Source organism: Hyperoodon ampullatus, assembly GCF_949752795.1.
Source record: "Hyperoodon ampullatus genome assembly, chromosome: 17".
Taxonomy (NCBI): domain Eukaryota; kingdom Metazoa; phylum Chordata; class Mammalia; order Artiodactyla; family Ziphiidae; genus Hyperoodon; species Hyperoodon ampullatus.
In genome coordinates, this window is record NC_136930.1 from 11,248,807 (window position 1) to 11,356,327 (window position 107,521).

Consider the following 107,521-nt stretch of genomic DNA (forward strand, 5'->3'; position numbering starts at 1 on the left):
TGAAGTCTGGAAAGGAATGTGGCCCAGAGCCAACAGGCGTTGCTGCCACCAGGGCCAAGAAGGAGCCCTCCTGCTGTTTACCTCACACTTGGGGGAAACTCAGAAGGGGAAGGGTATGCTCTAAAGGGAGAGGGAATCTAGCCCTCCGCAGGAGTGTGAAGAAGCAGCCCAGGGCCTTTCGCCCTTGTCTCTGCAGACCTCCAGAGGCATGCTCTGTGCTGCTCCCGAGACTCGGATCCACTTCGGATCCACTTTTGAGCCATTTCCTTTCCTACTCATAACTGTGCCCCCTACTGAAAGCTGTGAGTGTTAGGTCCCATTGTTCCAGTGCCCCTCTGTACGGTGAAGGGTGATTGTAATGGGAGTTTCCACTAAATAGTGGTGCTGATAGTAGAGTGCCAGGCGCTGGGGGCAGGACAGCTGGAGAGGGTGCTGTGATCAGAGGCCTACTGGTACCCGTCAAGTGATAACACAAAACCAGCTTCCTATGTCTTCTCTCCACCTCCCTGGCAAACACCATCCTGCATCACGACAAGTGCACAAGCTGGCCACTGGCAATACTGGAGGTTGCCTCACCTCTTCTGCCCAGGGAATTAGGTCACGGGCTGAGCCACGAATACCCTTCTTTTAATTCGCCCAACATCCTGATGGCCACACGAGCGGACCTCTAACTAAAAAGAACTAAAAGGAAGTGAAAGACTCAATTCTCAGTCTTGCCATTTGAGCACGGTCTAGTACAACTTAGTATAACTAACTGTAAAAGACAAGCTCTATACTTATCTTACCAATACCGCTTATAAACAAAAGGTGGTCCAAGAAAAATAGACTTTTTAGCCAGTTGAAAAGATCCCTTGGCAGTTAGAACGCCAGTATTATTCTGCTCCTTTCAAGCATATTTAGAAGGCAGTCATTTTTACTAGTAGAGGGGAAAGCACTCCTTTCATGTTAGAATGTTCTTTGTATGTTAGGAACTGACTCGTATAACCAACATATTACCTCTTGTAGCCTGTCCTTTCAAGACAGCGATTATCTTTCTCCTTTCGACCCCAAATGAATTCAGTGTCAGTTTCAATCGAATTTGTAGTTTTTGAAAACTTAAGATGTACCAGGCACTGTGGCAATAACAAAATATTTGGCATAAATTGGGCTCTTTAAGAATTAAGGATTTAGGTGAGGAGGCAAGATATACACGTGTGAGGAGACATCTTATATACACGTGTGACGAGTTCAGATGCAAAGAAGGAACCCCGTAACTATGTGGAAAATGTTCTCGTGGACTTCCAAGCGTCCCAGGGGCTCAGGGCGGGGCAGAAACAAAGGTGTCTCCAGTGTTTTGGTTGCTCATCACGGCAGAATTGGGACTTGGGAGGAATCTTGAAGAGAAACAGAATAGCGACTGACACGAGCTGGAGGAGGAAAACAATTTTCTGGTGCAAATTTTGGCCCCAGCACAATGGGCCTCGGCCCCCTCACAGACCTTATCTCCTTTCTCCCTGTGCTTTTACAACTCCTTCCTTGCATACAATGCAAACAATTCACAGGGCTTCTTTGGGGCCGGGAAAACTGGAGTCATAGAAACATGCTGCCAGGAACGATGAAGCCCACCTTAACAGGTGGTTTCTGTGAGAGGCCCTACATGCTAACCAGGGTTGTGTCTGATTTTAATTATGGATGTGTGGGCTTCCCGACCTTACACCTTAAGTCACATGTTCTAAATCTAATTCATTATCTTCCTCCAGATCTGACCTCCTTTTGTGATTCCTGTCTCCACCAATGACCTCACCATATTCCCAGCTATTCTGGCTAGAATCGCGAGTCCTCCATGATTCCCAGTTCTCTCCTCCCTGGCGACTGGTCATCAGGCCCAGGAGGTTACAGCTCCACATCTCTTTCGAATCCATCACTTCCTGCCAGTTCGGCCCACTGCTGCCCTGGGCCAGGCTCTCATCATGTTTCCCTAGGATCACTCATCTCCCTAGCTTCATTCCTCTGCACTCTGTTGGTCACATCATTCTAAAATAAATACTAGAGTTTGTCACTTGCCAGTTTTAAAACAGTTCAAGTTTCCCCATTGTTTAAAAAAATGAGGACTGAACTCCTTTTCTCGGTTTCCAAGGTCCCTCACGTTCTCTAGCCTCGTTGGGCCACTCCTCTCCTCTGCCACCCGTCCACCCCGTCCTCCCCACCCGAGGTACCGGACGCACCCCTCTACTTCCCATTCTCCAGGCTGCCCAGCGCTTTCCTGCTGCTATGGTCTTTCTCACGCAGGTCTCTTCTGACAGTTGAACTCCTGCAGGATTCTTCCTCAGAGGGGTGACCACTTTCTTCCTCCATCATTTATGATCTTCTCATGACACTCTTATTATTTATGACCCTGTAGGCTGAAGGAGTGATCCAGGTGTGGTTGAAAGACCCGTGAGAAGGGAATAGAAGAATGTTTTAAGACAGGGACGAGCATGTCAAAGACTCAGAGGAAACAGAACATGGTGTTCAAGGAACTGACCAGTGCACAGAAGTGGGTGGAAAGAGTCTGAGTTGAGAGGAAGGGGTTGGGAGGACATGGCACTGGACAGAGATGCAGAGGCTGGCCCCGATCAGGAGTGGGGATTTTAGCTTACGATCAGTGGGCCACTTTAAAGGGTTATAAGCAGGGCAGTGATAGGACACTACTTGCATTTTAAAAGAATGTGGTGTCCAGAGAACAGATGGGAGTGGAGAGAGACTGGAGAAAGGGCTATCAGTTAGGAGGCTGGCCAGGTACACCAAGGAGGTGATGAACTTGGTCTAGATTAGTGACAGTGGGAAGAGAGGAAGGCAGTAGACTTCAGGGAGCTTTAGAAAGGAGAACTGATGAGGCCTGGCTGGTTGACCACACATGGATCAAATGGAGGAGGGGAAGTGAAGGAAGACGGCCAGAAAGGCCCAGAAATGATACTGTACTAGTTGCAGTATCACTTAACGATAATGCCTCACATGGCAGAGACTGGACTTGATCCTGTAGGAAACAGGAGGCAACAAGGATTTCTTGGCTTAGGTAAACCTACATTTCTGGAAGAGAAAACTGAAAATGGTGTGGAGGATGGCCAGAAAGGGGAACACTGATCGCAGACAGACTAGAAGGCAACGCCACTGACGTGGGGTGTTAAATGCTGACAGTGCACAGCTGCTCAAAGCAGTGGGCCCCTCTCAGCACTGGTGATTCTGCCCCAAACATAGTTTAATAAAAAAAAAAAAAGAGTATTTTAATCAAAAAGTTATATTAAACAGTGTAAAATGTTATGCTATGAAAAACGATTCTCCCTCCCACCTCAGTCCCCAGTACTTTTCCTCCATGGAGCTTCTGCAAGTTTTACATCTCTCCAGAAATGTTCTCTGCATACACAAATGTGTCTGAGTATGTATTATGCACGTGCTTTCTGTGTATGTATGTATATATCCACACACATAGATCCACTTTTTTAAATGAGATTACGATACATATGCCCTACTTTTTTTAAACTGGGAAACTGCATATTGTTAAACCACTTTTACATCAGCTTGTGGAGCTCGGCTTCATTCTCTTCAATGTCCACGATGGCTGTGCTCCTACAGGGATCTCACAAACCCCCTACTGATTAATACGAAAGTCAAACTTGGTTTTAAAGTGCTCTTGCCTGTCCTTTTCCTCGTCCACCACCCTCAGCTCGTGATGTGCTGGCTGCTTTAAACCACTCATGGTCCCACACTGGGGCACTCTCCCCTTCCACCTTTTCACACAGCTCTTTTCAAATCTGAAGTAAGAGAACTCCCTCTGCAGCCACACGAATTCAGCACACCCTTAGTTTTCTTTCATCATGGAGTCATCTGTGATGGTAGCATCAACTTGGCTTATCAGATTCATATTCCTTGAGCAAAAGATCAAATGATCCTCTCTAAATTGGTGAAATGTACTTTGAAAATCCTGTGTTTATACAGCCGCACCAAGGGTATCATAAACTCTAAAATGTCAGAGCCCCATTGCCAATCAGAGCTAAGCTCAGAGTAACAGGGAATTCTCTTCTCAGAGATGACATTTTCACCAAGGCTGGTCAAGAGCTCTTCAGACACTTTGTTTTTAGAGGACACTGCAGTTGATACAGGCCTTGGGTCTCATTCATTTGCTAGAGTCCCCAGGGCACACAGGTATTCAATAAATCTTGATGAACAGACATCTGTGCCTATAAGTATTGCTCTTGAAGTCTTCCTTCCCATTTTTTTTCAAAGAATTGTTGGGCATTTTATCCTCTATTGCCCTTCATAGTGTAAACTGTAATCAGACCCTTTCTTCCTCCCCAACTTGGATTTCAGTGGAAAGCCTTAATTAGGAGACAGGTCTCCTGCCTGCCAGGTCACTGATGGCCCTCAAAGGCTTCCTGGCATTCCTTACAGGGTGTCTATTGTCTGGTCATCACCAGAAAACCAAAAAATGTCCTTTGACACCATCCCGAACTAGCTGTCTGCTTCCTACATTTTCCTTTCTCAGCCACAGCCTGTAAATGAGGAGATTAAAATACCCCCTGGAGCCCTGTGACCTTTATTCCCACCTGGAACAAAGTTACTGAACACTGAGTTTCCTCTGACTGCATCTTTCCTCTCCTTATGAATCATTTTAAGGCCCCTCATGTCATCAGGAAGCAGCACATCTCCAGCCTGACCAGCCAAAGTGGACTTGGTCCATCTTCCTTGGCCACCACTGTCCTCTCTCCCAAGCCTCGAATCTCACTGTGACCGTTTTCTCTGGGTCCCTGCTTGTCTTTGTGCTGGGGTCCTTCACTACCTCTGCAAGCTGCAGAGAGAGGAAGCCATTGAGGGCTTTCTTTACCCTCTTTAGATGAAAGTCAAGTTGGCATTTCAATGATTTCATCTTAGTTAAGATTCCTCAGTACCAATATTATATTAGTATAAATTATATAATTTTTTAATTTTAGAAAGCCATACAAACAGAAAATAATTATCAATACAAATCTAAAATGTCTTTCCCAGAGTTTAAGGTAATAATATTGTCAAAATTACATATATAATTTAATAATGAACATAAAATATATACACATATATAATATATACTATAATACATAATGTGTGTGTAGTATCTTGATATACACATACACACATGTTGTTATAAGTGCTTGTTTTAGATGATCAAATTACATCTTCTGAATAGCACATGAATAACAAGTGCTATTTAAACCCTACTGGCATTTCCCCTGTCTCTTAAACAACATAAATTTACTCAGCTTTATGTACAGGCAACATTTCTTGCCAAATTCTGAAATAACAGAAATAGAAGTCATAAAAGCAACTTTTTTTTGTTTTTTGGGGGGGCAGGCATCTGCTGTATTAGGGTTATCCAGTTAAACAGAACAAATAGGAAAGATATCTATCTATATATCTGTATATTATTTATTATAAGGACTTGACTCATGCAATTACAGAGGCTGACAAGTCCCAAGACCCACATTCAGCATTCTGGAGACCCAGGAGTCCAAATACCAGCAGGCTAGAGACCCCGGAAATGCCAAAGTTTCAGTTAAAGTCTGAAGGCAGGAAAAAAACTGATGTCTCAGCCCAGTGCAGTCTGGCAGGAGGAAATTTCCTCTTACTTGCAGGAGGGTCAGACCTTTTGTTTTATTCATGTTTTCAACTGATTGGATTGGCCCACCCACATAGGGAGGGCAATCTGTTTTCCTCAGTCTATTGATTCAAATGTTAATCTCATCCAAAAACACCCTCACAGACACATTCAGAATAATGTCTGACCAAATATCTAGACAATCCATGGCCCAGTCAAGTTGACACACAAAATTAATCATCATACCTATCATGTCACCAATAGGTTCAGGAATTTTCTCATTTAATTGCCACAAAGACCCATATGGAAAGTAGGCTTATTCCCATTTGCTCAATAGATGTTTATTCAATAAATGTTTGTACATTTTAGAGATGAGGAACCTGAGGTTCAGAGAGTTGAAGTAACTTGTCTAAGGTGGCACAGCTAGTAAATGGCACAACCAGCATTCTAACCTAGGTCTAAATGACTCCATCTGAATTCTTAACCTGTGTGGCCACTGCCTCTCAGCGCTGGTGCTGCATTCCCCCCAGTCCTGAGGCTTGGGGTGGGACAGGTCTGAAGGTATTCGCTATTGGTCGAAGCTCTGGGCAGCAGTGGGGAGGGGCCCCATTTTTGTCTTCACAGGTCTGAACATGGCCGACTTGAGTGCAACGTGGAGCTGCTAGTGGGGCTCTGCCTTCCTTTACCTTTGAGGTCCTCCACAGAACATTAACAGATGCTACTCTTCACTGAAAGCTTCATGCTTGTGCTTTGCACGGATAATATTATTGAATGTTCACAGTGGCCCTGTGTTCTCCCCACCACCCCCCCTGCTCTGGTAGGGAGAGGGCTGACAGGTCACCATGGGCTGCCAAGGGCCGGGACTGTGAGACATCTCTCTTAAACTACTGTCCTCAGAGCCACCAAGAGTACCCTCCATTGCCTTAAATGCCCCCGTGGGCCAATCCAATCCTGTTCTACCCCTCCCCCAAATCTGCCCATAAAGCCAGCATGAAATACGCGTGAATCAAGGATCCTACAGGTGTGTGCCACCGGCTGACTCACCTACGGAACAGGCCTGGGCTTTCCCTTCGTTTGCTTTGCCCCTCACTTTCTACCTTCACCAGCACTTCCGGGAAATGCTGTCCAGTGGTAAACGTACTGGGAGCCCCTAAAGCAATCTCGTGTAGAGGAGACTCCTGTGTCCCCTCTCCCTGTAGCACTGTCTGGGTTGCTTCCTGGGAACCCCCTTTGTCGTGACAACATAAGCAGTCCTGTCACTGCTGCCGAGTTAGCTAGGCCACAGCAAACCTCCTGTCCTAGAGAGGAGGGACTGGAGACCCGGGGGCGTGCGTCTTACCCAAGTTCACACTTAGGAGCCAAGCCATCCACCTCCCAGTCCAGTGCTTCTGGGGTTCCCCACAGATACCAGTGCTGATGGGCTGGGGGCAGGGCAGCCTGCCAGTCCCAACCAGCGGAGGCAGGCTGAAGAACAGCGTATCTCCAAGGCGGTGTCCGAGGGGCAGATACGCAGGCTGCACCAGATGACAGGGGACATCAGCACCCCTTTTGCGCGTCTGCCTCCGTATACAATAACGTACAATGATGTAGGTGCAGCACAAACAAAGCAAGGTATTGCTAGAGAAACTGGGATAGGGTGGACCCTTCTTATTAACAGAAGCAGATTCCCTTTGGTCTCACGCTTCACCGGAAGGCCCTGGAAAGAGCTGAGACTCCTATCTGCCTGGAATTGCAGTGAATGGGCCCCCATTCCCAATAGAAGTGGCTTTGGATTATATCATGTGTTCACAGAAACTCAGCTCGACTGTAAGTTTGTGTGGATCTACCCAGAGGATTCTCCACGGCAGGTCAACAGGCATGCATTTGGGCTCCATGGGATGATGTTTCTAGATCAGATCCCTGGTCTGGCTCCCTACATCTCATTGCTGGTGTTGTTTCCAGAGCCTGTGAACCTGATGACAGGAGCTGAGGGCAACTGGGCTTGTGTCAGCCAAGGCTCGGAGAACACCATCAGATAAACACTTACACAGAGAAACAATCATTGCTGGGAACAACTCTCAAAATAAAGTAAAATAAAACTGTTTATTGTCTTCAAGATCACTTTACTTTAAAAAAATTTAAACATAAAGGGTAAATGAACTTCAGGTGCTTTGAGAGCAACAGAGCTATTGTTGAGAAGGCAGCACACTCTAGAGGTGGAGACAGAATGTGGAAGGTCCTCAGGGACATGGGTGCTCGTCCTGGCTGCCAAGGATTCCTTGGTGCCCTTGGACGAATAGCCACTTCACTGCCTGACTTGGGATTCTTGGAACTGGGAGACCTGTGCTCCTACCCAGGCTCTGTTCATAACTGTCTGACGTTAACATGAAACTCCTCTGAGGCTCAGAGGAGTTTCTTGGTTTGTAAAATGGGAATAAGAACACTTTCCCTGCCTACCTGTCCCAGTTGCTGTGTAGGTCAAATGAACCTATGTGAAAATACTTGGTTAACAACAGAGTACTCTATATATTTTTTCCTGTGTAGGACATAATGTCTTTTGATGGAAGTGAGGTAGGAGTTTAGGAGGAGAGTGGTGGAGAATGGTGAAAGGATTAGGGTTCCCCTGGGACGTGCAGAGGCTATGGGGCAGGGTTGCAGCTGGGATGGAGACCATGGGTCTGTGGTGGCAACATCTGCCTTACCAGTGGCTGTACAATTGAATGTTGGCTGCGGTGGGGGAAGGAATTAGGAGTTTGGACGTGGGAATACTATAATTACAGTGGTGATGTCGGAGTCTAAGCTGAACAGGGAAAGGGTTGAAGAAAGGAACGAGGCTGATAGATTTGGGGAGCTGGGAAATATTAGTGAGATGTAAGTACCACGAACACAGGGGCGTTAGCTGGCGAGGTAGGCAGTGGTGGATGAGGCTGGGGTTAAAGGTTTGCAAGCTGGAGGACATCCAGGTATCTGAATAGAGCAAGGAGCCATAAGGGAGAGGGTGCTGTCTGGGAGGACCACATGGGAGCTGAAGGGCCCCAAATCAGTGACAGGACTTGGGGTGGAGAGAGTGAGAGCTGAGTGCCAGGGTCCTGAGAGAATATGGGTGAGTTGACAGACGTGGGGATGGCCATGGAGAGGACAGGACCTGTGGATGGCAGGGACACCAAAGGTCGGGGGCAGAGTGTCCGGAAGGGCTGGGAGGAGAATGCTGACGCTGCTTTGGGGTAAGTTTGGGGTAAGGGAGGCCCGGAAAACAGAATGGCTAAAGGCGTGCTCAGATTTAAAATTTGATACGCGGTATACACAAGTCAGTCATTTTATGTACAGATAATAAAAAGTAGTAGGGGCATCTTGGCCTCAATATGTAAACATATAAACCAAATTATAATGGATAACTCCTTTCAGCCATTGACATTTAAAAATATAACAGGCTCAACAGCATGTGGGATCCGGTTAGTACTGGTGGATGAGGGTCATGCTTTGCTAAATTTTCTGGAATTTTTGCAAGCCAGGTATTATGTTGGTAGATTGAAGTAGGCCCAGGAGGGAAGAGTTACACCATGGAAATCTGCAAACACTATATACTAGGGCTTTTTCTCCCCTGGAAATCTGGCTGTTAAACATTTCCCAGCATACCACTGAATAGGCCTAAATATAACCTCCAAATCTGCCCAACTTTATGGTCCTGTTGTGAGTTTCACTGCGACACTAAAAGAGATATGTCCTAATCCCCAGTACCTGTGAATGTGACCTTATTGAAAGTAGGGTTTCTGCATATGTAATTAAGATGTAAGTTAAGATGAGGGCATCCTGGAGTAGGGTGGGTCCTCAATCCAGTATGACTGTAGTCTATAAGAGGAGCTGCAGAGACAGACACACACCCAGGAAAACACCATGTGAAGGCAGACACAGGGGGACCGCCATGGTGACGGAGGCAGAGACTGAGTATGCCAAGGACTGCCAGCAACACCAGAAGCTAAGAGGATGTCCTGAAATATGTTCCCTCACAGTTACCAGAAGGAGCCCACCTAGCCAACAACACCTTGATTTCAGACTTCCGACCTCCAGAACTGTGAGATAATAGGCTTACGTTGTTGTAAGTCACCCAGTTTTGTGTTACCTTGTTCAGCATTGCTAGAAAACTATACACCTGCCACGCCATCAAGTCTGGGCACAAGGCAAGTGGAAGCTCCCCAGGGTGAGCTGTGAAGGGAAGGTCCCTATTCCCTGTGCTCCGGTGCCCAGGGAACCTTCTCACCTACATCCTCCGGACGTATGTTCTGTGCAGTCATCTGCTACTCCTTGTTAGCTGCCTTGTATTGTGGATTATGCTTTTAAGTGTAGACGTGCTGCCTCCTCTTCTAGGTGGTAACCAGAAGTTGTAAACACAGACGCCTCGTGCGTGGGTCAAGGCTGCTGAGTGTGACGCTGGGGGAGCCACTGCGGACTGGAATGTGCGTCTGCCTTTAAATAAAACGCTCACCCCGCCCCGTTGGCCAAGGAAAACCTGACCAAGACCTGCCGTCTGGGGACCTATGCGATGTGCCGGAGAGAGAGGGAACGTCTCTTGGCTTTTGCCTGCCCCGGCAGCAGCCAGCAGGCATCGGTTCACTGTTTGTGAATTTGCCGCCTGGATCTCGTGGGTCTTCGGTCCTGGCCCAGCAAGTGGGTCTGAGACCCCAGAATTTCCACAAGGGCCCTAAAGTGTCCCCCTTCAGACAGAAACTTCGAAACAGATTTTTCTAGGGCTGTGATTTAAATCCCCTAGCTGACTAGCTGCTCCACACTGCTGCAACACTTCAGCTTCCGAAGAATATGGCAGAAAGGTGGCGTCCCCTCTAGACACGGCTTGCCCCACCCTGATGTTGCCCCACCCTTTTGTTTCCACGAGTGTTTTTCTTGGTGACTCTCACAATCTCAGGTGGCTGAGAGAGAGGTGTCAGGGCTACTGAAAAGAAAGGGTGATTTGGGGTGAGGAATCTTTTCAAGTTGAAACTATTTATAGTTCATTACTTTTTGAGCACCAGAGGGCGATACAGGCATACAGATATAGCTGCTCTGCCTTGCTTTTTTAATGTGAGACCAAATGCTAAATATTGTTCATTTGACTCTTTTGCTCAGGTCTCTAAGAAAGTTACAGAGAAGGCTTCTGAGACCATTTTCTGGATGTCCAAGCCCTGGGGCTGGTACACCCACCGAAGGGTGCTGGGTAGGGTTAGAGCTTCCTTTGCAGGGAAGCACTTGTCACTCACCCTCCCACCCCATCCTGAGACTGTCTAGTTCCAGTCAGCTCTTTGGGAGGCTTTGGACTGTGTCCCAGGTAAGAGCTAACTTGTGCAGGGACCCAGCTTGTTACTTCCAGGGCCATTCATTTAAAACTGGTTTCATGAGTTCTACTTAGTATCTGGCCCTGAGAGAACTGAGAAGCCTGAGAGAGGAGACCCCGTGAGCAGGGATGAGGGATTGCAGAGGTCCTAAGGTTATCACCTGGGCGGCTTGTGGGGCTTTGGTGACGGTGGCCAGCTGACCAGTCTGCGTGTCTGTGGTCTTGGACCAGCTCCTGCCAGTGACCTCTGATGGTGAGGATGGTTTGGCAGAATGTTCATGGTTTCTGGAGCATCATGGAAAGCTGTGTATGCCTCACGGAAGAGTCTGGGAGCAGCTGCAGTGAGCAGTTGGGGATGCCCATGGGAGGCCTGACGGTGGTGGTGAGGGCCCTGGGAAGGGGCAACTGAGCTCAGCTTTGGAGTCTGAGGCCTGTGAGGAGAGCTTAAGCTGCACAAGTGCCCATCTAGGTGGGCAGCAGGGAGACCAGCATCAGGGCCCATCTAATTCTGCAGGCCTAGAAACCATGGGTGTGTGTGTGTGCAGTTGTGGAGAAATCTGCACCTGACTACATAACTCATTCAGAGACGAGCCTGTCTACCTTCACCCGCTGGGAGAGGCGGCTCAGCTTTAGCTGTTCAGTTCTGGGCACCTTCCAAAGGCATTCGGCAGAGACAGAGACTGTTCTTAGCAATGATACGTTGTCGGTAATAAAGCACCACTTACTACCCGAGATAGAAGAAGGCTTTGCAGACCAAAAAGCTGTGCTAAGGGGTTGATTACAATTTAGTGGGCTCTAGTTGTTCATCTGAAAGAGAAAACTTCGGCAAAACGAGGGGGAAATGTGTATCTACAATAGAGGGCACAAAGTCATTGCCATTATCCCAATGAGTAAGTTGAAATGTACCACTGGAAGATCCAGTATGGACACTAGAAATTGATGCAAGGCCATGATCTGTCTGGCGCACAACAGGGGACTGCGCTGCTTCCCAGTCCTGTGATTGTTGCAGGGGCCTGGCCACGTGCACTCACAAGAGAGGATTCTCCGCCATGTGTGATTCTATTTCTCAATTCAGCCTTTTAAATGAACGAGGATTTAAAGGAACAGATGTGGAAGGAGAGCACTTGGACTGGACCCCAGTTCCAGCTTTCTGCCCCTAATCACTGATGTTCATGCTTGGGGGGAAGTGATATGACCACAGGTGGTCAGTTACCTCTTTCTTAAAATGGACACTGAGTATCAGATCATGTATTTCACTTGTGAAAAAACTTATTAGGAAATTACCAAGGGTGGTTTAAAGGAGTTATTAATCTCTAGAGGGAATCCTTTAGTATGTCCTTCACTTTCAAACACATGTCTGTTACCTGGGCTGGGTGAGGCTTCATTTGAAAGTGGGCTTTATTAGAGTTAAAGACATGCCTTTAGGCGAGTCCTATTAAACTACCACTTAAATGCCCCCCAAAATAGGAATGACAACTATTTTGGTTTCTATGTACTCTGCTGGTTTTGTAGTCTGTTTAGCCACATTTAGATGACAATTTGTAGAACAATCACTGTATTGGAAACCTTATTGAAAAGAAATTTTGCCTTGAGCAAAAGTTTATGTCTTTGTTTTTATCTTCTATCTTTTTTAGCTAATTAACATAAGAGACATCTTGAGCTAAGGTGAATGGGGAACAACCATCGGCAAAATCAAGGATCAACGTTCTGCTTACAGACATTTTATCAAATAAACACTTCTGATGGACTTGAAGTCTCCTTGGTTTATCATAGCAATTGCTTACTGTAAGTAAGCAACAAGGTGTTTAAATTTCACATCTGTGAAGTACATGTTATGTTTCCTAGCAGCAGACAAGACACAGTCAATATTTTTTCAGTAATACAGGTCTCAGATTCAGAGCTTTACTTAACCAATACTGTCCTTGACACTGAACTACGTACTGGACCTCATTAATGAACGTGCTTATTGGTAGTTCCTTGTTTAAAGCCATTACTACAATATTTTTCTTGAGCTTTAAAATATGCTCCATCTGGCTCATTCACAGATTGATAAGCAAGGGAATAGAGCAGGCAACAACCCCCTGGAATTAGACTGTGAACTCCTGAAGCAAAGCTCTCTGGTGAGTTACAGCTTGGGCTGTGAAATCAGTCAGCCTGGTTTCAAAGCCTGGGTCCACGGCTTACTAGCTGGTGACCTTGGGCAATTCATTCAGCCTCTCCAATCTTATATTCCTCCTCCATAAAATAAGGATATGAAAGTACCCACCTTATAATTTTGTAGGGTTCCAATGAGAGAATCTAGTTAACAGGCTAGTTACTATCACCACCAGCACCACCATCCCCACCTCTGAAACCCTCACAACCCCCAGTATAATGTCTTGCACTATATTCATCACATAGCTCATTCTACCTACTGATGAATTACAGATTTGGGATGAAATCTACCAGGATTGCCCATTCAAATTACTAAAATACTTCCAGCATACTCTGTTTCAATTTTAGGGGGCAGAGAGAGAGAGCACCATCTTAACAATTGCTCAAACCCCAACCCTAGAAAATAATCATTAGATTTGTGTTTATAAAAGTACCTAGTATCGTTCTTGGCACACCTATACCAGGTATTTGATAAAAGGTCTGAGAGATAAAAAGGGTTCATATTTTATTACTCTTTTACAGAGAAGACACAGGTTTAAAGTGACTTGCCCAGAGTCTACAGGAATGTTGTTTTTGGATACTCCTTCTTGATTTAAACTATGCAAAGCCAAATTTTATTTTCTGTTGAATCACACAGACGCCATTATCTTTGCTAAGTGTTTTCTTAGGAAATCCAGGCAATGGAAAATTCCTCTAGAGAGCTGCTTGATCGACAAGTGCTTTCCATGTTACTTAACTAAAGCTGTCAGGTCCAGTGAATAAGGAAACTAGTCAGCACTGGCTCTTAATGTGGGCAGCTCTATAGAAACACGTGGAGCCCTAAAAGTGTCTGAACCAGGCCCACTCTGCAAGATTTTGCTTTGGGATAAATCTGAGAGATGTTGCTTTTGGACAACATGGGTGGGGTCTAGACATCAGAATTCTTAAAATCTTTCCAAGTGATTTTAGAAAGAGCTCCTATCTAGTTCTTCCCCCTTAGTCTTCTATGATTCTTTTTAAAACTGAAGTATAGTTGATTTACAATATTATATTAATTTCAGGTATATAGCATAGTAATTCAGTGTTTTATAGATTATACTCCATTTAAAGTTATTACAAATAATGGCCAGATTTCCTTGTACTGTACAATGTCCTTGTTGCTTATTTATTTTATACATAGTAGCTTGTATCTCTTAATTCCATACCCCTATCTTGCCCCATCCTCCCTTTCCTCTCCCTACTGGTAACCACTAGTTTGTTCTCTATATCTGTGAGTCTGTTCCTCTTTTGTTATATTCATTCGTTTTATTTTTTTTAGATTCCACATACAAGTGATAACACTTGTCTTTCTCTGTCTGACTTATTTCACTAAGCATAACACCCTCTAGGTCCATCCATGTTGCTGCAAATGGCAGAATTTCATTCTTTTTTTTTTACAGCTGAGTAATATTCCATTGTGTGTGTGTGTGTGTGTATCTTGGCTATTATGAATAATGCTGCTCTGACATTGGGTGCATGTATTTTTTTAGAATTAGTGTTTTTGTTTTCTTTGGATATATACCTAGCAGTGGAATTGCTGGATCATATGGCAGTTCTATTCTTAGTTTTTTGAGGAACCTCTGTACTGTTTTCCATAGTGGCTGCACCAATTTACATTCCCACCAACAATGTAGGAGGGTTCCCTTTTCTCCACATCCTTGCCAAAATTTCTTATTTGTAGACTTTTTGATGATAGCCAGTTGCACAGGTGTGAGGTGATATCTCACTGTGGGTTTTTTTTTGTGTGTGTGTGGTACGCGGGCCTCTCACTGTTGTGGCCTCTCCCGTTGTGGAGCACAGGCTCCGGACGCGCAGGCTCAGCAGCCATGGCTCACGGGCCCAGCTGCTCCGCGGCATGTGGGATCTTCCCGGACTAGGGCACAAACCCGCGTCCCCTGCATTGGCAGGCGGACTCTCAACCACTGTGCCACCAGGGAAGCCCCTCACTGTGGTTTTAATTTGCATTTCTCTGATGATTAGCAATGTTGAGCATTTTTTCAAGTGTCTGTTGGCCATCTGTATATCTTCTTTGGAAAAATGTCTATTCAGTTCTTTTACCCATATTTTTCATTGGGTTGTTTGTTTGTTTGGATATTAACCCCTTGCCAGTCACACCATTTGCAAATATTTTCTCCCATTCTGTAGGTTGTCTTTTTGTTTTCTCAATGATTTCCTTTGCTGTGCAAAAGACTTTAAGTTTAGTTAGGTCCCATTTGTTTATTTTTGCTTCTGTTTCTTTCGTCTTAAGAGACAGATCCAAAAAGATATTGCTGCGATTTATGTCAAGGAGTGTTCTTCCTATATTTTCCTCTAGGAGTTTTATAGTATTTGGTCTTACATTTAGGTCTTTAATCCATTTTGAGTTTATTTTTGTGTATGATGTCAGAGAATGTTCTAATTTCATTCTTTTATATGTAGCTGTCCAGTTTTCCCAACACCACTTATTGAAGAGACTGTCTTTTCTCCATTGTATATTCTTGCCTCCTTTGTCGTAGACCATAAGTTCGTGAGTTTATTTCTTGGCTCTCTATTCTGTCCCATTGATCAATATATTTGTTTTTGTGCCAGTACCATGCTGTTTTGCTTACTGTAGCTTTACCATACAGTCTGAAGTCAGGGAGCTTGATACCTCCAGCTTTGTTCTTTTTTCTCAAGATTGCTTTGGCAATTCAGGGTCATTTGTAGTTTCATATAACTCTTAGGATTATTTGTTCTACTTCTGTGAAAAATGTTATTGGTATTTTGATAGAGAGTGCATTGTATCTGTAGATTGCTTTAGGTAGTATGGCCATTTTAACAATATTAATTCTTCCAACCCAAGAACATGGGAGGATATCTTTCCATTTTCTTTGTATCATCTTCAATTTCCTTCAGCAGTGTTTTACAGTTTTCAGAGAATAGATCTTTCATCTACTTGGTTAAGTTTATCCCTAGGTATTTTATTCTTTTTGATGTGATTTTAAACAGGATTGTTTTTTCTTGCTTTCTCTTTCTGATAGTTCATATTAACGTTTAGAAAAGCAACAGATTTACGTATATCAAGCTTGTATCCTGCAACTTTACTAATTCATTTATTAGTTTTAAGAGTTTTTTGGTGTAGACTTTAGGGTTTTCTAGAAATAGTATCATGTCATCTGCAAAGAGTCACAATTTTAGTTCTTCCCTTCCAATCTGGATGCCTTTTCTTTTTCTTGTCTGATGGCTGTGGCTGGCATTTCCAATAATATGATAAACAGAAGTGGTGAGAGTGGGCATCCTTGTCTTGTTCCTGACTTTAGAAGAAAGGCTTTTGGCTTTTCACTGTTGAGTATGATGTCAGCCATGGGTTTGTCATAAATGGTCTTTATTATGTTGAGATATGTTCCCTCTATACCCACTTTGATGAGAGTTTTTATCATGAATGGATGTTGAATTCTGTCAAATGCTTTTTCTGCATCTATTGAGATGATCACATGATTTCTTTACCCTTCCTTTTCTTAATGTGGTGTATCACACTGACTGGTTTGTGAATATTGGACCATCCTTGCATCCCTGGAATAAATCCCACTGGATCATGGTGCATGATCCTTTTTATTTATTGTTGAATTCAGCTTACTGATATTTTGTTGAGAATTTTTGCATCTACATTCATCAGAGATATTGGCTTGTACTTTTCTTTTTTTGGAGTGTCTTTGTCTGGTTTTGGTATCAGGGTGATGGTGGCCTCGTAGAATGAATTTGGGAGTGTTCTTCATCCTCTTCATTTTTGGGGAATGGTTTGAGCAGGACAGGTATTAGCTCTTCTTTATATGTTTTTTTAAAATTCCCCTGTGAAGCTCTCGGGTCCTGGACTTTTGTTTCCCGGGAGTTTTTAAATTACAAATTCAATTTCGCTACTAGTGATCAGTCTGTTCAGATTGTCTATTTCTTTCTGATTCAGTCTTAGAGAGTTGTATGTTTCTAGAATTTGTCTATTTCTTCTAGGTTTTCCAATTTGTTGCAATATAACTGTTCACAGTATTCTCCTATATTTTGTATCCCTGTGATATCTGTTGCTATTTTTTCTCTTTCATTTCTTATTTTGTTTATTTGGGTCCTCTCTCTTTTCTTGATGAGCCTGGCTGAAGGTTTATCAATTTTGTTTATCTTTTCCAAAAAAAAAAACAAAACAACTTGGTTTCACTGATCTTTTCTATTGTTTTTTTGGTCTCTATTTTATTTCCTCTCTGATCTTTAGTATTTCCTTCCTTCTGCTGACTTTGGGCTTTGTTTTTCTTTTTCTAATTCCTTTAGATGGTAAGTTAGGTTGTTTGAGATTTTTCTTGTTTCTTTTTTTTTTTTTTTTTTTTGCGGTATGCGGGCCTCTCACTGTTGTGGCCTCTCCCGTTGTGGAGCACAGGTCCGGACACGCAGGCTCAGCAGCCATGGCTCACGGGCCCAGCCGCTCCGCGGCACGTGGGATCTTCCTGGACTGGAGCACCAACCCATGTCCCCTGCATCAGCAGGCGGACTCTCAACCACTGCACCACCAGGGAAGCCCTCTTGTTTCTTGAGGTAGGCCTGTATCGCTGTAAACTTCCTGCTTAGAACTGCTTTTGCTTCATCCCATAGATTTTGGAAAGTTGTGTTTTCATTTTCATTTGTCTCAAGGTATTTTCTGATTTATTTCCTCTTTGCTGTCTTAATTGACTCACTCTTTTTTTAGTAGAATGTTGTTTAGTCTCCATACTTTCCCCATTTTTCATCTTGCAATTGATTGCTAGTTTCATACTGCTGTGGTCAGAAAAACTGCTCGATATAATTTCTATCCTCTAAAATCTGTTGAGACTTATTTGGTGGCCTAGCATGTGATCCATCATGGAGAGTGTTCCACACGCACTTGAAAAGAATGTGTATTCTGCTGTTTTTAGATGGAATGTTTTATAGATAGCTATTAAATCCAACTGGTCTAATATCATTTAAGACCACTGTTTCCTTACTGATTTTCTGCCTGGATGATCTGTGCATTGATGCAAGTGGGGTGTTAAAGTCCCCTACTATTACTGTATTTTTGTCAGTTTCTCCTTTTATGTCTGTTAATATTTTCTTTATATATTTAGGTGCTTCTGTATTAGGTACATATATGTTGATGAATGTTATATTCTCTTCTTGTATTGATCCCTTTATCATTATATAATGCTCTTTATCTTTTGTTATAGACTTTTTTTTTTTTCTTGCGGTACGCAGGCCTCTCACTGTTGTGGCCTCTCCCATTGTGGAGCACAGGCTCCGGACGTGCAGGCCCAGTGGCCACAGCTCATGGGCCCAGCTGTCCCGTGGCAGGTGGGATCCTCCCGGACCAGGGCACAAACCCGTGTCCCCTGCATCGGCAGGCGGACTCTCAACCACTGCGCCACCAGGGAAGCCCCTAGACTTTCTTTTAAAGTCTGTTTTTTTTCTGATATGAGTATTGCTACCTCTGCTTTCTTGTCATTTCCATTTGCATGAAATACCTTTTTCCATACTCTCACTTTCAGTCTGTGTGTGTCTATTTCTTTTTTTTTTTTTTTTTTTCGCGGTACACGGGCCCCTCACTGCTGTGGCCTCTCCCGTTGCGGAACACAGGCTCTGGACGCGCAGGCTCAGCAGCCATGGCTCATGGGCCTAGCTGCTCCGCGGCACGTTGGATCCTCCCAGACCGGGGCACGAACCCATGTCCCCTGCATCGGCAGGCGGACTCTCAACCACTGCGCCACCAGGGAAGCCCATGTGTGTGTCTATTTCTGAAGTGAGTCTCTTGTAAGATGGATCTTGTGTTTTTGTTTTGTTTTTTCAATCGGCCACCCTATGTCTTTTGATTGAAACACTTAGTCCATTGACATTCAAAATGATTGTGGATAGGTATGTACTTATTGCCAGTATGCTGCTTCTTTCTGGTTGTTTTGATAGTTCTTCTCTGTTCTTTTCTTCTTTTAGTTACTTCTTTTGTTGTTTAATAATTTTCTTTAGTGGTATGCTTGTTTTCTTTTCTCTCTAGTTTTTGTATATCTATGTAGGTTTTTGATTTGTGGTTACCATCTCCCTTAGCCTTCTATGATTCTATGCTTTCTTCATATTTACAGATTTAGGCACATTAAAATTCCATCCCCTTTGTAACCTCTTTTTAAAAGGGACATTTTTTAACTTTGGAAAATTAGGCGACATAATAGGAATTAACCAATTTACACTCTGAAACATAAACACTTGATTTTACAGAAGAATTGCCAGAATTGTTCTGTAATTTTGTTTGAGGTGCTGCTGGAGTGGTCACCAACAGCCTCTTAATTTTACACAGTCAAGGCAATAACTTATCTTTTTCCTTTCTAAATTCATTTAACAGAATGAAGCTTACCCAGATGACTCGTCCCATGAAATTTATAAAGTGGGTGGCCTGAATTCCATATATAGCAATAATAATAATAATAATAATAATGATAATAATAATAATGTAGAAGGGTAATAATAGTAACAGTGATAGCGATAATAATGCCTTTGTTCACTGAATTGGGTTGTTTAGATTAGGATTTATTTGTTGAAACTATGTGCCCTTGGACATCACATGTTCAAAATGAGTGGTGCTTGCACCTGCTACTGATATATGAAGTTTACATTAAACACTATGTACCCTAATGTTTATGATTCTTAGATTATTTTGGTCAAATATTCAAATTCATCTAGTACCTGCTGCAGATTCTATGCTGATGTATTGGTACTAGTCATTTATTGTAATAACCCTAACCCCATGTGGTAATTCAGAGAGGTATATAAAAGGTCTCTAGGAGCACCTAAAGGAATAGCGAAGACCCCATAAATAGAATACACAGGGAAAATTTGCATGCAATGCCCCCACCCCCAAACACACACACACACACACACACACACACACAGACTTCTCTCTCCAATTTTCTAGAAAGGCCACATTGGTTCAATCTTGGAATATTTTCTAGATTCCCCTCTTTAAACTTCAACGATTACATTGGCAATGCTTTTACAGTACATTTGGTGCATTTTGCATCAAGGAGTTATTTATGTGCTTACCATGAGTTATGTCCTTTTACAAATATCATTTGAAGCGCACCATTTCTAGAAAGCCTCACCTGTTTTAGTGGAATATGATTCCATTAATCTCTGGCTGTATCTTTAGATTATATATCAGAAGCCATATGTGTACAGGCATGTGCTGACATCCTATGTGTTAGAGCACACACCAGCATGAATCTTTTATTTCTTCAATTTTAGTGCCCAGGGCCATTGAATGTACTCTTCCGCCTGCCTAGAATATATTTGGTTCTACAAACAATCCCCTCATCTAGTTCTTTTCAGTTATCTGCTTGGTTATTTTTGTTCAGGGAAGCTTTTTCTGATCTTCCCTTGCTCCACTGATTTACATAGTCTTACATCTCTCCAAAGTCTTACTTTTATACTTATTTGAGCGATCATTTGATTAATATCTGTCTCTATTGGTAGGTTGTAACTCTGTAAACCGCAAACCCAGAGTCTGTGTTTGGTTTTGTTTACCAGGATATTTCTAGCATTTAGCCCAATGCCTAGACCTAGTAGGTAACCAACTGTTGAATGACTAGATGAATAAGAAACTATGTTTTCTCTCTGAGAAACAGCTATAGTTTTACTTCACCTAAGAGTTTTGCAATACTTAAAAAAATTATAAACTCATGGTTTAGTCAATATTAAAAAATTAAAAAGTAATGATTTAAGAAGAGAGTGGTTAATTGTGTAAAAATAATGGATTTTACTAAAACTATTTATTAAACTGAATTTGAGGCTTTAAACCTCAATTTTAAAAAACATCACCCATAATCTCACCATATTAATAGAGCAACTATTTTCATTTCATCAAAGGACTCTGCCCTTCTAATTAAACTTAAGAGCTTTGCACAGGAAAGGAAACCTAAGCAAAACAAAAAGACAACCTACGGGTTGGGAGAAAATATTTGCAAACAGTGCTACTGACAAGGGCTTAATTTCCAAAATATACAAAAAGCTCATACAGCTTAATATCAAAAAACAAACAACCCAATCACAAAATGGGCAGAAGACCTAAATACACATTTCTCCAAAGAAGACATCCAGATGGCCAACAGACAAATGAAAAGATGCTCAATATCGCCAATTACTAGAGAAATGCAAATTAAAACTATAATGAGGTATCACCTCAGACCAGCCAGAATGGCCATCATTAAAAATCTACAAACAATAAATGCTAGAGAGGGTGTGGAGAAAAGGAAACCCTCCTACACTGTAGGTGGGAATGTAAATTGGTGCAGCCACTATGGAGAACAGTACAGAGGTTCCTTAAAAAACTAAAAATAAAGTTACCATACAAGCCTGCAATCCCACTCCTGGGCATATATCCAAAGAAAACTCTAATTTGAAAAGATACATGCACCCCAATGTTCACAGCAGCGCTATTTACAATAGCCAAGACATGGAAACAACCTAAATGTCCACTGACATATGAATGGATAAAGAAGATGTAGCATATATCTATATAGATACTTATACAGATATAGATATATCGATATATATAATAGAATATTACTCAGCCATAAAAATGAATAAAATAATGTCACTGGCAGCAACATGGATGGACCTAGAGATGATCATATTAAGTGAAGTAAGTCAGACAACGAAAGACAAATATTATATGATATCACTTATATGTGGAATCCAAAAAACTGATACAAACAAACTTATTTATGAAATGGAAATAGACTCACACAGAAAACAAACTTATGGTTACCAAAGGGGATAGTAGGGTGGGTGGGGGAGAGATAAATTAGGAGTTTGGGATTAACATATATACACTACTATATATAAAACAGACAACAAGGAACTACTGTATAGCATAGGAAACTATACTCAATATCTTGTAATAACCTATAATGGAAAAGAATCTGAAAAAGAATACATACATGCATATACGTATGTATATATATATATATACACATAAATATATAACTGAATCACTATGCTGTACACTTGAAACTAACACAACACTGTAAATTAACTATACTTCAATTTTTTTTAAAAAAGGACATTTGTCCTTAAGCTGAAGGGATGATGGAACTTGGGTATTTGGCTTTAAATGTCTTTAGTTCCCCCCACCCCTGCCCCATTTATCTGCATGATGATGGGCTGCTTTCTAAACTCTGGCTGGAAATCAGGATCTATGAGAAATAGCCTTTGTATCTGAAAAAAAACAACGATATCTAGAGATGAGAGTGCTCTGAAATGTTTATACAAAATAGCACTAGGATTTTGCTACCTGTCATACTAAGCAGCAAACTTAAACACTACCTTCAACTTCAGGAGCCAGGCCACATTTTGCAAAATTCAGGAGTAATACCTGTCTCATTTGACTTAAGACTTTTTCAGTCTGTATGATCTTACTCAAAATCATAGGGAACTATTCTCTCTTGTGACCTTCTATTTTATATGAGACTTTGACCATTGTTTTAACAAGAAATCCCTAATTTTTTTTTTTTTGTCTGTGCCATTTGGCATGCAGGATCTTAGTTCCTTGACCAGGGATTGAACCCATGCCCCCTGCAATGGAAGTGTGGAGTCTTAACCACTGGACCGCCAAGGAAGTCCCAAGAAATCCCTAATTCTTAAAACCACCTTAGTTACCACTGTGACTCAGTGCCTCTTAACTAAGATTAGGGTAAAATATTCAGATATGAAAACAGGTGAATTAATGTAGTGAGAAATTACAGTTTCACCCTTATTAATGTTATATGGTCCTTCCAGTAATTTTAAAGCAACTGATTAGTACTAGCCTTAGACCAAAGGAATATAAAATTAAAAAGAACCCACTTTGACTCTGAATAGCTAAAGCAACCTTGAGAAAGAACAACAAAGGTGGAGGCATCACACTCCCTGATTTCAAACTATATTATTAATATAAATGCTATAGTAATCAAAACAGTATGGTATTGGCATAAAAACAGACACACAGATCAATGGAACAGAACACAGAGCCCAGAAATAAAGCCATGCTCGTATGGTCAATTAATCTATGACAAAGGAGCCAAGAGTATACACTGAGGAAAGGACAGTCTCTTCAATAAATGTGTTGGGAAAACTGGACAACCACATGCAAAGGAATGAAACTGGACCGTTATCTTACACCGTACACAAAAATCAACTCAAAATGGATTAAAAACTTGAAGGTAAGACGTGAAACCATAAAAGTCCTAGAAGAAAATGTAGGTGGTAAGCACCTTGACATCGGTGTTGGTGATATTTTGGATTTGACATTAAAAGCAAAGGCAACTAAAGCACAAATAGACAAGTGGGAATATGTCAAACTAAAAACCTTCTGCACAGCAAAGGACACCATCAACAAAGTGAAAAGGCAACCTACCAAATGGGGGAAAGTATTTGCAAATCATATATCCGATAACAGGTTAATAACTAAAATATATAAAGAATTCATAAAAATCAATAGCAAAAAAGCAAGCAACCCAAATAAACAATGGATAGAGGATCTGAATAGGTATTTTTCCAAAGAAGACATGCAGATGGCCAACAGGTACACGAAAAGGCGCTCAACAACACTAATCATCAGGGAAATGCAAGCCACAACCACAGTAAGATATCACTTCACACCTGTCCAAATGGCTATCATCAAAAAGTCTACAAATAACACGTGCTGACGAAAATGTGGAGAAAATGGAGCCTCTTGTGCACTGTTTGTAAGAATGTAAATTGGTGCATCAACTATGGCAAACAGTACCGAGGTTCCTCAAAAAATTGAAAACAGAACTACCATATATTTCAGCAATTTCTCTTCTGGGTATTTATCCAAAGAAAACATTAACTCAAATAGATACCTGCACCCCCATGTTCATTGCAGCATTATTTGCAATAGCCAAGATATGAAAACAACCTAAGTGTATATCAAGGGATGAATGGATAAAGAAAATGCGGTATGTATCACTTAGCCATAAAAAAGAAGGAAACCTTGCCATTTATGACAACATGGATGGACCTTGAGGGTATCATGCTAAGTGAAATAATTCAGACAAACACTATATAATCTCACTTACATGTGGAATAAAAACAAACAAACCTGAGCTCACAGATACAGAGAACAGATTGGTGGGTGCCATAAGCAGAGAGGGGTGGGGGGAGCATGGTCGTGGTAATGAGTGGGTGAAATAGGTGAAGGGGGTTGAAAGATACAAACTTCTAGCTATAAAATAAGTCGTGGAGATGTCATGTACAGCACGGTGACTATAGTTAATAATACCGTATGGCATATTTGGAAGTTGCTAAGAGAGTAGATCTTAAAAGTTTTCGTCACAAGAAAAAAAATTTGTAACTATGTATGGTGATGGATGTTACCTAGACTTACCATGGTGATCTTTTAGCAATATATACAAATATTGAACCATTACATTGTACACCTGAAATGAATTAAATATGTCAACTATATCTCAATAAAAAAATAATAAAAGAACCCACTTTGCATGTCAGGAGATAGCACATTTTCTTGATTGAAAGTTCTGGTGGAAACCTGGAAGCAATTCCATAGCAGCATCTGGCTGAGCCAAGCAACAGTTGACTAATGATCAAATTAGAGGTAGCATGTATTTTGGTATCACTGGATGCCTTGTAATGGCAACCTTTGTGGTCATGCATGTTTTATTCTCTCTTTGTTATGTTTTCCAGAGGGATAACCAATTGGCTGATAGAGTAACAAATCAAAAGTAACTCGACGCCATTGACCCGCTTAAGCTCGCATGGGAACGACGGAAAGGAGCAGCCGTTTACTCTGAAAGAGCGGAACAGGTATGAAACAATTCCTTGTTGTTGCCTTTCTTTATTTCTTTGCACATCTATTTCCAGACCAGTTGAAAACAGCAAGTTATTCCTGTTTGAAAACACAGAATCGGAGTTACAGGAACAGGTACTGTGGGTTATTTGTAAGATTCCCAAGTTGTCTCATCTTCAGGTTGCTGTTTATAGAAGTACCAAGTGCAGTCAAGAGGTAATTATTTTTCAATAGCAAACTGTAATCACACTAGGGAGAATTATTACTTTAAAACATAGGTCAGCATTTTGGATGTGTGTTTAGCTTTAAGATACAACGCCCTTTGAATAAGGAGATCTTGCTCCAATAAACAGATTTCTATAGAGGAATTATAGAAGTAATTTAAAAATGGTGAAACATGTTGGCTCCTCCAATCACAGCCATCAGAAGTGTTTTTGCTGTTTAATGATCTAATCTCCCCTGCTCACATTCATTTTCTCAGCCGTGAAGGGACCCTGCCAAGAAAGGCATAGTTTGACTTTTTTTCCATTTTCAGAATTCACATAATAGACAGAGGTGAAGCTTCTTTTACTCTGAAGGAAACATTTCATGTCAACATGAAAAATTTAGAACAGCATTTGTAGGGCTCCTGGAATTAGAACCTTTAAAATATGGGTTTGTTTTGAATTGGATGTCTGTCACCATTGGAGTGTTGAACGTTCTTTCAATTATATCTTTATCAAGAGACAGGTAAGCTGTATGTGGTTTGGTAGTGACTTTAGCGGTCAGTGGTTTAAGAAATTATGATATTAATGGATTGTAATGCAGCTAGAAAGTAATTTAAGTTCAGATGATTGTCATGCACTTATCATGATCAAAATTAAATTACTTAATAACTGCATAACAGTTTTTCTTGATAGGATAGTATAGATGAGAGACTATGAATGAATAATAAAGACTTGAGTTTTGCACAGGAACATTAGCATTCAAAAGGCTACAGAGGAAGAACTTATAAAGATTATATATTATATAAGGAATTAAACAAAGGTATGACTCCATTATTTAAGTTTAAGGAGAGTTTTTAGGAGATGTTTTGACTATTGCTCTGTAGTTAGTATGTTCTTGGCATAATGTCTTTATTTTCACACAATAAACAACTAAGGGTTTCAATGTATTACTCTATTGAATTTGACACTAAATGTCATCTGCATTAATAATATATGAAGAGTCTGGTTTCCAGCTCAGCAAGGGCACAGAAAAATAGCAGGTTGTTGCTTGACCCACAGAAAGCAACCCTGCAGTCTTTGGGTTCCTTTATGTTTCAGTTTATAGAGTCAGCCAACTACTAACAACACTGACCAGCTATTGACCAACTATCTTTTTCTTGTGTTCCAATATTGATGTAATTTTTTTAAGTACCTCAATTAAGAGATGTTGATGTTGTCATCTAAAAAGAAATATTCTGATCTCTTGGGAATAGGGCAAAGAAGATGAAACAGAAAATAAACAAATTCCAAACTCTGTAACAACCCATTCTGAATATTATTCAATCCACAACATAAAGAAAGTCAGCTACTGGATTTCACTTAGCAGGAATAGATTACAGTGTGATTAGATTTCTAAATAAAGGATGATATGAAAAATTACATAAACCAAAGGAATAGCCAGTTACCATGTCTTCTTGGGCGTGAGTTTCTATGTACAGAACTATTTGAGAGATGGAATCTGCCTTCTTTTTCCACTGGGGAAAGGAGTATGTAAAGGGATGGCTGTGGGGCGGGGAAGGGTGAACCCCACATTGTTTCCAGGACTACTCCAGCCCCCAAGTGACCTCTCTCTCTTGTTCCTCACCTGGAATAACTTTAGGGGCCAGTCTTGGAAAAATAAAGTCCCAGTCAAAACTGGGACACTGTGCATGCTTGTGCCTTGTTGAAATTGATTTTAGGACAATCTGTTGATTTATGCACGCCATGGCCTCTCTCTTATTTCATGAGATAGATGATGAAGAGTGAATACATTTTATTCCCTCAAACTGAAACTGTTTCTTTTGAATATAGACAAAAATAAAGGTAACTCTTTTTCATATTTTTATTTCTTCTTAGTTCTCTTGACTAGCTCTCTACAAACTTTCTTTCTGAAAATGTCTTGACCCAGATTTATCACTGCTTCTTTTATCCATACTAGTAATGTCTATACACTATACCTGAATCTGTTTGGTTTGAATACCTTAGTGTATGTATATATATACATATATATATCTGTGTGTGTGTGTATATATATATATACACGCACACACATATATATATACCATTGTTATGTCCCTGAAGTATTCATTCTCAAATACCTGCAAGCCACTTTCAATTTAAAGGTAGAGTAGGTTGCAGTGATTTAAGAAAAATCCACAGTGGATAAGCCTGGCTTAAAGGTGCTCAGGGAACTGCTACTGATGTTTAATATAGGTACATGACACTAAGGAGTATTGGTGGACAGTGACTATTTATAGCTAAGACATGCTCAAAAGAAAACAATGTATATACATTTGTGTACAGGGAGGAATTTTACTGGCTCAACCCAAGGGAGGGTTGATGGACAAACCGTGGGAGGGGATGAGCTGCAAGTGTACCCGAAAACAGCTGGAACCAGGGGACTGAACCCCACCGAGGCTCGCTCTCCATCTCCTGCCACTGCTCCCCTTCTGCAGGTCTGTTTCAATCTCTCTCATTTCAGGCCAGCCAACAATACCCAAATTTTACGTTTTACAAGTTTTACCATCTGAGAGATTGTTCTACACCCAAAACAAAAAAAAATCTTAGGGAAGGACTCTGGTTGACCTGGTTGACTTGGCTTGGGTAAGGTACCCACTCCTGGTCTATTCAACTGAGATCACGTAAGACTGAGGCAGGTCTCACGAGACGCCTATGCTGCAGTGCAGAAGGAGGAGAAAGGAGAGCTAATAGGCTAATGGTACAGTTGTCTGCTACAGTGATCTCTGGTCAGAATGCCCCAAAAGGCATTTGTTAAGTTGGCTTAGATGACCTCTAACTCCATATTCTACGGTCCTAAGATTTGAATCATTATGTTGATATATTCCTTTTTTTTTTTTTTTTTTTGTGGTATGCGGGCCTCTCACTCTTGTGGCCTGTCCTGTTGTGGACCACAGGCTCCAGACACGCAGGCTCAGCAGCCATGGCTCGCGGGCCCAGCCGCTCTGCGGCATGTGGGATCTTCCTGGACCAGGGCACGAACCCGTGTCCCCTGCATCAGCAGGCGGACTCTCAACCACTGCGCCACCAGGGAAGCCCGGCACGTTGTCCTTCTTAATCGAATTACTTAGGACCACAAGCGCTCACTGTGCCAGGTTGCGGTCTCAGGGGCCTCTAAGACCACCCTGACCCACCAAATGACATCCAGAAGGCTCTGCTCTTGCCTGTGTTGGTTCAGTCATTAGTCTGGCGGAAGCAGAGCTCAAAGGTTGGCTTCACCCAAGCCCATCTACCACTGGCATGTGCCCATTTGGGTCTGCTGCTGCCACTGTGGTCATCAGGGATTCCTTGTGTTGGACATGAGTATCGCCACAACCCTGATGCCATCTCCTGAGCCTTGGTATATACATTCATTCACTCTTACAGCACTTGCTGCCCAAAGCCCAAAGCCCAGAGATAGACAGTAATTTTCAAGGAATTTCTGGTCAGAGGAGCTTGCAATCTAAGTAATTTTATTTATTTTTTCTTTTTTTTGTTTTCGTGATCAAATACAACATAAAGTTTACTCTTTTAACTGTACAATTCAACGACATGCAGTAAAATCACAGTGATATTTAACCATCACCACTATCTACTTCCAGAACTTTTGCATCATCCCACACAGAAATTTTGTGCCCATTAAGCAATCACTCCCCATTCCCCACTTCCCCCTCACCCCCACCTCTGGTAGCCTGTAGTCTACCTTCTGTCTCTATGAATATGCCTATTCAAGGTACTCATAGAACAGGGATCATATACAATATTTGTCCTTTTGTGACTGGCTTATTTCACTTAGATAATGTTTTCAAGGTTCATCTTATTGTAGCATGTATCAGAATTCCATTTCTTTTTATAGCTGAGTAATATTTCATTGTATGTACATATCACATTTTCATTTATCTGGCTTTTACGAATAATGCTGCTATGAACATCGGTATTTGTTTCTGTTTTTTAATATATTAACTTATTTAATTCTTCAACAGCTCTATGAGTTCAGGCACTTTTTTGTCTCCAATTTATAGATAGGGATGGTCATGCAGCTGGTCATGGCAAGGCCAATATTCCAACCCAGAGGGTCTGACTACAGTACACTCTCTGACTTACACACTGTGCCTCCTTTAATAAAAATAGTTCTTTGAAGTTACTATGTCCTGGGTACATTATACGCATTATTTCTAAATCCTTAAGGTATCCTTATGATGTGGGCTTTATTATCCTCATATTACAAGTGAAGACATTAAGGCTTGGCGAGGCTGAGTGTGGATGCAGGAATGCCCCCAGTGTGTTTGCTTCTCCATGCTTCCCCCCTAGAGCCAGAACACAGCAGGAATATGGCTCCTTGGGACTTGGGACAGCACAGCCCTTTCTGTGCTGTGCTATCTCGTGTGCAAAACCCATGAGCACTGTTGGGGGACCTGGTATCCCACAGCTGCAGAGGAGTTCTAACCAGGCTCCTAGATGAGACCAGGATTTTTTTTTTTTTTGATACTTACAGAAAGTTGGTTTTTTGCATTTTGTTTGTTTTGTTTTAAAAAAAAACTCACACTCTAACAATGGCTAGGCCAATAGCCTCAAAGTAAAATAGATGATTATTTCCATTGCTAACTTTGGAAAAGATACAAAAAAGGAGTTATGCAAATTCTGACCCAAAAAATCTATATATGCCTCACTTGGGAGGACTGATTTTTAACAATTATGAGTTAGCTGGATATTTAGATAACATTTTGCTTCTATTTACCCATGTGGACAAAGCCATATTCCATTTGCGTGGCTGCCTGTAGCCTTTAAAACCCTGACTGACTTGAAGCTCTAGTGTTGGCTTTCCTCACCTTTTTCTCCCCTCCTTTCGCAGCTAACACAAAGATGTACTTCAGATTGTCAGTTTACAAAAGGTCAGAAATGAACTATCTTCCCTTGAGAGAGTGGGATCCAGTATGCATAACCCTCACGGCTATCTCCCCTCTGGTTTTGCAGCTTGAGAAAATGGCATGTAACACACCTGACCAAAGACAGCGGACTATGTCCACATCTGGAGAAGCTCTATATGAAATTCTTGGGCTGCATAAGGGAGCATCAAATGAAGAAATTAAGAAAACGTACAGGTACAGAGGAAGTTCAGTGATGCTATTTCCTGTACTGCTAGTGAGAGTTCTTTTGTGATTGGCGAGTGCCTCCAATTAAAGACATAAGCTTCCTGCTGAGACCTGGTAATCAAGAGTTGTGGAACTCATGTTCCATTCCCTATTCTACAGCAGAAGCAATTGGGAATGGACAGGCATCACACTGATTTTATGAAAGAACTCTCTTGTGATGCTGGGCCTTAGGAAAAGGTAGCCTGTGTTCTAGGCCTGCATTGTTAGAGAGAGACAGACATACAGACAAACACTGCAAATGACCAGGAGCTGTGATTTAAGCCACAGGAGATAGCATCACCAAATCTGGTAGAGGGATTTAAAAAAATAAATAAAGTGGAGCTTCGTTGTAATTGCTGTATTGTGCTATGCTTTTCAAGTCTTCAGTTTTGATCTTTCATATCCGATCTAATTCCAAGTTAGCTACTTCTGGGAAAAATTGGAATATCTTTTTCTTCAAAGCATCAAGGAATTTTAAAAAGGATTAAGTAAAAAAATAATTTACTTATTGTGCAAAATTTGGAAATCACTAAAAATGAAGATAATAACATTTATCCATAATTCTACCTCTAGTGATAATTATCACTGATATTTTTTCTTCCAGTCTTTTAAAAAAAATCTAGAGAAGACATTTTACACTCAAATTGGATTTATCTATATTCTCTAACTAGCTGTCTTTTTTTTTGTCTTGTCCCAATTTTATTTATTTATTTTTATACAATTTTTAAAGGTTACTTTCCATGTACAGTTACTACAAAATACTGGCTCTGTTCCCTGTGTTGTACAGTATGCCCTTGAGCCTGTCTTACACCCAGTAGTTTGTCCCTCCCCGGCCACTTGTAACCACTAGTTTGCTCTCTATACCTGTGAGTCTGTTTCTTTTATGTTACATTCACTAGTTTGTTGTATTTTTTCATTAAAATTTTTTTCCAACCTCTTGCATTTCATATTTTAGGAAAATATAATTTTTTCTCTTTTTTAATTTTTTTATTTTTATACAATTTTAAAGGTTAATTTCCATTTACAGTTATTACTAAATATTGGCTGCATTCTCCTTGTTGTACGATACGTCCTTGAGCCTATCTTACACCCAGTAGTTTGTACCTCCCACTCCCCCATCCCTATATTGGGCGCATGTATGTTTTCAAATTAGTGGTTTTGCTTTTTTGGATATATACCCAGGAGTGGAACTGCTGGGTCATATGGCAGTTCTATTTTTAGTTTTTTGAGAAACCTCCATACTATTTTCCATAGTGGCTGCACCAATTTACATTCCCATCAACTATCTAGCTTTCTTTTTAACAAGATCCTATCATGAAAATATTTTGGTGCTATTTAATATTGTGATTTTTAATGCCTGCAGCCTATGGCTATTCTGTAACTTAATTACTTTATGAGCTACTTTTTAACATGCAAATTCTTTTAATTTTCACTATACTTAATATCCTTGTACATAAATGATGATGCATATTTCTAATTACTTCCTAACTTATTGAGGAATAAAGCTGTGCCTTTAGAAGAAAAATGAATCAAAATACAAATGAAAGTTTCAGATTTTAATCAGTTACTTCTTGATTTGGCCTTGAATTCGGTTTTTAAACTTATTTTTGTTTGTTTTTTGTTGTATGGAAGTTTAATATTTTTAGGTAGGCAAATTTGTTAGTCATTTCCTTTATGGCTTTTATCTGTTGTGGTTAGAAAGCCTCTCCCGATTATAATATTATAAAAATATTAACCATTATCTTCTTCTAGTACATTTATGATTTTGCTTTTATATTAAATCTTTGATCCATTTGGAGTTTATTTTGACATGAGGAATGAAGGTAGGATTCCAGATTAATTTTTTTCCCAAATCACTAGCCCACCAAAATTTATTGAATTCTCCTTTTTTATCTACTGATGGAAAATTCTTTGGCTTTGAATTGGAACCTTCACCATGTGGTAAACTATGGGACCTGAAACGTCTTCAAGAAGCATGTGCTGAAGAATAAATGACAGTGGTGAAAATTTTCATTTGAATCCAAATAGTTCTGTGAAAATGGTAGATTTTGATCCAAGTCAATATCAATCTTCTAGTTTATATTTTACTTAAGGTGCTGGAGAAGAAAAAGTCTTTGCTGTTTCGTTGTGCCCTAGAGCTACCCAGGAGTGTGGCTGGGAGCTGTTCAGCCCCCTCTGGGTAGATGTCCTTGGTGAAGGGTCACTAAACTTGACCTTTAACCCTTTGGGCTGAGACACTGTGCTGGGGTGGGACTGGGAATCAAAGTATACGCACTGTAAGCATAATATCCTACACAAAGATGATCCCCAAAATGAGAAAAAAAGTGATGTCTCACTATAAGTTCTAAAGCCCACTTTACTTTACAAATGTGACTTTTAATTGCCTTTATTTATTTTGTAAGCTAAAATTTCAAGTCATATCCTAATTAAGACACTAATTATGCTGAGTTGTTTGCAAGTTTAATAATTACAACCTAAAGTCTTTTCATGTAATCAGTGTCTTCCTATTAATTTTGTTTTAATGTCATACAAATATTATTTTTTCAGCTGATTAGGGCACTAGTATGCTGCCAAAAGCATCTACTTCTAACTAAATTACACATTTGTATTCTGCAAGTTATTCAAAATGTATGAGCAGACTGAAAATCCACTGAGAATATTATTCTTATATTCAGGGATCTGGATCAAAGCAGTGACAATATAGTGAAATTAAAAGTCAGTGAAGTTTAATAAAACTACCAACTGTTGAATCCATACGGATTCAAAAAATCCAATATTTTTAAAAAATATTTTATTTTATTTTTGAATAGATAATATATTCACCTGATTAAAATGAGAACACAGAAACAGGTATACAAAAAAATTCTCCCTCCTACCTCATATCCCCCACGTTCCCTCCCCAGGGAAAGAAATTCCTGTGTACCCTTCTAGAGAGATCTTATGCTATATAAACATATAAAGAGACCTTCTGGTCTAGGCAAGATGGTACAGGCTTGTCTCTCACAGATCCTCCCTGCTAATAAGCATGATGAAAACCCTTGAAAATAACACAAGAGACAAAAAAAAAGAGAACCTTCGAAAGGTAGATGGAAGAAGAAGAGATGAATTGGTTAGGGATCACAGGACCAAAGGAGCAACACAGTGACAAGGCATCTTACAACTCTGCACCCAAGAAAAGGTAATCCAGGCCTGGCCTTTCCCAACACCCGCTCTAGCAATGGAAGGCAGCCAGGTAGTCCTATTCTTCCTCTAAATTGAACGGAAGTCCTGCCAACAACTCTAGGTAATCCCAGCAGAAACAGCAAAGAGGACCAACTGAATGTCCGCCTAACAAGAGCCAGCCAGAGGGCCTTCCCACCAGCCTGAGCCTCCTCTCTCCCACCCAGAGATCCCACTTTACAGGGGAAATTAACAAGAGGGATTCTGTCACAACAAACACCCAGCCCAGGAAATGTTTTTGTCCCTGCAGCCTGGAGATTCCCTTCCCCCACCTAAAGGCACCAGACATCCAGCCTGGGAAGGCTCCTTTCACTTCCTCAACTAGTACCAACAAGCACCAGTAGTAGCCCCAGAGGCAGGAGACAAACCAAGCAGACCAAAATAGCACCATGGAGTTTCTGAAAACTAGACTGTCACTGGAACCACTGACCACAAAAGTAGGCTAGGACCTGCATGCTAAACCCAAACAAACTGACTGTCTATTAAAATGAAAAATTTAAATAGGACCCAGAGTCTCCTAACATAATAGCCAAAATGTCCAGATTAAAATCATGCATTTTATACAAAGAACGAAGGAAATCCCAACTTGCATGAGAAGAGATCATCATCTGACTCCCACACAGAGATGAACCAGTTATTGGAATTATCTAAGTATTTTAAAGTAACCATCATAAGAAAGATTCAACAAGGAATTTCAAATTCTCTTGAACCAAGTGAAAAAAATGGAAATTTCAGCAAAGAAATAGAAGTTGTAAAGAAGAACCAAATGGAAATTAAAGAACTGAAGAATAACAGAAATAATATAACTAACTGGATGGGCTCACTAGTAGGGTAGAGCTAATGACAGAGGAAAGAATCAGTGTCCTCCTCAGGACAGATCAATACAATGTATGCAATCTGAACAACATGAGAATATAAACTGAAAACAAACAGTCACAGGAAACTGCGAGGCCATAACGAAAGATCTAACATTTACAGCATTCATGTCCTAGAAGGGGAGAAGAAAGAGAGTGAGACTGAAGAGTATTCAAAGAAATAACCACCGAAAATTCCCCCAATTTGGCAAAACATGTAAACCTACAAATCAAGAAGCTGAGTGAGGGCTTCCCTGGTGATGCAGTGGTTAAGAATACACCTGCCAATGCAGGGGACATGGGTTTGAGCCCTGGTTCAGGAAGATCCCACATGCCGCGGAGCAACTAAGCCCATGCGCCACAACTACTGAGCCTGCGCTCTAGAACCCATGAGCCACAACTAGTGAAGCCCACATGCCTAGAGCCCATGCTCCACAGCAAAAGAAGCCACCACAATGAGAAGCCCACAAACTGCAACGAAGAGTAGCCCCCTCTTGCCACAACTAGAGAAAGCCCGCACACAGCAATGAAGACCCAATGCAGCCAAAAATAAATAAATAAATAAATAAATAATTTAAAAAAAAAGAAGCTGAGTGAATCTCAAATAGTATAAATCTAAACAAGTCCATACTAAGACACATCATAATTAAACCTCTGAAAACTAAAGACAAAGAAAATAAAAGCAGACAGAGAAATAACACAATGCTTATATGGGGACAGTAATTCAAATGACAGCAGATTTCTCATCTGAAATAACAGTGGCCAGAAAGAAGTGATACAACATTTTTCAAGTGCTAAAAGAACTGTGAATTCTATATCTGGTGAAACTATCCTTCAGGAATTATGGGGAAGGAAATACGTTCTCAGATTAAGGAAAACTAAAAGAATTAATCACTAGCAGATCTACTCAAAGAATGGCTAAAGGATGTTCTTCAAAAGAAAGAAAATGATGAAGGAAGCAATCTTGGATCATCAGAAAGGAAGAAAGAACAATGAAGAACACAGAAATATGGGTAAATACAATTGACTATCCTTCTCCTCATAAGTTTTCTAAATAATATATGATGACTGGTATAAAAATTATAATATCATCTGATACTCAAGACAATGATATTTAAAAGTGGAGAGAATAATGGGACCTAAATGGGAGTGAGCTTTCTGCACTTGACTCAAATGGTCAAACACTGTTATCAGTAGACTGTGATAACCACTAAAAAGAATACACAAAGTAATACACTCCAAAAAACTAGAAGTAAATCAAGATGGAATCCTTGAAAATGCTCAAATAACCCCCAGGAAGATAAGAAAAGGGAAATGGAGAAATGAGAAACAGAGGAAACAAGCAGAAAACAAATAAATGACAGACTTAGCCCTAACATATTAATAATTACATTAAATGTAAATGGTCTAAGTATGCATTATATTTTTCCTTTCTTGTTATACAGATGGTGGTGTACTATCACTCCTACATTGTGAGTTGCATTCTTCTCTTAATATATCTTGGAGATCATTCTAGGAAATGATCAGTTCATAAAAAGTTTCCATTTTTTCACATTGCTGTATAGCTTTCCATGGCAGAGCTGTCTCATGATTGAATCATTTCTCTATTGATGGATAGTTAGGTTGTTTTCCATCAAGGCTTCCTTTTTAAACCAACTTCGAGCTTCTCAGAGAGGCAAACAGAAAGTTTCCCATGGTCCCAGAAAGGTAGATAGAGGTGGGAAGAGGGAAACTATCTTGGTGTTCCTGTCCACTTTCCAGTTTTGCTATGTACCAATTCTAAATTCCTGAGCAAGTATCTAGTGGACCCAGCTGGGTCAGAGGCTCGCCCACGTCTACCCGGCTCTAACTAGAGATCTGGAATCGCAAACCCCCACTACCACTTAGCAAGGACTGTAGGATCCAACCCTATGGGAAGGAAAAGTGGCTATGTTCTCTAAGAGGGGTACAGAGTTGGGAAGGAAACTGTCAATATCTCTAGTCCTTTATTTTTTAAGAGAATACCATAAACAGCCTCACAGACCTATCTCAGTGCCTTCCTATGTCTATAAACCCTTATCATAGAACCTTTCTGTCAATAAACCATCTTGTCTTCCTATATCATTGTTTTTCCTACATTACAAGTACCACCATACTTCATTAGTCAGCTGATAAATTGGAGTCCCCAGCTGTTTCAAAGGACAGCAGGGAGGATGACTAGAGGAAGGTTTCTACTGTGCCAATCCATAATGTACTGAAGCACTTGCCTCATTGAGATTTTGTAAAGAGAAATGAGATCACTTTTTCAAAGCACTTGGAGCCCTTTGTGGAAAATCACAGTGAAAATACCAGGTACTGTTATGAATGGACAGACACTCTCATCCTTCAAAGTCTAAAATTATCCTGCCATTTGGTGCTACTGTTCAAAAACCATTTATCTAGCATAAAGTGAGTTTTTGCTCCATGTCAAAAGTGCCATAGCACAGAGTGAGACTCGTGGTATGAGTCTTATCCAGGGCCTTCATTATGGAATAAATCTGCCTTCCATATTACAGAGCATAATAATTCCAAGGAGTCTGAAGACTAAGCCTTATTTAATTCAATTCCCTCATAGCTGGGTCATGTCACTTAATCCTACCAATGTTTCTTCACAAGATGAACAAATATTTTCCCCCTATTCTCCCACTGCCTAAGAGTCTTTACTCCCCCTTTTCATGCTGTCTGAAGGAGACTCACTTGAGTTAAGTTTTTAAAGTTCAGATACACCTGGAATGGCTAAGAGGTTACCCATCTTTCACATATTTGCTGTAGCTTTAAACAGGCATGCTTTCCCCTCTCACCTAATTAAAGCAGTCTCTCTGAGCCAACAGAAATTTTGAGTTAGGAAGCTGGCAGAGGAGGAGAGGAAGAGAGAAATATTAGTGAACCGTGGGACGACTGGGGACATGGTAGGTTGCTGAAATAAGACACTCAAAGATTATTTTCTACATAGCCCCCAATACCAGTCTTTGGCCCCCTTCAAGTGACTCAAGAGCTTAGGTTCCCTGTAAAGTCTCCACCACCCAAGTCCCTCTAGGAGGCTGCCCTGGGAGAGTCTCCCAGGACCCAGGAATCAGTTCATTCCCATGTAGCAGGACTGCTCCACCAAACCAAGTTTCCACCCTGTTGATGATACCTGCTTTGCCTTTCACTCAGGGAGCATGTCCACGGCCACTGCTAGATACAACCCGGGGCATGCTAGGCTCTGCTGCTGCAGGTCCCTGGTTCTCAGCTGGGTACAGCTGCTCTGCTGCTGTTCTGTGCCACTCTCCCAGGCCTGGCAGGCATAGCAGGGGCTCCTTGCTCACTACTCAGTGCTCAAGTCTTCTGACTACTACTCCAGGCCAAGAAGCTGCCTCTGCTAGTCCTCTTGAGACTCAAAGGAGTCATAAATGCCTGCTGGGCTGTGCCCTTGGGAGGTGGGGGGATGGATGTAGGGAATGGCTCCCTCGTTTTTGTGATACTCTCTTAGAGCCCCCAGTGAATGTCAAAGTTTGGTAGAAAAGCTTCCAGCTTTTCTTGTAGATCTCTTTTTCTATAGGACCCAGATAAGCGCTCAAGGGTGAGTCAGAGACTAGCAGTAATGATGCTATACCTAGAATCTCCACCCGCTCTGACAGATAAACATTTGTTCCCTTCATAAAGGGTCATGTTTATCATGTCTGGCTCTTTCTTCCCTAAGACAGCATCCTTTCCCAGAACACTCTGCAGTTCCCAGCCCACCCCCAGAGAGGCTTCTGTCAGGCTGCCCTACCAGTTTGTCAGACTCACCCAACTGTGAGTGCTCCAGCAGGGTATATGGCTTAGACACCTTCTGGAAGGCTCTCTAGCCCTGGGGGATTTCTGGGAGGCTGCCATCACCATGCTCTCAAGCATGCCCTGATTTGTTTAAACTCCTGGCTGTGCAGGGCAGGCTGTGATGGCTACAAGATGCATCCCTACCATAGCCCTACAACAAGGCTACCTGACTATGTTCTCCTTAAAAACCCGAATTACGTAAATGCAGTTTGTCATTAATCTGATGCTCAGCAAGCACTTTAGGTGTGTGATTAGAGCCTTCTTTTCTTGATATTGACTGGCACATAAAAATCCTTCACTCCAAAATCAGTAGATTGTTGATCTATACCTCATACTGCTATCTAATTATTGCAGAAGCCAGGAAGGCTGATCAGATCACTTAGCAACCACTGGTATGTTTAGAGTCTCCTTCAATAGTAATGGCTTTATAGCAGCAACTCTTGTTTATTACCCAACAGATATTAATTGAGCACCTACTATATGTTGGGCATGGTTTTATGCACTGAGAAAATAGCAGTGAACAAAAGAGACAAAATCCCAGCACTCCTGTAGCCTACACAGTCTACCAGATGCTGGTAAATGATGTGGAGAAAAGCAAAGCAGTGCTAGGAATGGTGCTGGATGTTACATATTCTCTTTGAGGTGTTCCACACAGATTTGAACACTAAAATCCCTCTACTTCAGTGAACTCTAAGTATATAGTAACAGTCAAGAGTGCAGGATATGGAGTCAGAAAGACCTGGATTCAAACCCCTTCTCTTAGCCTCATTTTTCTCACAGTAAAATGCAGATAATGGTACTGACCTCAGAGGGTTGCTGAGGATTAAATGAGATGATACATGTGAAGTGTCTAGCCAAGGTCTGGCACATGGGTACTGGCTGCCACAAAGGATACATAAGAAGTGAGAAAAACAGCCTTAAAGAATGGCATTCTTCAAACCTGGCTGGGGCATGGGTGCAAAGAGACTCTCTAAGGAATGTCTGTGTGTGTGCGCATGTATGTGAGAGGGTGTGTCTGTGTGTGTGTGTGTGTGTGTGAGAGAGAGTGTGTGTACGTTTGTGTGTAAGAGAGTGTGTGTATGGGGGGTATTTAGATTCTGTGACATTTAAATTCCACTGAACACGTTTAAAAGAGTGTTACAACTTATATTTTAACATGCCAACGTTTGTAATATGCTGAAAATTGCACCCTTTGCATCTATTCACTTTTTTTTTGTTTTGGCTGCTCCCCGCAGCATGCAGGAACTTAGTTCCCCGACCAGGGATCGAACGAACCCATGCCCCCTGCAGTGGAAGTGAAAAGTCCTAACCAGTGGGCTGACAGGGAATTCTTACATCTATTCACTTTTATCAAAAAAATTTTAGATACCAAGTTAAGACTGTGGAAGGAACAATTTCTCAAAATTATTTTAAGAAGCATATAAGTAGAAAGTTAGAATCTAATTGAGAGAGAGAGAGAGAGAGAGAGAGAGAGAGAAGGGGAGGGAAGGAGAGAGGCAAGAGAGAAGAGAACAAAAAAAGAAGAAACCCAAACATCATACCCAAAGAGATTACAAGGAACCAAGGAACCACTGCGGTGGGTTTGAGGAGAGGGGCGTGTTGGGAGCTTCCCTGAAGCCCTCTACACGCTGCATGGCCCACTGTGCTGTCCCATCAGAGCATGAAATCCTCATAGGCTGTAATTCCCTCTTTCTTGCCTTTCCCACTCCATCAACTCCTTGAGGGCAGGCAGTATGCTTTGTCTTCCATTGCACTTCCAGTCCTAGCACCAAGCCAATATTTACCAAATGCAAGAATGAACTGGTCAGCAAATAGATTTTTGCCTGTGGGTTTTCTCCTTGATTATATTCTCAGCTTCTTTAGGACCATTTCTCAAATATTTGGTCACCTAGCTGAAGAGGGAGTCATATGCTGACCCAGTACATAGAGAGGGGCACATCAGCTAGGAAAGACCATAGTTTCAGTAGAGACACAGTACATTTTACATGGCTGTGGAGCCTTCAAGTGAGAAGTACTTAGGGGATAAGGAAGGGAAAACTCTGTAGAAAATAGAGCCGGTTATGCAATTTAGAGACTCTAAGTCTTGGGTATTCAAAATCTCATACGCAACCTAAATGTTAGTTTTTATTTACACTGATGTGTACATTTTTGAAGTTAGAGAAAAACAAATTTAAGATGGCTGAAAGGAAGGCTGACTGGTTCCCCTGGTGCACGTGGTGCAGGAGCCTAACATAACACTGGCCAGCTGGATAAGAAATCAGATACAGATCGAGCTCTTCCTTAGGTCCTCAGAGAACCGCAAAATCGAAGTGAACCGTTCTGTGTATTAGCACCTGGGTCTCTGTGCCCATGGATGAGCTTAATTTCTCCTTGTTGACAAGGTACCAAATATCTCGGTTCACAGGGTAGCAGGGACTCAATTGATTTTTCTATTTCATTCAATTTCACATGGAACTTTCTGGAAATTATCTTCCACCTCTGAAGAGGTGAGTTGCCTCAGAGTAGACCAAAGTGTGGCAATGCTGTTTTCACAAGGAGCAGGAAAGAGTGTCATTTCCATAGTGATCTGTGGCAACCCCTATCTGTGGTGCTTTTACCCATCTTTATTAGCAATTACAGGTCATAACAGAGGCTGCTTATGAATAAAGTTTAAATGTCAGGGGAATGCATAGCTAATAAGAATTGTAAATATTTACAAGGCAAAGTGATGATTCAAGCTCACAAAATAAATTGAAATTAATGTCTATCAAGCACTAATTTGTTTCCCGAGTTCTAAAACCTTCCACTAGAAAGAAGAGTATATGAGGCTATGTCAGCGTTATCTTCCAGGTCAGTGCATGACCTCCCGTCTCCTATGGCAAATCTTCCACTTGATCCTTAGTTCTTCAGGCAGCTTCCCCTTCAGTTATTCCTGGGCACTAGAATCATTAGGATCAATGGCTTTTTTTTTTCCACTCACTCATTCACTCAATACCTATTTATTACTAGATACCTATTATCAATACATTATACTATGAAAGATGAATATACATATCTATCTATATATCTACGTCTATCTATACCCATCTGTAACCACAAACTTTGTACCATTTAAAGAGCTTACCTTATAAAAAGTTAGATTTAGTAAGGTTTAAAAGACACATACTAGAAGAAGACAAGCAAAACAAGGGAAATTGTGGTGAGGGGGAGAGATTAACTTGAGCACAGAATTCATGTTAATCATTTAAATGAAAGTGAATGCTTCCTGCCATTATTCATCCCTATCCCAGGCATTATGCTAGGTTCTGGGGATACAATTCTAAGCAAACCATTGTCACTGATCTCATGTAACCTGAGGTCCAACGGAGGAGACAGAACACAATCAAATGATGAAAAAAATGAGTGTACAATTACTGATGCGATGATGTGTTCTAAAGGAAAAAGGATGGCTTCATGAGAGTATATAACAAAGCTGATCTGGACTAGGGATTAGAGAAGTCTTCCCCAAGAAAGTTAATGCAGTCTTAATTTTAGGACAATTTATACCAATTTATATAGTACAAATTATACCAGTCAAAGAAAAGCCAGAAGGACAATCATAAGAGCCACAATGAGTCATTAATAACAAGAATAATAAAAATAACCAACATATATGGAATGCTTCCTATGTGCCAGGCACTATGCTCAGTGATTTATGTTCATTATTCAATTTAATGCTCACATCTCTGTATTGTAGATACTATTATTAGCTTCATTTTACACTTGAGAAAACTGAGGCTTAGGAAGGTAGGATAAGTAGCTGTCCGAAGTCACACAGCAGTAAGTAGTGGAGTTAATACCAGCATTTGGGTTGCCTTACTCCGGAGCCTACTGCTCTTAACCATTACATCTCTGATTTTAGAATAGCTACCATGAATCCAAAGGATTAAAGGCCTGAATCTGAGTGAGAGGTCACACTGAAGGATGGAGCAAAGATCAGGGTCTGAGAAGGAAGGTTGGGGATGAAATTTAGGGTTCTTAGGCCCAGGTTGAGATTTAAAGACAGCAGTAGTGAGAGGAATCCAGAATTAGCACAGAGCTGTAAGTTCCAGACAGTGTGGGGAAGTGGGTCCACTATCAGCACACCCAGGAGATGACTGCACATCCCAGCTAATGTGATGTTTGCTCTTATACTGGATAGGAGTAGCTTTTGGTATTTACTAGCAAAGTTCTAGATGGTTAAATGAGTCAGAGTTGCAAGGGAGTCCATATAGGTCCTAAGGTGATGTAAGGCACCTCTTTCTGGCAATACTAACTGTTAAGTCCAACTGCTTCTTAAGTCATCTATTGATAAAATAAAATCATGGCATCATTTGGTGCATTTTATGTGCCAGATACCTTGAACCTGTAGCTATACCTGATGGCCTACGTACTTAATAAATAACTGGTAAATAAATTCAGGCATGAAAATTATAAATTAATAAATCAGTAAGAAAAAGCAATCCTTTTCTTCCTGGGTGCTTTAGCAATGGCCATCAAGCCAAATAAACTAATGCAGTAGTTGAAAGAAATTATGTGGACATAAATTTAAACAACACTAACACTGTTTATCTCATTGAATATTGTTACATCTATTAGGTATCAAAACATTCCTTAAATCTTCTTTATGTCCATTAGTATTCTTGAAAGAAAAGCATAAATAATAAAAGAATACTTTCAAAGAAATGTTTTCTATAAACAATACATTTTACTGGAATTGTTATAGATATTAAACTATTGATAGGTGATGACATCAATGAAAATGGTAGAATAAGGAACTCTAAAAGTCTCCTCCACCATAAAAGCAACTAAAAATCTAAAAGATTTTTAGAACTATCAGAACTATCAGAATCAACCTTTTCAGAACCTGGAAACTATACAGAAGCTTGTGGCAACTGGGGTGCACTTTTTTTTTAAGTTGAATCATGCTAAGAACACTGAACTTCATGGCATTTTAAACTGTCCTAGTCCTATACCCTGCTCCTCAGCTCAGCTGTAACCTTGAAAATAGCTGTCTGTGTTCCTGGTACCAGTGGTACCAGAAGAAGCAGAAAAGACTTCATTTGCAAATAATTGTCATTGGAGGATCTGTCTGGTAGCTCCCTGGAAAACCTGTTTAAAAGGCTTGTTTTATCTCACCTACATCAAAAGTTATCCAGTGCTATAAAGTTGCTATGAAAGGAGGGAGGGCATTTGTTTAAAACATTTATAGGCAAAGTTTTAGTCATTGCTGCCTGAGGTAATGAATAACAGTTGGGGCAACAGGAGACTCACTAAAGAAACTTGGGAGAAAAGGCTGGGGAATGAGATACTTAGGGGAAAAAGGGCTTTGAAAAGCTCTGACCTATTCCTGGGAATCTAGAAGCTACTACCATGTCCAGGGGTCTGCACACGCTCAGGAAAGACCTGAGAAAGCCCTAAGCTCTCACTTCTGGCTGACCTTGAAGAGCTGTGCAGGCAGGAAGTAAAGGCTAAGGCAGAGTTGTAAACTGCCTAGCTGAGTGCTGAAGGTGTGCCCTACCATACACACAGAGCCCATCTGCAAAGACTGGGTGATTTTTGGCTCCAAATGTGTAAGAAAATCTGTTTAATCTTTAGCTGGCCATTAAGCTAATGGAACAGACACTTCAGTGACCACACATGACGAAGAATACAGACTTTAATTGCGGCATGCAGGCTCTTAGCACACAGCAGTGATGATCCCATGTACCGCAACTAAGACCTGGTGCAGACAAATAAATAAATATTAAAAAAAAAAAGAATACAGACTTTATAAAATTAGGTCAGAAAAGTCACTAAACAAACAACAACTACAACAAGCAACAACCGAAAACCATAGGGAAAGAGGAGATTCTGAAATGTAGAGTGGCCAGATTATACTATTCAAACGTCCAGTTTTCAAAAAAAATATTATCAGCCATGCAAAGAAACAAGAAAGGCCCACATGCAGGGAGAAAAAAAAATCAACAGAAACTGTCCCCGAGAAAGCTCCAAATATGGACCTATTAGACAAAGACTTTAAATAAGCTAAGTATGTGAAAGGCTAAAGAAAATCATGCCTCAAGAACTAAAGGATAAAAATGATATCTCATCACATACAGAATATTAACAAAATAATAAAAACTATATAAAAGAACCAAAATAGAGATTCTGGAGTTGAAAAGTACAATAACTAAAATGAAAATTTCATTAGAGGGCTCAATAGTAGATTTGAGTGGGCAGAAGAGAGAAAGAGTGAAATTGAAGATAGGTGAATTTCACTGCATACACCATCATGCATACCAACACATACAAAATAAGAGTCCCAGGGGCTTCCTTGGTGGCGCAGTGGTTGAGAGTCTGCCTGCCGATGCAGGGGACGCGGGTTCGTGCCCCGGTCCGGGAGGATCCCACATGCCGTGGAGCGGCGGGCCCATGAGCCATGGCCGCTGAGCCTGCACGTCCGGAGCCTGTGCTCCACAACGGGAGAGGCCGCAACAGTGAGAGGCCTGCATACCACAAAAAAAAAAAAAGAGTCCCAGAGGAGACAAGAAAGAGAGAGAAAGGGGAGAAAAGAATATTTGAAGAAATAATGGCTGAAAACTTTCCAAGTTTGATGAAAAATATTAATCTACACATCCAAGAAGCTCCATGATCTCTAAGTAAGATAAACTCAAGAAAATCTTCACTGAGACACATCATAAACAACTGTTCAAAGCCAAAAAGTATGTTGAAAGCAGCAAGGGAAAAGCGACTCATCATGTATAAAGGGTCCTCAGTAAGATCAACAAGTGATTTCTCATTAGAAACTATGAGGCCAGAAGGCAGTAGGATGATATATTCAAAGTGCTGAAAGAAAATATATGTCAACCAATAATTTTATATTTACCAAAATTATCCCTCAAAAATGAAAGAGAAATCAACACATTTCTAGAGAAATAAATAAATGAGTCATTAGCAAACTTTCCCTATAAGAAATTCTAAAAGGAGTCCTCAGGCTGAAATGCAAATACATTAGGCACTAACTTGAACCCACGTGAAGAATTAGTGGACACCAGTAAAAGTAACTTCATAGGTAAATATAAAAGACAGAATTAATCTGTTTGTTTGTAATTCTTCTTTTTTCCTATCTTATTTAAAAAACAACTGCATACATATACAAGTCAACACCAAAAAAACAAACAACCTGACTGAAAAATGGGTGGAAGAACTGAATAGACATTTTTCCAAAGAGGAAATGCAGATGGCCAACAGGCACATGAAAAGATGCTCAACATCACTAATAATCAGGGAAATGCAAATCAAAACCACCACGAGATATCACCTCACACCTGTTAGAAGGACTATTATCAAAAAGACAAGAACTAACAACTGTTGGTGAGGATGTGGAGAAAAGAGAACCTGTGCACACTGTTGGTAGGAATATAAATTGGTACACCCACTATGGAAAACAGTATTGAAATTCTTAAAATTAAAAATAGAACTACCATGCAATTCCACTCCTTGGTATTTATCTAAAGAAATCAAAAACACTAACTTGAAAAGATATCTGTACCCATGTTAACTGCAGTGCTATTTATAATAGTCAAGACATGGAAACAACCTAAGTGTCCATCAATGGATAAATACTATTCAGCCATAAAAAGAAGGAAATCCTGCCATTTTTGACAACATGAATAGACCTTGAGGGCATTATGCTAAGTGAAAAACTCAGAAAAAGACAAATAATGTGTGATCTCACTCATACATAGAATCTAAAAAAACCCCAAACTCATAGATACAGAGAACAGACTGGTGGTTGCCAGAGGTGGAGGCTGGGGCTGAGTGAAATGGGTGAAGCTGGTCAAAAGGTACAAACTTCCAGTTATAAAATAAATAAGTCCTGGAGGAAAATACAAAATTAAAAAAGCAAAAAGAATAGGCTATAAATGCTTTTAATAGAGATCAAATTGTCATAACTTGATGTTGTATGTGTATAATGCTTTGCCATTAATATTGTACAATGTGCTTAGCTATTTACCATAGGGAAAAAAAGCATCAAATAATTAATAGTATAAGAGCATTCCAACAAAGCTGTTAAGAAAGTGTTAAATAGCTTTGAAGCTAGCAATTCATGTATACATTAAACAAAACGAAACAAATTTCTATCTAAAGTAGTCACGCTTAAATAAACAACAGAGAATTGTGGTTTCCAGGGACTGAGGGAAGGAGGAAATGGTTAGTTGTTTAACAGATACAAAGCTACAGTTTGCAATGTAGAGAAGTTCTAGAGAAAGAAACAAAGAAAGGAAAGACATACATATGACACGACATGTGAGTTTTTAAAAAGAACACTCCTTCACAGATGATTCTTAATACCAGATGTTGAAAACCACTGATTTAACTGGTGGGCCGAGGAGAAATGATAAGCATAGATGACTGTAATAACACAGTCAGATTATCCACTCTGTTCCTGGTCCTTTTATGAGAAGTGGCCATCCTCTGGCTTGTAGGGAGTGAATCAAATCGTGTCTCTGATGTGTTCACTCTACACTCCAGTTCCTGCTCTTGCTTTCCCAGTTCTTTGTCTGCTCTATCCTTACTCGATGTTTGCGTTTAACCGCTTGCTTTTGGTGCACTGGTCACTTTGGATAAGACACACTCCTTCTGCCAACCGTGGCCCTAAGGGACCCACATGTTTGTACTACCTTGCCTAGCCTCCCAGCCAGGGCAGGAGAAGAATCAGGAAAACATCCTAGAAGCCGAGAGAAAAGAAGGAGTGGCCAATAAACCTGGCAGAAAGGCCGAGTAGAATGAAGGTGCAAATGGGCCACTGGATTTTTCAGTTAGGAGGTTGTGGAATGGAGGGCAAGTTCAGCAGAGACCCAGAAGTAGAAGTCAGATTACAGGGGGCTGAAGAGTGAATGGACATTGAGAATGCAACCTTCCTGTGTAAACTACACTTTGAAGAAGTGTACGGGGAAGGGAAGGAGGAGATAATTAACATTTCAATAACGTGAAGGGGAGGGGAGGACAAAAAAAAATAGTTTCCCTTTTTAAAAAACAATTAGCATGGGCTTCCCTGGTGGCGCAGTGGTTAAGAATCCGCCTGCCAATGCACGGGACACGGGTTCGAGCCCTGGTCCAGGAAGATCCCACATGCCACGGAGCAACTAAGCCCGTGCGCCACAATTACTGAAGCCCGCAGGCCTAGAGCCTGTGCTCCTCAGCAAGAGAAGCCACCGCAATGAGAAGCCCGCGAACCGTAATGAAGAGTAGCCCCCGCTCGCAGCAACTAGAGAAGGCCCGCACGCAGGAACAAAGACCCAACGCAGCCAAAAATAAATAAATAAAATAAATTTATAAAAACAAACAAACAAACAAACAATGAGCATGTTTGCTTGCTGAGGAGAAGGAGCTAATGAAGACATTATTGAAGATACTGGAGTTGGGGGCAGAGATTGATGACTGATGGACCAGGATTTAGGAAAGTGCACAGATAAGTAGAGTCTAGAACACACTGGCCAATTTAATTTTAAAAAGGAGAGGTTCTTCTTCTCTTAAATAACAGGAGGAGGGAAAGGTGGGTGCAATTATGCAGAAGTATAGAAGAAAAAGGGTGTGAAGGAGTTTCTTTCTAATGAACTTTTAACCCCGTTTGAAGTAGGAAATGAGGTTTCTTGTGGGGGGCGGGGAAGCTGTTTGTCTTTATTGCCCCTGATTTGCACAGTTTTGCAATCTTCTCTGGCAATACTGCTCTCCCAGAAATGGGAGTGGAAGTAGTGGATAGCTAGAGTCATCTCCTTGGAGGTATGACAGGGAATCAGAACTTTTAAGGAAGTGAATAAATTGGTTTGAGTAGCACTCCTACAGTATGACCATGAGGTTGAGTCCAAATAGTCAAGGAAATGGAGTCAGTGAAATGGACTGTCTAGAAGAATAGACCCTAGTAGTTTTAAAATATTGGTTTAGGGGGGGAAATGGGTTTAGGGAGAACAAGAAAGTGAGCACTGGGAGCCCTACAAGGGCCAGCGGATGGGCCTGCTACAGGTAATTACGAGGACCTGCTTGTAGCGTTGACATGATACACTATTACTGAGCTTGAGCTAGGAAGCCAGCAGGAGTAAGGCTTACAGACAGCAAGTGCCTGCTGAGGGCTTTGACAAGAACCAGTGGCTGGAGCTGCTGTTGGAAGAAGGAAACAAGGTCTGTGTAGCCATTTCTCCTACATCCTGGTCTTATGATCCCTTGATGTTCAGAGTTCAACAGAGATTGCCGGCTTTGAAAAAACAAGAACGTAAAAATTTCCCCAGGAAATGTAATAAGGTTAGAGGCACAGAAACTTTTGATGGGAACCTGGGCCAGATATAGAGATCTTGTATTATATGCAGCTCTCAGATTCTGGGTGAGCCGTAGGCTGTGGGGAAAAGGATTAAATATAGCACACAATCTTAGTGGCCTGCTGAAGGCTGTCAGAGGCCTACTGGTGGCCGAACTTCAAGTCCCCATCCCCTAAAGTAGTACTCTTATGACTGGTATAGACAAATACTTCTAATATTGGCCACATTTTATCTACTGTGTTTGCACAAATATTATAGTCTATCCTATTTTATTAGGGAGGGTAAAGAGCTGCTCTGAAAATTAGCCATAGAAAAGAATTGTAGTGATCAGAAAATGACCTAAAACAAAGCTCTATCAATTGGCATTCGAACTTTTCAGAAGTTTAAGTATTTTTAAGTCATATTTAAAAAAAAAAAAACAAGCATAACGCCTCATGAAGTAAAAATTCTAGTAAAAATCTGGCAAGGGATCACTGAAGCACGATGGGATCACTGTCTCAACTGCCACTAGAGGTCAGCACTGGACTCTCGATGTCATTCTATATGAGAGAAAGGACTGTTCTCTGAAATAGATCATCAGTTATGGTTCCCATCGTTATCTCATGCAATCTGTCTTGAATCTTGAATGTGACTGTGGATCCCAGAAAACTAAAGAAAATGTTAACAATTTCTGGGGTGTGCTGCTCAGATATTCCATCTGTAAGTGTGAGGAAATCACAGGACTGTGTAATGTGGCCTTCAGAGGGCCCTGGATGAAGCCTTGGTACTTGAATCATACATTATGGCAGCAGGTGTTTCAGAAATAATTACACAGTAGGGGTAGTACTGGCATCATTACTTGCAATGCGAACTCAAATGGTGCCCTGACCTTGCTATTCTGTCCCTTGACTCTACACTAACCCTGGCCCAGTGGCTGCTGCTTCCTTGAGTCCCACTTACATTCTCATTCCAGCTTTTTCACAGCACCTTACTGTATTAAAGTGTCTTATGAGGAGGGAAACTGTACTCAGTACAAATGTACGAAATGGCTGTGGGGGGTGGAGAGATTTGGTGGCTGGTCAACGGAAAAGACATGACCGTAAGAGCCAGCAACACAACAGGCTTTACTGGATGGTGCTTGAACAGGGTTGCATGAGAGGGGAAGTTCCTCACAGCATGAGACCATCCAGAGGCTTATGGCATGGGGGTTATCATCAAAAAGGCAGGAGGTCAAGGGAACACCCAGGTGAGAGGAAGGTTGGAAAGGGGACTTATGTACCTAGGTGGTGTCACTCGGGAGCATAGTGCGGAGTCTCTGAGTCAGACAGTTCCAAAGGGCCACAGCAGCTTGCAGTCTTATAGCCATAAGGCTCTGTCTTACCAATGGCCAGCAGATGTGGGGTGAGTCTTGCAGATATGTAAAGTAGACAGGCTCTGAATGGCTAACAATCTGCTTGTTTGGGCTATTTGAAAAATAACTGTGGGAATTCCCTGGCAGTCCAGTGGTTAGGACTCTGCTCTTTCACTGCCGATGGCCTGGTTTCAATTCCTGGTCAGGGAACTAAGATCCCACAAACTGCATGGTGTGGTCAAAAAAATTAAAAAAAGAAAAATAACTGAATGTGTGAAAATTTGAGCTTGACACTGGAGGCCTTTTGAGCTAATGAGTCTCAGTCTGCAGTAAAGAAATAAACAATGTAGGGGTGAATACACAGAGGTGCTCTTTGGCTCATTCATATAACAGTGGTAAAAAGCTCTCTGTGAAATTAGCATATAGTTGAAAGAAGAGAATATAAACATGAAAGATAACCAGGAATTTCTGAATCAGGAGTTTCTGGTTATCACTGGCTAGGTAAAGCACCAGTTCTCCCTTCTGCTAAAAACTAGAAAAACTGAAAGGAAAATTATATTTATATATGTACATCTTAAAAGCATTTGAGAGTAAAGAATTGCTGCTTACTAGGTCATGATATGGGAGAAGAGAAGCTCAGAGGCTGAGCAGGACTCAGTCTTCAGAGAAGGGGGAAAACCAGGACCCTGGCCCTGTAAGAATGGAAATCCTGCAAGTCCATTTAGACTCCAAAGTGCTGCACCCCAGGAGAAAGGGCAAAAACGGAAGTAAACCATCTGTGGTTAACAATTACTTTGGTAGTCCTCCATAAACCATATCTCCTGGTATTCATATCCTGTGTAGTCTTCTGGAATTTGGGCTGGCTTTCTGACCTGATTTAACTAACAGAATATGACAGAAGTGAGGATTTACCTAAATCTTAAAAAGGCATAGCAGCTTCTACTTTTGCAATCTACTTTTGACAACATTTAAGAAATATGACCCTGAGACCATCACACTGTGAGGCATCTCACCTAGCCACGTGGAGAAGCCACGTGGAGGAGAACAGAGTGCCCAGCCAAGAGCCCTAGCTGCGCTTCCAGCCACAGCCAGCACCAACTTACCAGCAGGTCAGTGAAGCCATCTTGGAAGCAGATCCTTCAGCTCAAGTTGAGCAGTTCCAGTCAAAGGCAAACAGAGCAAAGACAAACTGTCCCCACAAAGTCCTACCCAATTACAACATGGTAGGCAAATAAATAAAATGCTTGCTGGTTTAAGCTACTAAATTTTACTGTAGCTTGTTACACAGAAACAGACAATGGAAACACCACCCTTGTATGGACTGTAACTGAACTTTGAGCCATCTGGGTGACTGAGAAAATCTCAATTCCTAATATTGGATTAACATGATCCCAGTTTTGTAAATGCCTCCAGACATCTGAAAGTAGGACATAAAAATTCTCTCTGGTATAACATCTTCTTAGTACTCCGATTATTCTTTATAAGTTTTAAATATCTGGCATACCAGAGATAATCAAGGACACAAGTCAAGACAATAAGAACAAGAATCAGCCGAAAGGAGACAACAGAAACAGAACTTCAGAAAACTCAGGTATTAGAATTATCAGATAAAGACATTAAAACATCTATGATCAAGAAGATAAAATACAAGATTGAGAATTTTCACAGGGAACTCAAAATTATGAAAAGGGGCATTCCAGATGTTTAAAATAAACATAAATTATACAACTAAAAAAATACAACAATGAAATTCAAGAATTCAAAGGCAAGGTTTAACAGGTCAGAGAGCTGACTGGACAACAGACCAGAAGAAAATAACCAGAAAGAATTACAGAGGACAAAAAACAAAACAATAAGATAAAATACATAGAGGATCTATTAAGAAGGTCCTAGATTAAGTGCAACTGGAGTCTGAAAAGAAGAGTAGACAGAGGATAAGGGGAAAGCTATTTGAAAACATAATGTATGTGAATTTTCCAGGTTCATGAATGATATCAATCCATATATACCAGAAGCCCAATAAAAGCCAATCAGAAGAAATAAAAGTCTATATCTAAGCACATCACAGAAAAACTGCTGAAAACCAAAGATGGAAAGCCCCTATGGAAAAGAACAAAAATTAGACTTACAGCAGATTTTTTCAAGAGATAATGAAACCCAGAAGACAGTGAACTGAAATCTGGATGAAAGAAAACGGATGAAAGAAAATAACTGATAGCCTACAATTCTTTATCAGGGAAAATACTCTTCAGAAATGAAGGTGAAATAAAGACATTTTTAAGCTAAACAAAAACTGTAAGAATTAATCATCAGCAGATCTACACTAACAGAGGTACTAAAGAGTGTTCACAGACAGAAGGAAAATGATCCCAGATGTATGGTCAGTGATGCAGGAAATAACTAATGGCAACAAAATTGGAAAATATGTGAGGAAATGTACACAAATACTAATTGTATGAAATACCATCATACAGTTGACCCTTGAACAACAGGAGTTTGAACTGCATGGGTCCACTTATATGTGGATTTTTTCCCCCAATACCACAGTACTACACAATCCATGATTGGTTGAATCTTCAGATGTGGAACCACAGATATGGAGGGCCAGCTATCAGACTTGAGCATCTACGTATCTGGGTATCCACAGAGGATACTAGAACCAATTTCCCATGGATACTGAGGGACAGTTATATACTAATTGTGTTAAATAACATTTTTTGAGGGCTTAAAAGATTTACAGAATTAAAGTACGGGCTACCAACAACACAAATTGGGAAGACAGTAATAGTGTTAGTGTTCTAAGATTTTTATATTGTCTTGGAGAAAGACAAAAGTACATTGACTTTAGACTTTGACAAGTCAGGGATTTTCTAATTTCTAGGAGAACCCCAAAAGGAATAATAAAAGAATGTGCATTTTCCAAAGCAACAGAGGGGAAAAAAGTATAATAATGAAAAATAATCAATCTAACAGAAGGCAAGAAAGGAGAGGAAAAGAAAAATACTTTAGATGGGACAGAGAATATAATGAAGTGGTAGATTTAACCTGTAATAAATCAACAATTAGATTAAGAGTAAACATAGACTAAATGCTTCAATTAAAAGAAAAAGATTGTCACTGTGAATAAAATAACCCAAAACTATATGTTTACAAAAGACACATCTAATATATAAGGATACAGAAAATTTGAAAATAAAAGGAGAGAAAAATATAGTCTGTGTATAAGCCTACCCAAAGAAAGCTGGTGTAGCTTTATTAATATCAAAGTAAAGACGAAAAGTATTACTAGCAAAAAGAGGTGTATTTCATAATGATAAAAGTTCAATTCACCAGGAATATATAACAGTTGTGAATTTGTATACTTCTAAAGAACATGGACTAAACTACAGAAAGCAAAAAGTGACAGAACTATAAGGAGAAATTTGTAAACCTACAGTAATAGTGGGAGATTTTAACATACCTTGCTTGTAGAACAATAAAATGGCAAAGAATACAGAAGATTTGAACAAAAAAAATTAGCAAAGAAAATTTATTGTTCTTATATATGAACAAAGCACCCAACAGGTACAGAATACATATTCTTTAAAGTACACATGGAACATGTATAAAAACTGAACATATAATGAGACAAAAAGTAAATCTCAAATTTTGAAGGATTTAAATCATATAGAATATGTTCTCTCACTGCAGTGCAATCAAGCTGCACTGTAGTGAGAGCAAAAATAAAAAAATAGCTAGAAAATCCCCATATGTTTGAAAATTCAGAGGCACAATTTAAAATAACTCCTGGGTAAAATAAACCACAATTAAAATTTAAAAGTACCTAGAACTGAATGTTTCATATTAAAACTTGTGGAATGTAGTTAAAGTAGTACTTAGAGGGAAATTTACAGAATTAAATGCATGTACTAGAAAACTGAGTCCAGCAATAAGTAAAATAATAAATAATTAAGTTGAGTTTATCCAAGGAACACAAGTTTCATTTAGCACTAAGAAATCAATCACATTAACAGATTAAAAAATAAAAAATGTATCTTCTCAACAGGTGCAGAAAAAACATTTGATTAAAATTCAATATTCATTCATTCTTAGTAAATTAGTAAAAGAAGAAGGAAAGAAGAATGTCTGCTTTAGTCACTCTTACTTGACATCATACTGGAGGTCTTAGCCAGGACAATAAGGAAAAACATAAAATGATATAAGAATTGAAATGAAAAAAACTTCATTATTTGCAGATTATATGATTGTGTATGTAGAAAATGCAAAAGAACCTATAATTTATTAAAATTAATAAATGAGCTTAAGTTTGTAGGATAAAAAATCAATATATAAAAATCTTTTACATCTGCAATAAATTAAGAAAAATACTTTAATATCAAAACCACACAAAAAATAAGTTCCTAGAAATAAAGCTAATAAAATATATGCAGAACCTAAATGGTAAAATGATAAACTTTGAGTTCTAAATAAGTAGACATACCATACAAATGTCAATCTCCAAATTAATCTATAGAGTCAAATGCAATTGTAATAAAAATCCCAGTAGAGAGAGAGTGAGAGTGAGAGAGAAAGAGAGAGAGAGAGAGAGAGTGTGTGTGTGTGTGTGTAAACTAACAAACTAATTCTATAATGTATGTGGAAATATAGAGGGCCCAGAACAGCCACAGAACTCCTGAAGAACAACAATATGGAAGAACTTGCTCTTTAAGATACTAAGACATATTTTAAAGGTATAATATTCAAGACTTTATTAGCCCAGAAGTAGCCAAATAGACCAATGGAGTAGAATAGAGATCCTATTTAAAATATAGGGAAAGGATTTTATCTTTTTAATAAATGACACTAGGATAACTGGATATCCATATTTTAAAAACGAAATTGTATGCTTGCTTTCTACCACATTAAAAAATCAACTACAAATGGGTCATTGACTTCTATGTGAAAGGCAAATCTATAAAGATTTTAAAGAGTTTATAAGACAATATCTTCCCTAATTCAGGAAAAGACTGATTAATTAAACTAGTTAAAATTAAGAATTTCTGGACATACAGATGGCCAAAAGCACATAAAAAGATGCTCGACATCGCTAATTATCAGAGAAATGCAAATCAAAACTACAATGAAGTATCACTCACACTGGTCAGAATGGCCATCATCAAAAAGTCTACAAATAATAAATGCTGGAAAAGGTGTGGAGAAAAGGGAACCCTCCTACACTGTTGGTGGGAACATAAATTGGTACAACCATTATGGAGAACAGTATGGAGGTTCCTTAAAAAACTAAAAATAGGGCCACCTATGATCCAGCAATCCCACTCCTGGGCATATATCCGGAGAAAACCATAATTTGAAAAGATACATGCACCCCAATGTTCATTACAGCACTATCTGCAATAGCCAGGACACTGAAGCAACCTAAATGTCCATCAACAGAGGAATGGATAAAGAAGATGTGGTACATATATATACAATGGAATATTACTCAGCCATAATAAAGAAAGAAATAATGCCATTTGTAGCAACATGGATGGACCTTGAGATTATCATGCTAAGTGAAGTCAGACAGAAAAAGACAAATATATGGTATCACTCATATGTGGAATCTAATTTAAAAAATGATACAAATGAACTTATTTACAAAACAGAAACAGACCTACCAATATTGAAAACAAACTTACGGTTACCAAAGGGGAAACATAGCGGGGAGGGATAAATGAGGAGCTTGGGATTAACATACACACAATACTGCATATAAGGTAGATAACCAGCAAGGACCTACTGTATAGCACAAGGAACTCTACTCAATATTCTGTGATAACCTATATGAGAAAATAATCTGAAAAAGAATGAATATATGTATACGTATAACTGACTCGCTTTGCTGTACACCTGAAACTAACACAACTTTGTATATCAACTATATTCCAATAAACTAAAAAAAAAAAAAAAAACAGTTAAAAAAAGAATTTCTGTTCTCCAAAAGATTCCATAAGGAAACTAACAACAACAAAAAAGCCTTAGAAACAGAGAATACATATGCAATACATAAACTGACAAAGAATTCATATATAGAATACTATAGATATATTTTAAATCCCACAAATTCATTTTAAACATGAAACTAAAAACTGGTGAAAGACCAACATATACTTAAATAGAGGATATCCAAATGACATATATATCAGCCTCATTAGTAATTAGGAGAATGCAAATTAAACCACAAAGGGATACACACACACACACACACACACACACACACACACAAGCTACCAGACCGTCAAACATTAAAATGTCTGTCAATACCAAATGTCAGGGACATGTGCATTGGAACTCATATACTAGTTTCTTATACTTTCACTTGGGTGTTGCCTGAGTCCAAGAGGGCACAAGAGTTCCACTGAACTTCTACTATGAAGACATACTATTAAGTTCCATAGTTGCAATACTTGCCAAACACGCAGGGTTACTAGTCTAGGGTTTGTTTTCACCTGAAAACTCTGGTTTATAGCAGTTCATTTTCCTATCTACCACCAGTCTTCTTCCCATTATAGTCAGTTTTTTTTCCTAGAAATAATAGTCTATATCTAATATGAGCTCAGATTTTTTTCTTTTCTTTTTTTTTTTTTTTTTGCTACCTTTGCTGTTGATGAGGCTGCCTCTGCCATGAGGGCACTTTTAACGGTTCTAGGGTATAGGAAGAAACCAGTGCCTCACCCTCCCTCTTCTACTCTTTCATTTTAGGTAGCAGGTAGCCTTCTTCTGGGACATGGGAGGCGCAATAAACTTTGTGGCTGAGGGAGTTTAGCAGAAAGTCACACAGCAATGGGGAAATCTTTGAAACAGGAAGCAACAAAAGGTAATTGGAGAAGGCAGCTAAAAATGTGTTGAGTGGGGAAAGGCAGCTACAGATATAGATGGTGGAACTTAGTTCCCTGAGGCTCAGGGCCAGCCTTTCCAAACAAGAAGGTCTCCTCTGACATTCCAACCCCATGGAGATAGATTTGGTCTTGGGCTGGGACAACATGGTCAGAACTGGGTCTTAGGTGATTCACAGACTGGTAGAGAATAGTAGGTAGATCTCACCTGAGTGGTAGATGGTGTGAGGAAGAGAATTGGGCACTACAATGCTTAGAATTATTCCACTGCCTGAAAATAGGTAGATCTTAGGAGCCTTTGGTAATTACACCTATAAATCCACATTGATCCTATCTGCTACTCAGTTGAAAGCTGTTATTGGATTTTGAAGTGGAAATTACAGGTATTGATGCTATTTCTAATATTAGTTATAGCCATACCAGATTAACAGCGATGAAGAGTATAGACAGATGTGGAATTAAACGCTCATGTTCTGGTTGAACATTACATCACTTTTAAGGATAAAATGAGAAGTTATAAGAAAGATCTTTAAAGTGAATAGGCAATGTTATATTTAAATGTACTCCAAGCAACTCTCCTTTCACCCTAAATTCCATACGTGTTTTCCTGCTGTACAGACAACACCAAGGGGGTGAGTCATCGATCAACTACCTCCTTGAGCAATTGTGTAACTTTGGCAGCTGCCTCTGCTAGCCATATTTCCTGAGGATTCCTCAGGGCCAAGAGCATCTGCCAAGAGGAGTCAGAATGCTGCTGATTACCAGGAATTGGATGCGTTACAAATGGAGGTGCTCCAGCCCTCTGAATTTGCCAGCTCCATTGTTAGAGGAATGTGATAAATAGTTGAGTGCATCTGCCCTTGAAAGCTGACAAAGATCCAAGCAGCTTAAAATGACACGTTTCTCTGTATAAGTCTTGGGTAGTATGCATCAGTCTACAACTGAACCCTAGAAATAAAGAAATATATGTAAAGAGGCATTTTCCAGGGATTTTTTTCTTTCAGGGCAGAAGTAAGAGCCTTTGCATTTGGTTGGCCTGGACATGATCTCTGGAACTGGTAGGGGAAAATGCTGCAATTGTATTCCAGGGCACAGAGTGAGAATTCCAGGAATACTGAGCCATTAAAATTAATGTGCTTAAAGAATCCACTTGAGACTTTCTGATAATGATTGTTGTATTATTAAAGTTTGAGGACTTCTTTCTTCCTTCCTCTCCCCCCTCTAATTTGGTAGTGGGTCATTTAAGGGAACAAACTCTAAACTTTCAGTTATTAAAGGAGCATAAAATTTTTAACTGGAGCTTAAAAATACTTAGGGAAGGAAACTGCACAAGTAGTATGTATATTTTTTTATAACAAGAATAAACAAAGAATCACCTATAATCCCAGCTATAGTCACAGTTAAGCATGGTTATAACCTTTCATTTTTCTCTTTATTTCTACTTATTTTTCTGCTTTATTTTCCCTATATAAAGACATATATACAATTGTCTGTGTATGTATGTGCATATATGCATGTGTATACATGTTATGTGTGTATGTGTGTGCACATGTCAAGGTCACCAAAGATTTCTGTAACACTAAACCCAGTGATCACTTCTTAGTTGTCACTGTACATGACCTGTCAATAGTACTTGACACAGGTGACCACCCTCTTCCTTGAAATACTTTGTTCACTTGGATCCCATCACCCCATATTCTCCGGATTTTTCCTTCTGCATCATTGGTCTTTCTTTCCTCATCTCCTCTGTAGTTCTTCCTTCCCAAAGCTCAGCCCTTGGACTTATGTTGGATCCAACTCACTTGGGAATCTTTTCCAGTTCCATGGCTCTAAATACCATCGACCTGCTGAGAACTCCGAATGTACATCTCCCAGAGTAACTCTCATTTGAACTCAGGCTCATATATCTCTCTACCTCTGTCACACTTGTAAGTCTAATATGCATCTCACAGGTGCTCAAGATAGAACTGTGAATCCTAGCAAATCATTTCCTACTACCAAAAAAAAAAACTCTTGCCAACTCTTTAAACAGTAACTCCAAAATTCCAGTTGCTCAAGCCAAAACTTCGGTGCCATCCCTCATTCCTCTTTTTCTTTCACATCCCACACCCAATCCATCAGCTATCTCTCAAAGTGTACCAGAATCCAACCACTTCCAACTAACTAATCATCCACTACCACACTGGTCCAAACCACCATGAACCTCCCCTAAAAGAGTCTCCTGCTTTGGCCTTTGTCCTCTCCAGACTGAGTGATCCTTCTAAACTAAAGTCAGATCATAACACTTTTCTTCTCAAAACACTCCAGGAGCTTCCCACATCACCTAGACCAAAAGCCAAAGTCCTTGAAATGTCTTACTTTTTTAATTTAAAAATATGTAGGAGGCAGCATAATGCTCAGGGTCAGATTGCCTGTGTTCAAAGCCTGGTTCTAATTATTAGCTGTATGATGTTGGACAAGTTACTTAACCTCTCAGTGGCTAAATTTCCTAACTGTAAAATGGGATTATTATAATACCAGTCTCACAGAGCTGCAGTGAAGATTAATGAATTAATATTTATAACAGGCTTACAATAGTGCCGGCATGTAGTAAACATTATAAAAGTTTTTTAAAATGACAAAATTGGCATTTTGTGCTATTAGAAGATTTTATCATAAATTCTGCAGGTAAAAAAATGTCTCCAATAAGAATTTATAGATACCCCAAACATCTCTCAAAAAATAAGGATGAAAAATGTTTGATTAAACAAATTTAAAATGAACTATTATTGTTTTATTCTTTTTGTTTATTCTGAGTTCAGAGTTAGAATGTATTACACACCATGATGTATGTTTTTAAATATTTTGGTACTTTTTAAGCATCCTGATGTTAAACTGCTTAATTATTCACCTACTTCCTAACCAGCAATGCTTTAATTCCTAAAATAGGTGTGATGTTTTTTAAGTTCATTGTACAGATTGGCTTATAAGATATACTTTATTTTTTTGCTCTACTTATGGCCTTTTATTACTGCTTTAAAATGAAGCAATTTAATCTAAACCGATAAAATAAACAAAAGCTTAAGGTGCATTCCTACATATGCCTACAATAGGCACAGTAGGGAGAATAAGTCATGTGGAATTTCCAGTAGAGAGTTTTAAAATTAGTTGACTTTGTAGAGGAAAAATTACTAGACTCAATATTAAACATGGCTTTCATCAATTTAAATCTGTCTGTGGAGGGAAGTGAGGGAAAGAGCCCCTAGCCAGAGCCTGATTATCATAGCTCAGTTCTTACATCCATTTTACATTTTTAATACTTGATTATAACTGAAGAATAAAGAATACTCACATATCACCCCTCTGCCCCCAATACGCACACACTGCAACACAACACACACTCATACCCTTCTGGAATTGCTTTATGATCCACAGAGGAGAGAGGGCCTTGTAGTGGGAAGACCTATTTGAAAAGAGGTCAAATACACATTTGAATACAAGGTAAGTCACGGTATTTGTCCATAAAAACAAAAGGGAGTTAGGATTTGTGAAAAAATTGTGAAAGGGTCATAATATTTATTCAAGGTGTATAAATCAGAGATTTTTTTTTTTTTGACAGTTGAGTTTAACTTTTAGAATATGTGGTGTGAAGGTTTGTTAATTCTGGAAAAGTCTTCCAGTTCTAAATGAAATTGTGGTATAAACTGGTCCTGTTGCTGGAACTCTTAAAGGCCTCTGCATGTTGAGGTGGGCTACTGATGAGCTTCCAGGTAAAAATAAACTTCACATATTTGCCAATAGCAAAATGTCTAAGACTCAACAGCTATGCAGCTATTGAGAATTCCTTTGAGGATGTGAGGGGAGAAACAATACTACTGTGCCTGCACATTAGAAACACAAGGCAACATTTAATGGAAACTTGCTTAGTTAAATCAACATTATTATGAAATGTAACATTTCATGGTATTTACATGTATAAAAGATGTACAAATGAATAATGCCCTTCTAAAATGTCATTGTAATACCTGTCAAGTAACACTTTTCCTCACTTTTTTTTTAAATTTTAAAAGAAAATTGGCCTTGAAACACCATCCAGACAAGAATCCAGACGATCCAGGTGCTGCTGAGAAGTTTAAAGAAATCAACAATGCCCACACAATACTTACTGACACGTCAAAAAGAAACATATATGACAAGTACGGATCACTGGGACTCTATGTGGCCGAGCAATTTGGAGATGAAAACGTTAATACCTACTTCATGCTGTCAAGCTGGTGGGCAAAGGTGAAATGGATTTTTTGTTTCTCTTGAAAACAATTTCTTACAAGATCATGATATTATTCTCTCTTTTAGACTCCACCTCAAGGAAAGTCTAACCTTACTATATTACTAAACTCTTACAGATAAAAGGAGCTGTTATTGAAGGATCGTTTTTGCTTTAGTTCACCAAATAATTATAAAATACAGCATGACTTAAAATACTTCTAGATGTTAATTATATTTGAATTTGAAGCTTCAGGTTAATTCTGACTGCCCTCCCTACTCCCATCATGACAAATTAAGAACTGACTCATTGCTGAAAACCTAAAATAATTTATTAGTGTGACAACTGTTTAAAAATTATTATGGGACAAATTTAGCCATGTACTTTCCTATCTATAGCATAGGCTACATCAGCAAAGACAGTACTGCGGAGAATACATGGTAATTAGGTCATAGGTTCACATGGAGCCTGCTGTGAAGTAGTGGAGAAGGAAATGAGGGGAGAAAGGTAAGAATTAAATAGTGGAGCACACTGAGTTGGAGAGAGAGAGGAAGAGAGAGAGAGAAAAAGGATATCTAGTCAAGAAAAAGGCAAGATTTTTAAGGACTTAGTGCAACCGGAATTGACCTTTTTTTTTTTTTTTTTTTTGCCGTACGCGGGCCTCTCACTGCTGTGGCCTCTCCCATTGCGGAGCACAGGCTCCGGACGCGCAGGCTCAGTGGCCATGGCTCACGGGCCCAGCCGCTCCGCGGCATGTGGGATCTTCCCGGACCGGGGCACGAACCCGCGTCCCCTGCATCGGCAGGCGGACTCTCAACCACTGCGCCACCAGGGAAGCCCCGGAATTGACTTTTGACAGTAAATTTTGTGTGATTTCCTAAGAATCCCTAGTATATGCATGCTTGGTGATAGTTTTATATTTGTTTATGAGTATTAATATCCTTATCTTCTGATAAAAGTATATTTACATATGAATCGTACATATAGTCCATCTGCATCTTTTTTGGACAGTTCACATACATGTAGTAAGTTCACAGTTCACACATTTTGTGAAATCAGATGAACTCACATTCATATGAGTTGTAATTAATAAACAGCAGATCTCCAGAGGCAGATGTCATGTTCAGTAGTACTCTGATTGCTACTTTCTTCCGCTAAACTTCCGCTAAAGTAAATCTTGCTAAATTGAATAGTTTTATATACACAGGACAAGACAGAATATGCTTTTGTTCATAGGCATGGGGAGAGAGAGTCTGCAGCCTAAAGCCTCGTTTGCCTTCTGCAGTCCTCAGAATTCCTTTTCTTGGGGATAACTGGGATTCCCACTGAAACCTCCTTTCTTTATCATTGAAGACTTGGGAGGGAGACAAGTTTCTGCCTAGAGGATTTGGAACTTAGAATGAGAGTGTATATATTGTCAATGTCATTTATGACAATAGTTTGAATGTTTATGTAAAATACAGGTTTCTATAGGAACGTAACCCCCAGGTATGACCCTATTTCCAATGGGAAGGTACATCTGGAGTTCTAGATAATTTACACACTAGCACCTGACTGCATATTGGGGCCTACCTGCATAAAAAGGAGAATAGATTTCCTTGCCCAGGAAGTTGATAAAATTGATCAAAATTCATATAGACAAGCAGAAGCTGTTCAATAGTGTAAGAGATATACATAAAATAATTCCTGATGTGGCTCTTTAAAAATAAGGCTACAAAGAAATCTACCTTCCCCTTCTGCTTGTGCCAAAGCCTAATTGCCCAGTGCCCTTTAGAGTGGCCTGGCACACAGTGATAGGTATTAAGTATGCATTACATGTATGAATCAGTGTACCAATTTGAAAATATTTTAAAAACAGTGGACACCTACTTATGCCTTGTACTGCACTAAGCACTCCACGGATAAGGCAAGGTTATTTCTGCAACAGGCAAATAATCTAGTTGGAATAATTAAAGAACAAAATGATACATGCATTAAAGGAAATTCTCAGAGAGGAGAAAAAATATGGGAATGGAATAGTGAAAGCAAAAAGGTCAAAAGTAGGTTAAAAAAAGGGGGGTGCTTGTTGGGGCACTGGCTCAGGAACACTGCACAGGAGGCTCTTAGAGGCAGTTGGTGAAGAGGAAGTTTTTTTATACTTTTCAGAATAATTTAAGAAATTCATGACTCTGAAGATATAGAGAATCCATAGCAAAAAGATTATAGGTGTGAGGGTGTATAAAATCACTTTCTATTTCAAATAACATATTTTTAATAAAATCATAAACTTATCTTGCTCAATTAACAAAAATGGGCTTGTTTTCACTTCAAATTGGGTTGGGAGAGTTTAATCTTTTAATCTTTAGCGATGGCAAACTTAGTGAGGAAACTTTTATATGCTCATGGGGAAATCCTGGTGCTGTTCACTAGTTGGAACAAATCATCTGTTTATCTACTAATCAATAAATACATTCATTAATTCAGTGGGCATTTACTGTCTACCGCACTCCAGGTACTAAATCCTTAGGTATAGGAGGGATTGAAAGACAAGTAACATATAGTTTAGCCTCAAAGAAGCTCACAGTCTGAGACAGAATTATAAACTGATCACTGTCTTAAAAGTGTCAACAAAACAAGACTATGGTGGACATTGGTATGGCGTACAGTTGGGGCACAAAGGAGGGAGTAATCATTCTGGAGGAGATGGGGATCAGGAAAGATGTCAGACAGAGGATCTTTGAGATAATCTTAAACGCGGAGTGGGTATTTTCTAGATGACTAGGGAATGGGACAGTGGGTGTCTAGGCAGGTGGTTCCATAGGGAGGGCAAAGCTCTGCAGGGATGGCAGGAACAGTGCCATGCTGGTGCAGGGAAGGCACTGGAAGAGGCCAGATGACCATTAATAAGGAGCTCCAGCCTCTTCTAAGAGGCAGGAGAGTCGCTGCATGGGCTCAAGAGAACATGTCAGAAAGCTCCAGCAGCAATGTGCAGAGTGGGCTAGAGGCAAGAGTGGAAGCAGGTAGGTCAGCTAGGAGGCTACTGCAGTGTCCAGAGCAGAGATAAGGGGATCAACTCTAAAGCCCTACCAATCAGGAGAGAGGCAATGGGGAGGGGGCAGAGATGGTGAGGAGAGAGACCGCAGGGCGTGGTGACTGAGAGGAATGGGGTGGTGTCAGGGCTAGCTATCCCTAGCTCTTCTTGGTGAGGATGATTCAGTGCCCTTGGTGAGCTCATGTGACCTGTAGAGGTTATGTTTGTTGGTTGGTTTGCTGGTTTGTTTGCTCTGCTCTTAATAATGATCCCCATGGCTTAAGACTGAAGAAGAAAATGTCATACTTCATTACTTTGGCTGCAAGTCACTTGTTCCTGGCTTAACTTGTTAGGTAAAACTTTATGAGGAATTTGTTTCCAAGGAAACTAAAAAGATAGTCCTGCATGGAATAAGGATGAGGGTGAATATGTGGTCTCTGGGGTGAACTGTGATGCCTTCAGGTCTCTGGAGGTACATGGGTACACACTTATTTCTGGGGTCTCCTACACCCCACTACCCCTCACCCCTGTTTTGCTTTGCCTCTGTTTCCCCTAGACTTTGTTTGTCATCATTGGCCTCTTGACCGGCTGCTATTTTTGCTGCTGTCTGTGCTGCTGTTGCAACTGCTGCTGTGGGCGCTGCCGGCCTAAATCATCGATGCCAGAAGAGGACTTCTATGTGTCCCCAGAGGATCTTGAGGAGCAGATCAAGACTGACACAGAAAAAGGTACAGCAAGATGAGAACAGAGTAGGGGGTGTGTCTTCATAGGCCTGGCCAAGCACCAGGCCCCATGGCGATGGCTATCACTAAAGTGAGAGAGATACAACAACCAAATGGGGGGAATGCCACAGACTTTCACCTCTGGTACCTCTTTTGGAGAGGATGAAAGGACAGTTACCTTTACCAGCCACAGAGAAGAGCAGAACCTGACATTGTCAGAAAGAAGTCATGAAACATGCTGATCACAAAGCAAAGCTAGTACAATTCACAGTCGCATTACAAAAGAGTGAACTGTGGGTTCAGGGAGGTTTGGGTGGGAGTGCCCAGGGGTAGGAGAACCAAGGCAGAAATTTCTCCCAGGAGAAGCATTTCAGCCTGTTACTTTAGGATCTCTATTCAGAGAGAAGGGAATGGACATCAAGAGAAGTCAACACCCCTTGACTTTTCTTCTTTCTGATTACTTGATCATGAGTTTTGGGTAAACCTGGGGGAGGGTAGTCTTTCTTCCCCAGAAATGCAGCTTCCTTCCAAAACCACACATTCAGAGCTAGCCTCAAACCAGCATCAAGAATACTGTCCGATATAAACGGGACTGTTTGCTTTCTTAAACCACCTGCACATGTCTATCAGTGTGTAGGCATGGCCGTGATAGATTACATGATTCTTCAAGTTCACTAGACCCAGCGATGATAAAGAAAAAATGTAAAGAAAGACAACAATCTCACAGAATTCTCATCATCAGGAATACTTCATATTCTCTGGGAAATGCCTTTGTTTAAACAAACTGGAGTCAAACCTGCCAGCATCCTTTCTGTCCTGCAGCCATGATCCTACTGTCATTTTCTCCTGCAGAATGCGTCATTATTCTGGATACTAGACTTTATCGCTAAGTCACAAAGAAGCCTGGACAGCCAAATAAACAGTTCAGACAGTGACCCGCTGCTGTCAGAACTGCGGAAATCAGGCATGGTGCACTTCTGTGTACTGTATGCTGATTCCTTTGATCACAATGTCAGGCATGGTGCACTTCTGTGTACTGTACTCTGATTCCTTTGATCACAGTGTCAGGCATGGTGCACTTCTGTGTACTGTACGCTGATTCCTTTGATCACAGTGAAGCAGAAATTCCATGACATCAGACAGAGGAGAGACTGTTTAAAGGCTTCCAGATACTTTCAAATTCCCTATCAAATGTGGTGCTAAGTAATATCCAGTTATTACCCACCCTGAGTCCAGCTTAAAGAAAGGAGTCTTCCATCATGTGAATTGTACTTAGTCTCAGACCACTTTAGGATTGGGAGATCAGAGAGGAGAGAAGGGATTTTCCTGCAAGCTGTGATTCCTTCCCATGGGGACCACTGGGTGGCCAGTCTGGCAAACAGGGGGTCTGTTCTCACCATTTTTTATTACTGCCCCTGGAGCCAAATTGTAGGCCCGTGGTGAAATATAATTACAACTTTCTTTTGCTTCATTTGGGATATAAAATGACAAATCTTCTAACAGGGCATACACACCAAAAAGAGCAAGCAGGCTGTATTACTCGTAAATGGGTTAAACAGAGATACACACGTCTAAACTCTTCTTCAGGGAAGAGCCAGTGACTTCAGCATAAGTTGCTTAAGAATGATGAGCCCAGTGCATTAATCTCATCTGCTCTTTTGAGGGAGATAAACTGTTATTAGATCATGTCAGGGGTCGCTGGGCCCATTGTTCACAGGGTCTCCCATAATATCCATCAACCCAGTCCAGTCACTGACAGAGGACAGGAAGGGGCAGTTCGATAGGAGAGGACTGTCATCGTCAGCCGCTGTGTCAAGCTTATCTTAACTTTTCCTTTATAGTGCGGGAACCAAAACTGGGTGAACTGAACCTAGATACCTCAAATCCAGTGTTCCACACTTTTCTGAAAAGCCTCAAAGTCTTTCCTTTTTAAATTAGATAAAAGCTCCACCAGGGCATTTCAGCAGACCTTCTTTGCAGAAGATTTCTTTTCTGGAACAGAAATTCATACTCAGTGCCAAATTCCACCCAGATTTCCTTCCTGCAGAGTTGTTGGTGATAAATCTACGTGCCGCTCACTGTTCTCAGTTCTGACACCCCAGAGCTACCGATTCCATTGCAGAGGTCAGATTCCAGACTTAGTAAGTCATGAACCCATTTGACTGTGTTACTGTTAGTCTTAACCAAAAGGAAAAGCTCTATCCTATTCCTAAATATCTAAAAGCTCCTATGCAGAGTTAATCAAGGTTTTCAAGGGCCAGAAACTTACACAATTTGGACAGTCCTTTTAGAGAAAAAGAATATAAAATTACAAATACAAAATTAGATCTGAAAGTGAATCTTATTTATAATGAAAAAAAGAAATTACCAAAAATTGAAAAGCTTAAAAACGGATAAATATCTTATATATCATAAAATTTGAAAAAGAGCAATAGTTTAATTAACTGCCTGACACACACCTTTATAATACTTTCCCCCTATGCTTTCTGGGTGCATATTCTTTGATTGTCTCTTCATTTAATAATAATTTCATTAATATCATTTCCTTAGGGAGAATAGAAAAATAATTGTCCTTCCTCTAGCATGTTTCTTCAAAATTTGTTTTTTATTATTGGTAGATTAGAAAAGTTTCAGTTTTACAACTCATTATTGATAATGCTGTCTAACTTTTTAAGGATTGTTGTCAGATTTAAGAAAACTCCTATCTAGTTTATTTCATGTATGAGATGTACATTTGGAAGAATTTTTCCACAGACCAATTATGACTACACGTTTCAAACCTTGTTGCCCCTCCATCACCCAATACTTCCAGGATCAGAGCCCACTGGACACATTCATAATGTGTGACACCACGTCTGGCATGGATCTTCATGTCCCCTAAGCAATTAAATTGGGATACTGAGCTATAGGAGTTATCTCTAAAGCCATTGTTGCGCCAGTATGGCTAGCAATAATTATACACAGAGTTGCTGCAAGCCACAGAAACACAGTTTCTGTTCAAGAGTAGTGGTACAGGGTGGGGTTTGCTAGTAGAGAGATTTGCTTGGGTTATTGTGTCTCTTTCAAGTATGTGAAAGAGTGTAATCTAACTTCTACCCTTAAGAAATAAAGGAGGGAAGTTCAAAACAGTGGCATCGTCAATATTCCCTGGAAATTTTAGAACTTGTAAACTGATTCCCGTCTCTTTCTCAGAATAAAAATATAATCCTAGTGGCATTCTAGGAACACAGGGGAATTCTATTGTTCTTATGAATCAATTAGGAGCAAATAGAAGAGAGACAGTGTCTTGGGGGTTTGTCCATACCCCCTTTTTTGTCTTGGAAAATTTGAAGCTTGAAAGATAAAGGTGACGGATACCAGGTTATTTCCCTTCCTTTCAAATGTTCACAAATTAGAAGTTCCACTTTGTGAAATTTTGAGTGTTATATTTAAAACAAGCTCATTTAGACCTTACACTCTTCTGTTAGATAAAGGTCACAATGAGGTCAGAATTCTACAGTCAAGAGGGCTTTACAGATCATCTTGAGACAGAACACCATTCCCTGGGACGCTGTGTGTATGTGTGTGTGTGTGTGTGTGTGTGTCTATGTGTGTGTGTGGGGGGCGTGGGGGGTTGTGAGAGAGAGAGAAAGAGAGAGAGAGAGAAAGAGAGGAAGGAAGGAAGGAAGGAAGGGAGGGAGGGAGGGAAAGGAAGAGAAAAATGAAGAAAAAAGAAAAGGAAGGAGGAAGGTATAGAAATGAGCATAAATGGAAACCTGTTATCTCTAAATACCCTGGCAAAGCAAACCAAAAATACAAGAGATAAGTTCAATTTTCTTCCAAGCTGCAAGCAGTGGACTGAAAACTCCCAGTTAAACTCAAAAATTTTCTTGCAGAGTCATGATTTCCCCACTTTTTTGAAGGAGAGGAAATAAAGTGTTTAAGGGAGAAGATTTTATAGTGGGTTGACCTTGGATCTAAAAATATGAGATTCAGAGCACAGAAAAATCTGTTGACTGCTTAACTGTTCTTGCTACTCACCTGGATGAAACCCAAATAAATTCACAGCCACTGTGCTGAAGAGGCCATATGGCTTGTAATTAGACTCGCTCTCAGCCAAGATATTGAGACATTTATTACATTTGCTGTTCAGCATTCATCACACTTTATTGCCCAGGAAAAGGGCACCAAGGAAGAGATTAAATTCATCCCTCCTCTTTTCACCAATCCCACTCAGTCTCCTTCCTATCCCCTTCCCCCCAGTCAAAAGGAACTGATTTCTAAAAATAATTCATGGAAAATAATTTTTGCAACTAGTCCAAAGCCCTTTGCTGCTTCTTTATATGAAAATAACAAGTAAGCACCATCAAGGCCCTGGGCCGGGAGTGCAGGACAAGTGAGTCAGCTCAGAGCGCTACCCCAGAAGCTGCTCCAAGTGGACCCAAGGTTTCTCCAGATTTTGCCTGCTAAGGTTCAGTGAGCAAATTTACTAGACAGGTTTATCAAGACAGTCTTTTCAGAGAAAACATTTATTGAGCACTTAACATTTGCCCAACCCTACGCTAGGGGCTAGAGAAAAGAAAGACGTGGTCCCTGCTGTCTTGGACCTTACAGTATCGCAGAGGAGATGGGAAGACAAGTACTCAACAAATAGTCACACAATGAGCTAGCTAACTTACAGGTATGATAAGTCTGTCAAAGGAGAAGCACAGGGGCTGTGACAGTGAACACTAGGCAGGCCTGACCCAGATGCAGGTGAGGACAGCTTCCCAGAGGAGGTGACATTTAAAGCTGAAAACATAAAGAATGAGGAGTTAGGGGTGGGAGATTATGGGAAAGGAGAACCCTAGAAGGGGGGAATCTTGACACCAGCACAGCATCTGGCACAGCACCTCCCAGCATCCTGTGGATAATGGTGAATGGAGCTCTAGATGCCAGGCAAGGCAGGGATAGTCACATGAGGCTGTTCTAGTGAACAGTTTGATCAAGGAACTGAATGAAGAGGAAGTTACGCAGAGAGCATATCTGCAAATAACCCCAAACTGGGATATACCCAGACAAGGGCTCAGACCATCAAAGTGAAATGTGATAGATGGAAAGCAGCTGGAATCCTGGAGAGTTTGCTAGATAAGAGCAAGGGCAGTAGGATTTTAACTAGGAAGAGGGGAAATGGGGTTGAGAGAAACCCAGGAGGTTCTGAGGAAGAAAACACAAAAAGGTAGAGGTGAAATATTATTCAGCCATAAAAAGGAATGAAGTACTGATACATACGACAGGGTGGATGAACCTGGAAACATTATGCTAAGTGAAAGAAGTCAGACACAAAAGGACAAACACTGTATGATTCCATTTCGATGAAATATCCAGATTAGGTACATTCATAGAGGCAGAAAGCATACTGGCGGTTGCCAGGGCCTGGGGGGAAAAGAGGAAGAGGGAACAACTGCCTAATGGGTCTCCTTTTGGAGAAATGTTCTGCAGGTAGATAGAGGCAGTGAATTATATATTTAGTACACTGTGAATGTACTAAATTGTTCACTTTATTTATTTAAATTTAATTTTATTTATTTTTGGCTGTGTTGGGTCTTCGTTGCTGCACGCGGGCTTTCTCTAGTATGGCGAGCGGGGGCCACCCTTTGTTGTGGTGTGTGGGCTTCTCACTGCACTGGCTTCTCTTGTTGCGGAGCACGGGCTCTATGTGCACGAGCTTCAGTAGCTGTGGCACGTGGGCTCAGTAATTGTGGTGCGCGGGCTTAGATGCTCCGCGGCATGTGGGATCTTCCCAGACCCGGGCTCGAACCTGTGTCGCCTGCATTGGCAGGGGGATTCTTAACCACTGCGCCACCAGGGAAGTCCCAAATTGTTCACTTTAAATGGTTACTTTTATGTTATGTGAATCTCACTTCAATTAAAAAATATCTGTAGTAGAGGAGAGAGGAGATTTGACTACAGAAAGAAACTAAACACCCTTTCTTCAGAGAAGGAGAAGGTTCTTTGTTCCCTGAAACTTCACCCATGGCAGGGAGGAGAGGATACCACAAAGCATCAGTATTCACAAAGTGTGGGGAAATGGGAAAGTTGGTTATCAGTCTTTTATGCAGCTACCTTGAGAGCAGTACACTATTAGTAGCTAAGACAGAAAAGGGCTTTGAAGTCAGTCCCATTTCAAGCCCCAACTCCATTAGTTACCAGTAGAGATTTTGGGGGTAATTCACTTAACTACTTTATCCCTTATTGTTTTTACTTATCAGGAACATACCAATGAACATTATGTGCCACACTACCTTTAGGTTCTTTGCTTGCTGTTCCCTATTTAGAGGTAACTGTTATCCTAAATCATCTGTAATCATTTTCCTTTTTAAAATTTCTGTTTTATTGAGATATTTAGTTGGCATACAGCACTGTATAAGTCTAAAGTGTACAGCATAATGACTTGCCTTACATATATTGTGAAATGATCACCACAATAAGTTTAGTTAATGTCTATCATCATATAGACACACAGAAAAAGAAAAAAATGTTCTTTTCCTTGTGGTGAGAAGTTTTAGGATCTACTCTGTTAGCAACTTTCAAATATGCCACAGAGCAGTGTTAACTGTAGTCATCGTATTGTATATTACAACCCCAGTATTTACTTGTCTTAGAACTGGAAGTTTGTACCTTTTAACCACATTCATCCAATTCCTTGTCCCCTCATCCTCTGCCTCTGGTAACCACAAATCTGATCTCTTTTTCGATGAGTTTGGGTTGTTTTTGTTTTTTAGATTCATATGTAAGGGAGATCATACAGTATTTGTCTTTCTCTATTCGACTTACTTCATTTAGCATAATGCACTCAAAATCCATCCATGTTGTCACAGGTAGCAGGATTTCCCTCTTTTTTATGGCTGAACACTAGTCCATTGTATATATACACCACATTTTCTTTATCCACTCATCCATCAATGAACACTTAGGTTGTTTCCACCCACATCTTGGCTATCATAATGTAATCATTTTCTTACTATTCTTTTTACTATTACAACTATATATATTTATGTTCCTAATCAAGTTTATTGTTTGGTTTTACATTTCTGAACTTTAAATCAATGAACTTATACTCAACAATTATCCTTCAACTTTTTTTTCACTCAGCATCATATTTCTGAACTTCATTCATACTGTGATTGTCTTTCATTCATTTTCACTGTTGTATAATATTCTTCTATGACAATATCCCATAAAATTTATTTATCCATTCTACTGCTAGTGGATATTTGGGTATCCAAATCCACTTTTTTGCCATTACAAACAGGGCTAGTACAAATATTCTTGTTATGAATGTCTCCTGGTGCATGAGTGCTAGAGTTTTCTAGGTATTGGGTTGGCCAAAAAGTTTGTTCGGCTTTAAGTAAAAATAAAAGACACATTTTTCATTTTCACCAAGAACTTTATTGAACAATGTATTCATTAACTGAATGAACTTTTTGACCAACCCAATATATACACAGGAGTGGAATACCTTAGTCAAAAGGTATGCATATCTACAAGTTATTAGATAACACCAAGTTGTTCTACAAAGTTGCTGCACTAATTTCCATTAGCTAATGAGAGTTCCTACTGCTTCACATCCTTGCCCTCACTAGACTATAAATGTGTGTCAGTCTGGTGGATAGGAAATGGTATACCATTGTGGTTTTAATTTTTTTCTCCTTGAATCCTTTCAGAATCTTACTGGTTGTTTGGGTTTCTCTTTGTTTGAAATGCCTATTCAAGTCTTCTGCAGGTTTTTATTATATCATTTGCTTTTTTCTTACTGATTCTTTTTTGGGGCGTGGGTATTGACTCTGTTGATCATGTTTGTTTAAAATGTATTTTCCCAGTTTGTGACCTGGTGTTTCACTCTTAATGGTGTCTTTTGATAAGCCAAAGTTCTTGATTTTAATGTAGTCAAAATGTCAATCTTTGCCTTTATGCTTAGTGATTTCTGTGTTTTGATTAAGAAATCTTTCCCTATCCCAAGGATATAAAGGTGTTCTCCTATATGGTCTTCTCAAAGTTTTATAGTTTTGCTACTCATGTTTACGTGTTTAATAACCTGGAATTGATTTCTGCAAGTGGTATGATGTAGGGTTCCAACTTCATTTTTTTCCATATAGAAAACAAATTGTCCCAGCACACTGATTTCTAGTCTTGGTTTTGATATACATTAAGTTTTAATAGATATATGGAACAGTTTCTGGGCTTTCTCTTCTGGTCCGTTGGTCAGTTTGTCTATCTATATGCAACACCAGGCCCATTTATAATAATTCATAACACTGCTCAGGCAACTCTTCCTAATTTGTTCTTCAGGACACTCTCACATATCCTTGGCCTTTTGCTTTTCTATATAAATTTTAGAATAAGCTTTGTTAAGTCCTGTACCAAAATTTCTTTAAACAAAATATTTGGGATCTTGATTAGAATTGCAGTGACTGTAGATAAATTAGGAAGAATTGACATCTTTAAAGAATGTGAGTCCTCTAATATGTGACATGGTACACCTCTCCATTTATTTAGGTTTTCTTCATTGCCTTTCAATAAAGATATCTCTTTTATATCTTTGGTTGCATTTATTCTTAATACTTTATCCACTTTCATACAATTATAAATAAATTATTATATATTAGTTGTTGACTTGTTTTTTAGTATATAGAAATGTACTTTTTTTAACATTGATTTCGAATCCAAGAAACTAGCTAAATTCTCTATTTCTAATTATCTGTAAATTCTTTAGGGTTTCTACATACCTATCTATATCATTTGTGAACAGTGATAGTTTTGATTCTTCCTTCCCTTCCCTTATCATTTTTTTAGCCTTTTCCTTGCCTTTCTGTGTTTGTTGAGACTGCCAGTAAAATGTTGAAGAGAAGATGCTTGCAAGATTGCATAATGACTGTGAAGTTTGCTGTAGGCTTTTGATCAGGTTAAGAAAGTTGTCTTCTATTACTATTTCATTAGAATACTTTTTTCTTCACCAATTGAGATGGTAATGATTTTTCTCCTTTAAATTGTTCACGTGAAGAACTATATGAATTGTTTCCCAACGTTAAAACAATCTTGAATCCCAGAGATAAACCCAAAGCAGTCATAATGCATTAAATATTTTATTTTTTAATGAAATGTGTTTGTTAATATTTTGTTTTAGATGTTTGCATCTATGTTAATGAGTGAGACTGGCCTATCATTCTCCCATCTCAAACTTTCCTTATGGGTTCTATATCAAGATTATGCCTCATAAAATAAATTAGGAGTGTTCCTTTTTAACTCTTGAAGTTTGTGTATTACTGGATTTATTTCTTTCTACAGGACTGTGTAGACGTTTCTGGGCTAATGTGTTTTTATACAAATTTTAAATTATTGATTCAATATATTTAATGTTTATAGGCCATTTAGGTTTCCTTTCTTCTTTATTAAAACCATTAGCTCTTCAAAATTTCCTCTTGTTACCTTTTACACATCTATAGTATCTGCATTTTTGTCCCATTTTTCATTCCTTATATTGGTTATTTCTGCTTTCCTTTTTTAGCCATTCTCACCAGATATTTGAAAATTTTATTCTTCTCAAATAAATATTGTCAGTTTTATTGATTCTCCTGTACATTCTCTCTACTTAATTTCTATTTTTTATTATTTCTCTTAATTTATTGTTAATTTTCTAACGTAATTTTTATACTTCTTAATTTTCAGTCCTTCTTCTTTTCTGATATTAAGCTATTAAGGCTATAAATGTTTCTGTAAGTACCAGTTTGGCTTTACATACACACACGTACATATATGTTCTTATAATCTAAGTTTGAAATATTTTCTTATTTCCATTATGATTTTTTCTTTAATCTATAAGTTAGGTCTATATGTGTCTTAATTTGTAAACCTGTGGGGTCTTTTCTCATTCTTTATTATTGTTTGTGTCTAACTGAACTGCATTATTATCAGAAAATGTGGACAGCATGAAACAATATTTTGAAATGTCTTGAGGCTTGCTTATAGCCTAGAACTTAATTGATTTTACATATGTTCCACATTGCTTCAGAACAGTACATTTTGCATTTGTTAGGTTCACTGTTCCATGTATGACTATTAAATAAAGCTAATTTGTTGTATTAGTTTGCTAGGGCTGCTGTAACAAAGTACCACAGACTGGGTGATTTGAAAAACAGAAATGTATTTTCTGGCAATTCTGGAGGCTAGAAACCAAAGATCAGGGTGTCACAGGATTGGTTTCCTTAAGGCCGCTCTTCTTGGCATGTAGATGGTCATTTTCATCTTTTGTCTTCACAAGGCCTTCCCTCTATGTATGACTGTGTCCTAAGTACACAAGTCATACTGGACCAAGGCCCACTCTAAGGACCTCATTTTAACATAATTACCTCTTTAAAGACCTCGTCTCCAAATATGGTCACATTCTGAGGGACTGGGGATTAGAACTTCAACATATGAACGGGGTGGGGGGCAGGGACACAATTCAGTTCACAACATTACACTTTTCAAATCCTTTATATCCTTTAAGATTTTTTTGCTTGCTTTATCCATCAGTTACTGAGAGAAGCATTCAAGTCTTCCACTGTGCTGATGGATTTTTCTATTTCTCTATAAAGTTCTGTCAATTTTTGCTTCCTATATTTTGAGGCTATATTATTAGCATATGTAAGTTTAGAATTTTTATGGCTACTTGGTTAATTGAATATTTTATTATTATGTAGTTACCCTCTAGCTCTAGCAATGCTTTTTGTCTCATACTTTGTTTTTAAAATACAGTTATATTAGCTTTCTTTTCATTAGTGTTTGTGTAGTAAATATGTTTCCATCCTTTTATTCTCAATGTTTTTTTGTCCATATGTTTTTTGATGTGTCCTTTGTAGACAGCATATTGCTGGGGGGATTTATTCAGTCTGGCCATGTTTTTTCTTTTAAATAGAGTCCGTTTGTATTTTTTATAACTAATGATGTATGTTTTCTTCTATGAACTTACTCTTTGTGAGAGACAGTATAGCACAGTCTTTTAGAAAACAGATTCTGAGAAATACTGCCCAGGTTTTAATACTAGCTCTATTCCTTACTACCTGTGTAATGCAGGCTAGTTACTTAAAACATTCTGTCCCTCAGTTTATCTGTAAAATAGCTATCATAATTACCCTACCTTGTAGTGCTATTATTGAGTTAATATACATAAAGCACTGAGAACAGTGCTAGACACATAATAAGTACTATATACATGCTTTCTGTTAATATTTTATTATTATAATTATCACTTTAAGTTGGCATATTTTTTCTGTTTCTATTTTCTTTTCTTTTTTTCTTTCTTCTGTACTAATAGAATTTTTTTTTCACATTCCATTTCTTTCTCTCCTCCAGTTTGGAAAGTATATTCTCTGTTCTATTTTTTTAGGGCTGCCTTAAAAATTTATCAAGCATATTTAAGTTACCAAAGTTGAAAGTTAATTCTTATCTTTACCCTCTCCTGAACAATACAAGAACTTTATAACTCTTTAATTCTGATCATCTCCTTCCTGATTTACATACTATTGTCATAATTTTATCTCAATTTTAAGTCTCATAAATTATTATTGCTTTATATAATAAATAATTGTTTAGTTTTACTTACATATCTACTAATCATTTCTATATACAGCACAAATTTTTCCATATGATAACACTGCTTTCTGTCTGAATTATAACTTTTATTTTATTTTATTTTATTTATTTTTTTTTGCGGTACGCGGGCCTCTCACCGTTGTGGCCCCTCCCACCGCGGAGCACAGGCTCCGGACGCGCAGGCCCAGCGGCCATGGCTCACAGGCCCAGCCGCTCCGCGGCATGTGGGATCCTCCCGGACCGGGTCACAAACCTGTGTCCCCTGCATCAGCAGGCGGACCCTCAACCACTGCGCCACCAGGGAAGCCCTGAATTATAACTTTTAAATTAGGTCTGCTGGTGGCCCAACTTCTGTGTTTATTGTCTGAAAATACCTGTAAATCATGCTTAAAAAAATAAATGTAGCAATAAGAGGGTTTATCAACAAATTTAGGTTGATATCTTCTTATAGTATATTGTAAATATAATTTCATAGTTTTCTGGCTTCTGTATCTGCTATTGGAAAGTGAGATTGCTTTAAAAACCGTTATCCTTAGTGTTCTTCAATATCACTAAGATGTTTAAATATGAATTTCTCTTTAATTTATCCTAGTTGGTTCTTGAATCTGTGGATTGGTGTCTTTTATCAATTCCAGGAAATTCTCAGCCATTAAATCATCAAATATTACCTCTACTCTTCTTTTCTTTTCATTTCTTTACGAAAGTCTTATTAAATATAAGTCAGAATATCACTCTATTCTTCATGTCCTTTAGCCTCTTTCCTATTTTATATCTTTGTTTCCCTGTGTCGCATTCTGATTAATCTCCTCAAATCTGTCTTCTATTCCATTAATTCTCTCTTTAGGTGTTAAGCCCATTCATCAAGTTTTAAAAATTTCAGATGTGTTACTGTCTAAAAGAGATTTTTTATTATTATTCATTTCAAAGTCCATTTGATCATTTGAAACACAGATCTAATTCTTTCTTATTCTGTGTCTGGTAAGTGCAGGATTTGAAGTCTTTCTGGGTCTGACTGGCTTTCTGTTGTTTCTACTGGCTCTCACTCAGTGTGCATTCTTCCTATGTGTAATGTTCCCCCTCCCACCATCTCTCTCCCTCTCTCTCTATTTCTCCCTATCTCTCCCATCTCTCTGTTTTTTACTATGAGTTTATGTTTCTTGCAATTTGTGGGGGATTCTTTGAGGCCTGGGTTGAAGGTTGGGGCCATTCACTTCTGCTCTGTGCTTTTGCACTGGACCATTTTAAACTAAATTATCAGCCTGAGGTTTCTTAGAACACACAGGTATTGTAAACTTGACCTGCCAAATTGTGTGCTCATTAGCTTGCTAACAGACATTTTTAAGGGAGCTCTTCACTTCCTCATCAAAACTCAAGACTAGCAAATTTCCTTGCAGATTTAAGGGTATGGTGATTTAGACAGCACATAACCATTTGGGGTACTAACTTTATGTGGAGAGCTTCCTATTAGACTCTTCACCTAAGCAAACTCTGGGTTTTGACCTCTCTCCCAACCAGAGCCATATATGCAATTGTCCACTGCACGATTCTAGAGGTATTTTTCATATAGATATACACTGTAGTCTATATGACATGGGTGGCAGCCCTGTCCTCATCCCCACAAAATGGTGAAAACTAAAGCTCAAGTTTATCAGCTTTAGAAATTGCCTCAAAGTGAAATCTGGGCTTAGTGCTTTGGTTTTATAATTCTGTAACTAATAGAACTTAAATGAAGAATAAAGACAGTGTATCCTCCCTTTTGAAGTCCTTTAAAGGGTAGGATCCTTAGTATCTTAGGAATTGGATTGATTTGCTAATCATCATTTCAACAAAAATATCTACCACTTGCCCCATTAAATGAAATGTAACATAAGAGGGTGTTTACTGGTTTTCTTTGTTTATTTTTAGATATGGACTTTCCAGTTGTCCTCCAGCCTACAAACGCAAATGAGAAAACACAGCTAATCAGAGAAGGACCTCGAAGTTATTGTACAGACTCTTAATATTGAGCCCATTGGGGGTCCACAGTACCTCCTCTTGGTTCAGTCATGTCTCCAGGTGGTCTTGATGGGGGAGGGTAGGGGACATGAAATGCTGTGAACTTTTCCACATTTGTATTTTATTTTTAGGTTAAGGAAAGATGATTGCTACATAGTTTTCTCAGTATGCAGATTCACTCTTTGAGTAGAACTCCTAATGGAAACACATATTCCATTTTAATGAATAAAGGCCTGAAGAGTTGTTTTATGCTCCTTGCATGAGGTAAGACAGTGGCATTGGACAGGCTTATGAGCCTGCCCTTTATGTGAGCCAGACCTCATTCCTTATAGACTAAAGTAGTATTTCAAAACCAAAGCCACTTTTCATCTATTTAACTAAATGTAAGTATTCATATCTGCCTATAAATATCATCAGCAAAACATACATGTGAATTTAGGAGGAATTTTTTGTGTGTGTGGAGATTTTTCCTGTCATATTCAATATGGCTACAGAAATATTTCAAAGGCAGGAAGAAATTATTAGGTAAAGACAAATTGTATTATTTTAAAGTATATTCTTGAAAGATTACACATTGTCACTTACTGAAAACTGACAAATAAAACCAGGAAGGAAGAAGTTTTGTGTGTACTTGTAGATTGGCATAGAAACAAAAACAAAAACGAAACTTCAGCCTGGTTAAATGTTATAAATGATCCAGAAAGTCATTCTGGGCCCAAACCAGCCCCAAACAATGTGTTTAACAATTTTAAGTCAAAATAATTTTTGTCCAACAGGCTTAGATTAGCCAGACTAAGAAAAAGACACACATGAGGTAAAGGACAGAATTCTAAATTCTACAGCCTAAATTTAAATTTAACGGCATATCACACCCCATTTTCAGTGGGATTAATAACACTGACCAGAAAACGCTCTGCTCTGTGCACGGTGAACATTTATGCTCAGAGGTCATCTCTGCATTTACTTGTTTGGTCCTTATACTCATCATGTGGTAGAAACCATGTGCTATTTCTAAAATAGTAAGCAGCAAGTGTTTGTTTTTTTCCAGGTCTTCCTTAGTTCTCTATGTAATATTGCATTTTTCAAGATCTTGTTATGTTTTTATGTAACACTGCATGAAATGCCGTTTCCTTTTTTCTTTGTTTCTTGTTCTGCCTCACCACCAAATTACCATTAATTAAAGTTAAATATACATTGTAAGTGGGAATTGGTGTTATAGCTGATAGTTCTGACATAACTAAAACTCTGCTCTAACTCTTGAGTTACTGGAACTTTTTTTTAAATCGACATAATTAAGTAGAAAGAGCCCTGGTTTGAAAATTAAGAACCTGGTTCTAATCTAAGTGCTCACAAACTAGCCCTGTGACCAAGTGAGATGAGAATAATATGGCTAATCTCTCTGACTCTGTTTTCATATCTTCTCTGTTCATATTCCTAATTGCTGCAAGACCAGGTGAAATAGTTAAAGTGAAAGAACTCTGAAAAGTTAAGTATTTAACAAGTATAAGATGGTTTCACATGAGTTTGTATATGTTGATACACATAGACAAATGTAATGTGACTTATGTATATAAACTCTCTCATCCAACAAGACCCATGAAAATACCCAATACTAACAGTGCCAGTGACCAGTAAGTGCTCAGAACTCTACTCAACAATTGAGTGCTACTTTCCATTTGAAGGGAACAATGAGATAAACAGCCCCATCTGGGGATAACTTGAACCACTACATTTCCTTCCTGAGGACTCTAAGCAAAACATCAGTCCTGTTTTTGAACAGGAACTTACAAGCCACAAAGCTCATCTCCTCTTTCCCTCCCAGACCTCTTTTTTCTTTCTCACACGGAATTTTTTACTTCCACTCCCAGCTTTCCCAGAGAGCTGGTACAAGAGTGGTTGCGATGAGAATAGGGCAGGAATTATAATCAGAATCAGATGGTGGAATTCCTGGAGGCATTCTGGCCAATGTTTCCCACATAGAGCTAGTTTCTAGTTACCACGGTTGTGGCAAATGCATGCACATGGATGTCTCTGAGTGAGGGAATGAATTCTACAGAATGCCCCTTAGCTACATAGAAACAAGGATCAACTCTCCATCTGAGGGGCCACGTAAGCATCTTGTGGAGTTGCCATCTGGAATCACCTGCTATTATTCTGAATCCACAAGCATCTTAGCAAAGAAGCATCGAGGAAAGAAAGGACATGCTGACCATGATTCCTCAGCAATGGCTGCATGGCTCCGGTTCATGCAGGGTTAAATAAACTGCCACTTCAGTGGCTCACTACCTAATCCTGGTCTCCAGGCTATCAGAGAAGGGGATTTCATATAAGGTTTCATAGGTCAACCATTTATTTATCTTTTTGCTGTCTTACATCAGAACATAAAAATATATATGCATTTTTATTTACCAAAACACACACATTTTATTTCTTTGAGCATAAGTGACATTCTATTTCTACATTTCAAATGGTATGTAGACTAAAACACATTTGACATGGCCTGGTCTGGAAATACACTTACCTGGCAATGCACTGGCTGATCTTCTGACCTATAGAAAGGGTTCCAATTAAGGCTACCTGATCTCTGTGACAGGCACAATAATGGTCCCCCAAGATGTGCACATCCTAATTCTCAGGCCTTTCATGGCAAAACCGATTTTATGGATGGGATTATTAACGACCTTAAGATAGGGAGATTATACTGGATTATCCAAGTGGGCCCAATCTAATCACTCTGGTCCTTACAAATGGAGAGCCTTTCCTGACTATGGAGAGAGAGAGGCGACTACAGAAGAATGGTAAGAGAGATGCAATTGACGATCAGAGAATGACTAGAGATATGCTTTACAGATGGAAGGTGTGCAGGCAGCCTCCGAGAGCTGGAAAACTCAAGGAAATGGATTCTCCTCTAGAGCCTCCAGAAGGAAACACAGCCTAGCAAAACATTGATTTCAGCCCACTGACCCCCGTGTTAAACTTCTGACCTCCAGAACTGTATGAGTTTAACACTGAATCAGCGCTCCTCACTTGTTTCTTCCTTGTCCTTCGGACTCCTTATTCTATATTCCTCTTTTGTTTCACTCCCTCATCCTGTCTCTTTAATTTTATTTTCTGCTTTGTCCCTTCTCTTCCATTTCTCAACACTCCGTCTCCTTCCCTGTCCTCCTCCTCCCACTTCCACCTTCTTTATATTTGACCTTCGTTTCTCTGTTTTAGTTTCCTAATCTCTCTGCTCACCACTGTCAACTCTCTGCTTTCACATTTACTGGAATTTTTAGATAAACTGAACTTCTGGCAATCTACCCCAACTGGTGCAGGGTGCAGAAGGGAGAGACAGGAAATAGCCTGGGTAACAGGATGTTAGTAAAGGAATGTCTTCCCGCCTCCAACTTCAAGCACAAATAATCATAATGCTAATAGGCAAAGGGGGAACAAAAGTATTTTTCCTTCAGTTCTCTGAGTATATTGACAAATAGAAATCATTTGTAGAGACCAAATTATGTGAGTGAATGGCAAGGTAATTGATTAGACATTAATTTTGGTTTGTCCTTAGTACTTTAGGAATCTCACTGGAAGGAATGAGTGCTCTCTTGATTTATCTTTAAAAGGTCACTCCCTTGCCGCCCTAGCCTCAGAGGTTAAAAACAAAGGTAGTCAGACACATGGAAAACAACCACCTATGTATGCTTTTGTTTGGGCTGTTGGAAAGGTGCGTGCTGGGAACTCCCTGGTGGTCCAGTGGTTAGGACTCCACGCTCTTATGCCCAGGTTCAATCCCTGGTCGAGGAACTAAGACCCCACAAGCCACGTGGCGCGGCCAGAAAAAAAAGAAAGAAAAAAAAATGTGTGCTGAAATTTTAGGAAGAGAAGTACCCCCATCATGAGGGGCCTCTAGACTAAAGACAGGTTGGAGAGTTTTGGGGGAAGTTCCCAGAGTAGCCCAGACTTGTGTCCCCACAGGGGAGAGGCTCTGGTGAGATAGCACTTGGATGCCTGGGTGACAAAATTAAGTCAGGACTCGGTAGACATTAAGATTCCTGGGCCCACATCTGGCCCCTCAAAGTAACCAGGGTTGGACACTGAGACCTCAGGAGCAACCAGGCTGGAGCAAGATGAGGGGCTCAAAACTTACTTAGGGGACAAAGACATAAACCCTTGCAGACCCCTTATAATCTGAGGAAGGGGAAGGACTCTTTTTAACAGCTGATACTGTATAAGACAAAGCCAAAATGCAAAATTAGGCTTTGATTGGCACTTTTTGAAAAATATGCAACAAATAAGGGATATAATCTGGATGGCCGCTTCTGTACTTACTGTGAAATATTTAGATACCTTTTTGAACACTTAACAGTTTCTTTGACAATGACTTTTGTAAGGATTGGTACTATATATCATTCCTTATGATGTACATTGTCTGTCACTAATCCTTGGATCTTGCTGTATTGTCACCTAAATTGGTACAGGTACTGATGAAAATCTCTAATGGATAATCATAACAACCTTGGTCACATGTTTTTCCTGCAGCCTGAAAGTTTTTAAAAGAAAAAGATATGAAATGCCTGCTGCTACCACCCTTTTAAATTGCTATCTTTTGACAAGCACCAGTATGTGTTTTAGATTGATTTCCCTATTTTAGGGAAACGACAGTCAGTAGTTTCAGTTCTGATGGTATAAGCAAACAAATAAAACATGTTTATAAAAGTTGTATCTTGAAAAAAAAAAAAAAAACCTGGCTGAAGTGAAATTTCTTGCTATCCTGTTAAACTGCAGCTCTAAGCCAAAGTTTAATTTAGAACACGCCATCAAGAGACTTCCCCCGGATCTCTTCCCAAATGTCATTCTTTGCAGGCTTTCTAGACCACCCTGCCTAGGACTGTTAACACCCTCCACCTCACGCTTCCTATTTGCCTTCTCTGCTTTTTCTCCTTAGTACCTTTTTATCTTTCTCCCGCACCACAAGGCCTAAGATTTTTGTCTGTTTTGTGCCTTGAATTACCATTACTTAAAAGAGTGCCTGACACATGGTAGACAGTTGGGGCATATTAGTTAAATGAGTAAATTTTTAACCTGTGTCATAGAATAAAGAAATTCCTACCGCTAGAAATGCAGAAGCTGCTAGAATCCTTAGTTTTTAGGGAGGCTTAGCATATTAATAGCAAAATTAATTAATTTAATTAATTAATAGAAAAATTAATACATTAGCTTGGCACCCAATCAAACCTCTGGCTCAATTTCAGAGTTACCTTTTTTTTTAAATTTCAGCAGCCAGCCATCCCTTCCTCCTCAATGACAAGAGGGCGAATGTCCATTTCCAGGCAACAGTCCTTCTCCAGGCAGAGAAAGACCTTTATTCAAGAAACACAAGTCCTCCTCTCCCAAACCCCTCTTCTTCCAGCCTGCAGGCCTCCTAAACACCTAAGTAACAGTCATCTTCATATTATTCCTGAGCAGGTCTAGACCACAAAGGGCCAGAAATTTAGATTCAGTCACGTATAACCAGTTTCTGTAAAACAAAGTCATTTCCAAATTGTAGGTGGCTCAAGTGAGCAGTGATTTCCGGAACTACATCTTAGAGTCAGCATTTACATCTGTGCTTTGCACAGTGCTAAAAATGAAGAGATTAATAAGTACCTGTTGATTAATGCTCACAACATATACCACTTCTGAGAAAAGTCTTGCTCCAAAAGGGGACTTAAACATGCTCGGTGCCAAAATGTGATACAATTTTCCGGAATTTTCATGCTATTCCAGGGCTGTCCCCAAGAAGCAAAACTAAATTCCCAGAATCATATCAGCAGTTACAGGACAGTGGTTAACACATTCTGCTCACAGCTGGGCTGCCAACTGAGCTTTCTCAGAGCTGAAAATCTGATTATCAGCTTTTCCAATGCCTGAGAACCCCCAGGCATATCCCTGTTTCCAGCGCCAGGAAGAAGGATCTTACCTGGGAGGGTTTTTTCTTCTTACTCCTGGGTAATCTGCTCTGGTACCCAAATATCTCCACTCCTGAGATGTCCAGATTCATCTCCTCTCAAAGTTTCATCTACGACACACTTTCTTTTCTGGTGAAGAATAATTGGGGGAAATTTTTTAGTACAGATATTCACTTTGGGAATGAAATTCCAAAATTTTCTTTAATTTTTTTAGAATGATCTATTTGGGCATGTATATACATTAACTATTTACTAAACTGATATTTTCAGAATTAGTATAATTGCAAAAAGCAATATTTTAAAGCTAACCTAGATTAGCTTTACAAAAGTAAAAACTGAAAGCCACCAAGCAATGAAAAGTATTGCCTATATACTGATTAACTTATTAGCATAATAATTTTCTATAAAATGCCTTCATTTCAAAAGTTTATTGTATTTAGCATGGAATTTATTTTTTTAACTCAATGTATAGCATACTAGGAAATTTAATTTTCAGCTATCAAAACCTGAAAGATACATGTTATTCTGAATAAGAGGGTAAAGTTTTAATAGATTTTTAAATGATTCACTTCCCTCCTTATCTCCTGCTTTTCTTAGTTCTCTCTCTTACCTCTTCTCAGCACATCCCATCCCCCAAGCTAAAGGATTTGAAAGGAGGTGGAAAGTGTTGGGTTTTAGGATCACAGGTGCATTTGTATTTGAAAAAACATGATTCATTTTTTCATAAATTAAAAATCTGCTGAACGAACAATAATAACCAACAGTCACCGTGCTCAGGACCTGACACTGTCCTAAGAGCTTTATATTAGCTTTATATATTTAATATTTACATATTCACTTAATGCTCATAACAACCTGTGGGACAAGTACTATCAGCATTATTATTCCCCATTTTTCAGACGAACTAAAACAGAAAGGTGAAGTGACTTGCCCATGATCACCCAGTTAGTGAGGGCTAGAGCAGGCGGGTCCTCAAGTCCATGATATTAACAGCTGCACTATATTGCCTGTCCACAATGATCTTGTATTTCCAACTACATTTGTCCTTCTTGAAAACGAACCTTCTACGCCTCCCTGCACAGATCCTTCCCAGGGTTCTTTTATTTTCAAAAGGAACGTCACTCCTGTCACTCCTTTTATTATCTACCTTTCTCTTCAACTGCCCTTTGCCGCTTAAGAAGATTCCTCTAGGGAATGGCCCTTACTTAATTCCCAGTGACTTCCTCAAGTAAATCCTCGAGGACTCAAAATCCTCAAATTCCTCAAGAGCAAATTCCTGAAGGCTTCCTCTGTGTCCTCCTCCTTCCCCTGCTACCTGCAGCACCTGCTTTCCTGGGAAGCCCGTGTGCCTTTCGTAGGGCTACCCGCCACTTCTCTTGCCTGACCAGTAACTGCAACGTTAATCAAGTGAGTGAGAAGTTGGATTTTTTTTTTCTTCAGGGTTTTTTTAGTCTGTGTTAATCATACAAATATTCACGTATACAGTCAGGAGAAACTGCCTCATCTTCGTGGCCTCCCAGGCACCAGGAGGCCCCACCACAAACAGCCAGCCAGCTTGCTTGCTACACACCACTGTCCAGACGGAGAGAGCAGCTGCTCCAGCAGTCACCCAAGGAGACAGAGAAAAGGCGAGGCGGTGTGGGGCGGGGAGTCGGCTTGCAGTGCTGGGCCCTGGCAACGCCACCACCCTCTCCCGCTGGGGCTCACACTGAATCTGGGGAGGGGTTTATCCTTATGCCCACTTCCCACCTGGGCCACCCTTGGGCCACACCAGCTGTCTTGGTGAGGTTCCCTCCTGGCTGGAAGTGCCTTTGATGGACGTCAGGTAACAGCCAGTCCTTGCGGGGGGAAGAGAAGGCTGTTTCTTGTAGAAAAATGCCCCCAATTCAACTGTCCCCATGGCAAAAAAGAAGCAAAGCAGGCACGCGTGCACACACATCCACACACACCTCTCTCCGTGCACACAGATAGGTTCCTCCCAAGCCTGAGCCCCGCTGCCTCCCCCGCTGGCCTCAGGTCCTGAAGGATGCTGCCTGCCTCACGTCGCGGGTGCCCGACACTGGTGGTCCTGCCCAGAGGCAGCCTGCTGCTTGGTAAAGAGTCCAAGAGGAACAGACTACTGGGGCTGAGAGGGTAGCCTCTGCTGGCCCACTAGGCAGTGGAAAAGAGGGGCTCTAAGGACTTGCTCAGAGCCCAAACCAGCGAGAAGAGGCAGGACGAATGGTGCTAAGGGCCGCCAGGCCCTGGGAGGCCCACGGACTCCTTCCGCCCTGACTCCGCGGCTTGCGCTCGCTCTGGCCTCTGCAAGGAGCGCACCGCTCCAAAGATGTGCACAGAAAGGGTTTGTTCTTGGGAGAGAAGCCAACGTGCTTGGGACAATTACCTTGCCAGGTGAGACTGCCTAAAAGCAAGGGGAGGAGCAGAATCCTTGTGGCAGGCCCAGACCCACTGACGTCACCTGTGAAGCCACTGCTGCATAACGGCGGGCAGCCCCCCTGGGAAAAGGGGAAGGGGCACCTGGTGTGGGGGAGATGAGGAAGCCTGGAGACCGGCAGGTGTAAAGCCTCCCATGATCCTGCAGGGGCAGCTGGAGATGTGATGCTTTGAGGGCTATCCAGTGAGCAGAACGGCTGGGCATGTGTGGGCTCCAGGGTGGCGGTGTCCCCGGAGGTTGGCAGCAACAGTGGCACCAGTCTGGGCCCAATAGGGCCCTCAAACAAAAAGCCATCGTGAGCCCCTGGCTTGGACCTGGGGTGGCCTGGGCACCTGGCAGGGACTCCCCTCAGCTCTGCTGGGAATGGGGTGCTCTGTGTGTGCATAGAAAGTAGGTGCTCCAGTGTGAGCTCTAGTCCAGCCCCAGCCCCAGCGGCACTGCCCTTGCAGCAGGCATGCTCCACCCCCCGCCCCGGGGCTTCTCCAGTGGACCAATGTTTATGCCCCCTTTTATTTGGGGGGAGGTGGGGAGAAGGTGGGGAGAATTTCATACGAGCTTTTCTCTCACAGTCAAGCTTGAAAAAAATAACCATCTCAGAAGACGAGGAGGAACAAACAACAGGCGTTTTCCTAACTCAGACACCCAGACAGAGCCAGACAGGCAGGCAGACTCTCAGCCACACCCAGGCTACATGACCCCTTGCGGCCAATCATCGAGCTGGACTCCCTGCTGTCTCACAGTCCCCGGGGGATGGGGGTGTGGCAACAGGCAGGTGACCCAGCAATGGCACCCTAGATCCATATCCCCGGCTACCAAACGAACCAAGACTCGAAGGAAGGACTCGAGGGAAGGAGGGTGTGAGAAGAGACGAGGGGCTTTGCATACTCCTGTATCTTTGGCAGACAGCTGTTCTGGCCTGGTTTGAGCTTCCCATGGAGATATCCACATCTCAACCTGCTCGGAACGCACAGGATGCCAGTGGGGCCACCTGTCCCAGGGAGCAGCCAGCCAATCAACCTGTGCTCCGGCTGTGCTGTGCCTTGCCCGCCACCTCCCAATAGCTAAGTATCCTGTTCAGGGAGGGGGTCCTTTCGTTCCCAGCAAAATGTGGTCTCCAAGATCACGCAGTCAGTAAGTGTGGCCCTTCCCCACGGCAAATTCCCCATCTGGGGCTCCATTTTCATACCTTAACAGCTCAGCCTCCACTAACAGGCTGTGAAAACACCACAAAGGACAACTGGAGGGAAACACAGGGAAGGGAGTTGTGTGACAACAGAGAAGCAGGGGACACCTTCACATTCGCCTGCTGCACCCTCGCTGGTGAGCTGCACCAACACCCGTGTGTGTGTGCACCCAGTACACACATATACACAGCACAGAGGCACCGTTCCCAGAGCGAATGGGGAGCCGCTGTATACCAAGAACCCAGAAGAGCAGTTAAGTGTGATGGCGCTTCTCTCCGCCAAGAGAAACATGGAAGGAAAGCAATTCGAATTGTTACAAGTGTGTGCAGGAGGTCACCTCTCGGCCTCACAAACTCCCACGTCACCTGAGATCTGTCCTCCAGGCTTCCTCTGCTGGCCACACAGGGAAGCTTGGTCTTCAGAGAGGTTCTGATGCTAACAAGCCACAGGGTTGACGAGTACAAATGTCAAAGGTGTAAATCAACAGAAGATTAAAGAGAAAAGAAGAGGAAAAGCGTGATAACCCATGGGCTGATGCCATTAAAAACAAATGGGGTCAGAGTCTTGTGCAATCAGGTGGCACGGCAGGTGTCCTCCCATAGCACCCACCCACAGAGTCCCCAAGCAGGCCGTGCCAGCTTTGGACCTCAATTGCTTCCAGAGCAAGCAGCTATTCTATACACAGAATGTTACCCCTTATCTAAAAGAAAAAAAGTGGGGAAAGAGGGGAAACAATTAACATGTGCTCAAAACTACAACCTGTCTGTAGGCAAAGTAATTTTTGCTTAAAAAGATGGCTTTTTCCCCCCATTTTAAACATTTTTTTCCTTACCGAGCACCCTAATGACTTGTTAGACTGACGCCTAATAAACAAAACCCAAAGTGGCTGCGTGGATTTCTTCTTGGTAGCCTTAACACCACTCCCACCACTCAGCATTCACACACACACACGCTGAGTTTACTCGAAACTAGTCTTTCTGATTCTTCCTCTTCTTCCAGGATGGGGGTCAGAGCCACGGGTCCCTGCGATGTGGCCTGCAATCCAGAGGAAACCCTTGCCCTCCCCTCCCAGAGTCAAGCCTTGTGTCTTTCGTTAATTTTTCTTCTTGGTCACACCCGTTTAAGACTGACTGAAGGGGTAAGGCCCGTGGAGCCCCTTACTGTAAGTCACTACTGGTGAGTTGTTTGCGTGACTGCTGGGGGGCAGATTTACAGAGCTCTGGCAGAGTCTACTCTCATCCTGCTCAGTTTGGCCAGGCGCGGGAGCCCATGTGTTTTTGCTGATGGAGTCGAACTCGGAACCCCCAGCGTCTTTTGTTTTCACCTGTCGGTTCTTTTGGGGAGAGGCAAACGGGGTGAAGTTTCCTTCTACCTTGCGATGTGGCTGTGTGTGGAACTCCGTTTCAAAAGATGACAGCTGCTGTGCTACTCGTAAAAGTCCACCCGCCTCCACACTGAGAATGACCCAGATGACATCTCCATAGTAGAGTCCTGTAGCAGTGCACGTCCGCCACGGTCCCTGATCCATTCCGGCTCTGCTGGGGCTGCACATCTGGACGCTGACATCTGCAATCTCCTGGGGCTTTAGCAATCTCACCAACACCATGTTCACACGTCCAAGTTGGTCTCCCCTGACATATTTAGGACAAGCCCCTGGAGGCCAGGCCTCTGCCCCAGAAGTTTGGATCCGCCATGTTCTTATATATTGAGCATAAGGGGATATCGACTCCCGTTCTCCTATGGTGACATCTTCAACAAAGGACACAGATGGCACATTGATGTTTGGGCTCTCAAAGTCATAATAGGCGCTAATGGCTCCTTGTAGGTTCCAGCTGGTCATGCCCAGGAAGAAGGCGCAGCCAGGATGAGCTGGAAGCCGAGCAACCGCTGGAACTCGGAGATGAGCACGTCCTTGTCGGCGGTGCCCAGGCAGCTGAACTTCTGCATCAGCCCAGGGCCCGGGCCCACGTCCATGCCGTCCGTGGCTGGGGCCGGACACTCGCTTCCCCGCCTCCTCACAACTGGGCCGCTACCGCGCCGCCGGGCCCGGGAACCTAGAGGGGGGCCGCTGCTCGCTGGCGCCGCGACCCCGCTCCTCCGGGGTAGGCCCCAGGCCTCGCACCGCCCGCAGGGATACACTCACTCGGCCACGAGCTCACTCTCACACTGCACCCCCACCCCCCAGCGCCGACACCCCGCCGGGCCGCCTCTCACTTCTCCCCTGCCTCCGCCTCAAGGTGGATTTTTTTTTTTTAATTTAAAAAGTGATTCTAGAGTAGTCGGTATTGGTAAACAGCTGTGACTTTTAAATTTCTGATAAAGTTCCTGCCACAATTTTCTAGGATGTGTAGATAGTGTTAAGAAAACTTAATATGTTTTTTAAATAACAAACAAACATATGTATGGTGCTTACTATGTGCCAGACCCTATTCTTAGCGCAGTGCTTAATATAGATTGACGCATTTAATCCTCACAGCAACCCTATGAGGTAGGTACTATCATTTCCCATTTCACAGATGGGAAAATTGGAGACATTAACTCGTGCCATTAATAACAGAAGAACCAGCATTGGGACTCAGGTAGTCTAGCTCTCCCATCTATCTGCTTAATTACTACACCACCCTGGTGCCCTAAGACATATGTGAATTCTGTAGAGTCAGAAACAATACTTATTTAATGTCAAAACAGAGTTTACCCTCAGTATATTCTAACTTGTTCCCTCACCACTAAAAGTGAATACATAGGTCTGTAAATCCAAGTTAATATACCCTGTTCCATTATTCTAATTCCATAAGATTGGAATGAGAACCTTTGCTATTATATATAAAAATAAGGCATTTCAATACCACTCATACAATGAGATGTACAATCTTTTCATGACTTTAAATGTTATCTATGCATAATAAAAGTGAAATTATACTCAATTTCTCCATTGTACAAAATAAGGTACAAATTGTGAAATTTCTATTAGTAAAAATATACCATTACTTATGTCAGACTATTAAATTAGCAATCCTTTGTTATTTCTTCATAGTACAAAGGAAGTACAACTTAGCAAACTAACTTTTTCTAAAGGCATTTTATCTGCAACCATTTAAAATAAATGTGTGTGTGTATGTATATGTATATACACTGTAGCAATTTATTTTGCTTTTTGCCTACGTCAGTTTTCCACTGTGAGAAGCACAGTACCCTCCACACTCTGGATCTACCTGTGCTTTATTTCTCCCTCTGGTACTCACCACTGTTGAACCTACTCTATATGTTATTTACGGTCCATTTATTGTCCGCCCCTTCAGAATGTGTGCTCCATCAGAGCAGGGGTTTGTCTGTTTTGTTTACTGCTACGTCTCCAGCACTAGAACAATGCCTAACGCATAGTAGAGAGTAAATAAAAGGCTGTTAAAGGAATAGGAATCTCTGAAGAAAATCTCCCTGCAACATCCTCTCCCCCACCCAAATCATACCTTTGGGGAAGACACTGTGTGAACAAGATGAGGGCTCTACTTTCCCTGAGTGTGAAAGACTGCAGGTGAGTTTGCAGAGGCTTATGGAGCCCTGGGAAGTGGATGGGTCAGTCCTGCCGTCTCCCTGTAGTACAAATGGCTCCTGTTAACCTGCTTAACGCAGGTGGGGAGCTGGGGGTTAGTCTCATTAAGATCTTTCGAGGTAGTGATTTGGCATATAATTCAGGATTTAGTGTGACTTAATAATATAATCAATTCTCATTATCACGGCTTCCATATTTGCAAATTTGCCTACCTGCTAATATTTATTTGTAACCCCCAAATCAATACTCAGGGTGCTTTCGTGGTCATTCACAGAGAGATACAGAACAGCAAAAAATTCCAGCTGCCCAGAGTACCTGCTCCCAGCTGAGACTGACAACATTCTTTTTGTTTCAGCTTTCTTACTGTAAACAAGTGCCACTTTTTTTTGCATTTTTGTGCTTTTTGTTGGTAATTTCACTATTTAAAATGTTTAAAAGCATAGTGCTGCCTAGTGTTCCTAAGTGCAAGAAATTATGATGTGCCTCATGGAAAAAACATGTATGTTAGATAAGCTTCTTTCAGATATGAGTAATAGTGCTGCTGGGCATGAGTTCCATGTTACTGAATCAGTAGTATGCATTAAATAAGGTGTCCTTACAGAAACATGCATAAAACAAGGTTGTATACTGATCACTTAATGATGAAAACGTTGTGAACAGAGGCTCAAGGGAACTTAACCCTGTATTTCCCCCAGAAGCAATGGTTCCGTATTCACTAAATCACTGTTTGTGGTGACTTCTATAGAACCTAACTACCACGCATAACAAGAATCAACTGTAGCTCCCCTGGAGTTCTCCAGAAGGGTTCCCTTTCTGACTTTGGAAACATCATCTCTGTGCTTTCTCACAAATAACCTCCCTGGACACAGTAAATATTTACAGAAAGCCATGGATGAGGAATCAGTAAACCTGAATTCATCCCTCCTCCCCCAGTGTGGAGGGTCATTCTGAGGAAATTATTTAACCTTTCTTGGTAGAGCCTTGTGATCTGCAAATGGTTTCCTTAATTGAAAGGAAGAACGTGAAAGTCCTTTCATGTTGATATGTGTAAAGTATTTTTCCAAGTTGAACAACGGCTTTTTCCTTCAGATCTCAGGGCATCTTGGCAGCATTTTCATGGAGCTCCATTGTTAACAAATTTCAGGGACTTTATCTTTGGGTTCGAGAGATGAAAAGACAGTTCCCTTGAATAAACCAACACTTTCCTACTCCCAGAATGTCCTGGTCATCACTGAACCTTGCCTGACATCAGAAACTGCCTTTCAACCTCCCTTCTCCCAGGGAGCAGTCCAGCATCCAGTCCCCCTAACTCAAGTGTCCAACTGGCAACAAGTAGTGCCAAGCAAGGAGTCCTGGCTGGTGACTCAGGAGGTCTGAACCCTCATCTGCCGTTGTTCAACTTTGTTACTGAAGGTAAGTCATTTCACATCTTTGGGCATCAGCTCCTTCATTTAAAAGCAACTGTTACAAGCCTCTTAGATAGCCTCTTCCACCAGAGGGCAGACAGCAGAAGCAAGAAGAACTACAATTCTGCAGCCTGCAGAAGGAAAACCACATTCACAGAAAGATAGACAAAATGAAAAGGCAGAGAACTTTGTAACAGATGAAGGAACAAGATAAAACCCCAGAAAAACAACTAAATGAAGTGAAGATAGGCAATCTTCCAGAAAAAGAATTCAGAATAATGATAGTGAAGATGATCCAGGACCTCTGAAAAAGAATGGAGGCAAAGACCGAAAAGATGCAAGAAATGTTTAACAAAGACCTAGAAGAATTAAAGAACAAACATCTAGAAGAATCAAAGAACAAACAAACAGAGATGAACAATACAATAATTGAAATGAAAAATACACTAGAAGGAATCGATAGCAGAATAACTGAGGCAGAAGAACAGATAAGTGACCTGGAAGACAGAATGATGGAATTCACTGCTGTGGAACAGAATAAAGAAAAAAGAATGAAAAGAAATGAAGACAGCCTAAGGGACCTCTGGGACAACATTAAACAAAACAACATTCACATTATAGGGGTCCCAGAACGAGAGGAGAGAGAGAAATGACCCAAGAAAATATGTGAAGAGATTAGAGTTGAAAACTTCCCTAACATAGGAAAGGAAATAGTCACCCAAATCCAGGAAGTTCAGAGAGTCCCAGGCAGGATAAACCCAAGGAGAAACACACCAAGACACATAGTAATCAAATTGAAAAATATTAAAAACAAGAAAAATTATTGAAAGCAACAAGGGAAAAGCGACAAATAACATACAAGGGAACTCCGATAAGATTAACAGCTGATTTCTCAGCAGAAACTCTACAAGCCAGAAGGGAGTGGCATGATATATTTAAAGTGATGAAAGGGAAGAACCTACAACCAAGATTACTCTACCTGGCAAGGATCTCATTCACATTCAATGGAGAAATCAAAAGCTTTACAGACAAGCAAGAGCTAAGAGAATTTAGCACCCCCAAACCAGCTTTACAACAAATGCTAAAGGAACTTCTCTAAGCGGGAAACACAAGAGAAAAAAAGGACCTACAAAAACAAACCCGTAACAATTAAGGAAATGGTAATAGGAACTTACATATTGATAATTACCTTAAACGTGAATGGATTAAATGCTCCAACCAAAAGACACAGGCTCGCTGAATGGATACAAAAACAAGACCCATGTATATGCTGTCTACAAGAGACCCACTTCAGACCTAAGGACACATACAGACTGAAAGTGAAGGGATGGAAAAAGATATTCCATGCAAAAGGAAATCAAAAGAAAGCTGGAATAGCAATACTCATATCAGATAAAATAGACATTAAAATAAAGAATGTTACAAGAGACAAGGAAGGACACTACATAATGATCAAGGGATCAATCCAAGAAGAAGAGAAAACAATTATAAATATATATGCACCCAACATAAGAGCACTTCAGTACATAAGGCAACTGCTAACAGCTATAAAAGAGGAAATAGACAGTAACACAATAACAGTGGGGGAGTTTAACACCTCACTTACACCAATGGACAGATCATCCAGAGAGAAAATTAGTAAGGAAACACAAGCTTTAAATGACACAACAGACCAGATAGATTTAATTGATATTTATAGGACATTCCAACCAAAAACAGCTTATTACACCTTCTACTCAAGTGCACAAGGAACATTCTCCAGGATAGATCACATCTTGGGACACAAATCAAGCCTTGGTAAATTTAAGAAAACTGAAATCAAATCAAGCATTTTTTCTGACCACATCTTTTCTATGAGATTAGAAATCAATTACAGGGAAAAAAACGTAAAACACACAAACACATGGAGGCTAAACAATACGTTATTAAATGACGAAGAGATCACTGAAGAAATCAAAGAGGAAATCAAAAAACACCTACAGACAAATTACAATGAAAACATGACGATCCAAAACCTATGGGATGCAGCAAAAACAGTCCTAAGAGGGAAGTTTATAGCAATACAAGCCTACCTCAAGAAACAAGAAAAATCTGAAATAAACCATCTAACCTTACACCTAAAGGAACTAGAGAAGGAAGAACAAACAAAACCCGAAGTTAGTAGAAGGAAAGAAATCATAAAGATCATAGTAGAAATAAATGAAATAGCAACAAAGAAAACAATAGCAAAGGTCAATAAAACTAAAAGCTGGTTCTTTGAGAAGATAAACAAAATTGATAAACCTTTAGCCAGACTCATCAAGAGGGAGAGGACTCAAATCAATAAAATTAGAAATGAAAAAGGAGAAGTTACAACAGACACTGCAGAAATACAAAGCATCCTAAGAGACTACTACAAGCAACTCTATGCCAATAAAATGGACAACCTGGAAGAAATGGACAAATTCTTAGAAATGTATAAACTTTCAAGACTGAACCAGGAAGAAATAGAAAATATGAACAGACCAATCACAAACACTGAAATTGAAACTGTGATTAAAAATCCTCCAACAAACAAAAGGCCAGGACCAGATGGCTTCACAGGTGAATTCTATCACTTAGAGAAGAGCTAACACTCATCCTTTTCAAACTCTTCCAAAATTGCAGAGGAAGGAACACTCACAAACTCATTCTATGAGGCCACCATCACCCTGATACCAAAACCAAAGATACTACAAAAAAAGAAGATTACAGACCAATATCACTGATGAATATAGATGCAAAAATCCTCAACAAAATACTAGCAAACAGAATTCAACAACATATTAAAAGGATTCTATACCATGATCAAGTGCGATTTATCCCAGGGATGCAAGGATTCTTCAATATACGAAAATCAATCAGTGTGATACAACATATTAACAAACTGAAGAATAAAAACCATATGATCATCTCAATAGATGCAGAAAAACCTTTTGACAAAATTCAACACCCATTTATGATAAAAACTCTCCAGAAAGTGGGCACAGAGGGAACCTACCTCAACAAAATAAAGGCCATATATGACAAACCCACAGCAAACATCATTCTCAATGGTGAAAAACTGAAAGCATTTCCTCTAAGATCAGGAACAAGACAAGGATGTCCACTCTCACCACTATTATTCAACATAGTTTTGGAAGTCCTAGCCACGGCAATTAGAGAAGAAAAAGAAATAAAAGGAATATAAATTGGAAAAGAAGTAAAACTGTCACTGTTTGCAGATGACATGATACCATACATAGAGAATCCCAAAGATGCCATCAGAAAACTACTAGAGCTAATCAATGAATCTGGTAAAGTTGCAGGATACAAAATTAATGCACAGAAATCTCTTGCATTCCTATACACTAACAACGAAAGATCAGAAAGAGAAATTAGGGAAACAAACCCATTACCATTGCAACAAAAAGAATAAAATACCTAAGAATAAACCTACCTAAGGAGGTAAAAGACCTGTATTCAGAAAACTATGACAGGCTTCCCTGGTGGCACAGTGGTTAAGTCCACCTGCCAATGCAGGGGGCACGGGTTCGAGCCCTGGTCCGGGAGGATGCCGCGGAGCAACTAGGCCCATGCACCACAGCTACTGAAGCCCGCGTGCTTAGAGCCGTGCTCTGCAACAAGAGAGCCACCATGATGAGAAGACCATGCACCACAGCGAACAGTGGCCACCACTCGCCACAACTGGAGAGGGCGCACGCACAGCAACAAAGACCCAACGCAGCCAAAATAAATAAATAAAAATTTAAAAAACCCTATAAGACACTGATGAAAGAAATCAAAGATGACACAAACAGATGGAGAGATATACCATGTTCTTGGATTGGAAGAATCAATATTGTGAACTATATTACCCAAAGCAAACTACAGATTGAATGCAGTATCTATCAAATTACCAGTGACATTTTTTACAGAACTAAAACAAAAAATCTTAAAATTTGTACGGAGACACAAAAGACCCCGAATAGCAAAAGCAATCTTGAGAAAGAAAAACAGAGCTGGAGGAATCAGACTCCCTGACTTCAGACTATACTACAAAGCTACAGTAATCAAGACAATATGGTATGGGCACAAAAACAGAAATATAGATCAGTGGAAAAGGATAGAAAGCCCAGAGATAAACCCACACACCTACGGTCAACTAATCTATGAAAAAAGAGGCAAGGATATACAATGGAGAAAAGACAGCCTCTTCAATAAGTGGTGCTGGGAAAACTGGACAGCTACATGTAAAAGAATGAAACCAGAACACTCCCTAACACCATATACAAAAATAAACTCAAAATGGATTAAAGACCTAAATGTAAGACCAGACACTATAAAACTCTTAGAGGAAAACATAAGAAGAACACTCTTGGACATAAATCACAGCAAGATCTTTCTTGACCCACCTCCTAGAGTAATGAGGAAAAAAAACAAACAAATGGGATGTAATGAAACTTAAAAGCTTTTGTACAGCAAAGGAAACTATAAACAAGACGAAAAGACAATCCTCAGAATGGGAGAAAATATTTGCAAATGAGTCAACAGACAAAGGATTAATCTCCAAAATATATAAACAGCTCATGCAGCTCAATATTAAAAAAAGAAACAACCCAATTCAAAAATGGGCAGAAGACCTAAATAGACATTTCTCCAAAGAAGACATACAGATGGCCAAGAGGCACATGAAAAGCTGCTCAACATCACTAATTATTAGAGAAATGCAAATCAAAACTACAATGAGGTATCACCTCACACCAGCTAGAATGGGCATCATCAGAAAATCTACAAACAACAAATGTTAGAGAGGGTGTGGAGAAAAGGGAACCCTCTTGCGCTGTTGGTGGGAGTGGAAATTGATACAGCCACTATGGAGAACAGTATGGAGGTTCCTTAAAAAACTAAAAATAGAACTACCATATGACCCAGCAATCCTACTACTGGGCATATACCCAGAGAAAACCATAATTCAAAAAGACACATGCACCCCAGTGTTCACTGCTGCACTATTTACAATAGTTAGGTCATGCAAGCAACCTAAATGCCCATTGACAGATGAACGGATAAAGAAGATGTAGCACATATATACAATGGAATATTACTCAGCCATAAAAAGGAGCGAAATTGGATCATTTGTAGAGATGTGGATGGATCTAGAGACTGTCATACAGAGTGAAGTAAGTCAGAAATAGAAAACAAATATCATGTATTAACGCATGTATGTGGAACCTAGAAAAATGGTACAGATGAACTGGTTTCCACGGCAGAAATAGAGACACAGATGTAGAGAACAAACATATGGACACCAAGGGGGGAAAGCCGCGGGGGGGGGTGGTGGTGGGATGAACTGGGAGAGTGGGGTTGACATGTATTCACTAATATGTATAAAACAAATAACCAGTAACAACCTCCTGTATAAAAAATAATAAAGTAACTTCAAAAATTCAAAAAAAAAAGAATGCAAAAACACTCTACTGCTAATAACGAGAATGCCAAGTATTTACAAACACTACCAAATAAATAAATAAATGCAACTGTTATTAAATGCTGTATTAGATGACAACTATGGGACTGTCTGCCCCACACGTGTTTGCATGTGGTCAAACAAACATGGAAACCATACCAGTGGACGCAGAAAAGAAAGCAAACTTCTCTTTCCTCACCATGCCTGTATTCGTTTGCTAGGGTTACCATAACAAAATACCACAGACTGGGTGGCTTAAACAAGTTTGTTTTCTCACCGTTGTGGAGGCAAGAGGTCCACGATCAAGATGTCAGCAGGCTTGGTTTCTTCTGAGGCCTCTCCCGGGCTTGCAGGTGCGTGCCTTCTTGCCGTGTGTTCACATGTGTGTCTGATGTCTCTCCCTCTCCGTATATCCTCATCTTATAAGGACACTAGTCAAAGTGGATGAGGACCCATGCTAACAATCCCATTTCAATTGTCTCTTTAAAGGCCCTATCTCCAAATATAGTCATATTCTGAAAGTTCGAGGCTCCATATAAGTAGGGGGGCATACATTAGCCCGCAACACAGGTCACCAATTTCTCAAAATCATGCCAGATTTCAGTTTGCCGTATATTTGGACCATGAGTTCTTTATGAAGCTCTATGTACTTTTTTAGAAACTCCTAATTAGTTTTGGTTTGCTTTCTGAGAAAAGCAACATGCCTTTATCACATCCCTAAGCTCTTCCTGGTCCTTCGTCACGTTCACTGTGAAAGAATCCATTTTCTTCCTCAAAGATCATCTTCCTAGAGCCCTCTGACCTCTTCTGTTTTTTCCTAATTCGTCCTGATTGCTTTCTTGGCTTGCTGCATCACTGTTAACCTGGGATTTACGTTGAGTTCCTGAGTTGGTCCCTTTCTTCTTTTTAAATCCTGGGTACTCCTCTTTCTTGGATTCTTGTTTTGATGAAGTACATTTGTGGCAGACATAGAGTATTTGCTCCTAGACTGCCTTTCCAGAAAGGACTCACTGCCCAGCTGCAAGGAGGGTGGTTAACTGAGAGCCTCCTGGTGTTAACTTCTTCAGGATTCACCTCAGTTTCCTGGCCAAGGTTGTCAGCTTCTGACAAGGAGGTCGTATAAGGACCTAGCCATTTCTGCCCCACTCAGGACTCCACCAAAGGGAAATCTGCTCTGAAGCTACCAAGGGGGCAGGCAGAGACTTTGTCAGGTCTGCGTCACTGTCTGATGGCTACCCCCACCCAATACTGTGTCTTCCCCTTTTCTGTTCACGGATGTTACTGTCCAGTAAAATTTTGTACTCTTAATTCTGTGTCAGCTTCTGCTTCCTGGAGAAACCAATCATTATAAGAACCTCAAGTAATATTTTTTTTTTTTTTTTTTTTTTGCGGTACGCGGGCCTCTCACTGTTGTGGCCTCTCCCGTTGTGGAGCACAGGCTCCGCGGCCATGGCTCACGGGCCCAGCCGCTCCGCAGCACGTGGGATCCTCCCGGACCGGGGCACGAACCCGTGTCCCCTGCATTGGCAGGCGGACTCTCAACCACTGCGCCACCAGGGAAGCCCAAGTAATATTTTTTAAAAAAATTTGTTTCAGAAAGGAATCACGAGATTTAAACTGTGAGACTTTGTGTGAATTATCTATTTGTCCTCATATGTGATCGCTACTGTGACTGGTTATACAATTCTAGGTTCAAAATTATTTCCCCACAGAACTTTGAAGGCCTTGCTCTACTGTCTTCTAGCATCCAGTATTTCTGATAAGAAATCTGATAATAATCTGATTCTCATTCCTTTGTAGCTAGACTGTTTGTTTGTTTGTTTTTTCCCCACCTATGAAAGCTTTGGGGGTTTCATCTTTATCCTTAATGCTTTAAAATTCCACTAGGTTGTGTCCAGACACAGCTGTTTTTCATGCATCTTACTTGGATGGCCCTTTCAATAACTAGTGTCTTTCTTCCATTCCTTTCCTTACATTGTCTCTGTTTTCCCTTTCTGGAACTCTGACTAGATAGCCATTGTGTCTTCTGGGTCTATCCGCCATGCTTTTAGGTGTATATTTTCTGCTCTCTCTATTCTGGTGTCCTGGGAGATATTTTCCATTCTATCTTCTGTAACTCGAAATTTGATCTTTTGCCATAATCAGTGTTATTTTTCACCTTAGCAATCACTCTTAGTTTTCAAGAAGTCAATTTTTCTCTCCTTGCTCCTTTTAATACCACCTTGTTCTGGTTTTTATTGCTGCAATATCCTCTTGGATGTCCCTGAGAATATCAATGAGCATTTTAAAAAGTGGTTTTGTATTATTCCTTGCATCATCTGTTTCCTCCTGGATCAGTTATTTTGTTTGTTCATCTTGGACTTTAAGTTGTTTTTGTTTCCTCTCAAATGTCTGGTAGACATATGTTCATACTCATGAATCAAGGACTACGTTGATTGGTGTTTGTAAAATGCCTGGGTCCTGGGGATAAGCAGGGTTTTTCATGTCTATGGTGCTGGCCCAAGATGCTCCAAACTGCCGACTGAATTGCGAGTGGGGTGGGGCAGCCTTTCTTTCTCTCCAGGTCTCTGATTATTAGGCTCTAGTCTGCCTCTCTCCCCAGCCCTATACTCACCCCACAGGCTCTCCCCAGGCAAATCTACTCTGCTTAATCAGTTCTCCAAGTGGCTCCAGCTGGGGCAAAGGCTGCAGCAGCTGCACATTGTTGTGGGCCTCCGACCTTTGAGCTGCTGCCTCTGTGCCTGAAGCCTCTTCGGAGCTCCATGGGGAAAATGGTTGTTTCTGCAAGCTTCTAGAACGTGTATTCTGAGCTGTGATTTTCTCCATTTTGGGCCATGTATCTATTCAATCTCACTTGCTTTCCACAATCCCAGAAATTATTTTAAAGCTCAGGTTTGCTGATTGTACCTACTTTGTTTTCCATGTGGCAGGAGGCTTTTTCTTCTTGTATATCTTTACTATCTTTCACTGGCATCCTAGGAAAGAGGGATGCAATCATATGTGTCCAACCCTTCTCACTGTATGCTCACATGACTGGAAGAGAGGAGGCATCTCTCTGAGGCCTCTTTCATAAGGGCACTAATCCCATTCATAAGGGCTGTGACCTCACGACTTAATCACTTCCCATAGGCTCCACCTCCTAATACCATCAGTTGGGCATTAGGTTTTCAACATATCAATCTGGGGCCATGCGGAGGGACTAAATATTCAATCTTCGGTAATAGACTAAGGGATAAATGTCAGGAACTTTTAGGGTAGTGGGGATGGAGGGGTGCAGCACCATGTTTCCAACTGTGCACACTAGAGAAGCAGAGAGAGAAGCTGAGAGGCAATGAGGAAAACCACAAGGAGGCTTAGTTACCACTCCTCCATGGTTTCCCTGGGACACTCCTGTATCACCGTAATATAGGCCACTTGCTTACATTAGCTCTGTGTGGATTTCTACCACAAGTAAGAGGGCCAGAAATCAAGAAACATCTTGGCCCTCCTGGAACGCGTCACTCTGATCTGGCTGGCTGTTTTGGAAGAGGGTGTATCAGGAAGGGGTTACACCAAGGGGCCAGGATTCCACCACAGTGCAGTGATGGCCAAGGCAGTGACCTCTGCAGATAATAAACGCCTGACTTGCCACCCTATAAAATGAGACAGAACGAATAAAATGAAGGCCCTTTTCTCTTAGCCTAATTTACAAGGTTCTTTCCATAAACTTGGGGGGAGGGGTGTGACACATCTCCCCCACCTCTCACAGAGATAGTATTTTTTTTAACTCTCGGAGACACTATGTAACTTTAAAGAGATACCGGCTTGTTACGTGCGAAAAATGGCAAAATGTGCACTAGGAAACAAAAATAAAGCCCACCATTTCGTTCAAATAGTCTGTGCTTGCCCCACCCTCTAAATTTTTAACTCCTTTTAACCATGTTTGTGTGGCCTTAAGGAAGCCGCTTTCCCACTTAATGACTAGCCCTTTTCCCTAACCTTGCATTTTCTCTTCCTTGACTCATCCTCACATTTCTTAAAACTTTTACTTTGGGGAGCTGTTACCTTACTTGGGGAGACTTAAGAACTAATTCTAAACCCCTTTCCACAAATAAGATCAATAACTTCAAAATAAAAACTCAGTTTGCTCAAACCAACATTATGCCCTCTTGCTTGAAAGGCGCTTGAGGGCAGAACCCAAATCATTAGATGGTTTTTCTGCTCTGCTGACAACCGAGAAGGGGTATGTTAAATGAAATGTAAAATGGGAGCGGGCTCCAAAGTACCTTGTAAATAACTTTGTTCCCTCTGCATTGTCGGGCATGGCTGGCGTGGTTTAGTAACTGGGTAACTGCAACGTCTTCAAATACCTTCCAAGACCTGACGAGCTGAGCCGCGGTAGACGCAGCCCCGCGACATTAACCAGCTTTGTCTGGGAACTGCGGGCTTGACCTGGGGGCTCCCTCCCCGCTTCCTACCTGGAGCCCGCGGGAACCGCCCCTCCTTTCCTCGGCTTTGCCCCGCGCCGTCCTCCTCGCCCGGCCACCGGCGTCCCGTTATTAGTGTTCGCGAACCTCTCAACATCTCGAAAGTTCGACAGGCGGCATCGGAAACCAAGCCTGGTGGCTCTCCAACCTCGAGGTGTGGTAAACTCTCGGCATTTGAGCTTGGGAGAACCCCAAAGTAGTAAAAATCTCTGGTTTTGAAAACTAAGGGGACAAAAACGCCAAGACTGGAAGGACTCGTACCTACAGTCCTCTGATTCGTAGTCGGACGCATCACCCTGCACCACGGACCCCTCACACGAGGGGTGAGGAGACATAAAGGTTACAGAATAGGGAAAGCACACCCGACAGTAACTCCCCTAACACCGGGAGTAAAGAAAAAGTGCGACAGACACGCGGAGGAGTCTTGCCACGAGAGTTCGGAACTCACTCCTGCCGCAGTCAGGCTCCGCGACCCACAGCCGGATAGTCTTTCTGCGCACGCGTAAAACAACATTCGGGCACCTACTCCCTTCGCGCCCTACTCTCTCCATTACGCATGCTCAATTTCATCTCTGGCTAAGGGTTGAGCGCGCTCTGGTTCCTAGGTATTGAATCTCAGGGGGCGGGGGCACGAGTTCTTCACGTCCCTTCGATAGCTCAGCTGGTAGAGCGGAGGACTGTAGTTGACACTCTTAACAGGCATCCTTAGGTCGCTGGTTCGACTCCGGCTCGAAGGAGACAAGGATTCTTTTGTCGAGCTTCCTATGATTTTTATGGTCCTTTCCGCATAAGGATTTCTCTGATAATACATTACTTTCCAAATAACAGGACCAAACCCTTAACTTTCTCGGTGTGAATCTTTTGCGAATCCCGGAAACGGGGACATGCGGTCCGAGTTCTGAGCGAGCGGGGCACTGAGTCTGCGCAGAGCTCAGCGGGGAGGCTGCCGGGTCACGGCCTTCGCTTGTTTCTAAAGCGTCTTTGGCGTTTCCCGAACCCCTGAGTGCCGACGCGGCCAAGCCGCGTCCCGGGCCAACGGCCGGCTCCCCGGGGCCAGGCCCCTGACCTAGTCCTCAGAGCCCGTGCAAGGTCGGCGATGCGAGCGCTCGGGGCGGCTGCCGTGAGGAGCTGGGAGGTCCGCAAAGAGGATCTCGTGCCCAAGGAACCTGGGAATCACGAAGGCAACGCGGTAGAAAGCACACGAAGCCTAGAAAAATTACTAAAAGTTATGAAGATGGGTTGAGAGCCTATCACGCCGCTCCCTTCGATAGCTCAGCTGGTAGAGCGGAGGACTGTAGAATGGTGTTCATAGCTATCCTTAGGTCGCTGGTTCGATTCCGGCTCGAAGGAGAGAGACTTTTTTGTTTTTGTTTTTGTTACTTTGGCCTTAACCATGAAACAGGGACAAGAATGTGGTCAAGAATATTTATCTTCGCTTCTAAACGCTCTGTTCTGTCTCTAGAGGAAGAGATAAGCAGCCGTGCCCAGCGGTGGGGGATTAGCTCAAATGGTAGAGCGCTCGCTTAGCATGCGAGAGGTAGCGGGATCGATGCCCGCATCCTCCAGTTTTTCTCCTGATCTCCAGTAGTCTTTTTTTGATTCTCATTCAACTCGAACAAGAGTTGAAAGTAGTTGGGCGAGCTTGAGGTTACCGCTATTAAAACTTTCCAGACGAGGGTACTTGAGGGGGTAATTTTTCTAATTTTAAAATTTTAGACCCATTTACTTTGTGAAGTTCACGAAATTGGTTCTTTTTCTCTCCAAAAATGGAGACAGATTGCAACCACGTCTGTCGGCACTCTGAGTCTTTTGTGATTTGTGATTGATGGCTGCACTTACAGGGAGTCTAAACTACGCATAATTAAGGGGACCTGACAGAAAAACAAAATGAAAAACAGAACTTGGAAAAGGACGCTGCTACTTTAAACTTACGGTGAGCTGAGGAGGCGGGGACTATTCTGGGCCATCTCATCTGCATACAGTGGGGTGCCTGGCTCCTGGCAGATCCAAGACGGATATGATAAAGCAAGGCGGGTACCTGAGGACAGGTGAGGAAGTGGAAAAGACCCTGGACCCAGAGGCTTCTTGTTGGAGGAGGATTCTAACGCCACTTTCCTCCTGGGAAGTAACTTTGGAGAGTTAATTAGAGACCACCACAGAGAGGGAATCAACTGGAGAAAAGTTCTAGCTCGGGCTGCCCTTGAGAGTGGTCTGTTTAGTTAAAAGACATGACAAAAACAAACACAAATACACACACTCATTGAAAAATTCAATTTAGCAGAACACACACAAAGTCTTTTCTGGTAATGAAGTCTCTCTATCCTAATTTTCTAGAATATAGCCATGAAAAAGCTGTTGAAACGATATTGCAGTTGTCAACACAAAATATAAACCTAGACAAAGGCAGAGATAACACCTTTTATGAGGATTACAGTTGAGAAGTGAAAATACTTTTATCTTATTTCCGTTTTAGGATTCTAGACAACCTGTATATTTTTGTTACCAATGTGTACAACCTGCTGTTTTTTACTGGCGTGTCTTTCATTTTCTAGGGCAGCTTCCATTTTAAATTCTTTTCAGTAAAGTCTCTTTACTGAATGTATAATGATTCACTTAAAATACATCATTTTTTTCGTGAAAACAAATTTACAAAGTAGGAAAAAGAATCCTTTTATCAGATGATATGTCCCAATTTCTGGTTGGGATGATGGGTGTTCTAGCTGGTGGGCTGGAGGAGCTGGCAGTGAAACTATAATAACTACAAGAGCAAGAAACAGGTAATAAGTAAAGGAATTGTTAGCAACTGCACCCCAAATCCAGGTGGAGAACACATGTTTGGGACAAGTGAGCTGGGCAAGAACTCAAACAATATCTCAGGATCAGCAACTCAGGTGTGGAATGGAATTCATATAAAAAGTCTATAGATATAAGCTGAGAGGCACTATTGCCTAATGGTTAGTCATGTGGGCTGCGAAACCTGATAGACTTTCTTGTCTTTGCCATTCCCAATCTGGGTGGCCTTGGGCAAGTTGCTTGACATCTTGGTACTTCAGTTTCCTCATCTGTAAAATAGGAATGATAATAATGGCACCTACTTTTAATGTAAAGCCCTTCTTACAGTGCCTGGCACATAGTAAACACACAATGAACATTAGCTGTTATCAGTGTATGTTATTAGCACACCACAGAGGGAAGGCCTGGAGGGAATATTCTAGAGTTTATACGAGCATTTATATAAATATATATGAAAGTGCAGGAAAGAGGTGCTTGGATCTCCTCTGCAGGGAAAGTAGAACAATTCTAAAAATACAAAATGATGGTTAAGTGAATTATGGTATGACCATATAATAGTATAGCCTTTGAAATTTTATTTATTAAGAGCTTTTACTGACTTGGGAAATGTTAATAATTGAATATTAAGTGAATAAAGTAGGCACAGAGCAATATAAACAATAACAATATAAACAAGCATGAATTACCTGTTGGAAACACTGAAGAATGCATTAAAATGTTAACACTAGTGATCTTTGGCTGGTAGGATTACTGTGATTTCTTCTTCCTTAAAATTTAAAAATGCTTTCTAAGTTCTGTAATAACCATTTATTAATTTAATTGAAAATATAGATGAATTCTAAAAAATTAAAAGCTAACATTTATTCAGCACCTCTGACAAGCTAAGCACAGTTCTAGTTACTTCACATGTGTTAACTCATTTATTTCTCTCACAAAGAAAACACCAGGCCCAGATGCCTTCAGTGGTGATTTCACCAAACATTTAAGGAAGAAATCACACCAGTTGTACACAAACTTCCAGAAAATTGAAGAGGAGAGAGTATTGTCTAACTTATTCCATGAAGCCCTCATTATCTTGATCCCAAAACCAAGCAAAGACATTACACGAAAAGAAAACTACAGACCAATATCCTTCATGAACATAGATGCAAAATTTTTCAACAAAATTTTAGCCAGTTAAATCCAACAATATATAAAAAGGAAAATACATCATGACTGAATGGGTCTTTTCCAAGAATACAAGACTAGTTCAACATTCAAAAATCAAGGTAATTCATCACAGTACTAAAGAAGAAAAACTACACGATCATTTCAGTAGATACAGAAAAAGCATTTGACAAAATTCAACATCCAGTCCTGATTTTTCAAACTGTCAGCAGACTTGGAAGGTAGGGAGAAGGGAACTTCCCCAACCTGATAAAGGGCATCAATGAAAAACACACAGCTAACATTATACTTAGTAATATGAATGCTTTCCTCTTAAGATCAGGAAAGAAGCAAGGAAAACCATTCTGGGGTTTCTAGCCAGTGCAATATGGCAAGAAAAATAAAGTAAAAGACTTCCAGATTGGAAGGGAAGAAATAAAACTATCTGATTATTTAAAATACTGATTCTATGTTGAAATGATAATAGTTTATATGGTTTGGGGTTAAATAAAATATATTAATAAAATTAATTTCATTGGTTTCTGTTTTTTAATGTGGCTACTAGAAATTTAAAATCTTATATATGGCTCATATTTGTTACTCACATCTTATTTCTATTGTACAGTTAGGTCAGAGAGGTACGTACGGGCCAAATCATGTCAGGCCTTAGGGATCACAGTGATGATTAATGTCTTTATCCCTAGGGGTAATATGACCATTAATGGGATTTAAATAGAGTGTGACACATGAGAAGCAGATTGCAGAAGGCAAGAGTAAATTCAGAGACATCAGTTAGCAGGCTGGGGTGGAGGGGAGGTAAGACTAGATTGTGTGCATTGAGGGTGGAGCCAAGTGTCCTTGATCTTGGAGCCAAGGTAAGGAGTTCAGACATGGCCACTGGGAAGGCCTTACACTAAAGTATTTGCTACTTTTAGGGACTGTCACTGTTTATTTCTGGCATGTGAACTATGCCAAGA

General features: G+C 40.5%; 1 protein-coding gene and 1 pseudogene across 2 annotated transcripts; one reads left to right on the plus strand and one right to left on the minus strand.

Moving 5' to 3' along the window:
• Positions 1 to 10,394: 10,394 nt before the first annotated feature.
• On the plus strand, positions 10,395 to 78,170 carry DNAJC5B (DnaJ heat shock protein family (Hsp40) member C5 beta; the record flags this gene model as incomplete). Its single annotated transcript, XM_079722714.1, has 5 exons — positions 10,395 to 10,430; positions 30,057 to 30,184; positions 60,653 to 60,866; positions 64,413 to 64,584; positions 78,076 to 78,170. The coding sequence occupies exons 2-5, from the start codon at positions 30,066 to 30,068 to the stop codon at positions 78,168 to 78,170; spliced, it is 600 nt and encodes a 199-aa protein (XP_079578840.1). The 5' UTR covers positions 10,395 to 10,430; positions 30,057 to 30,065.
• Positions 78,171 to 88,836: 10,666 nt separating this feature from the next.
• On the minus strand, positions 88,837 to 89,690 carry LOC307065294 (protein ILRUN-like; annotated as a pseudogene). Its single transcript has one exon. The product of its transcript is annotated as a protein ILRUN-like (transcript).
• Positions 89,691 to 107,521: the final 17,831 nt, after the last annotated feature.